We start from the raw sequence: 144,179 nt of genomic DNA, 5'->3' as shown, positions 1-144,179 counted from the left end.
ATCATCCTCAGAAATACTTGCCCAAGATACTCATCTCCAAGCCTACTTACTGTCTTTTCCCAGACAAACAGCATGAATATTAGCAAATCTGTTACACTTTGATTATATGAGCCATTGTGTAGTGATAATTACTTCTAAATCAGGCATTATTAGGATTTCTACCTTAGGATTTTTACCACTCAGATATAAAAATTATTCCCAAAGTTATAAATAGAAAACATACTTACTGAAGAGGAAAATCATCTCCTTTGAAAATCCTGTCCAGTTCAGGATCAATTTTGACTATGGACCCTCTTTCTGTTTGAAAGAATTTTTTATATTTATTAGAAAATGACTCCATTATGGAATGCAGATCAAAGCATTCTCATTTTCACTTTAGTTTGTTTGTGTTTTTATTTTGGAGTTTTGGTTTTATATGAATATTCTCTTATAAAAATGAATGTGGAAATATTTGGCATGATAATGCATGATCAAATTGCTTACCATCTCTGAGAGTGGAGAGGGAAGGGAAGAGGAAGACAATTTGGATCTTATAACTTCTGAAAATATATGTGAAAATTGTTATTATATGTATAATCTAGAAAATAAAATATCTTTTTAAAAATGACTCCATTAAAAACAATTATTGCTAATGTCTTTAGAGATATACCCTTCCATAAAATTATACATTGCTGTAAAACCTAAAAATTAAATAAATAAATCTGCAACTCTGACTGAGAGTCAGAAGGCTGAGAGGCAAAATGAAACTCAAGTAAAATAAAGGTTCCACCAATTGGTCATACAAAAAGATGGACTGGGGGCATGTTTTGTTTTTAAAATAAGGGAATAAGGTGGCAGTTGAATGACTCAACGGATTGAGAGGAAGGTCTAGAGAGATGGGAGGTCCTCAGTTTAAATCTAGCCTCAGACAATTCCTAGCTGTGTGACCTTGGGCAAGTCACTTAACCCCCATTGCCTAGCCCTTACTGCTCTTCTGCCTTGGAACCAATACACAGTATTAATTCTAAGGAAGGTAGGTAAGGATTTTCAAAAAATAAAATAAGTAAACTATACCCAACTTATGCAAATTTGTTAGGTATTGTGGCATTGAGTCTATTTGGGAAATATAATTTACATATCTTCTTAGGTTTTTACTAATGATGAAGCAAAATTTCAAAGAAAATGGAAACTTTGAAAACCTACTCCAGAGTTTATCACAAAGATCATGGTCCCTTAATGGCTACCCCAAGGAGATCAGCCAAATATGTATTTAAATCCTATTCCCAGTCCTCCTAACGAAGTTCTTGTAATTTTTAAGAAACAACATATCTTTACACTCCAATGAACTTTTTTTAAGAGAGCACAGCAATTAGTGAAGTGGTGAGCTTTAGTCAAAAAAAAAAGAAAAAGCCATCTGGTAGGTGGATTTGTCTAGACTCATGAATTCTGCTACATATGTAGAAAAATAGTCTAGATGGGCTTAGCGTCAGAAGGATCTGGTAGTAGACCATAGGCAGAAAGCCAGCCTCAGAGAAGTCTATTGGCAAGGATCAGGGACAAAAGCCATGGAGACGTCCATGGGGGGGGGGGGGAGGACAGATGGAGTTCAAGGCTAGGGAAGCAAAGACAGGACAGAGACACAAGAGTGGGAAGTGGATTGAAGTCTGCTCAAACTAGGGTTTGGTAAGAGTTTTCATTGTTTGGTACATTTAAATTGCAGCATGAAGAAGCCTCTGGAATTGATAGGTCATGAATGAGCTTTAACTTTTCTTCTGCAGGACATAGAAAATTGTATTCAAATGGACCGCACACCAACAAAGTGCCCAAGCACCATGGACAGCATGTCTTGGTGCTGAACTTCTCTTCTGGGACTACACACCTCCGAAATTACAACAGAAGTCCTTGGAACATAATTCTATATGCAATTTCTCCTTTACACACAGGAATCCATCTAATTCATGAAGCCAAGTGAAATGAATACACTGAGGGTTCGATTCTCTTTGAAGTCTTGTCCAAAGACCAAAATAAGCACAGTGATTTTACCTACTGATAATTCTATTCTCAACCTCATGGTTTGTCTACTTAAATGATGACTACTATGCTTTTAGCTTTTTGAATCCTGAAACTTTATTCACTGTCAACAGCATAGTTTAGTCAACATGAGAATGATTCTAAATCCACCTTCCACTGAGTTATCTATTGAAAATTGCTCCTTGGAAGAGCATATGAGAATGATTTCTTAAAAATAGGAGCCCATAAGTTTTCTCTAGAAGGCTCAAAAACTTCCTAGAAGACTGATTCTAAAGGTTCCCTAGGACCCATAATAAATAGGTGCTGCTGGGCTAGGGGGAATTGAAGAGTGAGAGTCACAAGAGCAAATAGTACAATCAAAATGAGTACTTTTATTCTTTTTTCTCCTTGATCCCACCCCCACCCCCACCCCCCGGGTCTTTTTTCACTGACCTAAATTCCTAATAGGAGAACTGCTAGAACATGATTTGGTGAAAACAACTTGATGGTGTCTATTTGTGTGTGTGTGTGTGTGTGTATGTGTGTGGGGGCAGACAGACAGACAGACCCGAAGATAGAGAGAGACAGAGAGAGAGAAGGGAGAATCGTGGGTTGGGAGGTGGAGAGAGAGGGAGACAGAGTTTGAGCTGGGAAATTTCCAAGTACAAAGCCCCTAATACTGTAGTCCTCTAACTTTCACCTGTAGGTTCAGCACCACCTCCCCACCCCACCCTCCAGACTCTGGTACCCAATATGACTTTATTAGGGAAAGAGATAAGGGGTCAACCAAAAACTTACTGGATCTTCATTAACAGCCCTATAGGTCCTCTCACTTTGTCCTCAGTGTAGTCACTGGAAACTTGCCTTACTCTAGTTCTAGTTACTAGATCTTAGCTTGTTTGCTGTGCTGAATTTTCTTTAACTTACTTCCCACTCTTATGTCTCTCTTTTTACTGCTTTCCTAGGCTTGCATTCCACAAATCCTTCCTGGGATGGACATCTCCATGACTTTGTCCCTGATCCCTGACTATAGACTTCTCTGAGGCTGGCTTTCTGCCTACAGTCTACTACCAGATCCTTCTGACACTAAGCCCGTCTTTCAAACCCCTTGCCTGTTTTTGGCATCTCCAATGTGGCCAGGTCTGCCACTAAAATTTACAATACCAATATAATTTACCTCTTCTAAGCAATTTCACAAACTCCTCTCCATTTCACTCCATCCCCTAGATCCCCTTCCCAACTAATCCACTAGAAAATGAAGCACCTAGAATCAACATTGTTTAATAACTATGTGCCACATATTTGTTCTTCCCCTTTGGAAGTGGTTTATATAGCATTGGGATCAGTAAAAATAATCATTCCTGGAGCAGAATGTTTAATTTTAATGTCTAAAACCAAATGTAATATCTGCTAGTGTATAGAGTCTTCTCTTCAGTCTTATGGAGTCAACTCAAATGCCTGCAAAGTCTTCAATTTTCTTTTATAGAATTATATTTTAGATTAGAATTAGAATTTATATTTATAGAATTGTATAGAATTAAGCACAGTGTTTGCATAAATGTCCATGATAATAATAAACATACATATATACTTATATGTACATGTGTATATATATAAACAAACATATAATAGGCTAATTAAAATAGAAAAGTCATTCTCTTTCTGGCTAACATATGGACAATTTGGCTAAAGTAGCTTATTTTTTACTGACCTGAATCAGCAAAGGAGGGGGATTTATGACGTTCAACGATTACAACTCCCGTTTTTGTTTTAATAACACTAGGTTTGGGCATTCTCTCTTGGGTCATATCTTTTTGCTGTAAAACCATTTGTTTCACTTCATCTGGGAGGTGGAAGATTACACAATCAATTGTTCAGTCAATAAGCATTTAGTAAGTGTCTTTTAGGAACTGAGGGATAGAAATACAAAAGTGAGAGTGTCTGCCCTCAAGGAGCTCACAGTCTACTTGGGAGAAGAGAAGGGTAGTGTCAATAAATAGGAACCCACCTCACCCCTCGCTCAACTAAACAACCATAGAGATTACAAACTATCTCTTCAGGGTTGGTTTTTTGGTGTTATTTTTGGTGTTATTTTTTAATTGAAATTTTTTATTTAATTAATTAATTTAGAATATTTACATAGTTACATGATTCATGTTCTTTCCTTCCCCTCCTCTCCCCAACCCTATAGCCAATAAGCAATTCCACTGGGTTTTACATGTGTCACTGATCAAGACCTATTTCCATATTATTGATAATTGCATTGCTGCTAGTGGAGAAATCCATTATATTCGACTGTGCCACAGTGTATCAGTCTCTGTGTACAATGTTCTCCTGGTTCTGCTCCTTTCACTCTGCATCAATTCCTGGAGGTTGTTCCAGTTCACATGGAATTCCTCCAGTTCATTGTTCCTTTGAGCACAATAGTATTCCATCACCAACAGATACCACAATTTGCTCAGCCATTCCCCAATCGAAGGGCATCCCCTCGTTTTCCAATTTTTGGCCACCACAAAGAGCGCAGCTATGAATATTCTTGTACAAGTCTTTTTCCTTATTATCTCTTTGGGGTACAGACACAGCAGTGCTATGGCTGGATCAAAGGGTAGACAGTCTTTTGTCGCCCTTTGGGCATAGTTCCAAATTTCCCTCCAGAATGGTTGGATCAGTTCACAACTCCACCAGCAATGCATTAATGTCCCAATTTTGCCACACAGGGATGATATTTTGATACTAGTCAAGGATAACTTTCTATAAATTAAGTAGCTATGCTTAGGGCTTATTTCTTTCAAGGGGAAGATACTCCATACTAAAATTCAGAATAGTATAATTAATTATTAAGAAAAAACCACAATTAGTGTTTTATCATTTACAAAATGCTTTCCTCACAGCCATGCTCAAGTGAAAACAATGCACATATTATTATTTCCATTTTATAAATAAGGAAACTGAGCCCCAAGAGATTAAACAACTTGACTAACCATCACACACAGCTAGTAAGTACCTGGGCAAAGATTTAAATCCTCCTGATTCTCACTCTAGCTATAGGGTTCCCATACCCTTATGTTTCAGACAACCATTCAGCTTACTCCTCCTAGTTTCCTGCAGATGCTATGCAGTTTCCCATGCTCTCAGATAGTAAATAGCAGGATTCACAATACGTTCGGTGGGGGCAGAGAAGAAATGAGGATGGAAACCACAATCTGCATTATAAAAGGGACTGTTGTTATAGCTTGAAAAGTGAACTAAGCCATTATTTGAAAGATTTTGGCAATAGGCTAAAGTGATTCCAGTTATGAATGTGAATTCAGTTGATTCCAGATAAACTATTTAACTGCACCCATTCTTGAGTTGTCTTTCCACAGACTCACGGTGACATGCCATTGCAAGCTGAATCTTTACTTCCCAGGAGAGCCAGAAACTGATGACATCAGTGGTGATGTGGGAAGAGAGACTTTGAAACTAGAAAATGTAATTCAGTAACAGATGGACATTTTTGATAACAGAGAAGAGTCCAGTATGTGGAAGGAAATTAGTCATCTTAGAGCTCAGAGAAAAGACCAGGATTAGATAAATAGATATAGAAATAATCTGCACAGTGATCATTTAAACTATGGGAGTTGGTTAGAGAGAGGACAGTGTTGAGAATAGAGACTTGCAGAATATTCATATTAAAAAAAAAAAAGGTGAACCAGGAAAGGAAGAGCAAGCAGACCAGGAGAACCAAGAGAATGTAAAGGAAAAGAGAGGGATAGTGTTGGGGGGAGTGGTCAAGAGTATCAAAAGCAGCTTAAAGTCAAGGAGAATGAGGGCTAAATGAGAAAAGCCCATTAGATTTGATCCAAAAAGGATCCCTGGGTAGTGGAATGGTGAGTTTAAAAGGCAGATCAAAGAGGCTGAGCAGTGAGTGGGAAATGTGGCAATGGAGGGGAGGAAAGATACAAAAGGACAAGAAGAAAACACCCTCAATGGGATACTCATTTTTAATTTTTGGAAGCAGTAGTATTCCATGTCTTATTGGCAAATTAGTAACATCAGCAGAATCTTCTTATTTTTGAAATGAGCCCTGCTTTTCATGGGAAGCTTAGAGTCAGGAAAGGAGCTCTGAAATTTCCCAGAAACAATCCAGCTCAACAACTGCCTCCTGTTTCAGCCCTGGCCTGACACTGCTGTCTATGCTGTACTGCCAGTCGCTAAGAGATATACTATTATACGCTCTCAAGGTTATTCATACAAATACATGTTGAAATATAAGCAAATGACAAATGTGGGGACTTGACTAAAATGACAAAGAAGAATCTGTAATGGAATCTTGACAGATCTTGTCCATTTTTCAACTGTTTGCCTTCCCTCTTTCAGTTTTGGCCTCTTGCATCACAGTCATCCAAGTGTTACATAAGAAAACATAAATGGCACTTTAAAAAGCCAAACAAGATGGGAAGAGCACTTGAAGCTGGATGACTATGAGTTGCAGAATATTATAGTCTCAGAAGAACTAAAATTGAGAATTCAACAAAGACCAAAAGCGAAGAACATGGCGGCATGAGTTGGCTGCAGTACATTAAAAAAGATCAGATGATACAAAGAATTTCATCCGAGAGACACAAGGAGGTAGGTTAGTCAAGTATTGAGAGGAATAGGAATTCACTGGAATAGGGCAAGCCCTGGGGTAAGGTAATTCCCTCTACCAATGTAGGTGGATATCTTCTTCTCAATTTCAGGGTCTTAGAGAGATGCCTAGACCAGAGAGGAGTCAACTGACTTGCTCAGGGTCACACAGTTAATATAAGCCTGAAGTAGATCTTGAACATTTGTCTTGCTGGCTTCTAGGTCAATCTTCTATACACTGCTTGAAGCTGCCTCTCAGACAACCCTCTGACAGTGAAGGACAATTGAAAGTATTTCATTCTATGTCAAGATATTTAAAGGAAGGTTTCCAACACAATAGCTGGATCCCCTGAGAGGAAATAACAAGAATTTGTTATCGTCTCTAGTTATTAAGAAAACTATCATTCAGATGAATACTACTATTGAATTATCCATCTTTGTATAATGGGGATATGGTATATGTATAGACTACCTGGGATGGCATCTCTCTACACGGTTTCTCAACTGGAACCAGTTACTAAAGGGTCTCACTAAATTCCAAGAGTGAGTCACATAGCTCCCCCTATATGAGAATCCTACAAGATCAGAGAGCATAGATGGGTTGCTATTTACACATTTAGAGGGAATAATCACACTTGTAAGATCACAGACCCATTAAATTATTGAAGACATATCAAAAGATAAACTCCAAAGCTACAATGATAGGGAAGGAAGATTCTAGAAGAAATGGATAAATCACCAAGGAACAGTAATTAAAATCAAAGAAAATTTTCAAGAACAGAGGAAGATCTCAGAAATTAGAATACAACATTTACAAGACTAAGAAGCATGTACCATAAACCCATAATTATCCACTCAAAATGCTTTATGATGACAGGAAACGTCCATTTGAAGAGCTCTCAGTGAGGCGTCCATTTCTAGGGACATCTTTGAAGCACAAACCTCCCAGACAAAAGAGAAGCACTATATTTTAAATGACCAAGATCTAAAGGGTTATTAACAACATGTGAGGCTCCTGGAATAATACACTGGCCAAATCACTAAATATTTCAGGGAAATAAAAGGAAGAAAGCCCCAAAGGGAGGGAGGGGGTAATTACAAAGCAAAACTCCTGGCTATAAAAAAGGAAAAGCCCAAGTTAAAAGTAGAACAAATAAAGTAGAGCTGGAAGAAGCACCTGAGAAGTCTTCCAGTTCCTTCCCCTCTTCTGTAACAGAAGAGGTAACTGGGGCCCAAGACAAATCTAATGTGTTACTCAAGGCCATAGCATTAGGCTGAGTGTGGCTTAATAGCAAATAATAAAAAAAAAGGAATATCCAGCCTCTTTTTGATTAAATGATTAAAGAAAAGAAAAACTAACACTTATAATAATATCAAATGTTTCCAGGAAATACCCTTAATCCAGAAAGATTTAAATAAGATTCGAAATGAAAAACTGATCTAAAATTTGCTATACTCTGGCCAAATAACAATATGTTATATGATAAAGCAAATGTATCATTATAACCTTTAATGTCCTCTGACTTCCTCCACAAAAAAAAAAAAGAAAAAGTTACTGAATGGATTAAAACTCACAATCTAATAACATGATATCTATAGGAAATCCACCTAATGAAGAAAACCAAATAAAGATTTAAACTGATAGGGGCAGCTAGGTGACTCAGTGGATAAAGAGCCAGTCCTGGATTCAAATCTTGCCTCAGACACTTCCTAGTTGTGTGATCCTGGGCAAGTCACTTACCCCAACTGCCTAGCCTTTATAATCTTCTGCCTTGGAGACAGTTCTTAGTATCCATTCTAAGGTAGAAGGCAAGGAATTTTTTTCTAAAGATTTAAATTGATAGACTAAAATTTACCATGTCTCAACTGAGATATTTTTTAAAAATCAAGTTAAGAGTTATAATATCAAACAAAAAGGAATTCAAATTATAAAGCATTAACAGAAATAAGCAAGGGGATGACATCATGCTTATCACTGACAATGAAAAAATATCAATGTCTTTCAAAATCCTTGCTGCCAACTGAAGGATGTAGCTTTGAAATACAAGGGTAGATTTGGAAAGTAAACAAGTAAATAATAAATAATATAAATGGCACCCAATAATCAGTCTTGATTTCTGAAGTGTGACTTAAAATAATCAAGGCAGTTTTAAATGGAAAGGGATAGGGTGAAGAAAATAGCCTACAAATTTCATGACAAATACTAGAAAGCAGCGAGTATAACAATAGAATAGCAATTTTTAAAAACCAGTTATTTAGAGGGTATTCACAGGTTCTCCAAAAAAGAGAACTAGCAATAAAGGCCATTGGCTCAGATATCTATGTTCATAAAATACAAAGCAGAGATAATAAATAGCATGCCTGTTTGGTGAGCCTGCCACTAGAAGCTTTGATGATAAAGATTGTAGGGACCTGACAATCCACTTCAGGGAATACCAAGATATTTTCTAATTGTTTAAAGCCTACTTGCTGCATGATGAAGAAAAGACAGTTTGATTGGCTGCTGACCCAGAATTAAGATTGCATAAAAAAAGGCTCCCATTGGAGAAATTAAAATTCTTTTCCTGCTCCTAGCCACAAGGTAGGATGGCTTTCTGAGCACTTCAGAGGTTGGGGCAAGGGAGGTGGAGTGTGGAACTAAGGTACCCTTCTTCTCTCTCCCAGGCCATCAGGCAAGTGCATGACCCTCTAGGAAAGTCTGTGTCCAGAAGAGGTCCTGCCTTCTATTTATGTCTTCCTTCTATGGCACGGGGCTTTATGAGATCTAAAAATGTCCAGGAACTAGAGTCCATACCAGAATTTACTGGCAACACGACCAGTGAGGGACCTTAGCCCTGGGGAGTAACCTGAGAGACTCATGGGATCCAGCCCAATTTTAGTGGATCTAGGCAGCCAAAATCTCCTAAGGAGAGATTCTGTCCATTAGGTATACTGCATTCAGAAATTAACTGTCGAGGGAATTAAACTGATTTACATAGAATGTTGTGGTCAGCTCTGGGCACCATGTTTTAGAAGAGCCTTTGACAAGCCTCCAAGGGGTGTGACCAGGGTAATGAAGGACATAGAGAACATGCTATGTGAAGAAAATGTGGAAGGAATTAAAAATATTTGTCTTGAAGAAAAGATGGAGGAAATAATTGATGCCTTTAAGTATTTAAAGGATTGGATTAGATTTGGAATAAGATATGGGAAGGAATTAGATTTGCTCTACTTGGCTTCAGAGGACAGAAATAGTAGAAATCAGTGAGTGGAAGTTGCACAGGGAATTTAGACTCAATAAAAGCCTACAGAGTTCTTGACTATGCTCTTTTATATCATGGAACTGTTTTGGCAGTCTGATGAAACCTGTGGGTTTCTTCCCAAAATAATGTTTTTAAATCCATTTAAAAAAATAGATATATTATTAGATATCTATTAGATATATTAATATCTAAAGATATAAATTATATATATAAATTAATATCTAAAGATATAAATTATATATATAAATTAATATCTAAAGATATAAATTATATATATAAATTAATATCTAAAGATATAAAATCTAATATTAGAAAAATAGAATTTCAAAGGAAATTAATTTCATTGAAATAAAGATGAATTTTTTCCCATTCAAGTTCATGCATGCCCTGAAATCTATCCCTTTAGTCTCATCTGGGTTGTACCCCCACTAACTATGACCCTAGCCAAGTCAGCTCTTCTCAGTGGGCATCAGGTTCCTTGAATATAAAATGAAAAAACAGAATTAAGATTCTAGGTAAGATTCTCTCCAGCTCAAATATTCTATGAATCTAAACTTCTAAAACATTTAAAGGATAATTTGGATAATTTACTTACCGATACCATGAACATCCTCCTGGCGACTAAAACTTTTTACTTTAGAAAATCTTGCTTTTTTACACATTTTTTCCTTGGCATCCCATATGTCAAACGTGATTCTGTGATGGTTTAGTTTCTTTAACAATTCCTTTGTAATTGATATCTTGTGAGTTTCTTTCCAAGACAGCCACAATTTTTCATTTTCATTCCATGGACTCACCGACTATGTAAAACAATATTGAAAGTCTTTTTAACAATGGCCATTTTATAAATGTTTGTGGGAAAACCAGTAATATTCCTGGTAATTGAGTCAATTTGAAATAAAATTGCCAAGTGAACACACTTTTCCAGTTCTGCCTCTTAAAATCTAGTTTCCTTCCAGACTCAGGCTCCATTTTCTACCTGATTCCCATCATCTTTTGGTTCTATCTTACCCCCTTACCACTAACACCACTACCAGCCCTAATATACACAGTATCCTCAGGAATTCTTGACTTATTCCCATCAACTACCCCAGTGCTCTGCACAGAGCCCAAACATAATACATGTTTATTGAACTGAAACAAGATGATGTCTATAAAAGTACTTGTAAACAAAAAACATTGTATGAATGCCAACTATAATCATGATGATGATGATGATTCATAAAAGTCAGGGCCCTGTTTGGGTTTCTAGGCCAAATCAGAGAGCATGTAGCTAAAAGCGTTTCCAGCAAGGTATAGGGAAATTTAAAAGTTAAATATCACTAATGCATCTTTATAGGTTGATCATTTTTAAAATTTGTCCAGTTCTACTTTGGTCAAATGCCCTATATATGTTTAGTTTTTATGGATGACTTTAATACCTATTTTGCATTTGGGAATTTTTTGTTTTTAAGATAATTTTAAGTTTATATCAAAATAACAGTTAAATATGTATGTGTGTATGTTATAGCCTAATAAGTATAAGCAAAGAACTTTTCTTCAAAAGATGCTCTTGTTCATCACCTTGAGAGATAAAGAAAGGGGAAGATAGAGAAGGAAGGAAGAAAGAAAGAAAAAGGAAGGAATGTACAAAGGAAGGAACGAAGGAATGAAAAGAGGGAGAGAAGGAGGGAGGAAAGGAAAGTTAAGTCTGTTTTAACCTAATCCCTCTCTCTCATTCTTTATGAATGCCAAATAAATATGAACAATGACTTGGTGAAAGTAAATTAATACTTTGGAAAGGGCCAAAGATTATGTCACTGGACTCTACAATAATGGGCAATAATGCCCAGGATCTTTCTCCAGAAATATGCTTTAAAAAAATATTGAAAATATATGCATCTGCCCACAGGGCACTAAAAGACTGTCTGCCCTTTGACCCAGCCATAGCACTGCTGGGTTTGTACCCCAAAGAGATAATAAGGAAAAAGACTTGTACAAGAATATTCATAGTTGCGCTCTTTGTGGTGGCAAAAAATTGGAAAATGAGGGGATGCCCTTCAATTGGGGAATGGCTGAGCAAATTGTGGCATATGTTGGTGATGGAATACTATTGTGCTAAAAGGAATAATAGAGTGGAGGAATTCCATGTGAACTGGAACAACCTCCAGGAAGTGATGTAGAGCGAGAGGAGCAGAACCAGGAGAACATTGTACACAGAGACTGATACATTGTGGTACAATCAAATGGAATGGGCTTCTCTACTAGCAACAATGCAATGATCCAGGACAATTCTGAGGGACTTATGAGAAAGAACACTATCCACATCCAGAGGAAGAACTGTGGGAGGAGAAACAGCTGCTTGATCACATGGGTTGATGGGGATAGGATAGGGGATGTAGACTCTAAATGATCACTCTAGTGCAAGCATCAATAATATAGAAATAGGTCTTGATCAATGACACATGTAAAACCCAGTGGAATAGCATTGGCTATGGGGTGGGGGGAGAGAAGGGGAGGGAAAACATGAATCATGTAACCATGGAAAAATATTCTAAATTAATTAAATAACATTTTCCAAATTAAAAATAAATGCCCATACTCTTTGACTTGGAGATCTCATTGCTAGGTATATATGCCAAGAAGGTGAGAGACAAAACAATAGCCTCATATTCAACATAATATTCATAGCAGCAACACATTTGGTGAAAGCAAAGACATAAACAAAGTAGATGTCCACTGACTTGAGAATGATTAAACAAGTTGTGTCACATGATATAATGCAAGCTTTCTTGAAGAGTTATGCTTCTATTAACAGTGCTGCAAATTGCATAGAATCATAAGTCAAATAGCAATATGTTGGGGAGCAGCTGGGTAGTTCAGTGAATTGAGAGCCAGACCTAGAGATAGGAGGTCCTGGGTTCAAATCTGGCCTCAGACACTTCCCAGCTGTGTGACCCTGGGCAAGTCACTTGACCCCCATTGCCTAGCCCTTATTGCTCTTCTGCATTGGAACCAATACACAGTATTGATTCCAAGATGGAAGGTAAGGGTTTATTTAAAATATATATATGTATGTGTATATATATATATATATATATATGTTGTGATTGTTCACAGCAAAAAATAACTATGCTATTGGATGAGTAAGTCAGAGAACCACTAACATAATGGAATATTATTGTGCTGTGAGAAATGATGAACTCATGAAAATTCAAAGAAATATGGGGAAGACTTCTATAAACTGATGCAGAACAATGTAAGCAGTACCAAGAAAATAAGATATACAATGATTATAGCAACATAAATAGGAAAACCACAAAACAGAACAACATATAATTATGATGGCCAGCAAAGTCCCTCAGTAGAAAATCTATCTTCCCTGTCTCCTTCTTTGCAAAGATAGGGACAATAGATATGGATAGAAATCTGAATCAGACTTGGATGATACATTGGCTGACTTTGCCAAATTACTTTTAAATGTTTTGTTATAAGGGAAGGCGGTTCAGCAAAAATTTAATTAAAAATAAAATAAAGGAGTAAAGAAAAGAGGGGGAAACTGATTTTTTTTCCTATTCTCTGACTGACTGCAACCATGTCTAGAACGCACTCCCTCTAAACATCTGCCTCTTGGAATCCCAGACTTCTTTTAAGACTCAGTTTATGTGCTGATACAGAAAACATTTCCAGATCTCCCCTCCAGCAGACTAGCGCTGTCCCTCCTCAAATTATACTGAATTCATTTTGTCATTTTCTGCAGACAATTACTTACATTCATGTTATTTCCTTTGTTAGATTTCTGTCTTGGTAGCCTATGTGGTTAGCATGATGCCTGGCACTGAGCCACCTACCTATCCCCTTCACTTATTCTTTTTTATTATCACGCAAAACACACTTCCATATTGATCATTGTTGTAAGAGCACACTCATACATAACCAAAACCCCAAAATAAAACCATAAATAATATGCTGATGTGAAAGATGACTTTGGAGGTGGATAGCATTCCCCATCAGAAGTCCTACAGGATTGTCCCAGATCATTGAATTGCTGAGAGTAGCCAAGTTTTCGGTTGATCATTCCACAATATTGCTGTTACTGTATACAATATTCTCCCAGTTCTGCTTATTTTACCCTGCATCAGTTCCTGAACATCCTTCCAGCTCTTTCTGAAATCCATCCTGCTTAACATTTCTTATAGCACAATACTATTCCATCACCAAGATGTACCACAATTTGTTCAGCCATTCCCCAGTGGATGGACAGCCCCTCAATTTCCAATTCTTTACTACCACAAGAAGAGTTAGTATAAATATTTTTGTACAAGTAGGTCCTTTCCACTTTTTTATTATCTCTTTGGGATACAGACCCAGTAGTGGTATTCCACTGGATCAAAGGGTTTAAACACAGTTTTATCAATTATTCTTAAAAAAGAAAACAAAACAATATAAAATGGCTTTTACTAGACTGCCTAACCCTTTCCCATCCCATTCAAATATTCTTCCTAAATCTCTCCTCCCTATCTCAGAAAAATTCCTTGAAAAAGCTGCCTACACTGATTATCTCCATTTTCTTCTGTCACTCTCCATCACTCTCCAACCCTTTTCAATCTGGCTTTCAAATAAAACTGCTCTCTCCCAATTACTATGGAACCTTAACTGCTGATTCTGATGGTCTCTCCATCCCAATTCTTCTCAAGCTCACATGGTTCCTTTTGCCATTGCTGACCACCCTCTCCTGAATCCTCTCTCTTCTCTGAGTTTCATGACACTGCTCTCTCCTACATCACCTCCCACCTATTAAATCACTCCTCAGTCTGCTGGCTTATCATTCCTATGATGTCACATGGATATCCCCTAGGGATCTACCCTGGACCTTCTTCTCCTATTGGCTTAGTCCATCAGTTCCCATGGGTTTAACAATCATCTCTATGCAGGTTACGCCTGTATCTACAAGTCTGGTGCTCATTTTTCTCCTTATCTTCAGTCCTCAATAATAATATTCATATAGCATTTACTATGTGCCAGGCATTGTCCCAAAAACTTCATAGGAATTATTTCATTTGATCCTCACAATAACCCTGAGAGATAGGTACTATTATTACTCCCATTTTACAGGGAGTTTTGGGCTTGGATCTGGGTCTATAAACTACAGGAATTGAGCTAAACTAGAAATGTAATCTCCTCCTCAGAGACTGGAGTGGGTCTAAGAGGAGAAAGGGAGAGGTGAATTATGTCTCTTACTATTAGGGGACATTTTACTTTTTTACTATCTTTTGAAGGATCTTTGTAAAAGCTAAGCCAGTTGTTGGTGGCTAAATGGAACTAGGGTTCAAGGGACTTCTACCTTTGGAGGAACACCATTGTGAAGACTGATACCATTTTTAGAATCTAGATATCCCAAGCCCTCTTAAGGCTACCCTAGAACCCTGGGAGTAGAGCAAAAACTAACATGCTCAGTCTTCCAGGCAGTGAAGACCACAGAACTCAGTGCTACAATATTTTCATGAAAACAATTCATAATTTTTAGATAATTAAGAGTAAAAATGAACTAGGGAGAAAATCCTGCTTAAATATTTCTTATCTATAATGCTTCTATTAATGAAACCTGGTTCACAAAATACTTCAACTACATAAATTTCTATATAGGAAATGCAAGTAGCCCCCCCCCATTTTTTCTTTTTTAAACCCTTAGTTTGTGTTTTAAAATCATTACTAAGAATTGGTTCCAAGACAGAAGAGCTGTAAGGGCTAGGCAGTTGGGGAGAAATGACAGGAAGGGTGAGAGACTAAATTTGTATCCAGAACTTCCCATCTCTAGACCTAGCTCTCTACCCACCAAGCCACCTACCTGCCCTTATCCCCATTTTTAAGAGCAGAATTCACTACCTAGGGAACACCTTTACCATGGCTACTAAACAGATACTATCCCCTGAACAGTCTGAATATACTTTTGCTATAAATTCTGATGTGCAATGTGTGTATATGGCAAAAACTTTTGCTATAACAACATACAATAAGGTTAGTAATATGAGCAGCAAAGAACCAGATTGGACACTGAAAGTCATTCTACTTACACATAGATGTAGCTGTTACTTCTAGGTTACACTAAAGGGTAAGGGAGATGATCAGTCACCAGCAGCCACATCCATCAGGAAAGTGTTCATAGAAAGGAGAAAGACAAGGATGGAGAACACAAGGGGAAGGGCTTTACTGGAGCCATATGAAAAATCAAAGACTACCATGTGGGTAGACTCCAGGCAAAAAGTAAAAAGAACCTGTCAAAAACTGGTCCTGATTCGGAAACATTAAACTATTATATGGATGACTTGGACTTGTGGTACTTCAAATGTGCCCGCACAGCCACGGGATTCTCTTGACATCTCAAAGAGTTTCCTAAGGATAAAAAAAGTCTTATGTCACACATCAGACATTGAATTTGTGCTCCATCACTTTCAAATCTCATCCAATGCCAAGTAGTGGCTGGGTGTTCTGGGTCATGAAAAATAATTCCAAAGACCTGGAAGTTGATAGCTAGACAAATCCTTTAGAGTTTCTAAAAGGAATGTAAATAAATTAATTAATGAATAAATGTATGTATAAATATACACTGCAGTATATGCAAGTAATGTGATTTAATTTGTTATTTACATTTCTTTTAGCATATATATACATATTTAGTAAATATATGTTTATTTTTCTTTTGGCAAACATATGGATATATTTAGCAAATAATAGATGACATATATATAACATACACCCACACCCACATACATCTTACCTTTATTCCAGACTCCATGAACACTTTGGCTATTACTGTACTAAATAATACCACATCAACTTGTTTGGGCTCTCTGTCATCCGGAAGGAGTTGATATTCTATATGATAGAACCGTCGCATTTTTGAAAGTAAGTCAGGTCTAATTCGTTTAAATTTGTCATGTGATATCTTCCCTTTAATACCTAAAAAGACACAAGATAGATTTAGTAAATAAAAAGTAGTCAGTACGTTAACATTTCATGGGGGAAATATAGCTTTTTCTTGTGTTCAAAAGCCCACATATAGAAGGCAATATGCCCCTAAACATAAATGATGTTGCTAGCCAAATCCAATTCTTTACTTCATCCTGCCACCTTTCTTGGTTTATTCACTTTTCTCACTCTTCAAGTGTAGTGTAATGAGTTATTTGTTAATTATGTAGGCAATAAAATATTCTTGATAGATTAGGTATAGGTGGATAGAGAGATGAGTTTGAGTGAGCTGGATTTATTTAATTCAGAATAGAATTCTCAAAGAACATGATAGAAAAAAGGAATTTCCCAGAAGATCTTGGGAAGGACTGTTGGACCACTGATCACTCTTTGAATGGTCCTGATTAAAGAAGGTTGTCCAAGTTGCTGCTCTAAGAGCTTGAGAAGATCTGGTGATCTGGTGATTTATCACTTGGAAACATCCTAGCATCAAAGAGAGAGAGAAAGTGGTTGACAGGAGAAAAGTGGTGTGGCAGTTCCTCTGTTTCACCAATGGTGGCTGGAGAGAGCAACAGCTGAGTGAAGGTGTCAGTGACTTCTGACAGACTGAGTTTCATCTGAGCAGAAGGAAGAAATCCAATTTATCTCTCACTGCTTATAAGTTTACATTTTAGTTTTAGGATAGAAAGACAGCTAGTTTGGGGGTTAGATAGACAGCAGAGTAGTTGTCAGCCTTGACTTTGGTCAAGGAAGAAGAAAGTCTCTTGCAAGACAGATTTGGGGGTGGATTTAGTTAAGATTTAGAATTAGGGAATTACATTTCATAAACCTTTCCAAATTCAATATCTCCATTTTCCTTATCCCATCACTGCTCCTATAGAAGTTAATATTAATAAATAGGTTTTGTAGAAAGTTATCTCCAGTCAAGTTCTTCAACTACTGGTCCAACCAGCTCTCAACCACCAACTCCCAACAATTGGGTCTTCAATAGACTATTAATTGCTACAAATTAATAACAGATCTAACCCCAAACAACAATGGTTTTGATTAAACATACATTAAACATACATAAACTACTTCTTCCTACATTCAATATTTTGCTCTAGTATCCCAACTATAGAATAGTTTCCATAATAAGTGATTTTAAAGGACCTGAGTCCACATTGCAAAGGAGAAAGAAAACAGATTGAATTACATTTGAGAAATTGCACAGTGCCTTCAACACCTCAGGTTTCTCCCTGAAACAAAAACTTATCATTTTAGCATCAATATTCTTCCTGAAATGTCATGTGGCAGTGAATTATGAAATCTCACAAACTCTAAAAGATCAAAATCATGAGTCACCCAAAGGACAATGAGAAGCTGTTCAATATACACAAATAACCTACAGTATATTACCAGTGACAACTTGCATACCAAAAAAGACGTAAAATATGTCATACAAGAGATGTATAACCAGAAAAGGAGGTGGGCTAGTCATGTAGTGAGAGTAAGTAATAACAGATGGATAACCCGACTTACTGCACTGTACCCATATGGTCAAAGAATGTCCCAGGCACAATGGATATACTTCTATGGAGGAATTATGGGAAAATATGGATGAGTTGTAATCAACCAATCAACACATATGTATTCATTATTACACAATGAATGAAACAATCTCTACTAGCAAGGCATTGGCCTCCCAATGGAGAACACAACCAGGAGACAGAAAGACAGAGACAGATAAACGAATATATATGTGTGTGTATATACATATATGTGTAATAGCTAAAATTTTATTTTATATATTATTAATAAATATTTGTACACTTATATTTTGTATACAGCCAGGTGGCCCAGTGAATAGAGTGCAGGATCTGGAGTCAGGAAGAACTAATTTGCCATTTCCTTCACCAGTTCATTGTACAGATGACAAAACTGAGGCTAACAGGATTAAATGACTTGCCCAGAGACACACAGCTAGTGAGTGTCTGAAGATAGATTTGAACTCAGGAAGAAGAGCTTTCCTTACTCCAGGCTTGGCACTCTAGCCATTGTGCCCTCTAGTTGCCCTTGTGTGTGCATAGATATGTAAATATATGCATGTGTTAGTTTGTGTATCGCTATCTACACACATGCAAGATGTATGCCTATATGTGTATCTAGATATCTCCTTATTGCCTTCTGTTCTAACACATATAAGTACTGTATAATTAGAATTTCCTCCGCAGGGACTCTCTCTCCCAGCATCCCATTTATGTATATCTATGTTACATAACCAATGTAGGGAGGATATAAGTTTTGTGTAGCTCTGCCCTCGCTCTCTTTTTCCAGGAACATGGTTGGGGAGTTTGGGGGAGAGCCAGGCAGGAGAAGTTTACTTACATGGTCATACTTAAGTTTCATACTTTGTTCTTTTATTTCTTCTATTTCAATTAATTACTAATAAATCATAAAATATAATACTCAAAGTTATTGGATATTAATTTAAAGTTTACAGTATGTACAGAATATTGAAAAGTATCCTCATGTCACTATGATTAGTTTCAATAAATAATAGAACATAACTTCAAAAATGTTTACATAAAAGGTATATTTGATTAAACAAAAGATTTGAGTGTCTAATATGTTCGGGGCACTACTGTATTTTTCTAACAAGTCTTGCATTAACTGAGAAGTCAACAATCCATACTAGCATGGCCATCATGGACCAGTTCAAGGGCACTAATAAGTCTCAGGGAGAGAGGAAATATTCAGAAAATTGTCCCATTGGGAAATCCTGTTTTGGAGGAGGAGGAGGGGGGGGGGACCCAAGAGCCAAGCTTTCTGAGATAACAAAGATTAAGGGAACAAATTCAGAAGAAACTGGCACTGAGATATCGGATAGGGAACAGACAGCAACAAGCAGGAATGGGATACAAAGACTCTCAATTACTTTGTATGACTTCAGAGAGTTATTGTAAGGAAAGTGATTGGGAAATTGTTTAAAAAAAACCCAAACTAATATAAACTTCAGTTATGATGGTAATTGTCTCTAGAATCTATACTCTCCTCTCCACAGCTACAACTACTGCCTTCATTCAAGCCAGATTCATCTTTTGCTGGGATTAATTGAAATCTCTACCCAAAGCACCTTAAAATTATAGGTCATCATAATTCAACACTCATTTAAAGTCCTTTCTTTTTCCCCAGCGCTGTCATGATGACACCACTGTCATTAGGATGCTAAGTGCCCTAATGTTATATAATACAAGAAAATGAAATATAGGTGGATTTGAGTATATACTGAGACTGGCAGGCTCGGGCTTAGGTAGGCTGTCTGTAATTAGTAGTTGACAGGGGTAAAAAAACCAGCAATCCGATTTGATGCAGGTTGGATAATGTTGGGGAACATCCAGACTAGCATGGCTAGCTGACCAGAGAGAGGCAAGTCCTCTAGGAAAGATCTGAAAGCACAGAACTCTGAGAGATTAAGTTTTTCTAAATATAATGGATATGAAAAAGAGAAATTTGACATTTTTTAACCAATGAATGGATGGATACGCATTTATTATACAGCTGCTGGATGTCAGGCACTGTGCAGGCTACTGGGGATACAAAGACAAAAAGGAAATTATTTCTGTTTTCACAGATCTTACATTCTAGTAAAGGAGATGACATGAAATTTGACTTTTTTTAAGTGCTAACAGGAAACAGGAGAGGATAGAACCGAGAAGTGAAGGATCATCTCATGTCAGAAAACAGAATTTATACATGGAGTTAAAAGGCTATAATCAAAAAAAGTTAGCTACCAGATACATATTTTTCCTTTTTTTTTTTGTTTTGGCCTAAGCAAATCTCAAGCAAATGTTCTACCATATAGCAGAAGGGATTGTGACCCGTGCTGCTTAAAGGAAAAACCCACTCCAAGGAAATCATGGATCTTTTGTGACATTCCAGAGTGGATCTACAGGACAGAATAATACAAAGATTATTAACAGTTTAAGCTGGCCAACCTATGACTGAAATATGGGATAACTGCCTATTAAGAGTCTTATTAATAACATGCATTTAGTTTAATTAACATGACTTTGTGCTTGTCATTTACCTTTATATTTATGGTTTCTGGGCACAATTTTAGCATGCAGAACTGAGAGAGCTTAGAGATAAACTTTTTCCAAGGCCCTTATTTTGTATATAAGGAACTGAATCTCAGATATCCAAGAGCAGAAAAGAAAACTATATAGGTATATCCAAATTGTATAATATAGAGAAACAGTTAATATAAGGATAGATGATGAGAAATCCATCATTTTTATTCACAGAAGACAACAATTTTTTAAAAGAGACAGTAACCAAGCCATAGCTCAGGGTATCTATGCCAAAATGTATAAAATATATAGAACAAGTAAATTAGTGAATCTAGTAAGACAGACAAATTTGACCTCAAAGGTTTCACTAAGTTTTCTTGGAATGAGACCCTTACTTAGAATACAGCCTCTGGAAGAGGATTCCTCTCTCAAAAGGAAGAGGGAAGGGAGTGAGGGCAATGAGCATTGTATACTAGGAAAGAATCCTTAACCATCTCCACCCCAGAGTTCCTTCTCTTCCTTTTTTTTTTAATCCCTTACCTTCCATCTTGGAATCAAAACTGTGTACTGGTTCCAAGGCAGAAGAGTGGTAAGGGCTAGGCAATAGAGGTCAAGTGACTTGCCCAGGGTCACACAGCTGGGAAGTGTCTGAGGCCAGATTTGAACCTAGGACCTCCCATCTCTAGGCCTGGCTCTCAATTCACTGAGCTACCAGCTGCCCCCTTCTCTTCCTTTGAGGTGCAGCCCAAGCTCCATCCTCTTCTTACATGAAACTCTTCCTGATCTCACCAACTGTTTGTGCCCTCCCACCCAAACGACCCTGTATTGAATAACTTTGTATACATATGTATTTATTCACTTTATATAATGCTGTATACATGTACCTGAACTGTTAAGCTCGTTGTAAGGAGACATTATGTACTCTTTTTCCCTTGAATCCTCCGTGCCTAGAACAGTGCCTGGCACATTGGAAGCACTTATTAGGTGCTTCCTAATTGGTTGATGAAGGAAATGCAGAAAACAGAGAGGTTTGGTAAAGAGTTTGGGGGTGAAGTTCAGCAGAGACAAAAACTGAATCAACACTGTAATCCGGATATTTTATAGACTGCCTGGGCAGAAAGTGGAAATTGATGAATTTGGGAAAATAGACCACTAGCTTGCCTTAGAAGAAACTATAGTAAGGAGAGGGTACATCATATGGCTGGACAGCTACTGGAAATCTCTCTGTCAAAAGTAGAATAACTAAGAGCTTATAACTTCCCTTAATGATCATTTCATTTTTGATAAGGTTTAAGAACCAATGGGGAAATCCCATTCTAGAACTAATTCTCACCAGGAAAATATTGATTTCTGGAGTAATGGAAATGATGGAAACCTGGGAAAGAGGGGCAGAAAACATAGGTTACCATTCCTTCTTAGTCTGGAAACTAGAGTTTCTAGATTATAAACTCTAGAAAGTAGTTTTTCTAAACTAGAAACTAAATAAGAAATAGTCTGATGCATACCCTAGATTTGGGGAGAATAGATCTGGTTCAAAGGGTTTAAAGAAAGACCCATTTTACTCTTCAAAAACCACAAAGAAGTTGGGAACAAGAAAAGGTAACAAGAGGATATATTCAAAAGCATGTAAGAGTAGTCAGGAGATACAAAACACAGAATAAGCCAAGGCTATTGAGAAAAGCATAACAAAAAAGGGGTTGGAGGTTTTGTTTTTCTGTTGTTTGTTTGGCTGTGTTTTTTACCTAGATTGGGTTGGGGGATCCAAGAAAGGATAAGAATTAATTCAGAGTGGGCAGGATGATAGTAACTGACAAGAGAAGACAGAAATTTTTAACCGATATTTTGTTTCTGTATTGTCCATCAAGGAGAAGGATCTTAAATTCAATAGGGCTAAATGTAGTCTTATTTGAGAGAGAGAAAAAACAGCTTGATAAATATGAGATGGGAGAAGTATTCATCTGGAAAAGTCCTGGGAGCTATTAGGAAAAAACAAGCTCCATCTGAGTCAACAGTGTGATATGACAGCAAAGAAAAAACGACCCTTTCAAAGTCACATTGGCAGACCTAGAATTGGAATCAAAGCCATTTGACTCCATTCTTCAGGGCTCTTGTCACTAGACTATGATTAATTATACTCTACTGTATCCCATATGCAAGTGATTCAAGAACTTCACATCCTAAAGTAACTTAGTACTGTAACAGCAGACCAAATGTGGGTAGCTTGTCTTTAAGGGCAGAGAGAGAGAGAGAGAGAGAGAGAGAGAGAGAGAGAGAGAGAGAGAGAGAGAGAGAGAGAGAGAGAGAGAGAAAGGGGGGGAGGAGGGGGAGGAAGTATGTGTAGGATTAGAAAACCAGTCTTCGAGTCAGAAAAACTTGGATTCAAGTCTCTCCTCTAACACATACTGGCTGTGTGAGTTTGGGCAAGTCAACTAAACACTCAATGCCTTGTGGTTGAAGGGAAGGCATCAACTTGTTTTGGTAGAAAGGAAGTTTCTTCATCCGGGAGTTCCCTGTACTGATGGAATCCCTGTTCCAATCCCTATTCCTAAGGACTGAATCTCTTTGTTTTCCAATTTTATGTCCCCAGTACCTTTAACATAATATGTGATAAAATAATGATTGCAGAAGTGATTGGTTATGAAGAGATGTACCAGAGAGGAATAAAAAGAAAATGGTCAGGAACAAAAGTAAAAATAGATAAGTAAAAATAGTAATCAAAAGAAAACATGGTCAGACATCCCCTGTTTTTGATGGAGAGATCCATTTCTTTTGGTGATGGCAGTAGAAAATCTATATTTTTATAATATAATATATATTATATATCATCATATTATATATATTATATTTAATAATATTATATATAATATAATATAACAATAATAATTTTGGCCAAAATGCCAAAAAGTCTTCTATTAGAGGTCCCTGGGACCTGTTTTTTTATAGATCACTTTACTTTTCTGATTCTCTTAAATCCATTCATTTTACCTCTCCCAGGAAAATGTACTTATTTCACTTTGTGCAATCATAGCACTTCAATCCCCACAATCCAGACCTAGAATAAATCTGGAATATCTCTTCTTTCCCTATAAGTATTTATGTTCTTCCCTCTACTTAATTACAGATTTTTAAAACTATGCCTCTTCCATGAAGACATTCTACATTACTTGTAGAAATGTTGATTTCTTTAAAATTCTGCCTAAATAGTCAACTCCTATGATGTCTTTTTTTCACTTGCTACCCTAAATGAATTTATCCCTTTGCTTACCTGTAATATAAATATGCACTTCAAGGATATGTGATTTTATCTGAATGAGTGCTCCCTCTACTGATGCAAATTGCAATCCCTCCATGCCCTAATAGTTCAATGAGTTACTATAGCCAAAAGAATTTATTACCTGGTGGTCAATACAAGTGAGGAGTCTTTCCAAACTTACCCAGTAGGAGATCCCAAAGAGATGGAAAAGAAAGGGAAAGGACCCATTTGTACAAAATACTTAAAGCTGCTCTTTTTGTGGTGGCAAAAAATTGGAAAATATGGGGATGCCTTTCAATTGGGGAATGGTTGGACAAATTGTGGTATATGATGGTGATGGAATACTATTGTGCTGTAAGAAATGATGAACAGGAGGATTTCATAAAGAGCTGGAAAGATTTATATGAACTGATGTAAAGTGAAATGAGCAGAACCAGAAGATCATTATATACAATAACAGCACTATGTGAAATATGGTAAGTCTATCAGTGATATACTTTGCTTCTCTCAGCAATACAATGATCCAGGACAATCCTGAGGGATTTAGGACAAAAAATGCTCTCCACCTCCAGAGAAAGAACTGCTGGAGTTGGAATACAGATGAAAGCAGATGATTTTTCAATTGTTTATTTGGGTATGTGTTGTGGGGTTTGGGTTTTATAAAATTAATCACAAAAATGGATAATATGGAAATATGTTTTGCATTATAATACATGTATAACCTAGACTGAATTGCTTTGCTTGCCAGCTCTAGGAAGGAGAAGGGAAGGATGGAGGGAGACAATATGGATCTTGTAATTTCAGAAAACTCATGTGGAGATTTGTTGTTACATGTATTTGGTAAAAAATAATAATAATAAATTAAATTAAATTAAACCAAACTTATCTAGTAGGATCCTAAATTGAGATAAAGTCAATTGCTAGGCCCATATTTAAATGTAAATGTTCTGATTGTTTTGTATATTTGTTCAATATTTCTCCATTTATCTACAGTTCTTTAATATCTATCCAAAGCTGATTTCATATTGTAGTTTCCCAGAGGCAGAAATTATGTCTAATTTGCTTTCAAAAACACAATGTGTTGCACCATATTCAGATGGTCTCTTAATAAACACTGCTAATACTGGTGACAAATGAGGGAGAGAAATTGTATTTGTATATATGTGCATAGCATTTTTGCTTTCCTTTGATGGATGTCTATGTTCATTATTTTGCATCCAGTCAAACTTGAAGACAAGGTTCCTTTTTTAAATAAATGTGTAAATTAAGCAACTCGATATATCTGGTTATGCCACTCCTCTACTCAAACATTTTCAGGGGCTCCCTATTACCTATTGAGTAGAAGTTCAATTTTTTTTTGCCTGGGATTCAAGGCTCCGCATACTCTGACATTACTCTTTCCAGATTTATCTCTTAATATTAGCCTCCAATCAGTTTGTACCCTAGTTTAACCAAATTCCCCTATTTCACCCCATCCCCCCAAGGACTCTCTACAATCTCATAACTTTCTTCACATTTACATGAAGTGATCTCCCTTCTCTTAATCTGCTGAATCCCCCTCCATCCTTCAAAGCCCAATTTGAATGTATCCTCTTCTATGAAGCCTTCTTTGGCTTCCTGGTACAGTCTTATTTATTTTTCTGTCGTCAAGGCTAATCACTTGTGCTAAACTGTTTCTTAAAGCCATGGGTAAACAAACATTAGTTGGTGGGAAATGTGGTTCAATTTCACAAGCACAGTGAAGTCTCCTCTCAGAGTAGAGACCCAGCCTCAGTCTGGATAGAAGCTTGTAAACAAGGCACAGAGTTTTGTTTAAGTTTGCTTGATCAGCTCCCACAATGCCTGGACAGCTAGAATCCTAATTCCTTCGTTGAGTTTTATTCTTGCATTCACCAGTGTTCTATCATTATGACAGAGAAAAGCCATTTGCTCACTCATCTAAGACAATACATCCTCTCTAGTACCTACCAGTCACTGCCGGCAGAGCCAAGCAGATGGTGAAAGTACAAGGAACTATCTGAGGAATATCGTTTTCATACTCTGAATGAACGAGGTAGGGTTTGATGTTGTTCTCTACAGAGTGCTCACTCCTCTTGACCTCGACCGCCTCCTCCTGTGGCATATAGTCCTCAAACTGGTAGAGCGTCACAGTGGAGAATTGTTCCATGATGGGACTCTCCACTTGCTTTCCTTCATAATCCCACTCCCACGGATTACCCGACATCCTGGAGAGGATCCCACCTGAAAGGAGGGAGGAGGAGAAATGCAAACAAAGGCTGATTACATGGGGCCACTCAGGGCAACTAGGACTCTGAGCCCATTGGAAACTAGGTGGTACAGAAGATGGTGATGGACTTGAACTCTAGATGGAAATCTAGCCTCAAATACTTAGTAGTGTGACCCTGAGTAAGTCCCTTAAACTTCTTAGCTTCAGTTTCCTCACCTGGCAAATGGAAGTTTATCAGAGCACCACCTCCCAGGTTGTTATGGGGAAATAACAATGATCATGAAAATAATGATGGCAATGATGGTGAAAAATAATAATAGCATTTCTTTAGTGCTTTGTAAAGCAATTATCTCATTTTATCCTCACAACCATCTGGGAGGTGGATGCTATTATGAGATAGCATGTCTAAAGTGCTTTGCAAGTCTTGAAACTCTATATAAATACTAGTTAGTAGTAGTAGTATTACCCAAAAAAGGCTTCCTCCACTAAGGCACCATCATTCCATTCTCTTGATTTCTGTTAACAGTCCTATTCTTTCATAACTGCTAAAAGCATCTATTAAAGAAATATCTATCATCAGTGCCAGACACTGTTCTAGATGCTGGGTTTACAAAGGAAAAACAGAATCAATTCTGTGCCCTTAAAGAACTTACATTCTTTTGGGGAGAAATGTTAGGTACACAGATAAGTAAATATAATTTTCTTTTAAATTTCACCAGAATACCCTATATCAAATTGCTGTCAAGTAGCAGGAAAAGGAAGGAGAAAGAGGATTTGGAATTCAAAATGTTAGAAAATGAATATTTAAAATTGTTTTTACATGTAATTGGAAATTTTTTAAATTATCAAATTAAAAAATATAGATATATGTCACCAGATCTGTAATTTCATTAGTTTAATTACAGAGTTCTGAGTGAGGAACTCCAACCAATGCAAATCCCTAAATTGGATTTAACTAATACAAAGTCAAATGATTTGCTCAAAGTCACAGTAAATATGCCAGAGGTGGGAAAATAAACACAAAATAGAAAGTAATTTTTTTGAGGGAAAGGGCATAATCAACCGGTAAATGGGAAGGATTAAAAACACAATAATCCTCATCTAGAAGATAACATTGAAGAAAGGAAGCAAAGGATTCCAGAGGCAGAAATGAGAAGAGACATAAAGCAGAATACTGTGTCAATGGAACATCAAGTTGGTTTTAATTGAAAGGGGTTATGAAAGCCAAACAGAAGAATTTGTTAGAACATTTAGTTTTGCACTACCTTGAGTCTTTTTTTAAACCATGCTACCTACGCAAAAATTGCATCTTCCCTACAAGATGGTAAATTCCCCTCCAAAGCTCAGCCCATACTTATATTAACTTCTCCATAATCTATGCAGGAAATGCTCACCCCATAGGTGGATCAGCTGACTTGAGATAAGATTTAGCATTCAAAGAAAACTTAATGATTCTTTATTCTAACCTCTTTTTACAGACTAGGAAGCTGAAGCTGAAGCCCAGAGAGAGTAAGATGTCCCTTCATACTTCTTTAGGACTGCCACTTCCTCTGTATAAAGCTTTCTTTTAAACATTTTTTTAAAAACCTTACCTTCTGTTTTTTAATTGATACATCGGTTCCAAAGCAGAAAAGTGGTAAAGAGTAGGCAACTGGAGTTAAGTGACTTGCCCAGGGTCACATAGCCAGGAAGTGTCCACCTAGCTGTTCCTCTCTGTGTCTATCTTGTATGTATAAAGTTATTTGGCCCATTCAAAAGTGAGTTCCTTGAGGGCAGAGAATAAGATATTTGTTGTTCTTTGAGTCCTTGGTACCCCGTACATAGTAAATGCTTAATACTTACTTAATTAGGTCTAAATGTGCTCACAGGGGGAAGGGAGAGTGGAAGCAATGCCCAATTCTGACTGGCGGTGTTTCCACATAAGATCACGAGGTTTCAAGTTCCCTGATCAAAAACCCACAACTACAACACACATTAAACACACACACACACACACACACACACACACACACACACACACACACACACACACAGAGCCTCTCAAGGACCTAGGCTACCTAGGTGTATAGCCCGGGGTATGTATGGGGAATACTTCCATCCTTCATCCTTCATCCTTCATCCTCCATCCATCCTTCATCCCGCTAGCGCTCTCTCAGGGCTCCCGCCCCCTGGCCAAATCCTTCATCCCTCCCAGTGCCCCCCTTCAGACTGGGACCCCCAGAGAGTTTACCTGCGCCCGAAATAGAGGCGCTCACAGCTGGCTCCGCACAGATCTCTCCTTCCCCAGTCCTCCTGGCCAGTCAAGTACAACACGCTCCTCGTCCGGGGCCCACCAGGGACCACAGTGGCGTCAGAACCTATGACCCTCCTCTGAGCTGCGTAGGTACCAGAATAAGGCGGCTGTGTTTTGCGGTTGCTAGGCGAGGGAGGGCTTGGTGTCCCTCAGCCCGCGGACCCTGAGGCTGGACTTTCCCCGCTGAAGGGCGGAGCCCGAGCAGGGCTTTAATTCTTAAGAGGGACGAACTAACCCCAGAAGAAATTGGCTGGGTTTCCTAGGAAAAAGCCCACCAGTCCCTAAGCTCTCCCCTCCATGACGTCATTAGAGATGGAAAAGGACCTTTAGAGAATGTGCTGAACTTCGAAACAGAGGACCAGGGTTCAGGGTTCGGATTCTGCTTCCTGACCTCTTACTGCCTGTCGAATTTGAGCAATCCCTTACCCTCCTTGAACCTGTTTTCTCATTTCTGAAACGAAATGGTTAGATATGAGGACTTCAAAGGGCTCATCCATTTCTAAATCTATGACCCCCCCACAATCAGCTAGTTTTTAAAACCTTGTGTTTTACAGATGAGGAAACTGAAGCCTGGGAAGGAGGAATGGCTTGGCTGAAGTGTTATGGGTAGAAAATTAGCAGAGCAGAAACTCAGAACTCCAGCTCAGATCCCCAAATCTGGGCTGGGGGTTGGGGAAGACTCCCTTCTCTTCATTTCATAATCTGAATTACACTGAAAACAACAACAAACCCCTTTTTAACAGCACTTCCAGTGTGCAAAGTATCATGGTCGATACTGAAGGAGATCCAGAGCTGAAGTTAAAAGCAATCCCTGCCCTCAGAAAACTTAGTGTAATAGCAGTAGGAGTCCTGTACATAGATAAATATTATATATCTTAGAATGAAAGAGCTAATAAAAATCACATTTATGGAGCACTTTAAGGGTTAAAAATGCTTTTCTCATAACAGTCCTTTTGGGGAGTTATGGCAGATATAGTTTCTATTTTTAAATAAGGATAAGAGACCCTTCCAAATCCATGATCCTATGCAGCTTAGATAAGTGAATTGCTGAGAAGTTCACAATTCCTTCCTTTAGACCTGATTACCTCTGGAGGAACATAAAACTAAACCACAAAGGATTGAGATGGGGGGGATGGATGGAGGGGATGGGAAGACTTTCATCCATAATAACGATAATTATTATTGCAAGTAATAATAATTACCATTTAAATAGAACTTTAAGGTTTGAAAAGGGCTTTATAAATATTATCTCATTTTTATTCTCACAATAACCCTGGGAAGTAAATGCTACTTATTCATCCCTTTTAACAGATGACAAAACTGAGGCAGACAGAAGTTAAATAATTTTCCACAGGGGTCACACAACTAGGAAATAAATGTCTGATGCAGAATTTGATCTTGGGCTGTCTTGCCTCCAACACCATTGTCCAACCTATTGGCTTTAGTTGTGATTGTGAAGGATTTACTGGTTAAAGAACCTGCATTGAGCAAAATAAGCAGAACTGGGAGAACATTGTGCACAATAACAACAATATTGGACCATGATTGTCTGTGGAAATGTGGCTACTGTCAGCAGTGCACTGATCTGGGACAATCCTGAAAGACTCATGATGGAGAAGGCTATCTATCCATCCCCAGAGAAAGAACTGATGGAGTCTTCTTTCACATCAGTGTATTTATCATTTTATTGGGGGGGGGGGGTTGGTTATGTGTGAGTGTGCTCTTACAACAATGATCAATATGGAAGTGTGCTTTGCATGACAATAAAAATGAAAAATTAAAAAATTAAAAATAAAGAGCCTGCCTTTTTGTGTGTTTTTAGTACAAGGCAGTAGAACCTCTAAGCCCTGAATCTATGATCTCCTACCCCAGCTGCCTTCTCAAGTCACTTCACTGTTAGAGGAAACTGAGAAGGGATCTGGAGAAGTAAGCTTTAGGGTTCAAACCAATTCAGTCTCTTGCTAGCTGCAAACTTATATGGAATAAAAATAAGATTGAAAAAAATCAAAGATCAAACTGACTTGAGATAACGCTTTAAACATACTGAGAAAACAGGGAGGGTGAATTTGGCAAATTCAGCCAAAAACTGTGAAAAGTTAGTTTCCCTCTGTCTCCCCACTCCTCACCCCCCTCCAAGGACAAATAAGCCAGATTTTGACATTAAAACCAAGAAGTACCCAGTGGCAAAGATAAAAATCAATCCAATAACTGAGCTCCTGACATTAACAAGTTGTCCACTTGTTGGACATAATCAATATCCTGAAAGCAAAGCTCTTGTACCCAGAGAAGAAAAGCTTCCGATTTCTAGAGTGCTCTCCTGTTTACAAAGCATTTCTCTCCAACAAACCTTCAAGAAAGGCAGGTTCATATAAGCAATCATTCATTCTGGTAGTGTTTCTTGGGCAAAGCAACAGAGGGATTCCCACCCCAATCAGTACAGGAGGTTTCTGGCAAGAGAAATCCTTCTATCTGTTCAGATGGGCAATAGCTCTGTAAGTTTTCATGTTGTTACCTAGGAGCATCTGAGATGGTAAGTGACTGTTCAAGGCTGGACAGCCTGTAAGTGTCAGAGGCAGGACTTGGATGGTCTCTTGGTTCCAAGACTGGCTCTCTCACACCACTACAGTGTTCTTTTCATTGTACCATGATGCCTATGTATAGGGGCTATAACTATTTTGACTTTTTATGGACTTAGTTGGGGAATGAAACCTAGTAGTGAGATCAATGGATCAAAGGGCATGAACAGTTTACTAACTTTCCTTGACAGTTGGCATAATTCACAGTTCCATCAATAATGTGACTTCCCAAAGCCCTTTTAACATTGACTGTTTCCATTTCCCATCTCTGAAGATTGGAGTAGTGTTTAGAGAGTTAGCCTTGAAGTTACACTGACTCTGACACTGGCTATTCAATCAATCTAGGCAAGTCATGTAGTCTCTCAGAGTCCCAAAAGCCTCCCCAAAACCATAAGCCACAGAATAGATGCTGATTTGCACTGGCAAAGAGATGGAGATCCTTACCAGGAATTACAACTATCAATGAAATCTCAGGGATGGCTCTCCCCTTAAAAGACTGTCTTTGCCATTTTAAACAGTGAGTGGTAGTTTGTTTTTTAATTATGCCTTAGAATCGATACTAAGTATTGGTTCCAAGGCAGAAGAGAGATAAAAGCTAAGGAACTGGGTTTAAGTGACTTTCTCAGGGCCACATAGTTAAGAAGTGTCTGAGGCTACATTTCAACCCAGGACCTCTCTCTCCAAGCCTGACTTTCTATCCACTGAGCCACCTCACTGCCCCAGAGGTGTTGTTTTAATTTGAATTTTTCTTATTAGTGCATTTTCAATAGTTGTCAAAAACTTGAATTTCTCTTTTTAAAAGCTATTCATTACTGGAGGGATTCCATGTGAACTAGAAGGACCTCCAGGAATTTGATACAGAGTGAAAGGAGCAGAACCAGAAGAACATTGTACACAGAGACTGATACACTGTGGCACAATCAAAAGTAATGGACTTCTCTACTAGAAGCAATGATCCAGGACAATCCTGAGGAACTTATGAGAAAAAACACCATCCACATTCAGAGGAAGAACTGTGGGAGTAGAAACACAGAAGAAAAACAACTGCTTGATCACATGATTTGATGGGGATATGATTGGGGATGTAGACTCTAAATGATCACTCTAGTGCAAATATCAACAATATATAAAAAGGTCTTGATCAATGACACATGTAAACCACAGTGGAATTGTGCATCAGCTACAGGAGGGGGATGGTGGGAGGGGAAGGAAAGAACATGAATCTTGTAACCACGGAAATATATTCTAAATTAATTAATTAAATAAAATTTTTCAAAAGAAAAAAGTCAAAGTTATTCATTGTCTTTGATCACTTATCTATTGGAGACTGATGCTCATTGTTACAAATTTGTATCAATTCCCTGTGGATTTTGGATTGATAACAAAGGTTGTTTCCCCTAATCCATCATTATTTATGGGTTAACTAGATGGAGTCAAGCAGGCTCATCTTTCTGAGTTCAAATCTGGACTCAAATTCTCGCTGGCTGTGTCACCCTGGGTAAGTCACTTAACCATGTTTGGACTCACTTTCCTCATCTGTAAAGTGAGCTAGAAAAGAAATAGTAAACCATTCTAGTATCTATGCCAAGATAACCTCAAATGAGGTTATGAAGAGAAGAAAATGACTGAACAACAAAATTATTAACTGTCTTCTAGCCCCAGTGTTTTTTGTGACTGCAGAAGTTTTTCAATTTTATGCACTATAAATGTCCTATTTTGGCTCTCCTAGTTACCTCAGTCCCTTTCCTAACTCCTGATTAAGATTCTGCTAATCATAGTTGTCAAAGACATGGCCTTCCATTCTCCTATGGTTTTCTTACGACATTAATTTTATATTCAGATCACTTATCCATTTGGAATTTATTGTGACAAATAGTGCAATGTGTTAAACTAAGCCTGTTTCACATTATTTAAATCCCTTAGTGCCAAATGTCAAGCAACTCAAACTTAAAGGGAGAAATTTTTTAAAAAGTGAGATATTCACATGCAACAAGCATGCCTTACTTTCATGGGACTGGCAGATGTTAGTAAACTGGGTTGACGTCTTTTTGACCTACTCATTTTCCTCCCATCTTGGGCGGCGAAAAGTCACTGATTTATCATGCCTCTTCTCTCCCATTCTTTCTAAAGAGAAGAGCAGATGGGTGAGGAAGGATTCAACAAAGAACCAATACTTTCCAACTTGTTTTCAAGCATATGATTTGAAAGAAGGCATGACTGTTGACTCAAAGTTGTAGGTTTCAAAGGCAATTTATTCCCACATATTTATAAAGGGTCTGTCACACTCTTTCAATCATCTTCTTACATCCAGCTGGAGATTCTAGTTTTTCTTATTTAAAAGAGCTAAACCAAACTTAAGAAAAGTATCATAACATCTTCCCAGAGTGTGTATAATTTTTTTCCCTTTCTCTTAAATAATTGGAAACTAATGTTTTTAGAATATGTGGGCAAAAACCAAATAGGAATTAACCTTTCAATTTATACATTACACCCTTCATTATCCATTCTGGAGACTTTTCCCCCTCCCAGACAAGGCTTTTTTTTTCCTTCTTGTTTTGATTTTATGCTGGACCATATATTTACTGGTTTGGGGTAGGGTGTGAAATCCTTTTATTGAATAGTTTCAATAAACATTTCATTTTATAAATGGTTCCAACTGCCTAAATTGACAATTGGACCCTTCGAAATCAAACGGTTAGGTTTTTTTGTCCCCAAACTCCCCAAACTGTAAAAATAAATTGAATCATGGCACAAAAAATAAAGCTGACAAATTCAGATCAAAAACCTGCTCCGACATTTACAATCTTGTAGGGTTGCCACAAATGTCTTGCCTTAGGTGATATAGCTAATATGTCTGAATTTGAATACAGATCTCCCTTAATTAATCCTTTCAGCTCTAGAACTCTCATTTTGGGGCCCTTTTACCTTCCTAATAGATAAGTGTATGCATCACTATACCTAGCTGGCTCTAGCCATTGTACCTCCAATCATTTTCTTCCCATAGATCTGCCTGCAGTTGAATTCTCCAAACCACTGGCCCTTGCTGTGTGTGGCCCGCCACTGCCTCCATTTTATAGTTGAGGTTCAATAACCAAATACTTAGACATACCAATCAACTCCCCCACAGCTCTACCCACTATCCCAGTGACTGCCCAAAGCAAAACAACCTGTGCTGCCCACTCCCAGGGTTGTCTCTCTCTTCTAGAATATGAGCTTCTGGAGGGCAGGGACTCTCTTCGTATCCAGAGCAACTCCCAGAGGCACAGAGGAATGATTATTTCTGCCTGTACAAGGAAGACTCATAAAACAAAAGCAGGAATCTTTGAAGAGAGTGAAACAAGTATGATTCTCACTTGTGACTTTGGCTCCTAAATGATCTCTCTGAAGCTCAGTTTCATCATCAATAAAGTGGAGCTTGGATTACATGGTGACCAGGGTCCCTTCCAGCTTTAAATCTTTGATCCTGCATTTTATGTAGCTTCATATTGGTGATATGTTGAACTCAAGGAACCCTCTGACAAGGAGAAAGGATTAAAAAGTATAGCAGTTAATTACACCGTAAAATTAACTATGACATAAGCAACTAGATGGTACAATGGATAGAGCAAAGAACTTGGAATCAGGACCTGAGTTCAAATTTTGCCTCAGATTTTTTTTTCTCTAGCTATGTGACCTGAGGCGAGTCATGTATATGACTCATGTAAATAAACATTTATGAAGCACAGCCATGTGCCTATGATGTGCCAGGAACTGGGCTAAGGGCTGGGGTTACAAAAAGAGGCAAAAGACAATCCCTTCCCTCAAGGAGTTTATAATCTAATGAGGGAGTCAACAGGCAAATAAATATATGCAAAACAAGCAATATATGGGATGACTAGGAAATAATTAAGAGAGGGAAGACACTAGAATTAAGAGAAGTTGGAGATCTCCTATAAAAGATGGGATTTTGGTTGGGACTTAAAGAAAGACAGGAAGACCAGTGGTCAGAGTAGAAGTGGAGCATTCCAGGCATGGGGGACAGCCAAAGAGAATGCCCAGAGCTGAGAGATGGATGGATATGTTCATGGAACAGCTGGGAAGCCAGTGTCACTGGGCAGAAGAGATGTTACAGAATAAGAAGACTAGAAAGAGATGGAGGGAACTAGGTCATGAGAGGCTTTGAATGTCAAACATAGTATTTTTGTTTTTGCTCTTGGAAGCAAGAGAAAGCCCCTGGGATTTATTAAGTTTACTAGACATTGTTAAGTAACAAATATTATTATTAGGAGCATCACTTTGGTGGCTGAGTGGAGGATGGGTTGGAGTGGGGCAGACCCAGCAGCAGCATGTTGCAATAATTCAGCTGTGAGGTGATGAGGGTCCACACCAGGGTAGAGGCAGTTTTAGAGGAGGGAAGGAGCCATATCAATAGGTCTTGATCAACAGTAACCAGTAAAAAGATAAAATGACTGAAGAAATAAAGGTTCCACCTTCCGAGCACATCAATTTATTAAACAATGTGTGCCAACTGCTTAAGAAATCAAGATGAAGCCCCTTCCTCAGTTTAGGACTGGGCCCAGAATAAAGAAGGAGAAAGACTTTTATACATTATACATTTATACATACATAAAACCATTATATAGATTACATATTTTGTATATTAAATATATAGTTAATCAAGTGAGAGCGATTAATTTAAAGGAAACAAGACCACATTAGGTAACCTGATTTCTAATTGGATGAAAGATTAGGGACTTTCCAGTTGTGGAGGGGGGGGGGAACAAGCAGGTATAATTCCCTGAATTTCGAGAAAGAGGTGCCCCACTCCTCCCAAGAGGTACTGTATACAATCAAAGGAACATGGAAATAATTACTGATTCAGCAGGATGGGACCAGACTTCAGATAAGCCATACAGATTGTCCGAGATGTACCATTATGAGAAAACTCCCTGCATCAGTCTTTGGGTCTGACTCTGCTTCTGGCCAACATAACCCAGGTTAAGGGTCTCTAACAACAGGTACAGTCTAGTTCCCCAGCCTCGCAGGACTAGATCCGAAAAATGCAATAAGGTTTTCTTCCAATCCTCCCAAGGGGATAAGCTTTTCTCCCAAGACCGAATTTGGTCTCAGCGAATAATTGAATAGAAAGGGAACTAAGCTGGCTTCAGAATTGAGTCACAAAATGAAGTCAATTTGGTATACTCAGTTTCCGCAATTAACCACTTACTGTCCGAATCCCCTCACTTCTTTCAATTTTCTTCACATGCTTGGAGAAAGGGGGTGAGAGATAGTGAGGAATCCAGGGTGACTCCTGGGTTGGGAGCCTCGGGAACCAGGAGGAGGATGTTGTCCTCTGTAGTTGCAGGGAAGGTAGGAGCTGGGATGGATTTGGGGGGGAAGATAATGAGTTCTGTTTAGACAAGTTTAGTTTAAGATGTCTGCTGAACCTCCATTTTGAGACATCTGAAAGGCGGTTGGAGATTCGAGACTTGGAAGTCAATAAAGTTGAGAGCAGGAAAGATGGATTTTGAGAATCATCTGCATAGAGATGGTCCTTAAATTCATGGAATCAGCCAAAATCTCTCTGCCTCAACTTCTTCATCTGTGAAATGGGGAGAATAAGAGCATCTACTAAGTCATACAACAGCCAGATCTGGCGATTGATTGTGTTCCAGGCCTAGTTGGGAGGACTCAGTAAACTAATTTTAAAAAAAAGCAACTTTCAGAGATCCTTTGATATTTAAAATGGAGTCCTTTAATTCCCTTTTTTTTTCTTCCTAACGAAAACAAATCTACAGTTCTATATTTGAGTTGGGATACATTGACACTAAAGTCAGGGTTTAGAAAAGAAGCCCTCCAGACCTCTCTGACAGTGACAGTGTTACCAGGAGTCTTGGAAAGAAATTTCAGTTAGATCCACAAGGTTTTTGTTTAAGGTTCAAAGTAAATTCAATGGCTCCATTACTTTCTTTTGTATGGGACTGGGGGATGGGTGTATGTGTGTGTTGGGGGGTCCTGGTAAAGAAAAGAGAATTTCTTTCTTCTTTCTTTCATTCTTCTTTCTTTTCTTTCTATTTCTTTCCTTCGTCCTCTCTTCCTTTCTTTTTCTTTCTTCCTCTTTCCTTCCTCCTTTTTTCTTTTTTCTTTTCTTTCTCTTTCTCTTTTTCCTTCTTTCTCTCCTTTCTTTTCCTAACACTCCCTCTTCCTTCCCTCCTTTTTCTTTGTTTCTTCCTTCTTTCCTTCCTTCTTTCCTTCCTTCCTTCCTTCCTTCCTTCCTTCCTTCCTTCCTTCCTTCCTTCCTTCTTCCCTTCCTTCCTTCTTCCATTCCTTCCTTCTTCCCTTCCTTCCTTCTTCCCTTCCTTCCGTCCTTCCTTCCTTTCTCTCTGTGGTGGTAAAAGTAAAGTTTTACTCATTTTTTCTAGAGACCATTTTTTTAATGGCACAAAATTTTCCGGTTGTTGAAAGGAGAAAAATATACAATCTTCAGCTGATTATTTGTTTAATATTTTGTCATTTTTTTCTCTTTTTTTCTCTTCTAAATGCATGCCTATATGAGCTGAGCAGGAGGCTTGCAGAAAGGGGTGAAAGAGGGGCTCCTTGGGAAGATCGCTGGGCACGAAGATCCTTTTCCAACTTGCATTTTCTTGGTTCAGTGACTGGAGGGGTCCCCTTCATTTTACAGAAAGAACATTCCCCAAACTTGGAAGAGTCAGCCCCTTATGTGCCCAGAATGTGCTACTCACTGCTGGGGATGAGAAGCAGGAGGAGGAGGAGCAGCAGCAGGAGGAGGAGTGCTATAAAGGACAAAGGCAGTACCCCCCCCCAATTTATAATAGTGTAGAAAATACTGTCAGTTGTAAAGCATTATGTAAATATAAACTGATCTTATTAGTTGTTGAGATAAGACATCAAAAGTTAAATAATAAAACAAGAGTGGAGTAACAGGAGCTGAAAGGGAGAGATGCCTGCTATAAGGCTGGTTCTGGATGAAATACAAATGAATGCTAGAATTCCCTGTGGGGAATTGATCCCAGTTCCTTCGGTGAGGGTGGTACCCTTCCTGGGGAACTACAGAGCTGGTTGTTTGTTTGGTTTTAACTAATCTGAAATATAACCTCCCTGGAAAGAGTTTTACATCTTGTGCATGTTTGCAAAGTGTATTTAAATGAACGACATTTTATAAGTGGTGGCACCAAGTATCTCTAGCAGGTGCCTTGCTGGGAACTTGCCACCCTCCTTTCCTGAAATTTGGGAACTCTTTGGAAGAGAAAGCTTGGTTTTTTGTCTTTGGATTCTCAGCAACCAACCTTACCTGAAGCGAGCACTTAATAATTGTTTGTTTAATTCATATTTGGTATTTACATATAGGGGGAGCTAGCTGGCACAGTGGATAGAGAGCACTGGGCCTGGAGTCAGGAAATCCTGAGTTCAAATAGGACCTCAGACATTTACTAGTTGTGTGACCCTGGGCAAGTCACTTAACCTTGAATTGAGTTTGCCTCCATTTCTCCATCGGTAAAATGAGCTGGAGAAGGAAATTGCAAACCACTTTAGCATCTCTGCCAAGAAAACGTAAATGGGGTCACCAAGAGTCCAAAAGGACTGAAAATGACTCAACAACAAATGGTCATGGTGCTTATACTTTAGAAAGACCTACCAGCCTGGGAAGTCTAGAGAAAGCCTAGAGACTGTCTTACTAGGGCCAGTCTAATAAACTCATCTAAGTTTATCCCCACAAGGTTGGCCACTAGGTAAACTACTTTCTTGAATACAACAATTTATTTCATAATCCACTAAGGAACGAAGTAGTTCCTTTGGAGAGAGAAAACCCCACGACCATCTCCCCTTGTCCCATGGATAAAATATCCCATCCTATAAGTTCAAGATTTTTTATTGTTATTCAATCATGTCCAGCTCTGTGTGACCCCATTTGGGGTCTTCTTGGCAGAGATATTAGAGTAGTTTGCCATTTCCTTATCCAGCTTATTTTATAGATGAGGAAACTGAGGCAATAAGGGTTAAGTGACTTGTTCAAGTTCACACAGTGTCTAAGGCCAGATTTGAATTCAGGAAGATGTCCAGTTTGGGGGGTGATGTTTAAATAGATTAAGATAAGGACTGGACCTAGGAATTCTCTGGTGAGGAAACTCCTACCAGTGCTAGTCTTGTAACTTTAAGTCTTGGAGAGTGTCCTAGGACATTAAGAGAAAAGATAAATGATTTGTCCAGGGTCATACAAACAGGCTGAGTTACTGAGCAGACATGATCTCAGGTTTTCTGGACTTCAAGGTCACATCTCTCTGCTTAGATACATCTCATTATTATCTATTATTTTAGTAGTTCTCAAGTGGCTACACAATGTCTTCCTAGCTAGCAAAATATTACAAAAATGCAATCCCATTGATTTTTAAAATTGCTACAGTCCAACCATTGCTGGGTCAAAGTTTATTGTAAATCCATAGATTTAATCCATAAAACTGCATGGTTTCCACCCTTTGCTTCTTCAAAAAAAAAAAAGGAGGATTCTATAATATTCTACTAGAATTTGCATTTACATAGATAGCATTTGGCAGTTTTCCTGTATCCAATCTTGTTTCCTAACAAACAAACAAACAAACAAATCTATTTCTAAACTACTTTTACTAACAAAACACTTTCTGTTGATTCTTACAAGCAGCCCTGTATGGTAGGCTGGGCAAGAATTATTGCTGTTTGTGGGATGGAGTCTGGTGGTTCCTGGGATTTCTCTTTTGCAGATGGATTACAGTCACCAACATGAAGAACCAGAGAATTGCTGGGGCCAGAAGAGGTTAAGGATTCTTGCCTGGCCACTGAGCTGGGACTTGTGAGCCTTTAGCTCTAATATTACCTTCCATCCTGGTCTGTAGCTCCTATGGATCTTTTTCTTTCCCTGTTGTCTCTTCTGTTAGGATGAAAGTTCTTTCAAAGCAAGGGCTGTCTGTCTTTCTTTAGAAACCTTTGTCCCCTTTTCATACACACATACACAGAGGAAGGACTTAAGAATTTGCTTCTTAAGAACTCTGATTGGGGGCAGCTGGGTAGCTCAGTGGATTGAGAGCCAGGCCCAGAGACAGAAGGTCATGGTCATAGGTTCAAATTTGGCCTCACACACTTCCCAGCTGTGTGACCCTGGGCAAGTCACTTGACCCCCATTGCCTAGCCCTTACCACTCTTCTGCCTTGAAACCAATACACAGTATTGATTGTAAGATGGAAGGTAAGGGGTTAAAAAAAAGAAGAACTCTGATTGACACAATGATGCTCTCACCTGGGAGGTAATGAATTCAAGATGGCAGAATGAGATTTTTGGATATGACCACTGTGAGAATTTGTTGTGCCTGACTACACATATGTATTATGAGGGTTCCCAAAAAAATTGGGGGAAGGGAGAGTAGGAGAGAAAATAGATTTTCATTCATTGAAAAAAAATAAATCTAATTTAATAATTATTTTAACTGACACGAAGGCTGGCCCTCTGACCACCTCATTACACTCCCTCTTTCCCCCATTTTAGCTATATGGAAATTAGAGCTTAGAGATGCCTAAAGACTGATCTTCCTGGCACACACTGTGCCTCTGAATTTTATGTTCTCCTAAGTATCTTGCACTTGGGAGATGTTTATACCCATTTTCCAAATAAGAACAAGTCTCAGAATAATTTGAACAAGGTCAGACTGTCTTGCAAATGTCCAGGCTGACTCTAAATTGCAATCTTAAATCAGACAATTTCTTCAGGAAAGATGCTTCTTTGTATTCTCTTTAGCACTCATATCTGTGGATGTATCTATTTGGCTAAAATGAACATTGTTTTTGCCAAAAAGGAAATCACAGCATATTCTCTTCCTTTTCTAATACCACTGTAGCCATCACTTTTACTTTCCCTTTCCTGAGAGTTCTGAACAGCAGGTGGAGAGAAAGGAGAGGGAGGAGCAACAGAAATTACATCAAAACACTGGACAATGAAGCAGCTAGGTGGCTCAGTGGATAGAGAGCCAGATCTAGAAGTGGGAGGATCTGGGTTCAAATCAGACCTCAGACACTTCCCAGATGTGTGACCCTGGGCAAGTCACTTAACCCCCATTGTCTAGCCCTTACCACCCTTTTGCGTTGGTATAGATTCGAAGATGGAAGGTGAGGGTTAAACACATACACACACACACACACACACACACACACACACACACACACACACACAGGAGAAGAACTCATCCTCTTGCCCCTTCCACAAAGCTCTTTTATCACCAATAGATAATAGACTGTGTATCTGGACTCAAGCTCAGCCTGAATTGGGTTTCACGATTACAATAGAGAAGCTCTAGGTTGTAGACCCAAAAAAGCTCTGCGTTTGGAGTCAGAAGTCCTGAGTTTTAATCCTGGCTCTTTTCTTTACTACCTTGTGCCCTAACTGTCTGGGTCTCTGTTAAAAACGAGATGGTTGAGTTGAGAACTTCTCAGGTCACTCCAAACTAAGTGGTAATCATAATGGTTCACTGTTAAATAGCATGACTTCGGAGTTTACAGACATAGACGAGGGAACGCAGGTGAAATGGTCTGTTCACAGGTCCTGCAAGCGTCAGCGCAGGGATTCAGAACCGAATCGCTTGCCACTGCCGCGGCCCCTACGGAGGGAGACCCAGTTGGCTGAGACTCAGAAGTCCCGAGTGAGCTTTCCTTGGAGCAGCATCATCTAACCCCACCGCCCCCCACCCCCGGAACAGAAAACACGCGGGGAAGTTCTCCTTAGGGGCCTCCCTTGCTCCTGAGATGCTCATAGTTAAGGGCCAAACCTCGGCGCCCCAGGGAAGAGCCCCATCGCCACCTGTGCAGTGGCGGGAGGGGCCTTCTCTGCGGCGGGTCCCAAGGGGGCTAGCGGGGCTGCGAGAGCGAAGAAGTTCCGGGGGAATGGGCCACTGGAGGGCAGTTGGCCGCCCGAGACCGCTAGGACTCTAGGACTGGACCTCAGGGGCTGGTGGCTCAGAGAGCCGCAGGAACCTGGAGAGGAGGGCGGCGGGAGGGGAGTGGGCGGGCAGCCCCTCCCTGGGATGACGTTCCTCCAGCCCGGGGGCTCCGCAGCAGCTGCTCTGTCGGCTCTCTGCCTCCTTGTCCCTCCCCGCTGGGGCCGAGCGGACGGCGGCGCCTCCCGGAGTTTCCTGTCCCAGAGGCTCTCTCCCGGCTACAGCCGGGAGGGGTTGGGGGTATAGTCTCCTTCCCCACTTAGAGCGATGCTGGGCAGCAGAAGGGAGCCGGGCCGGAGTCCTGGGTAGCAAGAGAAAGCGGGAAAGAGGGGAGGGAAGAAAGGTCTGGAGAAGAGGCGATGGAGCCGGGGCCCGCGGACGCCTGGGACCCGTACCGCCGCCCGGCGCGCCGGACGCAGTGGCTGGTGAGCGCCCTGGCCCATCACTACCGGCTAGACCGAGGCGTGGAAAATGAGATCGTGGTGCTGGCCACTGGTCTGGACCAGTACCTGCAGGAGGTCTTCCACCACCTGGACTGCAAAGGGGACGGCCGCTTGTCCGGGGAGGACTTTCGCGTGCTGTGCAGAGTCCTGGGGCTCCGGCCCGAGGAAGGATGCAGCGGGGAGATAGAGGAGGAGGACGAGGAGGAGCGCGCCGCGCTTTGGGACGACCTGGCCCCGGAGCTCACCTTCCGCCAATTCCACGCTCGCCTCTGTGGCTACTTCAGCACCCGGGCCGGGGCACGGGAGGGCCCCGAGGGGAGCCGGCTGCCGGTGGGCCCCGAGAGTGAGCACATTGAGACCCAGATCCGACTGCGCAGCCCTTTGCGCCGGCGCCGGGAGCGACTTGGGGTGTCTGCAGTCCCGGCTGCGTCCGGGCGCACCAGGAGCTCTCCTCCTGCCTCGGCGGTCGCCGGCGCGGGCTCTGTGGGCTGCTCGCGGGAGTGCTACGAGGAGGTGGTGGCTCTGGAGCAGGCGGAGGACCGGGTTGCCAAGCTGGAGGAGGAGAACGCCAGCCTTCGGGAACTTGTGGAGGACATGAGAGCCGCTCTCCAGAGCAGCGATGCACGCTGCCTGGCACTGCAGGTGAGCGGGGCGAGCCCGAAGGGCACAGGGAGGAAGGGAAGCCTGAACAGTGCGCCTCGTACCCAGCAACTTTTCTAGATAGTCCTGCACTGCCAAGAGAGAATTAGACTATGCCGAGGACTCTGACATTCCCTTTCCGGCGTCAGAATCCCAGTGAGCTGGGGAAATTTGGAGGTTTGGCAGAACCTGGATCCCAAACCCAATTCTGCTGAGCTGTCGGGCCCAGGGTAAGTCCTATAGCTTCTCTGGGCTTCAGTTTCCTCGTCTAGAAAATGGGTATAATGATAGCTAACCCAGCCAACTTCAGAGTTTGAATGGGAGCCTCAGAAAGTGCTTCGAAAGCTCTATACACAGTAATCTGAAGGCGTCCTTGTTATTATTCAGGGAAATAGCCAAAGGCAGTGTGCTGTAGTGAATGGAATCTGCTTTTTGAGCTAGAAGGGCCCGAGTTCAAATACCTCCCTTGACACATACTGGTAGGGTATCATTGAACTAGTCGCCTCTCTTCCATGGGGGGCAACTCCCTAGAATTACAAATTGATAAGAAAGTACCTTTGCTGATGAAGTTCTTTAGTGGTAGCTAAACCTGAACCTGTAAATCTGCTTAAAAAAAAAGGAAAAAAAAAACGGGAGTAGCAGGGATCAGTGCAATCCCACATATTTGAACTCTATCTGTGATGTGGTGGATTGTCCCTCAAAGAAGGCAGCACTCGCTTCTCTTATCTAATTTTCTTTGTTTCCATTAGTATCTTCATAGAGTCCAGAGAACTCGAGGAAGGTCCCTTTTCTTCCCTTTCTTCCCCTTCCCCAGTTCCCAGAATGGACTTGATGTCTATTTTTCTCCCACTTTGTCTATGTTTTATTTTTATTACGGTAGTTATTTCCTAATTACAGTTTAAACTGGTTCTCTTGATGCCCTCAGGTTATATGTTTAAAACCTCTGCTATGCAGCAATGCAATGATCCAGGACAATTCTGAGGGAATTAAGAGAAAGAATGCTATCCACATTCAGAGGAAGAACTGTGGGAGTAGAAACACAGAAGAGAAACAACTGCTTGATCACATGGGTTGATAGGGACATGATTGGGGATGTAGACTCTAAAGGATGGTGCAAATATTAATAATATGGATCTTGATCAATGGCACATGTAAAACCCAGTGGAATTGCCCATCTGCTACTGGAGGAGGGGAGGGGGAAGGGAGGGAAGGAACATGAAACTTGTAAGCATATAAAAATATTCTAAATTAATTAATTAAATAAAACTTAATTTAAAAAAAACCCTCTGCTATGCACCCTTTCTCTGGGGTGTCTCATTAGTTCTTATGAGTACAGTTAAAATCTCTATAGTATGTAGAAGACTCAAATCTATTTATGCAGGCCAGATTTCTTTCCTGCATTGCCAACTGCCTGTTGGGCATCTCTATCTGGATATCCCATCAGCATTTTGAACATCCAAAGTGGAACTCATTATCTTCCTCCCTAAAAAACTTTATATATATATATATATGTTCCTGTCAAGGGAACCATTGAGAATGGACTTGATTTTTGAAAGGACTTGGTAACAAGAGTTTCAGAAGATGGATTACCAGTTACACTCCTGAAGGGATACCCACATTGATTTCCACTAAAGTATTGAAATGTATAATGAATAATTATATATGATAGGTATGACATATGTTCCATTTGGTCTGGGACATTTGCCTCGATGTTTACATCAACCTAAACCTTCACTGCTTGTTTTCCCATGAGAAAGGTGATCCTTAATACCATCACTCTCTCCTACTAACAAGCCTAGAAGAGCTGTCCTCTGTCCAAACACTTTCTGATTCACACTTTCTTTGGAACTGGCCAATTAAATATGTTGACTTTTCATTCCTTGTGCCAGCTGGGCTCCAGGCTGCAAATGGGTAGTATGAACAAGATCTCAGTCCACCTGCAGATTGGTTCTCAGAGGCATTTGTATGATCAGAGAGCCAAGCAGTGAGATTTTACAAAAGGGAAGGCTTCTGCCAAGTCTGAGGGCAATGCCTGGCACAGGATAGAGCCCGCTACTGGGTTAAGAGAAAACTTTGATGAGATGACTGTTTAAGTTCAAGTACAAAATAATTAAATGATGTCAACATGACCCAACTATTCATCCTTGCCATGTAATCAGAGCCGGTGTTTCAGCCAGAGAATTACTGGGGTTCTATGCCCAGATTTTGGGACCAAGAACCACTCCTTCTGGGGATTCTATTGTGCTGAAAAAGGCCAATGCTTCTAGCAGTGCTAAAATCCATGGGTCTGGTATTTAATACAAAGCCAGAACTGCAGCCCAGGGCCCCACAGCTCCCTGTAAAGGGGGCTCATTAAATTTTTGTGATCACAAGCAAGTTAAAAAACAAGTTGTTTCATTTATTTGTGGTCTCTCTTGTAGAATGTCAAAAGAGATCTTAGAAATCATCTAAACCAGCTTTACAGTTTTAGATTTAGATTAGATGAGGAAACTGAGGCCTAGGAAGGAGAATGAAAACTAGCATTTTTATAGTGCTTTAATATTTGATGGTTTAAAAAAAACAAAACCCTTACTTTCTATCTTAGAATGAATATTGTGTATCAGTTCCAAGGCAGAACAGTGGTAAGAGCTAAGCAATGGGGTTAAATAACTTGCCCAGGGTCACACTGCCAAGAAGTGTCTAAGATCAGATTTGAACCCAAGATCTCTCCATCTCTAGGCCTGGTTCTCAATTCACTGAGCCACCTGGCTGCCTCCTTTAATGGACTTTTTAAAGTGCTCTCATTGGAGCCCCACGATAGCTCTATGGGTGAGATTTCTGTTGTTCTGTTTCAGTCATGTCTGACTCTTTTTTATCTTTTTGGGGGGATTCTTGGTATAAACAGTAGAGTGATTCACCATTTCCTTCTCCAGCTCATTTTATAGCTGAAAAAACTGAGGCAAACAGAATTAAGTGACTTGGTCAGGGTCACTGAGCTAGTAAGTGTCTGAAGCTGGATTTGAACTCAGGAAGACTCCAGGCCAGCTCCTCTATCCACTTCACCACCTTACCACCCTATGAAATACTGTAGGTATCATTATCTCCACTTTTCAGATGAGGAGACTTGAGGTTCATAGAAGGGAAACGACATGCCTGTAATCATAGCTCTGTGTGTCAGAAGTGAGTGAAACCCAGATCTTAATCTAGGACATGGGAAAGATTGTGCTTCCTGACTCCCATGGGACATGGATGACCTCCCTTATATTTGGAAGTATAAGCCCTTATTCTGGGGTTAACAGCTGATTTTTAAGGCATAGCTGAAATGGGTCAAGGTTTTTCTTCAACCTATTCACACTTCTGAGTCCGGAGATGATAACGGCATAGCAAATGAGCCACCCATTTATAAACTGACATCATATTTTAGATCCAATTAGGAAACATTTATTCGAAATTCATAGTTGGGGGCGGGGTGTCTTTTCAGCTGAATACCAGAAATTTAGCTGAAGTTTCCAAGAAAGTAATTGTCATTTTCTTTTCTTTTTTTGAACCCTTACCTTCCAAGTCTTAGAATCAACGCCGTGTACTGGTTCCAAGGCGGAAGAACTTGTGGTTTTTAATGTCTTGTCGATGTATGTTTGAAATCTGATCTAAGACAAAAAACCCCTCTTGGGTCCCCCTTTCTACTAGTAACCTACATGATACTGTGTTCACCAGAAGCTCCACATGAACAGTTTTCTTTCCCCTGCCCCTAATTCGAAAGCTGAAGCTGAAGTTCCAGGCAGTTTGACTTGACACCACAACCCATGTCTGTATCTCCCCTAGCCTTTAGCATGGCATAGCAGTAAACATTTTTTTAATTGAAAAGATCTCTTACTGTCTGTCTTAGTAGTGTAAGATTAAAATTCATATCTAATAACTCCAAGTATATTTTATAAGATTTACTAATAATCACTTGAAGTAAAAGGGAAAAAAAGAACAAAAGTAAAAAGCAGAGTAAAGAAAAGTCTTCCCAGCTGAGTTCATAGGAAAAGAGTGAGAGGGGCAGGGTCACACACAAACTTTATCTCTAAATGGCAGGGACTTAAGGTGAGAAGGAGAGTGGAATGCTGGGATTTAGAGTTCTGGGGAGCAGATCCTAATTAAACAGCAGCAACTCTTTGTGTGTGTATGTGTGTGTGTGTTCTACCTTGTAGTCCTTTATTTTTTTAATTAATTAATTTAGAATATTTTTCCATGGTTACATGATTCATATTCTTTCCCTCCCCTCCTCCCAACCCCCTCCCTGAGCTGACAAGCAGTTCCACTGGGTTTTACATGTGTCATTGATCAAGATCTATGTCCATATTATATGATATTTGCACCAGGGTGATCACTTACAGTCTACATCCCCTGTCATATCCCTATCGACCCATGTGATCAAGCAGTTGTTTCTCTTCTGTGTTTCTGCTCCCACAGTTCTTCCTCTGGATATGGTTAGCATTCTTTCTCATAAGTCCTTCAGAATTGTCCTGGATCATTGCATTGCTGTTAATAGAGAAGTCCATTACATTGATTGTTAGTAGCAGCTCTTGAGACAGAAGGACAAAGGCTAAACAGACAAAGTTAACTGACTTGTAAATGGGATGAAGTGACTGTCACATAGCTAGGAGGTATCTGAGGCCAAGCCTGGCTTTCTATCCAATGTGTCACCTAGCTGCCCACCACTTAACATCTGTGGAATAACTGAATGAACCAAGTTCTATAGCCTTTTATAAAACCTTTTAGTGATACATTTTGTTTTGACACAACCGACACTTCCCACGAAACACCCAAGCAAGCCTCTTTGCGAAATATGTTTGCACACAGACAAAAACAGTTGACTAATTGTTTACAGAAAAAAAAGGGACGTATTTTGACAGTAAGAAACTAACACTGACTATTATTTAGCCAGTTCTGTTGCCTCTCAATGATAACTTTATGCTGTTTGTACAGGCTTTTTGCCCCCCACTCTAAAGAAGGACATTTTTAGATGATATTGCTAAGTGACATTTAGAAAGAATATTACGAGATGTTTTCCTCCCAATACTCTATAGAATAGGTAGTATTAGTATCAATATCTCCATTTTACAGATGAAAAAACTGAGATAAGTGAATTACCCGAAGTTATGCCAACTAATAAGTAATAATTTTGGAAACTGAATCAGTCTTCTCAGGTCATTTCTTCTTTGTCCATATTACATGATGGAGGCCTTTAAGGTCCCCTCAAAGAACCGAGAAATATCGATGGATTCCTGTGAACTCAGTACTTCTAGATGAAGATCATCTAGTAAAATGGTTTCCATTTTTGAACCCTTTGGGGATTTAAATGGTCCAAAGGATTTTAATTACATATGCTTTCATTTTAACTTAAGTAGTAAATAATTGTAAAAAATATTATGAGTTAGGATAGCTAGGTTGCTCAATGGATAGAGAGCTGAGGCTGGAGGTAGGAGGTCCTGAGTTCAATTCTGACCTCTGACACTTCCGAGCTGTGTGACCCTGGGCGAGTCACTTAACCCCTATTGCCTAGCCCTTACCATTCTTGTGCCTTGGAACCAATACACAGTATTGATTCTAAGATGGAAGGTAAGGGTTTGGGGTTGTTGTTTTTTTAAAGTATTTCTTGATGAGTACTGTGCTAAACAGTGTGAGAGGGAAGAAGAGATTTGGTCCCTGCCCCCAAGGAGTTTGTTATCTATTTCACAGATAATAATTTTCTTTCCCTAATTAGACTAACCAAGTGCTAAACTGTGGACCACTTACTGTGGAGTACTATTCAAATTCAGAGCCTGGACAGATTAGCTCAGGGAAAACTTCAGGTTGGCAGATGGGAAGAAGCTGAGCTATGCTTTGAAAGATGAGTCGAATTTCTCCAAAAGAAGGGAACTAACATTTCTATAGCACTTCACAAATAGTATCTCATATGGTCTTCCCAATGACTCTGGAAGACAGGTGCTATGACTGTCCCCATTTTACCTATGAGGGAACTGAGGCAGAGATTAAATGACTTGCCTAGGGTCACACAGCTAGTAAATATCTGAGGCTAGATCTGAATTCAGATTGTCCTAACTCCAAATCCAGCATTCTAGCCATTGGGAGAGTATAAAGCCAGCCCAGGGGCAGGGAGCATACTGAGGCAGGGTGGAAGGAGAGAGGAGAGCTAATGTGCAATATTATCTTCTAAGGAATTCACTGAACTGAGCTTGCCCAGTCACCAATCAAGACAGCTCAGCTGGAGGCAGGAGTTCCCAAAACTGAGCGGATAACTTCAGCTCAATAACACAAAACACAGTACAGGGGAGCTTGAATCAGGTAGGGGAAGGAGCAGGGGAGGGAAGCTATACAAGTAGACACAGCATGGAGATGACTGGGAACTGATATGGAGTTCTGGGTCCAGGTAAAATAAGGTACAAATTCACCCATCAGAGCCAAAGAAAGGTCGAATTCAAAGGTGCAGTCGGGGGCGGGGGTGTGAGGATGATGGTTAGAGTACACTCATCATATTGAAAAGATGCTAGGAAGAGGCATAGAAGCTTATTTCCAAGAAAGATTAAAATGAATTTAAGGGGCGCCTAGGGGGCTCAGTGGATTGCTAGAGATGGGAGGTCCTGGGTTCAAATTTGACCTCACATACTTTCTAGCTGCCTGACCCTGGGCAAGTCGCTTAACCCCCATTGCCTAGTCCTTACCGCTCTTCTGCCTTGGAACCAATACCCAGTATTGCTTGGAAGGGTTTTTTAAAAAGAAAAAAGAAAATTAATTCAATGCCTATAAGTTCTTTTGTGTGCAACAACATTGCGCTTCTAGAGAAGTAAAAGATGCTCCCCAGAGCCTTAACTAAGCAGGGCGACCAGGACTCTGTTCCAGGACATCAAAATTCATAAGATGTTAACTATGCTTGCGGTCAAAGTAGAAACAACTGAGTTTAGTACTTTGTGTAGTCAAAATAATTAGTTAAAATAGGAAGCTACCAAACAGAACACTTTTTGCCCTTGGCAGGTAGGCTCCTTCCCAGACCAGCTCTCATCATCTTCTCCCAATCTCCACTGTAAAGAGGCCTTGTACTGCCCCAGGGTCTCTGTCTCCCTGCCATGAAGTTGTATCCCAGGGTCCCTCCCCACCCAAACGGAATTTGACATTAATTTGTAAAGTTAGTCTTGACTCTCGGTTACCTTTGCTCTTATGGGTAAAATGCCTTCAACCAATGATTTAGTAAATTATCCCAGATTCAATCAAAGCAACCATCCAAGAAGTTAGTCTTAGTATTTTTTCTGAATCAAGTGGGTGTCTTAGACAGATCCTTAGCCACCTGACCAGGGACTTAGCCAAGGGAAGAGCACTGGACTGAAAATCTGAGACTCTGGTCCTGAGTCCTCCCTGTATCACATATTTGCTGTAGGAACTTGGGGAAGTTATTGATATGTTCTGGGCCTCCATTTCATCATCTGTAAAATCACTGAACTATCTACTTCTGGGAGAATTGATGCCTTTTAGAGGAAACGGAAAGAATGTAGGGTTTGAAGTCGGAAGACCTTGGTTCAAATCCCAATTCTGCCACCACCTTTGAGCTTGTCATTTCACCTTGTCTGGAAAATGAAAAAGTTGGGCAAGATGAATCCATCTATCCCATAGCATTGTTAGGAGGATCAAATGGGATTATATATGTAAAGTATGTTATCCATTGGAAAGTGCTAGATGTCAGATTTTATTAAATGAAAGGTTGGCATTACCAATGACATCACCAATAGATGGGTGAGAGGAAATGTTAAACTCTAAACCTGCCTGGTTGTGTGACCCTGGGTAAGTCTCTTAACCCACCATTGCCTAGCCCTTCCTGCTTTTCTGCTTGGAAACAATATTTAACACTGATCCTAAGACAGAAAGTAAGGGTTTAAAAAAATACTCCAACTTGAAACCCAGAAGCTTTTTTGTCTTCTTCTTTTGACCCTGGCAGGTGGGACTCTGGAAGAGCCATGCCAGTAACAAGCAAGATGGCAGCTGCTTCCCTGGGTCCAGGGTGTCATCAAGCCATGGGACCCCCCAGACCACCAAAGGCCTCCAGAGCATGCTAAAGGAAGTAGAGCTGATCCGGAGCTCCAGGGATGGTCAGATTGAAGAGGCGATTCAGGTGAATCAAGAATTGACCAAGGAGTTGAGGCAGTGCCAGGAAGCCCTGGTGGCCTCTGAGGACTGCAACCGCCATCTCAAGAAGGAGCAGGCAGAAATGAGGAAGAAAGTGGAGGATGCCAGGCAGGCAGTGCTGAGTGGCCTGGGGAAAGTGAGAGAGCTGGAAGCCCAAGCCACCCAAGTCCTGCATCTCCAGATGTGCATCCAACAGCTGGAACTAGAGCTACAGTATTACAGGTACGGTCTGGGGATGAACTGGCAGGGCAGGCCTGCTGGTGGGTTCAATGGCATACAGTCATTCAGCAGACATTGGTGGTGAATGAGGAACCCGTTTTATACAAGGGCCAAGCTTAGGGGCAGGGAACACAGAGATAGGTATGACTTGCCACACTTACGACACTCAAGGCTAATAGGAAGGAAAGATACTTGCCAGCAAATACCTGCTTCCAAGTCTTGTTGTGAGTATGCATATGAAGCCTTATTAAACTGAACAAAGCCCTGAAGCCTCATTAAAACCACTGACTGATGTTATCAAAGCCTTCTCTTAGGAAGTAACTATTTCATAGTCAACAAGCATTTATTAGGTGCTTCCTATGTGCCAGGCACTATGCTAAGAGCTGAGGATAAAAAGAACGGTAAAAGCATGGACCCTGGCCTCAAGGAGCTTATAATATAGTCTGTCTGTCTGTCTCTATCTCTCTATCCACCCATCCAACTACTTATCTCTCCATTCATCCATCTATCTATCTGTCTATCTGGCTGTCTACCTATCTACCCATCTATCTACCCATCTACCCATCTATCTACCCATCTACCCATCTATCTATCTATCTATCTATCTATCTATCTATCTATCTATCCATCTATCTATCTGGCTGGCTGGCTATCTATCTATCTATCTACCCATCTATCTATCTATCTATCTGGCTGGCTGGCTGGCTGGCTGTCTATCTATCTATCTATGTACTATCTATCTATCTATCTATCTATCTATCTACCCATTCATCTATCTATCTATCCATCCACCTATCATCTATCTATCTATCCATCCACCTATCATCTATCTATCCATCTATCTATCTGGCTGGCAGTCTATCTATCTATCTGGCTGGCAGTCTATCTATCTATCTATCTACCCATCTATCTATCTATCTGTCTGTCTGTCTGTCTATCTATCTATCTATCTGTCTGTCTGTCTGTTTATCTGGCTGGCTGGCTGGCTGTTTGGATGCCTACCTATCTACCCATCTATCTATCTATCATTTATTTATCCATATCTCCATCCATCCATTTATCTGTCTCTCAGGGTATGTATTTAAATATATATATGTGTGTGTAAATGCTCATATTTACCCATTGCCTCCCTTATGAGAATATAAGTTCATTTTGAGTACAGATTGTTCCATTCTTTTATTGTATCCCCCAGCACCTGCTATATAAGGGTACTTAATAAGTATTTGTTGATTGAAATAAAAAAGGAAAAGGCATATTCTCAACAAGCATTTATTGACTATATACCAGGCACGGAAAAATTTTGGAGATACACAAGAAAATAGTACCTGCCTTCATCAGGTAGGGATTCTTGGATGAGGTCGTGCCAGAGCTGAACCATAAAGGAAGGGAGGGACTCAAAGAAATAGAGATGAAAAAGAAATCATTTGGGGGATATCAAGTCAGATTGCACAAAGGCATAGAAAGGAAAGTACAGAATGAGAATAAAGGATGGAGAATAATCCAGTTGGCAAGAATGTAAAGTATATAAGAAAGTATTGTATGAGGAAAAGCTGGAAGAGATCAGAGTCAGACTGGCATCATAATGGAATTTTTAAAATAAAAAGGAAAGGAATGAAATACTGTGTAATTATCATCAAATTCGGTCCCCAAAAGAGGACAAAATGTACCTCCTCTTCTTTCCAGTGGGATTATGGGTGTGGAATACTACTTATACTATCAAACTTGGTTGATATGTTCAGGAGTTTCCCTAACTGGCTTCCCCCTCCCCTCTCCTTATTATTCTTTGTTACAAGGGACAGCACTGTTGAGGAGATCATGGAACTGTTGTGTTTAAAAATGAACGTGATGCAAAAACAAAAGTTAGCATAAGAATTAAAACAAAAAAATATATCATTTCAGAGCTGCAGGAAACCTCAGAAAGTTGAGTTATCAATGTATAACGAATGCCCTGGAGCTAATAACCCAGCCCTCACTTGCACTGATGGGGGGGGGGGGTCCCCAGAGTGTGGCTGCTATGTCTCTTCTGGTCTCTAGGGGTACCTTGAGGGAGGGGAGCTCATGAGCCCTCACCAGTGTGCTAATCAGTTGATAATCAATAATCAAACTTAGGCCGCTTCTTTAAAAAGGAGTCTTTTATGATATCATTCAGGCATTTCAGTGGTGTCCAACACTTCATGACCCCGCTTGAGGTTTCCTTGGCAAAGATACTGGAGTGGTTTGCCATTTCCTTCTCCAGCTCATTTTCCAAGTGAGGAACTACAAAACCATTTACTTTGGCATGTAGGAGTTGCAATCGGCATCTGTGGAGAATTTATTCACATTGATGAAATCATGGATCCCTGAAGGAATAAGAATACCAAGAAAGAGAATAGTTCATAGTGATTCTTGTTGGTTAGTCATTTTTAAGGCTTGTCTGACTCTCCAGGACCTCATTTAGTGTTTTCTTGACAAAAATACTGAAGTGGTTTGCCATTTTCTTCTCTAGCTCATTTTTTAGATAAGGAAAATGAGGTAAACAGGGTTAAGTGACCTGCCCAGGATCACTCAGATATTGAGAATCTGAGGTCAGATTTGAACTAAGGGAAGATGATTCTTCCTAACTCTAAACCCAACACTCTATCCACTGTCCTGCCTAGAACAGTTGGTACAAAACATCACATATTCCTACCTGGAGTCTGTAACAGCACACTCCTCCACCAGAACATCAGAATCCAAGGGAAGGTGGGCTGAAGCTTAAACTTTGGGGGGAGCATATGTGACAAGCAGTGACTCATGGCTCTTGAGTGCTTTGGGTCCTTTTCTTCCCTTCATGTAGTGCTCAAGTGATTCCCTCCAGGCTCCCTTGCCTGGATGTTCATGGGGCCATTGGTGAATCCTGCTTTCCTGAATTATATCCTGTTGATGCTCTCTTGGAATATGAGGTTTGGATACTAATGGGAAATCCCAATCCTCCAGACCTTTTGAGGTCTTCCTTGAGCCAAAGAGAGGCTGGAGAAAGAGATTTAGTCTGAAGCCAAAGCCAAGACTTCTTCCTCCTTAGAGGTTTTACTGGAACCTCTCCTACCCATAAGCTCCGGAATAACTCGTTCTCAACACTCTCTGTAGAGTATTGTGTAGACAACTCCTGGGGCAGGACCAAGTTTCCTCAGCATAACTAGACCCATCCCTAGTCAACTCCACTCCATTTCATTCAAGGATTTTTCCACTGAACTTAAAGGCTAGAATTGATTGGTTGAGATTTGCCCTTGCAAACTTAATATATCATGGCACCTTATCACTGTAAATGGGACAGGACAACCTCATTGATTTACTCAATTCATACCACCCTTAAAAATGTAACTAAGGGGGGCAGCTGGGTAGCTTAGTGGATTGAGAGCCAGGCCTAGAGACAGGAGGTCCTAGTTTTAAATCTGGCCTCAGACACTTCCTAGCTGTGTGACCCTGTGGAAGTCACTTAACCCCCATTGCCTAGCCCTTATCACTCCTCTGCCTTGGAACCAATACACAGTATTGAGTCCAAGATGGAAGGTAAGGGTTTTTAAATAAATAAATAAACAAACAAATAAATGAATGAATGAATGAATAAATGAATGAGTGAATAAGAATAAAAATTAAAAAGCGGGAACTCTGCTTTTGGAGGGGGAGAAGAAAGTGGGGGGGGCAAGGATCATGAATTGTGTAACCATGGGAAAATATTCTAAATTTTAAAATGTTTAAATAAATTTAAAAAAATAAAAAATAAATTACACAATTGTAAAAAAGTAGGAACTCATGAAATAATGAAGAATGAAATTAATAGAACCAAGAGAACATTATATATAGCTACAGATTTAATATCTGAAGAATAACTTGTGAATGTTTTTCTCTGGAGGAACCTTTACCTTCGAGAATGAATTGAGAATTGAAAACAAGAAAGACATAATCTATCTCTTTTGCCAGTCAATGCCTTCTATGGTGAATAAAAAGATAAATTTTTAAAAAGCAGGAACTAAAATATATTCAATAATTCATTCACTGAGAGGCCATAAGGCATATTGGAGAGAATGTTGGACTTGAGATCTTAAAAGACCTGGGTTCAGATCCTACCTCTGACAGTCACAAGTTGTGTATCCACCATATCTGTGGGAGATTGTTGTGAGGTTCAAATGAGGTAATAGATTTTTTTAAACTCCTTTATATACTTTAAAGTTCTTCCCAAAAAGTGTAAGACATGGTCCTCTTTCTCCAGTACATTTTAGTTTAGTTGGGGAGATAAACTATCCATATTGTCTACTGTAAATTTTTAAAATTAATATCCAATACTCCAAGCATTATATATAATAATATTTATTAATATTTAACTTGAAGCAAAAGGAAAATGAAAGGCTAGATAAACAGATAAAGCTCACCAGCCTCCCCCATGGAAAAGAGAAAATGGGAGGCATTATCCACAGCTTAAAAACCCTAATGTAAAGGACACATGTAAACAGAAAAGGAAAAAGGAGCCTTGGGACAAGGGGAGAATTCTGGGAGATGAAGTCCAAAGGATACAAAAGTTCCACTTATACACCACACACAACTGACCTGGAGCCTCCAACCAACTCTCTAATTCTTCTTGCCTTGGTGAGTTCCATCCAAGGCCTCCATTTTGAAGATGGGTCCAGCCACACCCATACTTCATGACCTTCCTGCCTTTACTTGTGACCTTTAGAGCATCATCACCATCATGCCTCAGTTGTCCTCTTACCTAGAATTTTCCCAAGTGCCTGGAACATTCTGGAACATCCTTCAGTTTCTCCCATCACCTTCTCATATTGGCGAGTTCCTCCCAGGGCCTCCAATTTGAAGATGGGATGTCCATGCTTCATTCCCTTCCCAGCTCTCAAGGCTTGGCAACCATGTCCTTTCAAGGGTACTTTCCCCACTCCACAGCTCTTCAGGGATCCTTTGTGTGTTCTTTCTCCCCATTAGAATGTAAGCTCTAAAGGCAGAGACTGTCTTTCTTTCTGCTCCTATTTGTTTCCCCAGCACTTAGCATAGTAAATGCTTAATAGGTGCTTCTTGCCTTGCCTTGCCTTGCCTTGCCTCACCAGCTGATAAAAGGAGTAGTGTAGACAAGACCAAGAAATGGGGGGAGGTCAGGTTGTCCACTCCCTTCCCTCCTGCTAGTGAGTTATGGACTCTTGTTCCAAAGCCCAGCCCAATCCAGTCCTTCCTAGGTGATAACATTTGGGTTTCCCAGGTTGGTGAATGTTTGCCAGGACTCTCGTGCAAGCCAATGGGCCTCATCTCTTTTGAGAAGATTGGGAGTGATTCTTTTCTGGTACCATAGTACTGACAGCCACTTAAAGAGAATGTCCTGTCTTCAAGCTCCATCTGAGAGCTTCCCTAGGTCTGTTTGCCCAATCACTCGCCTAAGCACTTAGCAACCTCTCTCCCATCTACTCTCTGCAACTAGGCAAAGAAACCAGAAAGAATGCAGTGGAGGTCTGAATAAAAGGCATGGTTTAGTGGGGAAAGGACTGCTTTGGGGTTCAATTTAGAGCCTTCCCTGAACTAGCCCATTGTCTTTGGGCAACTCATTTCCCCTCTGGGTGTCAGTGTCATCATCTGCTGCAGGAGGTGATGTCAAAGGTACCTTCCAACTTAGGAATCATCGTTACTTGGTTTTTCTAATTATGGGAAGACTTTAGAGTTTTTGTTTTTACCCCATTTTGCAAGCTAGAGATAGTGTGGCCTAGGAGAAGGCCACCAGGAGACTTTATAATCTTGGCTCTGCCTTTAGAATTATAAAACTTTGGAACTGGTGGCGTTGGGATGAGGGGAGCCATAAAGATCATTTAGCACAACCTGCCCATTTTATAGAGGCTGCCCAGGTCCAGAGAAGAAGTATAAATTGTTTATGGTCATTTAGCTAATAAGTGGCAAAATTAGAACTTGAACTGAAGTAGCTATCACTCAATTAGAGCATCAGACCTAGAGATGGGAGGTCCTGGGTTCAAATTTGATCTCAGACACTTCCTAGATGTATGACCTGGGCAAGTCACTTAATCCCAATTGCCTGGCCCTTACCACTCTTCTGCCTTAGAATCAATACTTAGTATCCATTCTAAAGCAGAAGGTAAGGGTTTAAAAATGAAAAAAAAATTAAAAAAGAACTCGAATCCAAGGTTCCTGATTCTGTGGATGTATAAGCTCTGTGACCTTGAACCATTTCCTCTCCCTGGACTTCAAACTCCTCTTCTTTAAAATAAAGAAATGGAATTAGAAATAGACCTCCCTAAAGTCCCTTCAAACTCTGAAGTTTGGTGATTCCAAATATAATTTTTCTTTTCTCAAGTTTGAAGAGTTGATTTCCTGAGTTTGCTTCCTGCCCTTGAGGGCCCATACCATCTTCTCCTTTGACCAGAAGATGAAAAGAAACAAGAGCAAAGAATAATAACCCTGCAGAGATCTTCAGTGTGATCCTGGGAGACTTTTTAGAGGGAGCCAATGTTTCCTTGCTGAGCCAACTTCCTAGTGTTTAGATAATGATTTCCTGTTTTCATGCTTTATCTGCTAAGAAAACTATTCTGAGACTTGCGGCTGCTCTACGCCCAACCTGGGGACAGCCTCCCTTTTCACAGGACAAATAAATAGGGCCCTTCATTTTTTTTTACCTTAATCTAATTTCTGCCTCTTCTATATATAGATGAGGCTATCCTTGGAGTCGACAGGTGCTCACGTGAATGGTGTAGGCAAATCCAAGAAGCGGGCAGTCAATGCATCCCCTGCCTTCCCTCTTGCAAGTGAGCAATGAACTCTTGTTCCAAAGTCAAGCCAAATCCAAACAGTGAGGATGAATGGCACCAAACCATGCCTACTCTCTATCCCGGGTTCTTCCCTACCCTACTCTATCCAAGAGCCCACACTTATCAGATAGCTGGTTCTACCTAGGACTGTTGGGTGTAGCCAAGGAGTCATTATTCTTACCCTGTGCTAAGCTAACTGAGCTAGACCGGTATCAACCCCTTGGCCTTGGCCACACTTTAATGTCCTAACTGGTCCATTGCCAAGGAAGCAATTACAAGTCAATTATGATAAAGGTGAAACAAGACATAAATTGATTCCCAGAAAATGAGAGCCCCCGATGATGCCATGAGGATATGAGTAAACACAGCTAATGAAGGAAGATGGGGTCTAGGCAGGCTGATGTGTGCTAATTCTCCCTAAATCATGGAATAACCGAGGCAGATGTGCAAATGGGAATGCACATCTGTCTTCTAGCACAGATAATACAAAAAAATACTGTTCTCTTCTCTATTCCCTATTATACTTTTTATAGAAGGAAACTATGCTTGGTCCTCAGCATCAGTGCGAGAACTTCTAGTTTGTCCCAAGGAGTCCTAAGCACCACTGGCAAAGGCCAGGATTTGACCTGGATTATAAGAATCTCCAGAGGGGAAACTGAGGTGAAAGAAAACTAAACAATTGTAAAATTAAAAAGACAAATAATTTGTGAGCTGGGGCCCTAGAGATCTCTTAGTCCAATCCCTATAGTCTCTAGAGATGGCGGCACTGAGACCTGCTTCCAAAAGGTCTCAAAGAAAGTTAATAGCTTCCTTCCCAGGCTCATTACACAATTTCCCCCTACATATAATCTATAGTGGGAGTAGGGAAAGAAGGAAACAAGCATTTATTGAGCACCAAGTATGTGCTAGACACTGGTCAAAGGAGAGGATTTACAAATATTACCTCCTGACAACAAACATGAGGTAGATGCTGAAACTGAGGCAAACCAAGGTTAAATGAGTTGCCCAGGATCACATAGCTAGTAAGTACCTGAAGTCTGATTTGAACTCAGGTTTTCCTGACTAAAGACCCAGTGTTCTGTGCACTATGGTGCTCTGTAATTGCTCAGTCTAACCAAACAACACCCCATCTGCCATTTGCACAGGCTTTGCCCTACATCAGGAAGGTGTTCCTTCCTTACCACTATAGCTAGAGTTCTTAGTTTCCCCCATAACTCAGTTCAAGTCCCATCCTACTCATGAAGACTTTCCCAAAATTTCCCAATCAATAATGACTTCCCACTAAAAGGACATGTTTACATTTCCTTGTATTTTTCCTTTTTTCTTATATTTGATTTAAATATATTTCCTTTTTATTTACATTTACAAATCTATCGACATGTCATATATTTGTATAATGTATTATAATAAAACATATTATTTCCTTTTAATTTACAGTTACAAATATATAAATGTGTCCTATATTTGTATAATATATTGTAATTAAAATTTCCTTTTTACAAATATATTGACATGTCATATGTTTGTATAATGTATTATAATAAAATATTTTCTTTCATTTTAATTTAGTTACAAATATATCAACATGTCATATATTTGTATAATATATTACAATAAAATATATTTCCTTTTTATTTAAATTTACAAATATATCAACATGTCATATATTTATATAATAAAATATATTATTTCCTTTTTATTTACATTTACAAATATATTGACATATCATATATTTGTATAATATAACATATTTCCTTTTTATTCACATTTATAAATATATAAACGTGTCACATATTTGTATAATATATTATAATAACATATATTATTTCCTTATATGTTTCTTGTATCTTAGTGAAGCAGTGTGCATTGGGGATAGAAAGCCATCTTTAGAACCAGGGACACCTGGGTTCAAATTCTACCTCTGATATTTAAGCAGCTATGTGACCCTAACCAAGTCATTTAACCATTCTAGGCAGTCCTTAAAGAATATAAGTTACAGAGAAATTGTCCACCTGAATGGGTGGTACAAGTTTTCTCATTCAGGAGTTCCATTTTCTAATGAAATCCCAGATCCAGTCCTTATCCCTTAGGTCTTAGATCTCCTTCCTCTATATTATTTCCCCTGCCAGAATAGACTATTTCATTTTTGTTCATATCCCCAGTTCCTAGTATAGTGTCTGACATGCAATAGACACTTGATAAATGTCTGTTAATTAAATGACTCATCAATTATAGCAGAGTCAGGACTAGAACTCAGGTCTCCCAACTCCTAGGTTGGGTTTTTTTCTACCAATACATACCAAACTCAGTTGAGGAGAGTGTCTTTTTTTTTTTTTTCAAAGGAAATTTCACTTAGTTTTCTCCAGAAGAAAAGTGTCTTTTTTCCTTTTTTTTTACATTGATACAATTTTTTAAAATATATTTTATTTGATCATTTCCAAGCATTATTCGTTAAAGACATAGATCATTTTCTTTTCCTCCCCCCCACCCCTCATAGCCGACGCGTAAGTCCACTGGGCATTAGATGTTTTCTTGATTTGAACCCATTGCTTTGTTGATAGTATTTGCATTAGAGTGTTCATTTAGAGTCTCTCCTCTGTCATGTCCCCTCAACCTCTGTATTCAGGCAGTTGCTTTTTCTCGGTGTTTCCACTCCCATAGTTTATCCTTTGCTTATGAATGGTGTTTTTTTTCTCCTGGATCCCTGCAAGTTGTTCAGGGACATTACACCGCCCCTAATGGAGAAGTCCATTACATTCGATTATACCACAGTGTATTAGTCTCTGTGTACAATGTTCTCCTGGTTCTGCTCCTCTCGCTCTGCATCACTTCCTGGAGGTTGTTCCAGTCTCCATGGAACTCCTCCACTTTATTATTCCTTTTAGCACAATAGTATTCCATCACCAACATATACCACAGTTTGTTCAGCCATTCCCCAATTGATGGGCATCCCCTCGTTTTCCAGTTTTTGGCCGCCACAAAGAGCACAGCTATGAATATTTTTGTACAAGTCTTTTTGTCCATTATCTCTTTGGGGTACAGACCCAGCAGTGCTATGGCTGGGTTAAAGGGTAGATATTCTTTTGTCGCCCTTTGGGCATAGTTCCAAATTGCCCTCCAGAATGGTTGGATCAATTCACAACTCCACCAGCAATGAATTAATGTCCCTACTTTGCCACATCCCCTCCAGCATTCATTACTTTCCTTTGATACAATTTTTAATCATTGTTTTCTGACATTTTCCATGTTTTCTCCTTCCCTTTCCCCCCAAGATGGCAGGTAATATATCGGTTGTATATATATTATCAGACAATATGTTCTTTTTCTTGACTACAAAGATTCTTAATTTCGCTTCACTTTGTTAGCTATTTTGCCCACTGGACAGATAGCCCAGAAACCACGGTTTGAACTAGATGATCATTAATGTCCATCTGTTGATTTTAGCATTTTACATGCTATGATTCTTTAAGACTTTAAACAAAGTTATCATGGCTCCCCAGGGTGACTACATGGTGCAATGGATAGAGCACCAGTCTTGGAATTAGGAAGACTTCTCTTCCTGAATTTGAATCTGGCCTCAAACACTTACTAGCTGTAAGGTCCTGGGCAAGTCACATCACCCTCTTTGCCTCGGTTTCCTCATCTGTAAAATGTACTGGAGAAGAAAATGGCAAACGATTCCAGTATCTTTGACATGAAAATCCCAGATGGAGTCATGAAGAGTCAGACATGACTAAACAACAAAGTTACAGCTCCCCACCTGTGGTCTCCCCTGCCAATCCTATATCACTGCCAGTTTATTAACATATTGGTAAAGCAGAGGTGTGATAGTAAAATGTTGAACAACTAGCCCACCAGAAAAAAAAAAGTCCATGAAACACACTTCCTTCTCCAGCTCATTTTACAGATGAGGAAATTGAACTCAAAAAGATGAATCTTCTTAACTCCAGACCTGACACTCAATCCACTTACCACCAAGCTGCTCTGTGAAAAAATGAAATAACATCCCTCTATTGTTCCCTTTACATAACCTTTAGTTAACCATCCATGGGACATTCTAAAGTCAAGAGCAGAATTACTGCCGATGTTGTCTCTGCTTTATACTTGAAGCTATTTCTTTTTTCTCTCTCTTTTAAGAAGTTGCCAGGAATCTAGATATTTCTAACAATGTGTTTCTGGACCACATAACTTCCACTCTAGTTTAACACAGAAATATCTTAATTTTTTTTTGCTAGTTTGGAGAAATTGGTAAGCTTGAAAAGGAGGCGCTATCTGTGGTAAAGGACATACCTACAGGCTGAAGGAATAGGAGAGGTGATCAGAGTTCTTCCACCAATGAAATTTTGGTTACCCTTTAGGAAACCTTTTAAATTCCCATTGAAGTGCAGGAAAAAAAAAGAATGTGGCTGCATTATGAATGAATGATGTGGAAAATGGAAGGAACATTTCTATGAATATGGGCAGGAGTAGACAGAACAACCATTCATTCATTTCAGGCATCCCAGAAGTGGATGCTTTCTGTGACATCTATCTTCAGTTAAGACTTGGGTGTAAGTGGCTGATAAGGATTATTTGAATTTTCAAAGAACAAAAGTTCCACCACTCCATAATACAGACATGATTTTAGAGGAGCTAGGTAGCACAGTGGATAGAATGCCAGATCTGGAATCAGAAAGGCCTGAGTTCAAAATTGGCTTCAGGTACTTACTAACTATGTGACCCTGGATAAATCACTTAACTTCTGTTTGCCTCAGTTCCCTCATCTATAAAATGGAATAATAAGACCTACCTTGCAAAGTTGTTGTGAGGATCACATGAGACAATAATTGCAAAGTACTTAACATAGCATAGTAAATGACATATGTTAGCTATTATTATAGAGAACTGGAGGGGAAACTTAAATATCCCCTAGTTATAGACATGAATGCAGACACAGAATCAGCTGGATGGGACCTTAAAGGTCTTCTGGTCCAAACTTCTCCTTTTACAGATGAGAAATCAAAGCCTCAGAGAAGTCGAGACATGTCTAAGGTCAAACATTCAGTAAGTATCGGAGCTAAAAGAAAGAAGCAGAGAAAGGACATGATGGCTCTTATCAGATATTTAAAGAGCAGCCCCCCTTCAAATGGAGGAGAGAATAACGTTATACTGCTTGGTTCGGGAGGATAAAACTAGGATCAGTGGATGTAAGTGGCAAACATGTAGGCTTCAGCTCAACATCAAACATTTCCTAACAATTACAACCAATAGCAGAATGGGCTGCCTTCCAAGGTCTTCAAATAGAAGGTAGGCAACCATTTATTGAAAATATTATAGAGGGGATTACTGTCCAGAAAAGAGTGGGAATAGATTGACTCTGGGACCTCTTCTAATTCTGAGTTTTGAGGATTTTTTTTCTTAAAGCAAACTCCAAAACTGAAATATTAATTTGGCTGTAACTATTATTTTTAAATTCTTTCAAGCTCACAATCCCATTGTAAGTGTATAACCACTCTGTGAGCTAGGTAGAACAGGTATTATTATTCCCATTTTAGGGCTAGGGAAATTGAGCTCCAGGGAAGTAAAATGATTTGCCCACACTCACATATAGCATAGATATAGCCTTTGGACACAAGGCCAATATCAGAGATGGAACTTGAATTCAAATGTTCCTGACTCTGGGACTGACTCTATTCTCTATGTCACCACTGCCTTTTCTCCAACCTTTTTTATTACAGCTAAGGAAATGGAGGTTCAGTGATCCTCCAAGGTCATATAACTAAGGACTATAAGTCTATCAATAAGTATTGTTATTCCTTCTGGGGAAAATTTCCCAAGGAAAGTGGTAGAACCCATATCTACCAAATAAATACAAAGTGATTTGGGAGGAAGGGCATCAACAGTTGAAGGGATTAAGAAAGGATCCATGTGGAAGGTATCTTGAAGGATGAGAGGGATTTTAGGAAGTGAAGGCAATGAAGGAGATCATTTCAGGCATGACGATGGACAAATGTATGGAGATGAGAGATAGCAGTGTCATGTGTGAGGATCACACCAGATTTTCTGCTTTCAAATGCAGTCAAAACACCACCATCTCCAAAATCTCTTTCAGTGCTAACATCCAGGTAGGTTAACATAGTCAAGAAGGGACACCGAAGAGGTACAATTTGCATTAGGTCTTGAACCATGGATAGGATTTGGATCAGCAGAAAGGGGCAATAAACAAAGGTGAGGAGGAGTAGAGCATACATGATGTAGACAGTGAGATCAATTTAGGTGGAAGGAGGGAGTTGAATAGTGAAGAAGCAAGAGATGAGACTAGAAAGGGAGAACGTGTCCAGATAGAATCCAGAGTCTTGAATGATAAGCGAAGAATATTGAACGTTATGCTATGGGTCACGGGAAACTATTAAGATTTTGTAGCAAGGTAATGTTGGGATAAGAAGGTGTAGGTTAGGAAAATTAACCTGATTGTGTGTGCAGAAAGGATGGAGGAGGGGAGAACCTGGAGGCAAAGCAAACCCAATTTAAAGCATTTCATTGGGGAAAGTTTATGTATGTGGACTCTTAAGTCTTCATTTCCAATCTGTTAACTTTTTTCAATATGGCTCTGCTACACTTAGTATATTTTCCTTACTCATCATTTGGGCTACAATACCCTTCAAGCGGTGAGAATAGGTTCAGTTCCCAAGAAAAAACCATCGATTTTCTGTCTTCTTCCCCCTGACTCTGCGGGTTTTATATGTCCCTTCTTTGTCAAGTGCTTCTGGAGCTCAAGCTAATAGTGGTCTTACCTTTTTTTTTTTAAAAACCTTTACCTTCCATCTTAGAATCAATACTGGGTATTGATTGGTTCCAAGGCAGAAGAGTGGTAAGGGCTAAGCAATGGGGGTTAAGTGACTTGCCCAGGGTCTCACACAGCTAGTAAGTATCTGAGGTCAGATTTGAACCTAAGACTTTCCCATTTCTAGACCTGGCTCTCAATTCATTGAGCTACTTAACTGCCCCTATGAATAAATATCTTTTCAGGGTGGTAAGAGGAGTTAGTGGTTTCTAGGAAATTAGTCCAGCCCCTGGGAATTCCTAGTTATCCTTTGTGATATTCAGTTTAAGGATTCTGCTGCTTCTGCTTCCGTGCCCAGTCCCCAGCTAATTAGTTGCTCCCACCACCTCACCACCCCCACCCCTGTCTCCATCTGGTTTTTGTCTTGGCTTCAGTGAGCAAATAAACATACACATTTGCATCTCCAGAAGCTGTACGGTATCGCGAAGAGGGCTTGTGAAAACTGCGGCATGACAATTCCTTTGCCTGGGCCTGTTTCCTCTTCTAGAAAATGTGGGACTTGGACCAGGTGATCTCGGAGATCCCTGCCAGCTGTAAATTCTCCCTGAGACGCCTTCTCCTCTTAGGTTTCAGTCGGGTCTACTTCCCTTTGATTTCAGCCCCGCCTCCTTTTCCCCCTAAAGGTCCTAAGGGTTTTCCGTCACCTCTTGCTAAGGTTGTCTCTACAAGAGAACTAAGTGGATTGATTCTCCAGGGCTCCCCGCACCTGGGAAATACTCATTCATTTAACCAGACCAAACTTGGCCTTTGAGATGGCAGCTGAACGCTGAGCGGGAAGGAGAGGCTGGAGCTTGAGGGACTGAGTTCTCACAAGGCACTGTGGGTCGTCTTTCCTCACAGCCTGCATTGATGGAGGGAGGGCGGAACCTCCCTCTGTTGCCCTGTTGCGGTGAAGAGGATGAAAAGACCCTGGGGTCGGGGCGGCGGAGGGAAGAAAGGGGAGTTTGGCTTCTGACCGTGGAAAGCAGGGGGGAAAGGTGGGGGAGAAGCCATCAAAGCGTCACCCTCTTCATCCCCTCCCCCCACCAGCCTCTGCTTGACCTGGGGAGTGGAGGTTTAAATCAAACAGTCAGAATGAATGATGAACAGGCTAATCTGAGCCGAGCAAAAAGGACGGAGCGCGGGTGGGTGGAGGAAAGAGGGGGGCACCATCTGGAAGGAGAAGAGAAGCGCGCTTGTATTTGTTCCCCATTTCATTATCTGTGTGTAATTCTCTCTGGTGAGTAGAAAGAAAAAGAGCCTCGGAAACCAAGATGGTGGAGCTGTCCATTATCCTCAGGAGGAGCCCCACTCCGCATTGGGACAATTCAGACTATTTGGATTTGACCGAGGCTCTCATTTTAGGGGGTAGTGGTGAGGTATCCTGTAGCCAGTTTGGCAATCTCAATCCTTTCAGGTCATGGTCAAGAGACTGAGGAAGGATCATTTTTTCCCTGAACTCCTGATGTGGGATAGGATCTCTCAGCACGCTCCCTCTGGCTAGCTCTCTCTTTCCCTGTTGTCTGTCTGTCTGTCTTTCTCTCTTCTTTTTTCTTTATCTCTTTCATCTGTCCTCTACCTCTCCCTTTGTCACTCTCCCCCTTTCCTCTGCCTCTTCTCTCTTATTTATTCTCTCTCCCTCCCCCCTCTCTCTCACACATTCTCTCTGTATTTCTTTCCCCTCTTTTTTCTCTCCCCCATCTGTCCTCTACCTTTCCCTTTGTCACTCTCACCCTTTCCTCTGCCTCTTCTCTCTTATTCATTCTCCTTCCTTCCCCTTTCTGCTCTTCTTCTTTCTCCCTTCATCTCTCTCTCTCTCTCTCTCTCTCTCTCTCTCTCTCTCTCTCTCTCTCTCTCTCAGCGCTCTCTCAGCTCTCTCCACCTCCCCCCTCCTCCCCCAGTGCTGAGCCAATAATTTGATTGGATTAATCCATGCCTAACCCAGGGCCCATGAATTAATACACAAAAATCTTTTCTGTCTCATTATAATTGATGTCTTTTGTAATCCTACGTATTTTATTTCATGGGGTTAAAAACATGATTCTGAAAATGGGTCCACAGACCACCAGGTTGCCATAGAGGTCCATGAGAGAAAAAGGTTAAGAACTTGTGCCTTAGACTAAGGACATTAGGGAGTGAAGAGGAGTGAAAACTCCCTCACAAGGGGAGACCTCAGAGACAAAAGAGAACTACCACCAAATTACTTCTGATTCAACCAGTGAGGATGAACAATTGGTTGACAACACTAACCCCTTGTTACTATTGACCAGAGTCAAAGGCTCCCTGACCACTACAGAAAGTGAAGGAATTTTTATTTTTTTAATCAATAATAATGGGCAGAAGATGACTCAGTGGATAGAGAATCAGGCCTGGAGAGAGGAGGTTCTGGGTTCAAATCTCACCTTAGACACTTCCTAACTGTGTCACTTGACCTCAATTGCCTAGACCTTACCATTCTTCTGCCTTGGAACTGATACTTAGTATTGATTCAAAGGCAAAAGGTAAGAATTTTTTTTAAATAAAATTACAATAAAGTAAAATAGGTAATGGGGGAGCCATTGGGAGTCTGTTAGGAAAGGAAAGGCATGTATACCTGCAGGTAAAGGCTTGGTTAGAGCATTGTTTCCCTCTGCTGATATCGCTACTGACTACAGAGCCTCAGATTCTTTGTCACAAGGGATGGTTCCATAATCAGCAAACATTTGTTAACCACCTATGGGCTCTGCACTGTGCTAAGGGCTAGGGTTACTAAAGAAAAAAACATGAACAGTCTGTGCCCCCAATAAGCCCACTAAGGACTTTCTAAGGGGGGAAAGGAAACACCATGTACATAATAATACATTCATGTTACATGCAGGAAGGGAATCTTCAAGGGGAAGGCTCTGACAGCAGGCCTCCTGAAGAAGGTGGGCTTTGAGCTGAGCCTTGAAGGAAGCCAGGAACTCAGGAGCAGAGCATTCTGGTCATGGGGACAACCAGGGCAAAGGCAAGAAGTCCCAAGGTGGAGGCAGGAATGAATGAGGAACAGCCAGTGGGTCCATGTGGCTGGGACCACAGAAGGTAAAGAAGAGAGTCTATGTATAAAGACAGGAAATAGGGGAAGGAGCCAAGTTCCCAAGAGCTTTAACTCTGAGAAGTTTATCCTAGAGGTAAGAAGGATGGCTCCTTAGAGCCATGAATGATCATAAACTCCAGTGGCTTCTTACTGATATAAAAGAAATAAAGGTATTTATAGTTTAATATTTTATGCTTAATATTTAATAACAATAATTAAAGAATTTATAAACACCTACTTTATCCTACATGCCTTATACATATTAACTGATTTAATCCTCATGATAACCCTGGGAAATAGGTGATATTATTGTCCCCATTTTACAGTTAAGGAAAATGTGGTAGGTGGCAGTTAAGTGACTTGTCCAGGGTTACACAGCTAGGAAATATCTGAAGCTGGATTTGAACTCAGTTCCAGGCCCAGTGAACTATCCTCAGTTCCACCTAGCTGCCATAATAATAATAATGTTTGACATCACTAATGTAGGCAAGTCTCATATATTTCAGCAGAACAACTCAATTGGGTAGCATCAGGGCTTTCAGCTGTGAACTGCCTTCTTTCTTGGTTTGTTCCTGGTAACACCCACCCTTCTTATAGAAAATGCCCATCACCATTCCCAAGGATGAGCTTTGTGGAGATTGAATTTTTGGAAACTGGTGATAGAGTTTCCTTCCTACCTAAAATTCCAAGTCAAAAAAGCCCACAGGGTGAAGGGAACTCCTGAAATGTAAAGCTGAAGGCTCCACAGTTTTAATCTTCTTTCCTGATTTTAGAGAGAATTGACTGCAATGTTCCCTCTCAGGAAGTAAAGTGACAGTTCTAGCGTGAGGTTTCTAGCCCATAAGTTGGTCTGGGAAAGAACACAGGAGAAATCCTGCATTAGGAGAGGTCATTAGGAAATGATTTCAGGGTATTGAACAGAGGCCAAGAAAGTTAAATTGACAGTCTCAGCCTTGGGGAGAAAGCAGCAGAACTGTTCTGATGCAGAGAGCTCCCCTTTCAAATGGCTTTTTAAAAAGATTTTTATTGATATCTTTTGTTTTTATGTTGCCTAGATTTCCTCCTGTATCTCTTCCCTTCCCTTCTCCCAGAGAACCATAAAGAATAACAAAGAATTTTACAAATAAAAAGAGGAAGGAGAGGGGTGAGAGATTCAGACTGGGAGCTAGGTGACCTTCATTTGCTGGACCAGCTGCCTTAGTGGTATGTCTTCAGGACTCAGAATGTGAGATTGGGGAGTTCGAACCCAGCCTCCTCCCAGGATGCAGCCAGTGAGAGGTATGAGCCCACATACACATCAATGACTCACTCTTGTCTCGCTCCCCAGCCTCGCTGGCTTCCTCAGATGCCCATGCTTCCTGACTAATGTCAGGACATGAAAGGCTCTTTCTTAAGCTTTCTGCAGGTTCTTCCACCTCTGTGTCTCTGGTTCTTGGCAAGTTGGTTGGTTGGTTTTTTCCAACATGATCTGTAGAGGAAACACCACTGTCTTTAGCCCTTGACAGCTATCTGTTCTGACTTCCTCCAACCCAGCCTCTTCAGTACAAGAGAGAGAAAGAAAAATCTCCCTTATTGGCTGCCCATTATTAAAACACCTGGGCTCTTGGCTCAGCCCTGTCCCCTCTTCTAATGGACCCAACTGGGCAGATCTTGGATGCTGCCCCTTTCAGGAGATACCTATTATCCATGGGGGAAAGCGGACACAGGTGGGTTCCAAGGAGGTGATCAAAGGATGCTCTGTTGGACAAGCCATTGGTTTGTCCATGGTTCCATCTTCCTTTCCTGGGTTTTCTCACATCTCACAACCCTAACCCTTTCATCCCATTGTTGTCTGCCCACAAGCCTGATTTCTCTGAGGCTGGGACCTTGGAGCCCTATATCCCCTACACTGCTTGGCTTGAAGATGTGCCCTAAACAGATAAAACCTGACGTCCCAGACATCTACTTAAAATCCAAGAATGTTAGGACTGGAAAAAACATTGGAGTGGATCATTTGATAGCTGTCTTCAGTGCCTGTAACTGTGATGACTACCTGGGATTCCCCAACCTCCGGGCTGCTATAATAATACAAAAACCTCGTAACTTCACCCATTGGGATTTCTGACCTCACGACAGTTGGAAAAAAAATTAGACCCACCTTATGATAAGGAGATCAGTAATGACAGCATGTTGGCAGCAAAATGACACAGTGGATAGAATGCCAGGCTTGGGGTCAAGAACACTCCTCTTCCTGAGTTCCAATCTGGCCTCAGACACTTACAAGTTGTATGACCCTGGACATGTCACTTAATGATGTTTGCCTCAGTTTCCTCATGTGTAAAATGAGCTGGAGAAGGAAATAGCAAACTACTCTACTGTTTATGCCGAGGGAACCTCAAATGGGGTCACAAAGAGTCAGACATGACAGAAAACAACTGAATAGCAATACTTGTATCAGAGAGTTGTTGTGAGACTAAAGTGAGATAATGTGAGCAAAACACTTTGCAAACTTTAAAGCTCTAGATACTTCAGAGTACACAGATGCATAGACTTTGTAGACCTTCCTCTATTACATAAATGTCACTTATTATTATGCTGGAAACAGAGACCCTTCTTTGTTGGCTTAAGGGCCCCATGCTGGCTGGCTTTCAAGTAGAAAATCTGGGGCTCTGTCTGCCTTTCTTGATTATGAGCCTGAAGATCTGAAGAAAAGAAATGGCCCAAGTTTCACTCCTTTTCCATGGAGAGTCTTAGAGAGCACCCTCCCCCCATCAAAGTCCCACCAAGAGGCCTCTCATCCCAGTCAGCTCCCACATAGCCACGCCTTGGGAAAGATCTTTTTTAGTACTTTTATCCCCTCCGAGCCCACCTCTGGCTCCTGCTCACCAGTCCCCAGTCAATATCTCAGCATAGCTGTATCTAGTTTATATGCCCATAACCCAATAGCTCCGAATCTGGCTTTTCTTGGATTAATTTACATTAATAAATATAGCCTAGCACCTTATGGTAACTACCCTGGGGGCTTGGACTCCCCTAGAGAGGGAGCAGACATTGGGCTGCCAGGAAGGCAGCCTCCTTTCCCATTGGACATGCCCTGCAGGAATAACTCACAGTAATAGCAGAGGACAAAATCACAATCTTTTGCTTCCCTAGATTAGATTCTCCTGCTTTTCCTCAAGCTCAGGAGCCACATACCTGATCCTCTTTTCTCACCAAGGAACTCTCCCTTCTCTCCCTAGAAGACTCGATTCTGTAACTCAAACTCGAGGCACTGTGAAAGCAATTCCAAAGCTGGCACCCTTTGGGGAATGTCCTGCTCCTTCTAGAATGCTCAGATTCAAGAATTCCTAGTTGTTGGCCATGCTTCCCCTTTTGTGGAATCAATCCACTGAGTTGATCAGTAAGTATTTATTAAGAGTCTCTACTATGTGTCAGCCTTATACTAGAGATACAAAAGGAGGCGAAAGATGGACCCTGCCTTCAAGGAGCTTACAATCTAATGAGGGAGCCATGTGGCTGGAACCATGTATGCTTCTGCCACTGCCTTTCCAAAGCAGATTTGGGGCACTCAGAGTCCAGGAACTTAGCAAGTTAAAAAAACTAATCTTTTGTCTTAGTATCAATTAGAAGTATCCATTCCAAAGCAAAAAAAAAAAGCAGTTAAGGCTAGACAATTGGGGTTAAGTTACTTGTCCAGGTTCACATAGCTGGAAAGTGTTTGAGGATAGATTTGAACCCAGGATTTCCCATCTCCAGCTGGCTTTCTATCCACTGATTCACCTAACTCCCCCTTCCACTAACTGTTGACACTCAAAAAAAATTTTAAATGTTTTAAAATTTTGATTTATTTTTTTTTACCAATTACATTTAATAACAAATTTCTACATTAGTTTTCCAAAGTTATATGATCCAAATTCCTCCCTCCCTCTTTCCCTCCTCCTTCCTGGAGCTAGCAAGTAATTTAATCTGGGTTATTATACATGTACCCTGAAAAACATATTTCCATATTGTTCACTGTTGTAAGTGACTAATCTTATAAAACTAAAACCCCACAACATGGGGGCAGCTGGGTGGCTCAGTGGATTGAGAGCCAGACCTAGAGATGGGAGGTCCTGTGTTCAAATCTGGCCTCAGACACTTCCCAGCTGTGTGACCCTGGGCAAGTCACTTGACCCCCATTGCCTAGCCCTTACCACTCTTCTGCCTTGGAGCCAATACACAGTATTGACTCCAAGAAGGAAGGTAAGGGTTTAAAAAAAAAAACCCACAACATTTCCCCACATAAACAAGTGAAAAATCTTACATTTTTATCTGCATTCTGACTCCAACAGTCCTTTCTCTGGAGGTAGATCATGTTCCTTGTCATAAGTCCCTCAGAATTATCCCATCATTGTATTTCTGATAGTAGCTAAGTCTGTCACATTTATTGATGCTCAAACATTGCCCTATCAGCTGCTATCTCTTGGGCTTAGTCGTCATCTTTGGGGCTAAGGGTAGAATGGACAATCTATACCTTAAGGGGTGTGCCATTAGAGGTTCAATGTTAAAATCAACTATTAGGTGGTCAACAAGCATTTATTAAGTGTTTATAATGTGCCATGCACTTTGCTAAGTTTTGGGAATACAGATACAAGAAATTACAATCTAGTGTCTGACCTGTGCTCCTAAAAAAGGCAAAAAGAGTAAAAATGGGCAGTCAGTTCCCTTTAATGAGCCAGAAGGATGTGCAGAGGGCTGCATCTGTGGTCAGGTGTGAGAGAGGTGGGAGGATTTGTCAAAAGGATTAACAATTAAGGCAAAGAAGGTGAGACAAACTAAAACTTCAGTGCATGGGACTGGTGAGTGATGGGGTCCAAGAATCTTGTCTCATTACACCTACATCCCTAGCCCTGCTGCTGTCTACCCTGCATCAGCACACAGGCAGGTACTTAACATGTTTGTTGATTGACTGCCTCTAAAGTTCCAGTCCCAACATTGCTTATGACTAGCTGTGTGTGGAGGAAGTACTTATCATTATCCTTTTGTTTTTTTCCCAATAAGAAACTCTGCTTAATTCAATCAAATTCAACAAATATGTATGAAATGCCAGACTGATAGATGGAATATTTATTAGACACATGCTATATGCTAGGCACTGGGATAAACTGCTGTCAAAAGAAACAGTCCCTGTCCTCAAGTGAGTTTACATTCTAATGGGAGACAATAATACATTAAATGGAGCTTAAAGACAGGAGAGAGGAACTATGTGCAAAGCACTGAGCTAGGCTCTATTGACAAAAACAGAAATGGAACAGCTCCTGTCTTCAAGGAGTTTATATTCTAATGGGAGACAACAATACATTAAATGGAGCTTAAAGATAGGAGAGGAGAACTATGTGTAAAGTAATGAGTTAGAATCTGTTAAAGAGATGGAACAGCTCCTATCTTCAAGGTGTTTATATTCTAATGGGAGACAACAATACATTAAATGGAGCTTAAAGATAGGAGAGGAGAACTATGTGTAAAGTAATGAGTTAGAATCTGTTAAAGAGATGGAACAGCTCCTGTCTTCAAGGTGTTTATGTTCTAATGGGAGACAACAATACATTAAATGGAGCTTAAAGATAGGAGAGGAGAATTATGTGTAAAGTAATGAGCTAGAATCTGTTAAAGAGATGGAACAGCTCCTGTCTTCAAGGTGTTTATGTTCTAATAGGAGACAACAATACATTAAATGGAGCTTAAAGATAGGAGAGGAGAACTATGTGTAAAGTAATGAGCTAGATTCTGGAAACAAAGACAGAGGAGGAATAGTTCCTGTCCTTAAGGAGCTTACAGATTCTGACCTGACTCTATTGCGGGACCAAGAAAGACACAGTTAGGTTGAAAGTATATTATAAATAGACTCCCAGGCCATGAGGACAGTCCTTTAATGAAATTCCAAATAGATCAGTCAAGCCTACTTTAAAAGATGTCCCAGCCTCAACTAGAGTCTCAGAAGCCAGGATTCTTGAGGCAGATCTAAGAAGAAGCCTGTATCATTTGAACCCAGAATAAATCCCAAGAGCTCAATTATGCTGCCAAGGGATCAATCAGGCTGGATATCTTAAGTGCAGTGTCAAAAATGATAACAAAAGGGAGCAGTCAGATGGATCAGTGGACTTAGAGACAGAATGTCCTACATTCAAATCTGGTCTCAAATACTTCCTAACTATGTGACCCTAGGCAAATCATTTAACACCCTTAGTGTAGCTCTTTTTGCTCTTCTGCCTTGGAACCACTTTACAATGTTGATTCTAAGGTGGAAGGAAAGGGTTAAAAAATGATAACACAAATTTTGTACAGAGTTTCATGGATGGTAATAGGTGTAATAGAAAGAGCCCTAGCTTTGGACTCAAGAGCTAGATTTAGAGCTTGATTATGGCCCTAATCCTTTTGTGACCTTCAGCAAGTAACATTAATCATGTAGACTTCTCAGTTTTCTCATCTGTATAATGAGGGGAGTGGGCTAGGTGACTTTTAGTAGTCCTTTCAAGGTCTAGTCTCCATAGGTCTTTGATCCTGTGATCTTGTGTTTCAGACTTCCTCATCTGAAATGAAGGGAATAGAATATGACCACCAAGATCTTTTCTAATTCTAAGTCTTTTATCCTATCTATGGCCCTACTTTCCAAAATTCTGTGTTGTCCACTACCTATTTGAGACTTAATAGTATTCCTACAAAGTAGGTAGAATGGGAATTCTTGTCCATATTTAACAGATGTGAAAATAGGTATGGGGAAGTCAGATATCTTGTTTATGGTCTCATTCAGTTATCAACAAAGTAGAACTAGAATCTAAGGTCATGAAATCTTGGATTTAGAGCTGAAAGGGACCTTACAGGTCATCTCATCCAACACCTTCATTATCTAGATAAGGAACTTGAGTCCTAAAGAGGTTAACAGTATTGCCTGATATCATATCAGCAATGACAGACAAAGAATTTGAACTTGAGTCCTTTAGGTTCAAATCCAGTGTTCTTTTTACAGTTTCCAGTATATTGTTTACAGAATATTGGCCCATAGGCTTGGAAGAATAATTTCTATTCATCTTTTTTATTTTTATAAAACTTTTATTTCTTAATATATCCCTCCCCTCTCTCCTACTTAGAAATCTTTTATATAACAAAGAGTAAAAAAAGGAAAAAAACAAAACTTAAGAAAACCAAACCTTCACTTTATCCAACAGTATACAATATTCCCATCCCATAGTCCTCAGCACTACAAAGAAGGGAAGGAGGTATATTGTCACATCTCTTCTCCAGGGCCAAGACTGATTATTATAATTAGATAGCATTTAGTTTCTAATTTGGGGTGTTAATGATCCTTCTACTTACATTGCTATTGTCGTTATGTATATTCATCCTCCTGCTCTCTTCCCTTTATTTTGCTTCCATTCATATAGTTCTTTCCAAGATTCTCCTTATTCTTTATATTTACTGTTTTTAAGGTGCTCTAAAATCCCATTCTTTTCATGTTCCCCAACTTGCCCCTTAGTCAAATGTTATTATTTCCACTACACCAAATGGGAATGAGAAATGTGATGAGGATAACCCTTACTGATGTTGTTTGTTCCGCTGGTACTTTTATAGTAACAAAATAAGTAACAGCCACTCATCCAGCCCTCAGATATTTCAAATTTCCCTCCTCCAATATTCCTTATCCTTGTTTTATAGAGTTCAAAAGTTGCCCAGCCTGGGAAACCCCAAGCCAAATTCCTCTTTTTATGGAGAAAAAGGACTTTCTTTGCATGATGATGGGAGGCCTGGGGAAGACTAGTTCCTGGGACCACAGTCCTCCATTACCAGCTGAATCTCATAGAATCCTAGAATTTTCAAGTGGGAAGTAACCTTAGAGATTATCTGGTCTCACTCACCCCTTCTTTTTCCCTACGAACAACTGAGGGACAGGGAGAGAAAATGTGGCTTGCTCCTAGTCAACATATAGTTAATGGCACTCAAGCCCATGCATGCTCTTACCCTTACCTCAGGTCACACACCAGTTTGGATCATCTTCCTTTTAGAGAAGAATCACTTCAAACTCCCTTCCCTCCATCTGGGATAATTTTGTTTCCTAGGCAGATCAAGGGAAGTTAAAAGGGTCTGTGGTTATACCCAGTGTTACCCATCCTGGCCTGGATAAAGGGAAACTCATGGAAGTCAGTCTGATGCAAACCAGATTCCAGCATGCTCTGAAGAGCCCCCATTAATCTGTCAGAACAATCGGCTCACAGCTGTTTTCATTTACACACAGCATTCCCTGGCCCCTGTCTCCCTGCGACCCACTCATGTTTATGTTTTCAAACTTGGTCCCAAAGTATTTACCACTAACTCAGGACCGAGGGAAAAAGCTGACGGGCACCAACTCCACAATATTGAGCATCTGGACAAGGAAGGACCAACTCTGGCCTTCACGTGATTGATTCAAGATCTGCACCCAGACATACCGTGTCCAAGAGAAGTGGCTCAGTGGATGGAGAGCCAAATCTGGCCTCAGAAACTTCCTAGCCTAGCTAGGTAAGCCACTTAACCCCCATTGTCCAGCTCTTTTGCCTTGGAACCAATATACAGTATTGATTCTAAGACTGAACGTAAAGGTTTAAAAAAAAAAAAGTCAAGTAGAGAATGATTTCTTTATCCCAACCAACCCTTGAGGCAGAGCTAGAATTACAGCCAACACTGGAATTCTCCATTCTTCCAGGATAGAGGCTGAATCTTGATACTGGCTTGTCTCAACATACACCATCTTTGTGCTCAGTGTATCCCTATTTCCTCATTTATTAAAGTATCAATGAAGTCAAAGCAGCTCATATCCGAGGAGCATTATTGTGTCTCTCAATGGAAACATGCCATTCTGCCATAACTGATCCAGGAGCTGGGAACTCCTGGATACATGTAGATCACCATGTCAGAACTCTTACGGGAGAGCAGATTAGGAAGTCTGATCCCCTTATAGGAAGTTGTCCAAGTCAGACCAATCAGAGCAGCATAAAATGTTAAATGTCCAAAAGATTGCTAATTATATTAAAAATGTTAAATGTCCTTACAGATTATCTAACCTACTTTATTTTATCTTATTTTTCTAAATTTTTTATCTAAACATCAAATAAAATTAGCATTTTCACATACAAAGAAAGCAAAATTTTGCAGCTTGTTTTTCCTTTTTATGTATATAATAAATTCAACATGTAATGTTTAAAGCTTTCCTGATCATCACTTTCTTTCTTTTCTACAAGCTTCTAACCTCAGTGACCCTCTTTTTTCTGTTCATTTCTTTTTCTTTTTTTCTTTTTAAACCCTTGCCTTCCATCTTAGAATCAATACTAAGTATTGGTTCCAAGGGGGAGAAGTGGTTAAGGCTAAGCAATTGGAGTTGTCTTTTTTTTTTAAACCCTTACCTTCTACCTTAGAACCAATATGTATTAAACTTTCCCATCTCTAGTCCCGGCTCTCAATCCACTGAGCCACCCAGCTGCCTCCTCTCTCTCTTTTTTTTTAATTCTATCACTGCTTTTCTCTCTCCCATCTCCCTCACCCCAAGATTTTTTAAAAACCAACAACTACCCTTTAATAAATAAATGTAAAGTTGTAGTAGTTATACAGAAGACACAAAGATAATAGAGTAATTTCTACACACACACACCAGCCGACCCACATTGGCTATCTCTAAATATATATGTTTCCTTCTATACCACAAGTCCATCATGTGTCTGTCAGGAGATGGGTTTCATCAGTTCCCTTGAATGGTAGTTGCAAGGGTATGTACCATTTGCCCAGCCCAGCCCAGCCCCACTCAAGTAACTCCCTTAATCAGGTGTGAACATATCTTTTCAATTGTGGATGTTAAAGTATGTAGGAAAAGTCCTTAATCAGTTTGGAAGAAGTAAAAGTCATTGGATGAAATTAAATAATTCTACCCAGGATATATATTGGGATTACAGAAAAGACTCAGTTATACCCAATGGGGCTTGTGTAAAATAGCAAACCAGTTTGGGTTCCAATCTTTTGTCATTCAATAAACTTCTATTATGCGGCTACTGTGTGCCAGACACTGTTGTGTGTTAGTGATACAGAGCAAGGCAAAAGAGAGTCCCTGCCTTCAAGGAGCTCACTCTCTAATGAGTTTGCGATTCTAGCGATATACCAGCTCAGTAGTGGAAGCAAGACCAACCAACCCCCTATGGGGGAATTGTTTGGAAGATGAAAAGAAAAAGATTTTGTCTCTAATTGGAATATTTTCCAATTCCCTATGGACTTCCTAGCAATATCCCTAGAATAACACAGAAGAAAAACTGCTCGATCACATGGGTCAATGGGGATATGATTGGGGATGTAGACTCTAAACGATCACCCTAGTGCAAATATCAATAATATGGAAATAGGTCCTGATCAATGACACATGTAAAACCCAGAGGAATTATGCATTGACTATGGGAGGGGGTGGGAGGAGGGGAGGGAAAGAGCATGAATCATGTAATCATGGGAAAATATTCTAAATTAATTAATTAAATAAAAAATTCAAAATATTAATATATATACATATGTATATATATATATATATATATATATATATATATATATATATATATATATATATATATATATATATATATCCCTAGAACAGCAGTGGCTGGTACCCTCTGGGTTATCAGTGTCATCATCTGCTGCAGGAGGTGATGTCAAAGGTACCTTACAACTCAGTAATCATCATTACTTGGTTTTTTAAATTATGGGATGACTTTGAGTTTTTGTTTTTACCCCACTTTGCAAGCTAGAGATAGTGTGGCCTAGGAGAAGGCCACCAGGAGACTTTCTAATCTTGGTTCTGCCTTTAGAATTATAAAACTTTGGAACTGGTGGCGTTGGGATGAGGGGAGCCGTAAAGATCATTTAGCACAACCTGCCCATTTTATAGAGGATGTCCAGGTCCAGAGAAGAAATATAAATTGTTTATGGTAATTTAATTAATAAGTGGCAAAATTAGAACTTGAACTGAAGTAGCTAGATCACTCAATTAGAGCATCAGACCTAGAAATGGGGGTCCTGGGTTCAAATCTGGCTTCAGAAACTTCCCAGCTGTGTGATCCTGAGCAACTCACTTAGCCCCCATTGCCTAGCCCTTACCACTCTTCTGTTTTGGAACCAAAATGCAGTATTGATTCTAAGATGGAAGGTAAGGGTTTAAAAAAATTGGGGAGCAGAGCCAAGATGGTGGCTTAGTAGCAGCAAAAGATGAAAACCACTCCAAGAATCTTCCTGAAAAAAAAAATGAATGAATGGTAGGGCAGATAGGTGACCAAGTGGATAGAGAACCAGACCTGGAGTCAGTAGAACCAGGTTCAAATCTGATCTCAGACACTTCCTAGCTGGGTGACCGTAGGCAAGCCACTTTGCCCTGGGCCTCAGTTTCCTAGCCTGTAAAATGTGGAGGTTGACCTAAATGATCTCTCAAGCTCTCTTCCTATTCTAACATGCTGAAATCTTGTCTCCTGCTCTTGACATCTACCCTATTCCCTGATTTCTCAAGTCCAGCAAACTATTCCCTACCACCAAGAACTGTTAAAAAGGTCTGTTAAACCCAAAGGTTAAGTCACTCCCTGCCCTATTTTGTAAGTCATTTTACAAGCCCCTCCAAAGTGGCCCTTCTCCATATCCTGGTCTCCATTCCCAAATCCAGTAACCCACCATCTTCTTGCATTTAGGGGTGGGGGGTTAGTACTGTTTGAAGAAAATGATGGAGGATTCATAGTATTTATTACAACAATCTCTGAAGGCTTGGCCCGGTAGAATTACTGGTATGGAAGAGACTGTCCATCCTTTGCTGGCAATAAAACAGGAAATCGCCTGGAATGACTCCTAATTGCTTTTGGAAGGGACGGATTCTTTGTCCAAACGCAGGCTTCCATCTCCAGGCAGTTGGAGACAGGATTCTCCACTCTGAGTTCACAGCATCCCAGGGTGGCTTCACTTATCTCAGTGGGAGAAGTCATGAAATCCTCAAAACTAAACTACTTGTAATTTGCTTTCATTTTGAAAATAAATATAATCTTTGTGTCAGAGAGTCTCATATAACACAAGGGGCCTGGGTCCATCTGCTCTGGGGAATTTCCCAAATCACTTAAGAGTTGGAAGAGACCTCAGAAGCCATCTAATCTAACCCATGTCTGACCAAGGTAAATGAGGAGCAGGATAGCCAAGGGGACAGGGGGCTGGCCTTAGAGCCAATGAGACCCGAGTTCAAGCCCTATCTCTAACATAGACTGGTAATGTAACCTTGGGCAAACCACTTAACTTCTGGGAAGACTAGAATTGCAGGGAAGGTACTGGCCCAAATTGGTTCCCAGAGAGGAGTTTCTCTTCCAGGAGTTCCCTACATCAATGAAATCACAGATCCAGTCCCATTCCTGGTGACTTGAACTCAGCAAAGGCAGTTCCATGCTTTCTTATTCTCCCTCTAAACATTGTGAGCTTCAATGTTTTCTTTCCCATTTGTGTTATCTTTTCCAACTAGAATATCATTCTCTTTGGAATAACAGTTAAGACTTGAATAGTTCCATCTTCTCTCTGGCATTAGTTATCATGAATCAATTTATCCCAAACAATGATTCTCTCTTCTTTGATCCTCATTTTTTTTTACTCTCTTAGAAACAACTCTCTGTTTCTCATCCAAATACCTTTGCTTTGTCTGTCCCTCATTCCAGGGGTATATTCCCTCCTTACATCCACTTCCTACAATCCCTTATATTCTAGCTTTAGACACTTACTAGCCGTGTGACCCTGGGCAAGTCACTAAACTCCAAATGCCTAGCTCTTGCCACTCTTCTGTCTTAAAACTGATACTAAAACAGAAGGTAAAGGTTTTATTTTTCTAAAAAAAAAAAGAATCCCTTGGATCTTTCAAAACTCAGCTCAAGTGATAGCTACTACATAAAGTCTTTCCTGATCCTCCAGCTAACTTACTCCTTCCCATTTCCTCCAAAGTATCTTCTATAATTTTTTTAAAACTCTTACCTTCCATCTTAGAACCAATACTCTTGGAATCAATACCGTGTATTGGTTCTAAGGCTCTTCTAGAAATTTTTTGCAACTAGATGATGCACTGGATAGAGCACCAGCCCTGAAGACAGGAGAACCCAGTCTCAAATCCAGCCTGAGCTATGTGCCCCTAAGCAAGTCACTTAACTATGTTTGCCTTAGTTTCCTTATCAGTAAAATGAGCTGGAGAAGGAAATGGCAAACCACTCCAGTATCTTTGCCAAGAAAGCCCTAAATGGGGTCATGAAAGAATTGGACACAACTAATCAACTAAACAACAATGTATGTATATATGTGTATAATATGTATTCCATATATATTATATACATGTACATATTTCCTCCAATAGAATATATTAATAGAATATTCTTTTTGGACAGTAACTTTCATTTTTTTGTGGTACATAGTTTATGTTTAAGAAAAGCTTGTTGACTGAGTAATCAATTTCCCCCTATATAGCTGAAAGACTCAGCCCCTTTTTATTTCCAACCTTTCCTCAACAGTCTTAGCTCATGCCAAGCTTTAATGACTCGAACATTATTCTTATCAAATCAAGCCACCATACCTGTGTAATCGTTCTAAGCTATTTGACCATGCTTTCATTTTCTGTCCATGCACTTCTTGATGAGTTTTCCACATATTTACTTTCATCTCTTTCCCCTCCTCATAAGAATTGTTTTCCTTTGTTTCCAGAATGTCATGCATGAAAGTTTCCCATTCCTCTTGGACTGATTTTCTTTGTAGCATTTTAGTGGTCTAGGAGCCAATATAGGTAGATCTTTCTCTGAATATTTCAATATTCAAAATTTCCTTCTTCTCTTTAACAAATTCTAACATGGATTGGCCACTTTCCCCATTTATATTTATTATATATTTTTATATTCTTACCTTTTGTCTTAGAATCATACTAAGTATCCATTCCAAAGTAGAAGAGTGGTAAAGGTTAGGTAATAGGGGTAAAGTGACTTGCCCAGGGTCACACAGCTAGAAAATGTCCACCTAGTGGTCCTCTGTCCTTTGTATTTAAGTAATTGATTCTTCTTTGTCTCCCCTCTCTCACCAATCTAGAAAAAATAGAAGCTCCCTGAGGGCAAGAGGTAGTTCACATCTGTCTTATAATCAGCTTCACTCCTAGTACGATGCCTAGCACATTGTTGTTTAGTCTTGTCTGATTCTTTGTGACCCATGGACCATAACATGCCAATACTGCCCATGGGCTTTTCTTGGCAAAGATCTTGGTTTGCCATTTGCTTCTTTGGTGGACTAAGGTGAGCAGAGGTTAAGTTACCTACCCAGGGCCACACATTAAGTATCTGAGGCCATATTTGAATCCAGATCTTCCTGACTCCAGACCCAACACACTATTGTCTGAGCCACCTACATGCCTCCTAGCATATAGTAGGTGATTAATAAACGCGCATTGATTTATTAATTCTACTGTTAATAATAACATCTTTGTGTTGTACTTTGCAGTTTATAAAGCACATTGGCCACAGAAACCATATGAAGTAGGTAGTGAAAAATATTCTTAACATCCTCATTTTGTATAGGAGAGTCCTGGGAAGTTCAAAGAATTTAGATGATGTGTGCCCCAAGTCACACCTGGAAAGAGGAAGAGCCATGTCTCACTCACAGCCACACCAGGTGAACGTTGAGAGAAGCCTCAGGAAGTCTCTAGTCCAAACTGTACCTGACAAAGAATCTTCTCTGCAACAAATCAATGATCGTGTCAACAAGCATTTATTAGGCACCAATGCTGTACAAGGCAGCAGGCTAAGCTGACTATGTCCAGCAGCCAAGAGATCCATCAGGGCTTCTGATTCCAAATCCAGTGCCCTTTCTATTTCATGAAAATGATGTAAGATTAGTACAGACAAAATGCCAAGAGAGTAGATCAGGAAGTGATCACTGCTGCCTGAAAGAGGAGGGATTGGTAGAGAGAATGTCAAAAGGTAGAGAAGGAAGAGAAAAGAGGATTCAAGATGAGTAATGAAAAGAGACCTAGGTCTGCACCAAGGTTCGAATCCTAGCTCTGTCCCTTACTAATGGATAAATCCTGAGCAGTCCTTCTAGACCTCATTTTCCTCATATGTTAAATCGGTGCTATTGTTCAATTGTTTTAACCATGTCTGACTCTTCATGACTCCATTTGGGACCTTGGCAAAGATACTGGAGTAGTTTGCCATTTCTTTTTCCAGTTCATTTGACAGAGGAGGAAACTGAGGCAAACAGGGTTAAGTGACTTACCTAGTGTCACACTGTGAGTAAGTACCTGGATTTAAACTCAGGTCAAAATTAATTAATGAGATTAGTCGGCCACAATCTATTCTTACTGAAACCATGTGCCTTTCACTGATCACTTCTTCCCTTGGTAAATGTAATGATCAACCATCTTTTTTTTTTATTTAATTTTTAATTTTTACTTTTAAATATTTTTTCCAAGTTTACGTGATTCATTTTCCTTCCCTCCCCTCTCCCAGAGCCAGCAAACAATTCCACTGGATTGTACAAATGTTATCGGTTGATACCTATTTCCATATTCTTCATTTTTCCTATATCACTTACCCATATATACATGTAATAAGTGATGTCATATGTTTTTTTTTTTTTGCATTTCTATTCCCATAGTTCTTTCTCTCAACGTGTCAGCCATCTTTTTAACAATACATCCTAGAATGTTGCCTGGGACAAAAGTTGAACTCATTAGTTTTGGGGTTGTGGATTCCATCTTTTTTTTTTCCCATAACTGGGACATTTGGCTTTCTTGAGTCCTATAGCACTTATCTTCTACTCCAGGACATTTCTAACATCACTGACTGCTCAGTGATTCCATCTGCCTCTCTTTTGGTTCCTTCGGGTTTGTTTCATCCAGGTTTGGTAACTTGAATTCATTGAAGGCAGCTGGTTTTCCTCTTACCATTTCTTCATTTATCTTGACTTCCACATTTCAGTTCACATTTTTTCTTTGGCCCTTCCCTGTCCAAAGAGCATTTCCCTTGGCCAAGAAAACAGAAACAAGTTAAGAGCTGAATAGTTTCATCTTCTTATTAAGAGGAGTTTTTGTTGTCTTGTCATGACATCGTTTTTAAATCTCCCCTCCCTTTTTTAAACATTAACACTCACTGCCAACCTCAGCTCGTTCTGAACTTCAGTGCCTGTTATTACAACTGTTCTTGCATTCACCCTGTTGCCTCCCCTTGCTTCCATCTTCCATGTGTATCTTTTTAAAATGGAAGTCGATTGTTGCATTTCCTGTACATCCACATGCATCTCTTTCTTGGGCTCTGGATTTGCTCCTTCACCAAAATAATGGGCATTTGCCTACGATGGTTTCTTTTTTGAGAGCTTCTCATCCCTTCACCCCATCTACCTCTCCTTTCTCTAAAGTCCACAAACATGGAGTTGGGGTTTTTTGTTTGTTTGTTTGTTTTTATGAGATTTCTCCCAGTTTTCTTCTTCTCTGTCACACATTCTGACATGACCACATGTTGAGCTATCACTCATATAGCTCATGGCCAGCATGACTCCAACAAATGATCACTGCTGTCATTGACAACCAGATTGTACAGAATCTTGAATTCAAGGGGGGCAGCTGGGTGGCTCAGTGAATCCACTGAGAGCCAGGCCTAGAGATAGGAGGTCCTGGGTTCAAATCTTACCTCAGACACTTCCTAGCTGTGTGACCTGAGCAAGTCACTTAACCCCCATTGCCTAGCCCTTACCACTCTTCTGCCTTGGAGCCAATACACAGTATTGATTCTATGCTGGAAGGAAAGGGTTTAGAAAAAAATATATTGAATTTAATACTAAATTCTATGGACTTTATTTGGGAGGAGATGGGAAACAATTGAAGGTTTTTTAATAGAGGCATGATATGAGCAGAACTACTATATTTTGGAAAAATCCATGAGTTGTATCTAGTGGTGGCAAAGTGGACAAAGAGCTGGACTTGAATTTAAACCTAGCCTCGGACCTGTAATAGCTATGTGACTCTGGACAAATCACTTAACCTTGTTTGCCTCAGTTTCCTTGGCTATAAAATGGGAATAATAATAGCACCTACCTCCCAGGGGTGGTATGGGGCTCAAATGAGATATTTGTAAAAAGTGCTTAGCTCAGTGCCTGGCACATAGTAGGCACCATAGAAATGCTTATCCCCTATCTCCTCCCCCTCCCTAGAATGGATTGAAGAAGAAGCAATTGGAAACAGAGAGATTTTAGGATGCTTTTGTAATAAAATCCAGATAGTGAGGGCCTGAACTTGGGTGGGTGAATCAGGAACTGAAATCAACATCGAAATGGCCATAGCTCTCAAGAGACGAAGGATTATTGTGTTAAAGAATCAAGACACCAGGAATATAATAATTGACCTGCAAAATGACAAATCTCAAAAATATCATTTCTTGGGTTATATGTATGGGAGCACAGGTGAGCAAGGACCTCTTTACTCTTAGAATGAGTTTAAGTGCCTCATTCATGCCATCTTAGATCAAGAGTGAACAGAACAATTTCCCAGGGCTTAAAAGTCATGATTTGTACAAAGATCCCCAAACTTAAGAATTGGGAGATGTGGGATAGGGGTGCAGTTCTTCCCATTCACCGGGGTACATCTGAAAAGTCATTGAAGCTCTCTAGGCCTCCATTTCCTTGTCCCTAAATGAGGGTTATAATATCTGCCCCTCTACCTCATCAGGATATGATTAATAACAAATTAAATAAGGGAAGTAAGTAGCCTTGAACAGTTAAAAGCTCCAGAAATGTAAGACATTAACAACAATGATAATAAAATAATAACAAACACATTTCCTAAAGCTGAGCCAGGGGAACAATATACACGAGGACTTCAATAGTCCAAAAGAAAACAATACTAAAAAGGCATCTGAATTCAAATTAAATGCAATACTAGTCTTGGTTCCAAAGGAGGAGGGATGAAGCAAGCTTCTCTCCTCTTGGTGGAGAGGTGGGTGAATATGATTATGAAAGGCCACATGTGTGTTATAAGGGCTAATAATTTTTGATTGGAGACTATTTTTCTTTATAATATGATTATAATTTTTATTATATTGTATATATTATATTATATCATATCATAATACTATATTATTCTATGGGTGAAGAGAGGAGGTGGGAGAAAGAGTAGGGGAGGGAGACAGAGATAGTTATCTAGGCAAATACAGGAAATGAGTAAGATGTAGAGAAACAAAAAGCATTGGTAGCTTATGGCCATCATAGCTCTAACAAGGACCTCCAAGATCACCTAGACCCAATTCAGTTCTGGGATCCCTGACCCCAAAGAGTTAGGTTTCTTTTTGCTTCTCTATATATTTCTGCCTCTACCTTGGAGTAACTCTAGGGAAATCTCTAGAAACAAAACTTAGCTATAGCTCATGTTGAGGTTGCCCCAAAATGTGGGTTGAAGGAGCCTAAAAAAGGTCCTTAGTGAACAATTTAGATACCAGATACAGGACAGCTATTTATTTCCTCCACCAAAGAAACTTTCCAAGTTACAAAAGAACTAATGAACAGATACAAAAAAAAATCATAAAACAATTACCTATTATACTCATTGCACCATCCTCCTTAACCTCCCCATCCCCAAGGTAAAGACAGCTCTGTGGTATTACTGAATATATTTCATATTCACGTTGGACCTGTATTGCCCAGGCAGTTCACAACATTCAAATCTTTTGGTCAACCATAGAATGTTTTTCTTGATTTCTTTATTCAGCTATAGGATCATTCTACAGTGTTCGTCTTCTCCTCCAAGGGGAAGGGGAAATAGAGAATTGGAACATACAATGAATTAAATCCTTTCCCTATGGGAAACAGGAACACAACTGAGGAACTCAAGAACTCATGAACTCCTAAGGCAACCACTCAGACTGGTATCATCCATTCCTCAGGATGACTGATTGCTGATCTGGGACCAGAGAGGGAAAAAACAAAATCATAAGATAAATCAGGGACTTGGGGTCTAGTCTCAGACCCCCTAAAACCGTGATAGCGAACCTATGACACATGTGTCAGCACTGACATGCATAGCCGTTTTCAATGACTTGGGGCTACCTGTGGGCTCAGAGCCTAGGGCCCAGGGAGCCTCACATCCACAGCCATGGCTATGGCCATGCCCTGTGGGGAGGGAGAGCCTGCTCCACCAGCTGGCCAGGGAGGGGCAGCAGTGGGCAGCCAATGCCAGGGGGCTGGGACACATGGGGCTCCAACGGGAGTGGGGTCACCCCCCCAAGCCCATTGGGAAGGGGAGGGACAGGGCTGAGCCAGGTCTGTGGAAGACTGGGGGGGGGGGGGCTATGGCCCACATGCAAAGGAGGAGTGCCTAGAACCAATTACCAGACACTTTTAGCACCTTGAAAAATATAGCAATGACTTTACTCACAATTTTTCCCTCTATGTACTTTTGTGAGACCTTATTCTCAGCATTAAATAATATCAAAACCAACAAAAGAAACAGATTGACAGATGAAGTTAGTAGCTCTTGCTTGGGCTTGAAGTGTACAAAATGCCAATCTTCAATTGAAGATTTAGCCAATGAAATTCAGCAACAAAAAAGTCACTAATAGGCAGATTAGTTAAAGAATTCTCCTTCCCCCTCACTTATCTTAGTACATGGCACCCCACACAAGTTAAATAATATCAAGACCAACAAAAGAAACTGACAGATGAACAAAGAAGTCACTAAGCAGGTAAAGAAGTCACTAAGCAGGTAAGTTAAATAATTAGTTTTTGGTTTATTAAAAACAGTTATATATTACAATTATACATTTTTGTTATTTAAACTATAAACATTGTGAAATTATGGTTTTCTTCTCGAAGTTACACACCACCCGAGTTATGCTTGGTTTTTTGGTGAATTTTAACACACCAGGCTCAAAAGCTCAAAAAAGCTCATCACTGCCCTAAAACAAGTATACATTCATATAATCATGTGCATGGACTGAAAGCTAACATTTACACTGGGATGGGAGGCAAGAAAATAAAGAAAAAATCCTCTTCCTATTTCTAAAAACCCCAAGGAAGAAAAGCCTAATTCAGGGGGCAAATCATCCAGAAGAGAAAGTTGTTTTCACAGCTCTTATAATCCTACAAGAGCCTATCCACATGAGAGAAGTCTGAGTTATTAAGGACCTATCAGACATTCTCTGTGTTTTCTTCAGCAAGGCATGTATCCCTCAGCAAGAGGGAAGAATCATGTCCAGCTCCTTGGGAGATGCCCCATTTCAGCAAGTCAGGAATCCTGGCATGCATAAATAAAACATTAAAAGTTTATTTTTTATAAAAATTACTCTAAACTTCATGTGCCATACGGAGAAAGGAAATGAAAGGAAATGAAATTGTTTGGCAGAAAGATGACTTAAGGAGGAGATGTATGATGGCGATTGGAATAGTAAAGTGGAATGAACTGCAGATTTTTTTTTAAACCCTTACCTTCTGTCTTAGAATCAATAATGTGTATTGTTTCCAAGGCCGAAGAGTGGTAAGGGGTGGGCATTGGGAGTTAAGTGACTTGCCTAGAGTCACACAGCTAGGAAGTGTCTGAGGTCAGATTTGAACTCATGACCTCCTGTCTCTAGGGCTAGCTCTCAATCCACTGAGCTACCCAGCTGTCCCTGGAACTCCAGATTTAAAAGTAGAAGACCTGAGTTTGAATCTTGGTTCTGCTATCTATTTGTATAACCTGGGATAAACTATCCAACCTCTCTGGTTTCAATTTCTTCATCTGCAAAATGAAGGATTTATACTCAGTATTACTAGGCAGCAAGTGGCAGTAAAAGGACAATTTGGTTTGGAATCAAAGGAGCTAGGTTGCAAATTCTGGTTTTCTCATCTGTTTAACGAAAAAGGTGGACTAGATGATCTCTAAGGTCTCTTTCAACGCATAATCTACTCTTCTAGGGTCCCTATCTTTATTTATGGCCATGGGATTAGGTTAATTCAGTGTTGCTCTGGAAAAGATATATAAGACCAAAGAAATGGTAGGAGTTGTACAGATTTTTACTATGCATAGAGAATTGTACAATAAGAGAATGGGTTGGGGGAGTTAGTGAGCTCCCAGTTATTGAAAATATTCAAGCAGAATCTTGCTGATTACTTATTGGTGATTTTGTAAGTGCTCAAGTCCAATTTGAAAAGTCTATAAATTGGGGCAGTTAGATGGCTCAGTGGACAGAGAGCCACACCTAGAGACTGGAGGTCCTGAATTCATATCTGGCCTCAGACACTTCCTAGCTGTGTGACCTTGAGCAAGTTACTTAACTCCAAATGCCTAGACCTCTTGCTCTTTTGCCTTGGAACCAATACTTAGTATCAGCTCCAAGACAGAAGGTAAAAATTGTTTCTACATGTAATTTAAAAAATAATCAGGGGGCAGCTGGATTGAGAGTCAGGCCTAGAGACGGGGGTCCTAGGTTCAAATCTGGACTCAGACACTTCCCAGCTGTGTGACCCTGGGCAAGTCACTTGACCCCCATTGCCTAGCCCTTACCACTCTTCTGCCTTGGGGCCAATACACAGTATTGACTCCAAGATGGAAGGTAAGGGTTTTATAAAAATAAAATAAAATTTAAAAATAATCAAAGGAATAAGTTGGTAAAAAAAATACAGAAAATAAGGGTTAAAAAAAGTCTCTAAGTCTGTGACTATACCCCCTCATCTAGCTAGCCCAGAAATATGACACTGGAGATGTCTTTTAATCATTGTATGTGTATGCAAAGCAAATCCACCTTAGACTTATAGGATCCATTCTGTTTTATACCCTGGGACCACTGCATCCAAGCCCACCACATTGGCAACAGGAACACATTGCTTCTTATGCAAGGTCAAAATGTGCTTCTCTTTGCCTGGATACCTTCAGAGCCAATGGCCTTGACCAAGCCACTAGGATGAGGTGGGGAAGAGATGGAGAGTGGGAAACACACATTGAAAATGTTGACTGATTGATTTGTTGCAAGTTCAAGAATTTAGCTGTATGGCTACCACCATCACTGCGTGACGTGCTTTACTGGGGGCAGGACAAGATTCATGGCCAGTGGGTCAGAGGACACAATGGGTGTGGAGTATACAGAAAGGTTATTGGGGAGGGAGGAGTGACAGAGTCGGGGCAATCACCCTATACTGGTATAGTGAGGAAGAAGTCACGAGAACGGTATATACTGTCCTAGTGGCTAAGTTCCTGTTTTTCTGGAAATACCCCTCACTTTGAAAGAAGAGGAAAAACTGGCTAGAACATAGGATATTCACACTGTCATGGGCTCTCTTGGGTGCTACATAGGTCCAGACGAGAGCTTCAACCATCTCTGTTTTGTCTGTTTTGTTGTTGTAGCTTGCAGCTCTTCTCACAGAAATGGCCATGGCAGATGGTTTCATTTCAGAATTTTTAGAAGGTTATTAGCAATTATATCTTCACATTTATATAACATTTAAATTTGTAAAATACTTTGTTCATAACAGCTTCATAAGGTAGACATTGTAAATCGTATTACTGTAATTGTACAGATGTGGGAACTAAAGTCCAGTGAGGTAAAAAAGACTTCCCCGAGGTCACTGAAACAGTAAGTGTTGGCAAGATTTGTCCAATACGCGCTCTGCCATATTAGGTTTGCCACTCTGCTTTTTCCACCAGAAACAAACACTTAATCCCAAAATGAGTTGTGATGCCTAATCCTACTAATGCTCTCTAAAGTACCAAAGTACCCACCACCAGGTGTCTGAGGTTTGGAATAATCCTAAAATATAAAGGACATTTCCCCATTCATGTATAAGTACATATATATGTACATATATATATATATATATATATATATTAAAACCCTTACTTTACATCTTAGAATCAATACTATGTATTGGTTCCAAGGCAGAAGTGGTAAAGGTTAGGCAATGAGGGTTAAGTGACTTGCCCAGGGTCACATAGCTAGGAAGTATCTGAGGCCAGATTTGAACCTAGGACCTCCCATCTCTAGGACTGCTTCTCAATCCACTGAGCCACCTAGCTGTGCCCTTTCATATTTAAGTGGCCATGAGACACAGGATCATGGGATCAGAGATGTATAGCTAGAAAGAACCTGAGGCCATCTTTTCTGCCACCCTTATTTGATGAAAGATTATAAACAAATGGTTTTCAAAAGATGAATTGAAAAGGCAGGCAGGTGACTCAGTAGATAGTGAGCCAGGCCTGGGGATGAGAGGTCTTGGGTTCAAGTCTAACCTCAGATACTTCCTAGCTGTGTGACCCTGGACAAGTCTTTTAACTCCAGTTGCCTAGCCCTTACTTCTCTTCTGCCTTGGAACCAATACATAATATGGATTCTAAGACAGAAGGTAAGGGTTTAAAAAAAAGGGGGGGGGGCCAATTGCAGAATTTCCACAACCATGTGAAAAAATGCTCCAAATCACTAATGACAAGATAAATGTCAACTAAAACAACTCTGAGGTTTCACCTAACAACTGGAAAAGTGGCAATATTTAAAAAAAAAACGATGGTAGTCTATGCTGGAGAGGCTGCAGGGAGACAGGCACACTAATACACTTTTAGTAGAACAATAAACTAATTGAATGATTCTTGGAATTGCACCAGAAAATTCACTAAACTGTGCTCCACTATTGACTCAGAGATCCCACCACTGGTCATTTATTCTAAGGTATTCAAAGTTGTAAAGAAACTTCTCATATGTAACAAAATTATCATAGAAACATTTTTTCTGGTAACAAAACACAACTGGAAACAAAGTAACTGCCTATTAAATGGGAAATAGCTGGGCAAAATAATGGGGGAAATTGTTTTTGCTATAAGAAACAATGAATATATTTGCTTTCACTTTATTTTTCTTGGATTTTTCACACCTCCACATACAACATGGTTAACGTGGAAATCTGTTTTGCAAGATTTCATCTATGTGATGGGTATCATATTTCTTATTTTCTCAGTGGATTGGAGAGGTACCGAAAGGAATGAAAGAATTAAGAACTGAAAACAAAAAAGTTTTAGAGGAACAGCTCATCTTCCTCTGTAGTTCTTTCATGAGATGTCAATTGTGTCTATATGTGATATGTGTCTTCAATCATAATATAAGCAATATGGAAATATGTATTATGTGAAAGTACAAGTATAATCTAAATGGGGTGAGGAGAGGGTAGGAAAGGAGAAAATCTGAATTTTTAAATGTCAAAAAATAATTGCCACAAAATGTTTGTGAAAAAAATTAAAAGGGGGGGAATGAAATAATCCCCCCCAAAGAAAAGTTAATTCCATATTAAGCAACAACAACAACAAAGAGGGGCAGCTAGGTGGCTCAGTGGATAGAGAGCCAGACATAGAGACAGGAGGTCCTGGGTTCTAATTTCACCTCAGATGTCTTGGCTATATTACTGTAGCAGTCCACCCCTAGCTATGGGCAAGGGGAACAGTTGGTATGTACAGATTGCCTTAGAAGAGAGCATGCTCAGTCTTGAGCATGCTCAGTATTGCACATGGCTGGGAAAGCCTCTGACCCTTGACCCCAGCTTCCCCCAGGTTAGGCGGGAACACAGGTTTCTTTATGCTCACCTGGTTAAGAGAAACCACACCTATACCTTGTCATTAACCAATGAGAATCATCCCTATGTAGTGTGTATATTTGCATATCAAAGATTATATATGGCCCAGCAAGCTCCGCCTCTAGCTCTCTCTCTTTCAGGCTAGCTGATGGCTGTCCTGGCAGGAGCTTGGCCTCTGGCCAAGCTCCATCTTTAAACCTTCTCTATCTCTCTTTCATCTCTCCGACCTGTGTGGTATTAAATGTGGATCTCTGGACTGGTAAAAGCCTTCGGAAGGGTCCTTTGATCAGAGCTTAGCTGTGGCTCATGGAAAATTAATAAAGACTCATTCCTGCCACCTCATATCTCTAATTTGACTCCGTCATCCCCCTCATGGTATCTAAAACTTCTATCCTGTCTCTATCTTTCTACCTTAAAGCTTCTCTCTCCCCTCTGAGGAAGCTTTAATTACCCTGGGCAAGTCATGTAACTTCAATTGCCTAGCCCTTACCACTATTCTGCCTTGTAACCAATATTTAGTAGGAATTCTAAGTCAGAATGTAGGGTTTTTTAAATAAGTAAATAAAAATTTTTCAGAGAAAATCAATATGAGAATTCATAGTCATATCAAGAAGATATGTATAAATGAGAATTCATATTCATATCAAGAAGATATGTATAAATGAGAATTCATATTCATATCAAGAAGATATGTATAAATGTATAAAAAGATATGTATAAATACAGAGTTGCCGGGAGCCATCAAAGACCATGCTGTTTGACATAGTCCACGTGGAAACCAGGGACTGCAAAGCAGCCCCCAGGAAGGATGGAAACACCCACTGAACCTCCCCCCCCCCCAAGTGGCTTTCCTTATTAACATCCCCTTATTATTGGAATTGCTATGATTATTATTCTTACTTAGTCCTAGGAAAAATAAATGAGAGCAATATGCTTGCAGGGTTAATACAGATGTCCCACTCTGTCCCCCCCCTCCCATAGTAACAGGAGATCCCACTTACAAAATTAAACCTAAGGATTCTTATATATCCACTTAGATAGGATTCTCTTTTCTAGGCATAAAAACTGGCAAATCTGTGCTCTGACTTCCCTAACCTATATCTGGGTCACATTGATTCTACCTACTGATCCTGCCCTTAGCAACAATGTTTCATTGACTATCTCCCTAGGCTTCCTGTCTGTTGTTAGGTTCCATGGAAACATGTATATTGAGAATGTAACTGTATGCCAAGTAGATATGTGATCATGAGGGTATAAAATAAAGCCAGGCCTCAGCCAAGGCAGATCAATTTATCCTGTGAAACCTGTGCTGCGGGTTGAATGAAAAAGCTATGTCTCATCTATCATTTTGCTGACATCATCCCACCTCCAAGACTCCATCCCCTATGGGAGGCTGGCCCACCCCACAGCACAGAGTGACATCTGCAGAACCCAGAAACAGTGTACTCAATTGCTACAATAATGTAAACTCCAAAATTAAGATGAGCATGGAATAATCACAATGACCAATCCTAGCCCCAGAGAAGAGATAAGAAAATGTGTATTTCATTAGAGAGGTGGGAATCTATGGATGGGGTGTTGTATATGCAGTCAGATATAATATCAATGTGAGATGGTCTTTATTGTGCTTCAGGGGAAGGGTCACTAGTTTGGGGGAAGGGTAACATGGAAATAACTAGGCTGTGAAAATGAAGTGAATAAAAAAAAAATCTTAAAAAAAAAAACAACTCTCTCCTTCCATCTTGGAATCAGTACTACATATTGGTTCCAAGGCAAAAGAGTGGTAAGATCTAGGCAATGAGGATTAAGTGACTTGCCCAGGGTCATACAGTTAGTATGTACTTGATGTCACATTTGAACCCAGAACCTCCTGTCTTTAGGTCTAGCTCTCACTGAGCCATCTAGCTGCCCTCAAAACATTCATTTGAAAAAAATAACATTAATTATAACCAGATGGTCTTCATGGACCTGTAGGACCCTCAGAGTAACTTGTGATCTACTACTCTGTAGAGAAAGGTTGAATTTAGGCTTTCCTCTCACTAGTGTCTCTTCAGAATTCTTCTTCCTTGTGTTGTTCTATTGTTTTCACAAAATTCCTCTTGCTTCCTGTGAGACTTCATTCAGGAACTCTCTGGCAACTGGAGGAAATGGTTGTGTGTGAACTTGTAAGGCTGTGTCTCCCTCCCAATGCCTGCCTCCGGCTGGGCTGGCTCAAAGCTCCCCTCCCTGCCTCGATATCTGTAGGATGCAGAACTGAGACAGATGTCCCCCCAGGGCCACTAGCTACCGAGTCATGCACAGCTCTCCCCTGTCTGCATTCAGACTGGGGTTCAACATGGATTAGGAAGAGAAGCCCAAAGGCTAGACTCATGCTTTGCTGCTGTCCTAGGTCTTCCCAACAGCTCCAAGATTTCTGGTGCCACCAATCATACACTTTCCGGAACATCATCATTAATATCAAATTGTACAGTGGAGCTGGACAAAGGATTGAAATCCGAGATAAACAGGAATGGTCCTTTCCCATCATTTCCAGGAAAGGATGAGAGCGTTAGTTGAAGACAGCAGATATGTCTCCACTAATGTCCAGCAGCTATCTAATAATACCCATTAAAAGGCTGAGGGAATCGGGCCTCAGACACTTCTGAGCTATATGACCCTGGGCAAGTCACCTAACCCCAACTGCCTAGCCCTTGCTGCCCTTCTGCCTAGGAACCAATACTTGTATTGATTCTAAGACAGAAGTAAGACTTAAAAAAAATAAAAATTAAAGAGCTGTGGGGCACAATGGGAAGGCCACTGGATTCAAATCAGGAGACCCTTTTCTGATCTGGTGTGGTGAGTCTGGACAAGGCAGATCCCCTCTCTGATCCTCAGGTGGAGGCCATCCATCCATCCAAGGAGATGGAGCACTGGAAGGAAAGGAGACCTCAGTTCAAACATGACCTCCAACACTTACTCAGCTGTGTGACCCTGGGCAGATAGACTAACTTTTCTGTGTTTCGGGGTCCTCAGCTACAAAATGGAGATAATAATGGCCCCTACCTCACAAGATCGTTTTAATGATCTAATATAGGTACAGTGCTTAGAAAACTTCAAAGTGCTGTAGAAGTGTTAGCATTTGTTATCCAAGTGAGTCATAGAAAAGATCAGGTGATCTCAGTGAGAGTCTTCTCTTAATAAATTGCTTTGTGCATTTCAAAGGAGTTTCACATTCATTGTTTCATTTTGACCTTCACACTCATCCTTGAATGATCAGATTAAGCCAGAAAGTAAATCTTGAAGACAAGAAGGAAGGAGAAGAAGAGAAGGAAAAGAAAGAAGGGGAGAAGAGAGAGGAGGAGGAGATAAGGAAGAAGAAAGAGGAGAGGAAAATGAGGAGAGAAAAAAGAAAAGGAAGGAGAAGAGGAAGAAGGAAGAGGAGAGGAAAAAGAAAGGAGGAGGAGAGGAAGGAGGAGGAGGAGAAAGAGGAGGAGGAGTGGAAGAAAGAAGAGAGGAAAAAGAAAGGAGGAGAAGAAAAGGAAGGAGGAGAAGAAGGAAAAGAAAGGAGAAGAAAAAAGAGGAAAGGGAAAAGGAGGAAAAAGAGAAGATGAAAGAGAAGTAGGAGGAGGAGGTGGAGGAGAAGGAGGAGGAGGAGGAGGAGGAGGAGGAGGAGGAGAAGGAGGAGGAGGAGGAGGAGAAGGAGGAGGAGGAGGAGGAGGAGGAGGAGGAGGATGAGGAGGAGGAGGAGGAGGAGGAGGAGGAGGAGGAGGAGGAGGAGGAGGAGGAGGAGGAGGAGGAGGAGGAGGAGAAGAAGAAGAAGAAGAAGAAGAAGAAGAAGAAGAAGAAGAAGAAGAAGAAGAAGAAGAAGAAGAAGAAGGAGAAGGAGAAGGAGAAGGAGAAGGAGAAGGAGAAGGAGAAGGAGAAGGAGAAGGAGAAGGAGAAGGAGAAGGAGAAGGAGAAGGAGAAGGAGAAGGAGAAGGAGAAGGAGAAGGAGAAGGAGAAGGAGAAGGAGAAGGAGAAGGAGAAGGAGAAGGAGAAGGAGAAGGAGAAGGAGAAGGAGAAGGAGAAGGAGAAGGAGAAGGAGAAGGAGAAGGAGAAGGAGAAGGAGAAGGAGAAGGAGAAGGAGAAGGAGAAGGAGAAGGAGAAGGAGAAGGAGGAGAAGGAGAAGAAGAAGAAGAAGAAGAAGAAGAAGAAGAAGAAGAAGAAGAAGAAGAAGAAGAAGAAGAAGAAGAAGAAGAAGAAGCAGCAGCAGCAGCTCCCTGTTGAATCCTTTACAGTCTCCTTTGTAAGTTCATCATCTATCTCAGTGCTATCAAACAAACAGAAATGGGAGTGCCACTAAACCACACACACACACATCCCTACAGACCACATATTGAGTTAGTTTTAAAATATAATGTTAACCTTTTTTTGTCTTTGTATTGATTTTGTTAACTATTTCCCAATTACATTTTAATGTGGTACAGGTTGCACTCAGGAGTATTATGGGCCCGTAGGCTGATGTTTGACACTTCTACTCTAGAAGCTGTCCCCTAACTGTATGCGTCCTCCAGAGTTCTAACCTGAGTCCTTTTCTACCTTTAAACTCACGCCCCCCCCCTCCCCGTGACTTCATCAATTGGCAGGAGCTTAATTACTTTGTGGATGCAAATGATCCCAAATCTAGCTAGCTAGCCCTAGTCTTTCTTCGGAGTTCCAATTGTACACCTACTGGATACTTCAAACTGGCTATCTCAATTCTAAAACTGAACTCATTATCTTTCCCCCAAAACTATGCATTCTCCAAACTTCTCTCTCTGTCAAGGGCACCACCATTCTTCTGATAGATAATCCAGGATTTGGTCCTGGCTTAACCCTTGACTCCCCAGTCACCCTTACTCCACATGTACAATCAGTTGCCATGTCTTGTTTCAGTTGCTGCATCTCTTGCCTTTGTTCACTTCTCCCTACTCTTGTAGCCACTCCCCTACTTCAGAATCTTGTCCACTCTCACCTGGACCATTGCAGTTGCCTCCCAAATATTTTCCTCACCTCTTCAGCTCTTCCTATATACAAGCTCCCAAAGTTTAGAGCTGACTCTGTCACCCTCATATTCAGTGAACCCCAATGGCTCTGTTTTCTTTAGACTCAAATATAAACTCCTCAGTTTGATTTTTAAAGCCTCTCACAACCTGGCCCCAACCCATCATCCTAACCTTGTTATTCGTCACTCCTCTTTTGGCACTTTACTTTCCAACCATCCTGGCCATTTACCTGACACAAGACTCTCCATCTTTCCTCCAGAACTTTGTACTGGCTGTTATCTCAACTCTGGAATGCATCCTGACTTACTTCTACCTCTTAGAATCCCTTGTTTCTTTCAAAATTCTTCTCAAGAAACACTTTCTGGGGCAGTAAGGTGACTCAGTGATAGAGAGCCAAGCCTGGATTCAAATATGGCTTCAGACATTTCCTAGCTGTGTGACCCTGGGCAAGTCACTTTAACTTCATTTGTCTACTAGACCTTGCTGTTCTTCTGCCTTGAAACTGATACTTAGTATTGACTCTTAGACAGAAGGTAAGGATTGTTTTGTTTTGTTTTGTTTTCTTAAAGAAATACTTTCTACGTGAAATCCTTCCTGATTTCTGCAGCTATCATTAAAGCTCTGAAAAAAATGTTTCTTACTTCTACCTTGTATATATTTATTTATACACATGTAGTCTCTCCAATAGAATGATAGTTCTTGAGGGCAGAGACTGTTTTCTTTTGGTTCCTAGCACAGAGCCTGACACCTAGTAGGCACTTAATATTTGCTGATCATTTAATTTATAGAGACCTGGCCTTGGAGTCAGGAAATCTTGATTTGATTCCCTACCTGTGACACAGGCTGGCTCTGTGACTTTGGGCAAATCATAACCTCTCAGGATTCCATGCAATTTCCTAATCCTGTAAACAGGTGATGTCTGCATTAGCAGAAGGAGTTTTCTTACTGTGAAATTCCTTTACTAATGAAATTCTATGTCCAGTTTAAATAGGAATAATAATATTATGAGAATATTGATTATAAGACATTATTTGTAATTATTGTAATTATACCGATTACAAAACATGAGAAGAAAAGGGAGGAGAAAGACAAGGCAAGAAGTAAAAGAGGAAGAATCAGAAGAAAAAGAAATTGGAGGAGAAGGAAGAGGAGGGGGAGGAGGAGGAAGAAGAAGAAGAAGAAGAAGAAGAAGAAGAAGAAGAAGAAGAAGAAGAAGAAGAAGAAGAAGAAGAAGAAGAAGAAGAAGAAGAAGAAGAAGAAGAAGAAGAAGAAGAAGAAGAAGAAGAAGAAGGAAGAAGAAGAAGAAGAAGAAGAAGAAGAAGAAGAAGAAGAAGAAGAAGAAGAAGAAGAAGAAGAAGAAGGAAGAAGAAGAAGAAGAAGAAGGAAGAAGAAGAAGGAAGAAGAAGAAGAAGAAGAAGGAAGAAGAAGAAGTAGAAGAAGAAGAAGAAGAAGAAGAAGAAGAAGAAGAAGAAGAAGAAGAAGAAGAAGAAGAAGAAGAAGAAGAAGAAGAAGAAGAAGAAAAAAAGAGGAGGATGAGGAGGAGGGGGAGGAAGAAGAGGAGGAGAGGAGGGAAGGAGATGATGATGATGATGATGACATCTGTATCGCTCATTCATGTATTCAGAACACTTCTTTCATAAACTCTCAGTTTCCTATGGGACAATTTTTGTACTTTAAGTACAGATTGTCCCATAGGAAACTGAGGCTCTTAAGACATAAAGAAACTTACCCAGGGTCACACAGCTAATAAGTACTTTGAATTCAAGTCTCCTTGCCCCAGGCCCAACATTCTTTTCAGCAAGCAAACTATTTAAATGACTTGTCCACTTACTATCTTCATCAAGAGCTCTCACCAAATCTAAAACTATAATTTTTTAAAATGTTGTAAACCACAAATTAGGAAACAAAAGAAGCTCCATGCATCATGGTGGAGGTGCCCTATGTGGGAGTCAGGAGGAAAGTGAGTAGATATCTCACCTGGTGTTTACTAATTGTGTCATTTTGGGGAAACCTCTTATTTTCTCCAAACCTCAGTTTTACAAACTATAAATGGGGACAATAAAATCTGTAGTTACTTACACTGAACTGTTGTAAGAATGAAAAGAGATGAATGTCTGAAAAGAGCTTAACAAACTATGGAGACCTCGAAAAAGGCTACCTCTTGTCCCTGTAATCACCATTTTCAACATCCTGATTAGGATTATGTCCTAGTTAGCTAGCTTTCTTTGTTTTTTTGTTTTAAACCCTTACCTTCCTTCTTGGAGCCAATACACAGTCCTGTGTATTGGCTCCAAGGCAGAAGAGTGGTAAGGGCTAGGCAATGGGAGTTAAGTGACTTGCCCAGGGCCACACAGCTGGGAAGTGTCTGAGGTCAGATTTGAACCCAGGACCTCCCATCTCTAGACCTGGCTCTCAATTCACTGAGATACCCAGCTGCCCCCTAGCTAGCTTTATTTCAATGAGCTGTGTTGAGGCCAGAAGGCAGAAGTTAATTTTTGCTCTGTTTTATTGATTTTCCTTTGTTTACTCCCCCTCTTCCCTCTTCTTCTCTTCTTTCTCATCTTTCTCCTCCTTCTCCTCCTTCTCTTCCTTCTCCTCCTCCTCCTCCTCCTTCTTCTTTTGCTTTTTCTGCTTCTGCTTTTCCTTCTGCTTCTCCTCCTCCTCCTCCTTCTCCTTCCTTTCCACACTCCTTTTCTGCTGCATGGTCCACACCACTTTTCTCTTGCACACATGGTAAATACACAATAAATGTTGGCCAAAATTAATTGAAGAGGAGGCAATGAAAACAAAGGGGGGGGGGGGTAGATAGGTGACTCAGTGGGTTGACAACCAGAGCTAAAGACAGGAGATCCTGAGTTAAAATGTGGCCTCAGATACTTCCTAGCTGTATAACCTTAAGCAAAAGTCACTTAACTCCCATTGCCTAGCCCTTACCACTCTTCTGCCTTGAAACTGATAGACAGTATTGACCCTAAGATAGAAAGTAAGGGTTTAAAGAAAAACAAAAACACAAAAGGAATGTGACCCATCAAGTTTGCAGGATACTAAGAAGAGAACATGGAAGGCCCATCTCAAATGCATGAGGCAGGGAGAAAGTCAGGCCTGTTGGTATTGAGCAACATGAACTGAAGGGTGGGGAGGTGACAACAGAGGAAGTGACAGTAGCCAAGGGAAGAGATGAGCCATCTGTCCAATGTGGACTCCTGACTGTGGGGGTGGATTGGAAAACCTGATTTCCGAAGAGCTGATGTGAAGGAAGGAACAGAATTTGGCAATGGACAGCTGATGTAAACTGTTACTGGAGAGCATCAAGGATGAGTTAGGGCCAGGCACCAGACACGGGAACCCTGGCCTCTGTCTCCAGGGTGAGGTTTGCTGGCCTAGATTCTAGGGAAATGCAGATGTGGCCAGCTGGAGAGAGATCCCCAGGAACTTGAGAGCTTGGGCCATCTCTTAGGAAGTTAGATTATGAATCGAGAGAGGAGAGACATCAAGGCTCTGCGATTTACCACTCTCTAGTTCAGATTCCCCTTAGCATGTTACATCTTCTACATTATCTAGCCTTCACCGCTCTCCCTGTTCACAGAGGTATTCCAGATTTTTGAGGTTGGCTTTCAAGGTATTCTATCATCAAGCCAGAACCTCCTTTTCCTTAGGATTCTTTCTTTGGTTCTTAACTCTAGAAACAGTTCGATTACCATTCTCCAAGTATATCAGCAATGAGGCAGTGCAACAAAAGCTGACTTTCCAACCATCAAAAATGACCAACTGGGGGCAGCTGGGTGGCTCGGTAGATTAAGAGCCAGGCCTAGAGATGAGAAATCCTAGGTTCAAACCTGGCCTCAGCCACTTCCTAGCTGTGTGACCCTGGGCAAGTCACTTGACCCCATTGCCTAGGCCTTACCACTCTTCTGGACCATTACACAGTATTGATTCTAAGACAGAAGGTAAGGGTTTATTTTTAAAAAATTACCAACTGTAGGCTCTTTGAAAATGCAAAACTCACTCCTGCCTTAGAATCATAAATGGTTCAAGTTCCAAGACACTTTCAAAGTCACAGGATCTTGAATTTAGAACTAAAAGGGATCTCTGGATCATCTAATGCACAGATTCTTTACCTGGGGTCTGTGGATCTTCAAGGAGTCCAAAAATAGATTTCAAGGGTTCTATAAACTTATATGGGGGTGGGAATTTATTTCTATATTTTGCCTGATACATCGTAGGGGCTTAATAAATACTTATTCCCATATATAATTCCCTGTATTTTATTTTATGTATTTTTAAAAATTTATTCTTGAGGCAGCTAGGTAGCTCAGTAGATTGAGAGCCAGCCTTGGAGATGGGAGGTCCTGGGTTCATATCTGACCTTAGACACTTCCTAGCTATGTGACCCTGGACAAGTCACTTAATCCTAGTGACCTAGCCTTTACCACTCTTCTGCCTTGGAACTAAAACTTAGTATTGATTCTAAGCTGAAAGGCAAGAGTTTGAAAAATAAAAGTGAAAAGGTGTTCTGAAAAGGAGTCCATAGGTTTCAACAGACTGCCCAATGGTTCCATGATATGCAAAAGGTTACAAACTCCTGATTTAGTCTTAACCCCTTGTTTTACAGAAGAGGAAAGTGAGGCTCAAAGAGATTGAGTGATTTGCCTGAGATCAACCAGATAACTATATTATATTATATTATATTAGAACTAGCCCTAGAACGGAGTCTCCCGACTAAGAGTCTTTCCTTTATAGCACACTTATTCTCTGCTCATGCCCTGCTTTTGTTCATGGTTTAAGGGTGCCCCTGAGTCATTGATGCTCAGATCATGGCAAATGGAAGTGTTAAAAGCTGATACTTCACCATGGCCAGTATAATTCATAGTTCCCCACATGGGCTCAACTAGTTGACTTCAATGTTAGAATGGTGGAATTGCCAGAGGGCCAGCATAAACAGCCTTTGGCAGCTACTTCTTTTATGATGTCAGAGAAGAATTTGTAAAAAAGGGCCACACGCCCAATGCTGTTACCAAGAGGGTTGAAGGGGGTGAAAATTAGGACATATAATTACTCCCACTTCCCAGGAAAGCAAAGTAACTTTAACACACACACACACATTCAAGACCCCACCCCTGGCCACTTCCAAAAACCCAAACACTTTGACATCTGATCATTGTCAGGCTTGTCTGGCCCTACAGAAAACACCATCTTAGGGGAATCTTCTCTGTAAGGACCAAGTAAGGACAATGGACTTGGGTGACAGCATCATAGAAGGTTAGAGAAGACAACCTTAAGGATCATTTAGCCCAATCCCCAACTGGGCTAATTGTAATTAACTGTGCCAGATTGTACTAGTTCTCTGGGAAATACAAACCTTTATGATTCCACTAACCGGCTTTGCATCCTGATCTGAAGAACACATTTGTTCCTTGAACTCTGAGTAGATCAGGTATGAAACACTTCCAAGATAGGACAGTATTCCATCTATTAATAACTCTAGCCACATGGTGTCTAGGTATTCAGGAGGACTAGCATCTCTGGTGAGAGGGATTACAGAGCCTTTTTCAGGGCTGCTCATCCACCTTTGGTGTCCATCTGTCACCCAGCTCTCAACTGTGGCATCAAGAAGCCGCAGCATGAGCAGTGACTAGACCCTGGCAAAACCATCTTGGCAAATAGGCTCCCAGATCAAGGTAGCCTCAAACCTGTCATCCATGATTTATAGGGATGTCTACCCCAAGCATGTAAAGACTTCCCCTGCTAAAATGGGTGAATAGGAACAATTAGCTAGTTCCAATAGCCACTAAGATGGCTGGAGCAGGCACTGTGGAACTCACATCACAAAGATAACAAGGTTATCCACTGCATCCTGGACTATCGCTAGTTGTTTTGACTTTTGTCTTGCCACTGGACTTCAGTGACTCTGGAAGCAGAGACTCTGCTTCACTCATACCCAATTCATGCACAAGTCAAAACATTATACATAAAATACAATAAAAAAAAACAATAAAAAATGCCTTTGGTTGTCTTTGAAATGAAGGACTGGAAAATAGTATGGCAGAAACTAGCCACAGACCAATACCTTGTGCCATATTGTCAAGGTAGAGTCAATATGGATATGTGATTTAGAAATAGAGTGATACCATAAACAAATTAGGAGAGCATGGAATCATTTACCTGTTGGATCTATGGATAAGAGAAGAATTTGTGTTCAAACAAAACACAAAGAACATTACTTGAGATGTAGAATAGACTTTGACTGCATCAAATTAAAGGTTTTGCACAAACAAAACCAATGCAACCAAGATCAGAAGGGAAACAACAAACCAAAGAAAAATTTTATAGCAAGTATCTCAAGAATTGTTTCTCAAATATTTAGAGAAATGAATCAAGTTTATAAAAATACAAAGAATGTCCTAATGGGAAAATGATAAAAAAAAATATGAATAGGCAATTTTCAGATGAAGAAATGAAGGAGAAGCAACACTAGGTGTGTATCTTGACATGGTGACTTGAAGCACTTTATCTGGGTTGGCTATAAAGTTGAGATGCTTCCCCCACCCCCAAACTCGGCATTTATAAACTCTTGATTTCCTCTAGGCTGGCTATCACTCATTATTTCTAAATCATGTAGCTATTTTGACTTTACCTTGATATATGACATAAGGTATTGGTCTGAGTCTAGTTTCTGCCTTTTTTCTAATTGTCCTTCATTTCAAAAGGGAACAATGGCATCCTGAGGTGATGTTTTGACTTGTGTATGAACTGGAACAGCTAATCAGGATACTGGGGGGTACTCATACCTATACCCATTTATTTGGGTTCTTATGTAGGGATATTGCTGTTTAAATAATAACTCATTCCTCTCTCTTAGATCATTTTGCCTCTATCCTACTAGATACTATTCTCTTATTTTCTATTCTCATCACAATCCTTTAGACCTACTCAGTCATGTATAGATTAAATAGAATTTTTACTAGAGTGAAAACAAAAGTAAGCTCACCGGTAGCTAGTAGTTGTGCCTATTAAGCTTAGTCTTTGATTTTATTCTCTCCAACCCTGTTTATGAATCAAGCATCGTTGTTTCCCAGAACCTGAAGGCCATTATAGGGAAACACTCTCAAGCCTCTTGGTTTTCAAAGTCTTATGGGGAAAATAGCAAATGTTTCTATTCCATGGTGATTTCTAGTCATCACCATTCAAAACTCCTGGGTAGCCTTCAAGTGAGTCCAGCTCAGATCTCTGGATTCTGGAGGCTAAGATACTTTCCCCCAAGGCAGCCCATGTGTCAGCATCTTTTCATCATTTTTCCCCATTGTCATTGCCAATCAGCATTCCTAACTAAATTCAGTCATTTCAATCCCAGCACGGTCAGAGAGTAACTCTGTAACTAAAATACAATGTATGGCTTCTCCATATTTGTGAAAACATTTCATTGCATGATATATTGTATGGTTATTTCTCCTCCATTTACTGTAACCTCCAAAGGTTATTCAGTTCCACCTTCTAAACATATCTCTTTGGTCCAGAGACCTATGAAATTAAGAGGAAACAATGGGCTGTTTCATGAAGGAATTATATCTGTTTGATCCTGATACTAACTCCTGTTACTGATCTAAATGTTGCTTTCTGCCAAACTCAAGCTCCACCTCCAAGAATCCTTCCCTCACTTCTCCCATCTACATGCTATCATGGTAGCTTTAAAATGGGGTTGTTTATCCATGTCCCTATTCTTGTAAACACAAATTCTCAATTGAATCAATCAGAGTTGTAAACTTGGTGTGAATAAATCCATGATCAGTTTTGGAGGAGAAAAGACTTGGGTCCAAAAGTACTTGGTTGGGATGAAAGCAGATGATCCACCACAGAAAATAATTTGTGACTGGCTAAAGAATTAGACAAATCTGCTAGCCTGTAGAGATGCTCTGTTCAGGAGAGAGGCAATGGGACTTCAAGAGTTTCTAGGCAGGAGGAGGCAGACCCTTATGCCTACATCAGAAGATAACAAAGTTTGGGGCTACATTCCTCCTTTCCCATTGACTCTGTCACTGAAGAGGCCAAGCCAGCAGGTGATGTTGTATCCAACATAGAGCACAGTGGACAAACAGCACAGACAGATTTAGAAAGACAGGCATCTTAGAGAGGAGACTGCTTCAAGGCTTGAGACTCTTGAACCAGAAAAAAAAATGGTAGCCATAGGACTTCTAGTAATAGGGCTTCCAGTTACCAGAAGTTGTGAGTTTACCCTTTGGAAATACACATTCTCTACCTATGTGCCCCTTCAATATTGTATTTTAAGTTTTTCTCCACTTTCCTCACATACCCTGTGTGTTTATGTTGGAGAGTATACACTAGTCTTTTGAGAGAATGTTTTTGCACCAACACTTCTTCCCATGCCATTTACTAAATACTATTTTCTGGCAGATAATCAATGGTGGAGCATACCAGATGGGGGCTCATGAGCCACAGTATTAGAAATTCATGATCCCTCAGGTTAGTCCCTAAAACTATTACAGGTAAAATAATCAAGTTATCTACCCTCTAAGTGTTAGTGCCTTTGCTAGTGAGAATTAGGGAAGGAATTCTAGAGAGAATGCTATTCACCATACATAGTGTTTTATCTCCACTTCTAGTCTTTGCAGAGACAAAAATCCCCCGTTGTTTGGAATAACTTTCCCTCTCACTTCTGCCTAACTTCCTTCGAAGCATATTTTTCTGTGCCACTTCCTTCATGAGCTCTTTCCTGATTCCACTGCATCCTCCAAGTTAGATGCTCTCTCCCTCTTGAATTTACTTTGTATTAAATTAGCTGGGTACATGTTGTATTTCCCCCAATAGATTGTAAACTCCTTCAGGGCAAGGATTATTTCATTCATGTTTTTATGCTTCATTACCAAACACTGTGTCTGGCACATAGTAGGTACTTAATTAAAAATGTATTGAATTCAATTTTTATCCTTAATTTAGTAGTAAATTTGATTCTAGGCCTAGCACTCTAAGCCACATAGTTGCCTCCAACATTCTATGACTCTACCACTAATCCTCCTAGTATCTTGCTTTCATCATGCCACTTCTGTTTTGCCCTCACAATCATCAGTCCAAACTACTCTGCTTCTTTTTCAAGATCCCCAACAACCTGGCCCAGCTATACTTTTTCCCTTCATATCTAGTTGTTTGATTTCATAACCTGCAACATGGCCTTTGAGGCCATTTCCTCTGGCCCCACCACCTACCTTTCCATCCTTGTTGGCCACTCTCTCCAAATTGTCAGGCTTTCTCATCTTTCCCCCCTTTGTTTTATCCTTTTTTCTCTCCCATGATACATAGCACAGTGCTGGCTGAACAGGGTTGATTGTTGAGTCATTTTAATTGTGTCCAATATTTATGACCCCATTTGGGGATTTTCTTGGCAAAGATACTGGAGTGATTCACCATTTCCTTCTCTGGATCATTTGACAGTTGAGGAAACTGAGGCAAACAGGGTTGAGTGATTTGTCCAGTGATATAGCTGGATTTGAAGTCATGAACTCATTTGAATGTGAGACTGAATTTGAACTGATCTATCCACTGCACCATCCAGCTGCCCTGGCTGCCCTTGCTGGCTATACAGTAGGTGCTTAGTAACTATTGATTATATGGCACTGTCCTATATAAATAACAACTTACATGTATGTAATCACTTTCATTTCCAAAGTGCTTTAAGATTTAAGGTGCCAGAGGAGTAGAGACATTTGGGTTAAGGAGAAAGACTGGAGAAAGGAAGGAGGTGGGTGGTGTTTGGTGAATCCAGTTTGGGTTGCTATTTGCCTGTTTCTTGGCTGGCTGGGATGGGCTAGTTTCCATGGGTGAGAGTTAAAAAGCCCAGCTTTCTTGGAAGGCAGTAACCTCCACATGGCCTTACCCCACCTTCCCCTACCCAGAATCACTTGCTCCCCAAAGTCACTGGGGCTAAATGGGGAGATGTTGAGCAAAATTAGAATAGTTCTTCTGATGATTGATCCCTGTGATGGCCACATTCCCTCTTCCCTACCCTTCAGTCTGAAGGACCCTGGATCTAATCCTCTTCTCTCTGCTTCAGTCCAGTTCCATGGGTGCAGCTCAAAATGACTCCACCTAAGGTCCTCACTGATGAGATCAGTTCCAGAGAATGAGCCACAGCTGTCTGGGTAATGAAGGCTCTCCTTTCTGTAATGCTCTACACTTTACAAAACCCTCTAAGTAGATTTGTGCAAGTGATTATACCTATTTTACAGATGAAGATGCTAAGGCTTAGAGACAGGTGTTATATTCCTAATAGTCACACAGCTATTAAATTTGTATCAGAGTGAGGATATAATTAGGGATGTAGACTCTAAGCGATCACCATACTGCAAATATCAATAATAAGAAATAGGTCTTGATCATTGACACATGTAAAACCCAGTGGAATTGGGCGTCGGATCTGGGAGGGGGGTGCGAGGAAGGGAGGGAAAGAACATGAATCATGGAACCATAGGAAAATATTTGAAACCAATTAATTAAATAAAAATTTTCAACTCAAAAAAAGAAAGTCATCAGAGCCAAGATTTGGAACTGAGATTTCCTAAGTCCACGTTCTAGTTTTTCTGCTGATGCTGCTAACCCTTCCAACTTAGTGTAGGAGAGGTGCCTTAAAAAGACTCAGTTGGCAACTAGAATTCCCTTTTCCCACCTCTGGCCAAGAAGCCCACAGAAGAAACCCAGTGAGACTAACTGAGCTTCCAGCCTCATCCTGATAAATGCCTTGAGGTTGCCCCAGCCCTAGCCCAGCTCTCCCTCCTTTTTTGCTCCAGCTGACAGACACATCCAAGCCAGGGAGCCTGGTCAGCAGCTGAACGGGGTGTGGCCCAGAACTCCCCCTACCCTCTGTCACACCCCCACCCACCCAAAAGCAGCTGTGATAGATCCTTCAGGGCTGCCTCTGTGCCCTGCGCCACTGGCAGGAGAGAGGACGTCTGACCCCAGCTCAAGTTCCCCAGGCTCTGGGCAACACTTGCCACATAGTAGGTGCTTAATGAATTCTTGGTGAGTGATTGACTGACTGTCCAAGATCATACAGCTAGTAATAAGAGCTAGGATTCAACCCAACTGAGTCTGCAGTTTGGGATACTGATGCTGGATTTGGGATCAGAGACATGGTGATATTTAGACCTGGAAAGAAGCAGATGATCAGTGTGCAATAAGGCAGTCAGTGGTAGAGAGAAGGGAAGCAGCATTATGGGCTGGAGAGAAGTTAGAGGACCCTCTTGAAGAGGCTGCCCTTGAAGGAGCAACAGGTTTTAGAGAGAAGGAAGGGAGGATGGATGTTTCATGTTAGATGGGAACAAAGGCACAGAGATAAAGAATGAGTATGAGGAACAACGTATAAAGCACCCTTAGACAGAGTAGAGGGTCCCAGGCAGGAGATTAGGAGAAGATAAGGAGAGCAGGGCCACATTGTTAGAGATCTTTAAAAACAAGCCAGAGTAGTTTGGATCTGAGGTCCTAGGTGAGCCAGAAATGGCAGCATGAAAGCAAGATATTAGGAGGATTCGAGGTGGAGTCAAAGAATGTTGGAGGCAGCCAGGTGGCTCAGGGGATAGAGTGCTGGGCTAGGAAGAACCGAGTTCATATCTGGCATCAGACATTCACTAGCTGTGTGACCCTGGGCAAGCCAATTAACGCTTGTGTGTTTGTCTTGATCCACTGGAGAAGGAAACATCAGACAAACCACTCCAAAATCTCTGCCAAGGAAACTCCACGAATAATGTGGTCCAGAGGATCATGAAGAGTCAGACAAGACAGAACAACCGAATAACAACATAAAAATTAGGAGTAGGCATGTCAGTGCACTGACTTTCCCAGTGTCTGATGCCACCTACCTGGAGTCAAACCAAGTAAGAGAAAGACATGAGAAACTGAGGAAGAAGCAAAGAGTATTTTAACCTATTTTTCTCAGCAGAACGAGCATATTCAGGGAGAGGAGTCCATTAGATACAGAAATTAGTCAGCTTTTATTGTGTGAAAGATGAGGAAGAAGAAAAAGAAGAATAAAACAGTTTGAGGTTTGAGGGTCAGGGTGTAACATCAATCTTTAAAATTTGTTTATTTATTTTTGAAATCTTTATTTATTTAATTAGTTTAGAATATTTTTCCATGGTTACAAGATTTATGTTCTTTCCCAGCCCTCCCCCAACCGCCTCCTGTAGCCAACATGAAGTTCTACTGGGTTTTATTTGTGTCATCGATCAAGACCTATTTCCATATTATTGATATTTGCACTAGGGTGGTTGTTTAGCATCTACATCCCCAGCCATATCCCCAATCATATCCCCATCAAATCATGTAATCAAGCAGTTGTTTCTCTTCTGTGTTTCTGCTCCCACAGTTCTTCCTCTGGATGTGGATAGCGTTCTTTCTCATAAGTCCCTCAGAATTGTCCTGGATCCAATATTGCATTGTGTAACAGCAAATTCTTGACAGTAACTTGGGGTGACTTTTGGGGTCTCAAGGAGCTAGGCTGATCATTGCTATCTAATCTGGAACTCTCAGGAGCCCCTCCTGGTGAGATGATGATCATCTTATCAAAGGTTCCTAGAATTCTTCTCAGTCCAGGTCTTGTTGGTACAGTTAGGGCAGGGTTCAGTTCAGAAAAGGGTCCCCATTTCTCAAGCTTAACTATAGTCACAAAGAATTATTGTTATGTATCAGAAATTCCTAGGGAAATGGAGGCTTGGGCAAATCCAACCAATTATTCAAGTCAGCATTCTTTTCACTTTCTCAGGAGGGACCTTAGGGTGTCAGACCTGGAAGGGACCTGAGAACATAGAGTGTCAGAGATGGAAGGAACCTTAGAATACACAGTGTCATCCAGAGAAAGCTCTGTTGAAGTCGGATGGATACGGATCAAAGCACGCTGCCTATCTTTCACATCAGTGTATTTAAGGCTTTGGTTTTGTACATGTGTGTACCCTTACATATTGTGACCAATATGGAAGTGTGTTTTGCATGATAATAAAAATAAAAATTTTTAAATAAATAAAAGTATACAGAATGTCAGAGCTGGAAGAAGCCTTAGAAGAGAGGAGAAATGGGAAGGAATCTTAGAACCCAGAATGTCAAAACTGGAAGGGATCTTAGGACAAAATGTTAGAGCTGGGAAAGACCTTAGAACATAAAATGTTAGAACTAAAAGACCCCTGAGATCTAGTCCAACCCCTTCATTTCATACCTGAGAGAGCCGAAGGCCAGAGAGCTGAAGGGACGTGTCCAATGTCACACGGCTAATCTGTGACAGAAGCAGACATGGTCAAGTCCTGAGCTCTTTCCGCAGACACTCCTTTAAGGCCTCTGACTCTCTCTTTGTGAAGTGGGGATAGTAATACCTGCCTGCCCACCTTCCAGGATTGTGAGGATCAAAGGAACCAGCAGGAAGACTAAAGAAGTGTTTGGGGAAGCACGAGGCTTTTGTACAGGTCAAGTATTGTCATGAAGCATGACGTGTGCTTGCATTCCTATCCCTGAGCATGTCTGTGCACGTGCATCTACCAATCAAAGAGCTTCAAAGTTTGGTTCTGTTTGCATGACCTAATAACAGCTGGTGTCAGGCTCTGGGGTCTGGATGGGGAGCAGAAGGGGCAGCTATGACTCCCGGAGAGCTCTCAGCAGCTCTCTTCTGCTCCAGTTGTCTTCCTTCCACATTGTCCTGGGGACAAAGGTCTCCAAATACATGGTGGCAGGCCAGCTGCTACCAGGGCAACCCCAGAGCCTGCGTTACCTCCCAGGCAGAGAGGCCAGGCCTGCTCTCTCCCCCCTGTGGTCTCTGCTCTGTGGGGTTGGAGTGGACTGACGTGGCCATTCACAGACAGCCCCCCCCTTATAAAATGTTTAAGGGAGATCCACCTCCATTCCTTCCTTCCATTACATCCCCTTCTACTCAGGAAATGGATCAGACAGGCTTGTGTAAATGGAACTCTTCTCTTTGCAAGGTCCTTGATTTTATGCCAAGTAGCACCCCCACCCACTCCCCTAGAATCACTACCAAGTCCAGCCTCATCAACCCTTTGAGTATGGATGTCCCATTTATCTGGGATGGTTCTGCAGGAATCATAGATATCAATTTAGAGCTGAAAGAAACCATAGAGATAATTGAATATAACCACACCCCCTACTTTATAGATGAGGAAACTGAGACAAACAGGGTTAAGTGGCTTACCCAAGGGCACACAGCTAGTTTGCCTTTCCCTTCTCCAGCTTATTTTACAGAGGGAGAAACTGAGGCAAATGGGGTAGAGTGACTTGCCCAGGGTCACACAGCTAGTTTGCCATTCCCTTCTCCAGCTTATTTTACAGAGGGAGAAACTGAGGCAAACAGGGTAGAGTGTGTGCCCAGGATCACATAGCCAGGAAGTGTCTGACACAGGATTTTAATTCAGGAAGAATCTTCCTTACTCCAAGCCCAGAACTCCATCCTCTATACCACCTCTCTGCCTTTAGGTAGCTGCTGCCATTAAGCAAATCCTGTACCCTCTTTGAGTCCCATAAGAATCATACATTTAGATCTGGGAAGAATCTTGGGCCTTGTCAAATCCAACTTTGTCATTTTACAAAATCAGAAAGTCGAAGTGACATGCCCAGGGTCACACACCTATTAGAGAGCAGAGCTGGGACTAAGACTCAAACTCTGTGATTTAACATTCCAGCCTACCTGCCAACCTTCCAGGGTACTTATTTCAGGTCACCTATTTTGTACTAAAGGATTCTCTGTTGGGGACAGGTAGGTGGTTCAGTGGACTGAGATCCTGTGTCCAAATCTGGCCTCAGACACTTCCTAGCTGGGTGACCCTGGGCATGTCACTTCTCCCCCATTGCCTAGCCTTTGCCACTCTTCTGCCTGGAACCAATACACAGTATTGATTCTAAGGTGGAAGATGAGGGTTTAAAAAAAAACAACTATAAGAAGCTGCTTTTGTCCAGGTCACAAAGTGAGTCTGAGGCAGAGATGGACCAGCAAATTATCTGAATTTACATCACCCTCCCCCCAAAAAAAAGAGCTTCCCAAAGCCCCTTAAGGTCATCTTTTGCATCCACACATGATCGGAGCCTTGAATGGTCCTTTTGAGCCCAACCATCTGAAGCTCCCTCTTGTGCAAAGGTGAGTGACAGCCCAATGGTGGTGTGGGAGCCTCCATTCTCATGGCTGGCTTTCCCTTGACCTTTAAAGATAATGCTATTATGGCAAGATCAGGAAGCACCGCATCTCATTGGGGAAATCTCTCATTGAAATTCTTTGCAGCCACATTATTAATTCTCAGAAAAATCCAAAGTATGTTTTCCACCCCCACGACTCTGCAAAAAGGCCCAGGAGAATAATGGTTTTCTTCTGGGCCATTGTTTGCCAGCACTGCTGAGCCTGTTAGAACAACCCTGCCCTTGGCCTGGTGGCTTTAGAAATGGATGGCAGCTGGGTTGGGTCAAACAAAAGCTCTCCGGGATAGTTAACAGTCCCTCTTGGCAGCCAGCTTTGCTTTGCTGCCTAACAAAGGCATGTGTGGAGTTTGGTTTCTAAGACTTCGGCAGCCTGGGTGAACTATGGGAAGGATTTGGAATCATTCTCAGCAATTCCCTTCAGCAGGTTTTATTTAAGCAGGACTACCTAAAAAACTACTTTCCAGGGATTGGCATGAATATACACATACATGCTATTTACATATAGAATCTATGATATGCAGTATTCTATTCTATACAAAGGAGTGAAAGCCATTCACAAATAGATCTGTGGTCAGAGGATGTGAATAAACACTTTTCAAAGAATTACACTCTAAAGGAGCACATGAGAACACGCTCTAAATCAAGGACAGTAAAAGGAATTCCAATGCAAATTGGCAAAGACAACAAAGATGGGAACATCCATTGTGAGAAGGGTTGGGCAAAGATTTCCATTTGGAATCATTGGAGAAAAGTGACAAAACTGTTCACGTTCTTCCACCCAGAAATCTCCCTCCTGGACTTTTACCCCAAAGAAGACAAAAAATGAAAGCGAAGTCTCAAAATATACCAAAATATTCATAGTACATTTGCTCTGGGAGCAACAAACTATCAACAAAGCAAGTACCCACTGATTGGGAAATGGGGGGAAATAAGCCCAATGGCATAGGAATATAATGGAAAATTAATGTTCAGGAAGAAATGATAAATACAAGGAATTTTGAGAAACATGGGAAGAGTCATATGAACTGATAGAGAGTAAAGAAAGTAGAACCAAGAAAACAATATACGCAGATATATAACAATGCAAGTGGGATCACTAACAGGAAAATGAACTTTGGTTAGTAGAAATACCAATGAAGATCCCAGAAGAGAGGGAAGGCAATAGGGCACATACACAAGAAAAAATAACATGTTAGCAAATAATTAAGTAGATAGGATCAGAGATTTAACATTGACATGAAACTTAAAGTGCAAACCCAAGCCTCCTCATTTTACAGATGAGGAAACTGAGGTCCAAAGGGATTAAATGGCTCTCTGGAAATCATACAACAGTAATGAGAATATGCAGACAGGTTCAAGGACCACTTCTAGAGAGAGTGATCAGGGAGGACCTCATGGAGGAAATGGCATCTTGGAAGAAGGGAAAACTGTCAGTAGATGGAGGAGAAGAATGTGAAATGTATGATGGCAAGAAAGAAAGGAAGGATAAGATGGTGAAATGGTAGCTCAGTTTGGCTAGAATGTAAAGTATGTGAGAGGGAATAAGTAGCATGCAATAACAGTGGAAAGCTAGCTTGGAGTAAGTCTTGTATGTTCGAATGAAGAGTTTATATTTTATTTCATAAGAAATGGGGAGCACACTGAAGAATTCTGAGCAGGGGAGTGATGCAATCATTTAATGCTTTAGGAAGATTCCTTTGGTAGCTATGGAAAGAATAGATTATTGAAGGGAAAGATTGGTGATGGAGAAGAACATTTGAAGACAGGTTTTAAAGTCAATAGCAAGAGTCACTCAGAGGCCCAAAAGATCTAGATTATGAAGTTAAGTCATGAAAAAGGTAGTTATGAAAGACTAATGGTAATAGTACTTTTGAGACTTCAAATTATATTATAGAGTTGTTGTTCAGTCATTTCAGTTATGTCCTACTCTTCACAAAAATCCCTCATTGAGAGTTTTCATGGCAAAGATGCTGTATGAGTTTGTCATTTCCTTCTTCAGCTCATTTTTACAGATGAGGAGCTAAGGCAAAGTTAGATGACTTGTCCAAGGTCACACAGCTAGTGAGTGCCTGAGGCTGGATTTTAACTCATGAAGACAGATCGTTCTGATTCCAAATCTAGTGTTCTATCCACTAAGTGTCTAATCTAATTGCCTTTATTACAGAGTTCTCTATATTACATGGTAATATCATCATCAAAACTATTTGGTACTGGTTTAAAAACAGAAAAGTTGATCAATAGAGCAGATTAGACAAGGGAGGATCAGAAAAAATTGCTATCAATAACCCAGTGTTTGATAAAGCTCAAAGCCTAAATTACTTAAGAAAGAACTTCCTATATGACAAGAATTCGGGAGTCAGGTAGAGCACAATTTGGCAGAAACTAGTCTTTTGGGTTTGTTTGTTCTACTTTTAAAAAATCAATTTTATCTTCTTCTTGCATCTACCATTCCCCACCACAAAAGTAAAAGAGAACTCCTGTTATGGGTACATAAAATCAAACAAAAGAAATTGTCACATCAGCCATGTCCAAAATATACATGTCTCAATCTGCACTGACTCTATCACCTATCTAACTAGAGTTGGAAACAATATTTCATCCATCCTGGGCTGGATCCTTTGTCATCGTGGCTGGTTGATCAGAGTTCTTAAGTTTTCCAAAGTTGTTTTCTTTATTGTTTGAAATAAAATGTTCTCCTGGTTCTCACTTTACTCTGTATCAGTTCATATGAGTCTTCACAGGTTTCTCTGAAATCATCCCCTTCTTTACTTCTAATAACACAATATTATTCCGTTATTTTCATAATGTATTCAGCCATTCCCCAGTAAGATCCCAATAAACTCAGAAGCCATCCAGCTCAACCTCCTCATTTTACAAATGAGGCCCAAGACAGTTACATGAAACATCAAAGACTTGATTTGTACTCAGGTCCTCCAACAATATTCTTTCCACTGTACTAGTTAAACAAATAAAAGATATGAACAAACTGTTCTCAAATCGCAATTTGTATTGCAAACAGTTAACACCCACATGAGAGGATGCTCCAAATCACTAATAATATAAATGAAATACAAAATCAAGAAACCTTGTGATTTCACCTCATACACAACAATTTGGCAAAGATGAGAAAAGATGGGAAGAGTCAACGTTAGAGGGGTTTGTTGTAAGCGTGTAAAATGGTCTAACCATTCTGGAAAGCAATTTTAAAAGATCCAAAGAAAGTGACTAACATGCCCAGCCCTTTGACCTAGAGATTCTACGAGTAGGTGTATACGTCCAGAAGGTCAAAAAAGAAAAACCCCATATCACACCAAAATATCTAGAGGAACATTTTTTTTTTGCAGTAGCAAGGAATCCTTAAGAAAATAAATGACCATCAATTGGGGAGATGAACAAACAAATTATGATACATGAATGTAATGGAATATTTTAATGTTATAAAAAATGACCTTGTCACCTCAGAAAAGTATGGAAAGATTTAGATGAACTCGTACAGAACGAAGTAAGTAAAAGCAGAAAAATAAGATACATAATGACCACAACAGTATAAGTTGAAAGAACAACCACAATGATAAAACAATTCCAAATGAAAGCTACAAAATTATGATGGCCAAACTTCTCCTCAAAGGAGAAATAGAAGACATCTCCCCTTGATTCTTTGTTGTTCTTTCCATCTTGAGTATGGGACAATGGACTATATCATCAGACTTTAAAAAAAACATATATTTTTTAAACCATTACCTTCCATCTTAGAATCAATACTGGGTATTGGTTCTAAGGCATAAGAGTGGTAAGGGCTAGGCAATGGGGGTTAAGGGACTTGCCCAGGGTCACACAGCTAGGAAGTGTCTGGGGCCAGATTTGAACCCAGGACCTCCCATCTCTAGGGCTGACTCAATCCACTGAGCCACCCAGTTCCCCCCCCAAAAAAATATTTTAGTTTTATAATTTTTTTAATTTTTTTAAATTAAAAAAAGTTTTAATAAATTTTTTAAATATAAGAATGATCTTCAGGGAAGCAGGGAATAGAGGTAACACAATGGGGAATGTAGATGATATAAAACAAAAGAAAAGCAAATTTCTTTTTAAAAAGACAATTTTAATAATCCAGGCAATAGACCATGAGATTCTGAACTTGTGTTAGCAAGGGGAATATAAAGAGACGGATGGACATAAAAGCTTATCATTATGAATGTTAGAGCTGGAAAAGACTTTAAAACATAAAAAGAGAAGAAAGACTACAGAATGTTATTAAGAGCTCGAAGGAAATTCACAGTTCGAATCAGTGCAGCCTCCTCATTTTGTACTTACAAATCAGTTAATCCCCAAAGAAACTCAGGCAGTCATAATGTGTTGAATAAAACCTCTGGCTTGATTGCATGTTCACATATTCATGAAAATAAGAGTGTTTGGGAGCTAGACAATGCCTCCAGATTGCACAGTCCCTGGCATGAGAAATAGCAATAACTGACCGAAGGAACCCCCAACTGTGAGGCCATCCAGAGCCCAATGAATGGCATCCCATGAGGGAGTTGGGAAAGGGCGGATGGTAGAACATCAATTTTGTTCCCCTTCTTCTACAATTTGCATTTCCCTTCAGGTATGATGTGAAATCTGAGCTCCCCCTATTTGAGTCTGGCAAAATTGATTTTTTTCTCTCACTCTATCTTTACTTCACAGGTCAGAGATCAGGAAGCTACCTGCCCCACTGAATGATCAGGCAATGCCCCAAGAAGATGGAGAGTCAGAAACTGAAAGAACTTCCTCTCCTGAGCAACCAGATGGAATCTCTCCCCCTGAGGGGGCAGGAGCTTCAGGAGACAGTATAAGCTGCAGAGATGCAGACGAAGGTTAGATTTGTGGGAGTTGTGGCTTTGAGATCAGTGACTTGGAGAATGAGGCTAAGGAGGACAGGGTGATGGGTTCGGTTTTATGTGGCTGACTCTGCTCTGGACCGTGGCAATAGATGGCACTCCCAAGCTTGGCCAACCATCTCGCAAAGATGTATACTGATGAGAGTCTTCACAGCCACCATCAACAGGCTTGCCTCCCTGTAACTACAGCCTCAGGAATAATGATATGATGGTAAATGTTTCGTTTTATAAATCCTTAACTTCTGTCTTAGGATCAATACTGTTTTGTTATGAGGCAGAAGAGTGGTAAGGGCTATGAGATTGGAATTAAGTGACTTGCCCAAGATCACACAGCTGGAAAGTGTCTGAGATTAGATTTGAACCCAGGATCTCCCCTCTCCAGGCCTGGCTCTCACTCCATTGAACCACCTACCTGCCACCTGGTAAATGTCTGACAACCAGCTCTGATGAAGAGAGGAGAATGTACTTAGGATGAACTTTTAGCTTAATCTGCATTATTAGCATTTTCTCCATTAGTTTCATAAGTCTAGACAATCAACAAAACAGTAAATCAAGCCCTGAGTTGTATTTGCCAATTTCCCAAGATATAAGTGATCAGCTGGTATATTTAACAAAATTGGCTCTTCTGAGTTGGCTGGAGCTATCCAAGATACCAGGGGATGTGAAAGATCACTCTTGATGACCTCAGAGTCCATTTCAACTCTTGAGATGTATGATTCTATAATATGGAAACAGAGTAGAAACAAAGTTCAGTATGAGGAATACATTTTACTGATTGTAGGATTCGGGGTACTAAGTCTGAAATTGGAAGGAACCTTAGAGTCCACTGAGGCTGCCTCTTTATTTTGCAGATGAGGAAACTGAGGCAAAGTGGCAAAGTGTCACACAGCTAGTAGTAAGTGTCTGAGGTCGACTGAGTAGAACACAGATCTTTCTGATTTCTAATTCGATGCTTGCTTTCCTTCAACATACATCTGTCCAAGTTCAATCTGTTCCCTTCTCAGATTTCTCCAAAAAGAAAGTCTTCGTTTTTCTTCTAATTTCTCTGTACCCTGCTCTTGGTTAGGGACAAGCCACCCTGATGAGTTCCACTGACCTGCCAAGGAGTACTTTTTTCCACATCTCCAGCTTCTGATCTCCCCTTCTCTCTCTTACTCTCCTCTCCCTCCTACCTATAGTGGAAAGAATGCTTGAACTTGGAGTCAGCCTGAGTTTGAATCTCTGCTCTGACACAAGCTTCCTAATCTTAGGCAAAATAACCAGACTCTTTAGTTTCCTCCTATGTAAAATACAAAAAGCTCTTTGTAAAATGTGAAGGGTCAGAGACAACAAGGTAACTCAGTGGATTGAGAGCCAGATTTAGAGATGGGAGATTTGGGGTTCAAATCTGGCCTCAGACACTTCCTAGCTGGGTGACCCTGGGCAAGTCATTTAACCCCCATTGCCTAGCCCTTTATCACTCTTCTGCCTTGGAACCAATACACAGTATTGATTCTAAGACAGAAGGTAAGAGTTTAGGGGGGGAAATGTGATGGGTTGTATCATTATAAGTGAATATTAGTATTATTATTGTTGGGTATTTTTGTCATTCTTGGGAATATTAGAATTATTGTTGCCTTAAACACATGGTTCCACTCTCCCACAGACTGCTCTCTCCATAGTGAGAGGAGAGCATCTGCCTATAGAACATACATGGAGAGCTCATGAATATAGCTGGGACAAGTCAGGATCCTAGGGCTCCGTCCTTATTGGATCCCCTCTCTTCTCTTCCTCCCCTAAAGAGCCTCCAATGGCATCTCTTGGTCAGGGGATATAGATCATTAGGCTCCAAGCTCTTTTCTTTGTTGCCACAAACTGCTGGGGTCTCTCATTGTCTTTTTTTCCTACTGTCTCGCCATCTGCCACTGTTTCTGTAGAGGGGACCCTCTGCTGGGTCTCCACTGTTGCCACCTGTTGGATCTTCCCAGATTTACAATTGCTAATCCAAAGTCAGAGCCAACCAGTCAGAGAAACCATTGGGTTGTGTATTGGTTCTAAGGCGGAAGAGTGGTGAGGGCTAGGTAATAGAGGCAGTGTCTAAAGGCAGATTTGAACACAAGACCTCCCATCTCGAAGCCTGGCTCTCGATCCACTGAACCACCTAGCTGCCCCACTTTGTCTATCTTTTTAACTGAGGTCAGTCTAGTATTTCACTTAGTGGAAGGAAATCCTGTTTGGCTCCTATCTTATGCGTGGTCTATGCAAATCACCCTAGAAGCTTCAATTAGCAAGATTGAAAGGGGATTGGTAAGGCTGCCAACCTTTGCTAGTAAGTCATCTTTGTTCGCCTTTCTTGGGAGGTCTCCATTGGACCTCCCTGGGAGATCTCCTACCCACTCAGGCACATTCAATAGGAAGTGAATTACTACAGCTGGTCACAGAAGGGCAACCATCAAGGGTACATGTTGACTCAGTACACCTCTGTCCCCTTTGGAGTGACCTCAGTACCATGCCCACAGCAGTGCCACCCTCCCATCCAAAAAAGCTCATAGTCTTTCTATCACTGCCTACCACATTCGGCCAGAGAATTTGGGCCAAATGTCCATGGTAATCCCCCCAAAATCCAATCACAAGAAAATACTGAGGGAGCCAGAAAATAAAGTCATATCTTATGAGGGATATCCCGGGGATTTATGTGCCCAAGAATGAAATTAGTCTTTGTCCAGGAGGTGGTCCCAGAGTCTGAAATGCCCTTAGTGATAACTTCTACTATTAGTTCTTCTAGACTCAATGAGGGGCAGCTGGATAGCTCAGTGGATAGAGTGTCAGGCCTGGAATCAGCAAGTCCTGGGTTCAAATCTAACTTCAGACACTTCCTAGCTGTGTGACACTGGACAAGTCACTTAACCCAGTTGCCTGGCCCTTACCACTCCTCTGCCTTGGAACCAATATACAGTATTGATTCTAAGAGGGAAGTAAAGGTTTTTTAAAAATTGATACAATGGCAAAGAGTAAAATTTCCTGCCAAAAAAAAAAAAAGACTTTAATGAATCTCTGATTGCCCCAACATAGGTATGCCCTTCAGTAGTACAAATCACAGCCCTGACCTATTCTATTCTTGCTCTTGTCCTCCCATAAATTTTGGATAGAGGACCTTCCCCATGCTTTGGAGATCCTCTTCTCTTGGGCAATAAACATTCCAGGGATGCCCCATGGGTGCACCAGGGCAGCACCCAGACTGTCCATCTGCTATCCCACCTTACTGATACATGACCAACAAGCCCAGCTCCTTTACTGATCACATGACTTGGATGATAGCATATAGACCACTTCACTGGAGAGGCGGAAGTCACCTGCCTCTTATTGCCAATAATCTTCTAGCTACTGAGAAGACAACTCTCGGCCGTGTTCCAGAGCTCGACAGATCTCATTTCTGCAGATTACTCGCCCTTTGTCTTGCTGTTTCTGCCCCATAATAATATACGATTCCTTCTAGCCAGCAAATAGAGCAGTGTCACCGCTCGTCTTTCCTACCCTGGGAAGGACTGCGGTGACCTGGCTTTGTAATAAACTCCAGCCTGGGCTTCTTTCTCCCTGCAGGAGATGAGCAGCTGTTCCGCTCTGTGGAGGGTCAGGCAGCCTCAGATGAAGAGGAGGAAAAGTGGACCGGGGAGCAGCAGACCCAGGTGGCAGAAGTGAAGAAGCTACTGGCCCGCATTTCTAGCTGTGGGAATGGGTACGTCTCATTTGGAACTGAGGAATCAGAGAATAGCATCTCTGCCCCTGACCCCATAGAATATGAGCTCTGTCCTTGTGGACAGGGGCAGGTTCTATTATTGTGTCCAAATCCACAGTGGGGTAGAAAGAACTCTCGTTCTAGGGTCAGAGAATGGAGGTTCAAATCCCAGTTCTGTTACTTACTGCTCATGCCAAATCATCTAACCTACCTGAGCCTCAATGTCCTTATCTGTAAAATGAGAAAGGCTGACCTCAGTGGCCGCTGAGGTTCTTCCAACTCTTCATCTTTAAATCCATAATCCCATGAGTCCTAATGTCTTGGACACAATAGGTACTTAAATAACTATCCATCACTGAGTTGAGTGGGAAGGGGCCTTAGTTCTTTACAGAAATGAGTGGTCCTGATGATATGAGGAGCCCAGGATCAGAAATGGACTCCCTTTCCTCTCAGGGAGTCTTGGAAGATGCATCGCCCCAGGACAAGACGAATACTTTCCCTTCCAAACACCATCTTGGCGTTTAGAAACAAAGAGTAGTTAGGGCAAGGACAGCATCTTCCCTAAACTTGGTATCTCCCCCGAGAATACCTTGTTCAGTGCTCTTTGCACAGAGTAGACTGAATGAATGAAATGGGAAAAAACACAAGAACCGAGTCCAGAGCAGCCACATTTTTAGCGTCGGATAAGACTTTATTTCTTATTGATTTCCTTTTCTAATCTGCTCCAAAGGATGGGAGTTTGGGAGGCAGTTGGAGGGGGAGAGACGGTCCTGGCTGAGACTCCACTGGGGTTATGGAGAAGCCAGAGGACAGCATGGGAATTCTGAGCTTCTTGGTGTTGGAAAGCTGGAGGCAGAATCAGAGAAGGAAACAACCAACAGCCAACTCCCAGTGCTGCCTGCTTCTCAATTGTACTATAACCACTCTTAGAGACCAAGCCAGTTAAACGGGGCTTGTACCTTTTCTTGCCCTGGCTGGTAGGGGTAGGGATCGGGGAACCACGTGCCCTGGCATACTGGCTTCTCTAAGCAGGAATGGACTGTGCCCATTTCTGAGGCTCAAGCAGGAGCCAGGTACACAGGGGCTATCTCATGCCCTCTTATGATGGGGGCTAAGCTATCAGATGGAGTCAAAAGACCTGCCAGCACACCAATCCGAATGCTTCAGACTCAGTTCAAATAGTAGTTCTTCTGAAGGATCTCAAAGACTTCTACAAGCATTTTTCTGATCTATGCTCATATCTCTGGGCATCTACTGAGTGTCTTCACTACACTATCTACTGGGTGTCTACACTATCTACTGGGTATCTACACTACACTACACTACACTGAAGGATAGCCCACTAGCTTCCCCTCAGTGGCCACAAGTCTATTGTTTCACTTACCATAGGAGGCAAGATTCAAATTCAGATCTCAATTTATTCCAAGGTTAGCCCTCTATCTACCTCTCTATGAGTTATCTCCATGCTCATGAAGGTATTGTGTGAAAACTATCAAATAGAAAGATTTAGAAACAGATCCAGTTGTGGTCTGGAGTCTGGTGTTGGGCATCCAAGGACCAGCCTAGCTAAGGTCAGAGAGACTTACTACCAGAGAACGGACCCTCAGCTCAGAAAGACCCTAGAAGCAGCCAATATTATTGTCCCCACTTTACAGAAGAGAAAACCAAGGGTCAGAGGGATGAAGTGAGGTACCCAAGGTCACACAGTTAATAAGCATCAGTGGCAAGGTCTTCCTGACTCCTATCTGTTGCTCTACCTTCTACAACACAGTGATGGAGTCTTTGGATCACAGAATCTCATGAAACTATTTCATAAAGCTTAGGATTGCCATTCTTTCTTTGCAAAGGCGGAGGACCATGGGTATGGAGTATTGCATATACTACCAGACCTAATAGATGGTTTAGTTAAGTTTGTTAAAATGCTATGTTGTGGGGGGCAACTGGGTGGCTCAGCAGATTGAGAACCAGGCCTAGAGACAAGAGCTCCTGGGTTCAAATCTGGCTTCAGACACTTCCCAGCTGTTTGACCCTAGGCAAGTCACTTAACTCCCATTGCCTAGCCCTGACCACTCTTCTGCCTTGGAACCAATACACAGTATTGATTCTAAGATGGAAGGTAAGGATTTAAAAAAGATGCTATGTTGTGTTTTCCTTTTCTTTTCTTTCTATTCTTTGTCCCAAGGGAGTGATTTCTGGGTAAGGGAAAGGAGGATTCATGGGATCATAGATATAGAATCAAAAGGGATTTACCATTCAGTCCATCAACCCACACTGCCTTTTACACAGGTGGGGTTTAGGTGGAGTGGGTGGAAATAGGGAAAGAGATGGGAGACAGTGACCTCAATAGAAATCTCTGTTAACCCCCTCAAAACAAAGACAGGTACCCAAACCAGGGAGCCAGGGCAGAACCCACTGGAAGGTTCCCATTACTGTTTTGCTTTCTCCTTTAATGCAGATGTGATGACAAAACAGCCAAGAAGCTCATGTCCTACTTCGGCCACTTTGGCAGTGATGAACACACCAGTGCCCTGGGGGAACTGGGGGAGCAGATTGTTACCCTGACAGAGCAGCTGGGAAACATGGGTCAAGACATGAAGGTGCTTGACCTCAGTGACCAGGAGGTGAGATGCCCAAGGCAGCTTGGCCCAGCTTTCACATGAGGAAGCATTTCATCTTTGTCCTTTTAGCTTACGAGGCAGGCAGCCCACTCACTAACCACATGAAGCAAGAACTGGTCCTCATTTCCCCCTTCCCTGCCTGCCAGCTGCCTGAGAACTTTTGAAAAAGTAGACAGACAGACAGATAGATAGATAGATGAGAGAGAGAGAGAGAGAGAGAGAGAGAGAGAGAGAGAGAGAGAGAGAGGGAGGAAGGAAGGAAGGAAGGAAGGAAGGAAGGAAGGAAGGAAGGAAGGAAGGAAGGAAGGAAGGAAGGAAGGAAGGAAGGAAGGAAGGAAGGAAGGAAGGAAGGAAGGAAGGAAGGAAGGAAGGAAGGAAGGAAGGAAGGAAGGAAGGAAGGAAGGAAGGAAGGAAGGAAGGGAGGGAGGGAGGGAGGGAGGAAGGGAGGGAGGGAGGGAGGGAGGGAGGAAGGGAGGGAGGAAGGGAGGGAGGGAGGAAGAAAGGAAGGGAGAGAGAGGGAGGGAGGGAGGGAGGAAGAAAGGAAGGGAGAGAGAGAGGGAGGGAGGGAGGAAGGAAGGAAGGGAGAAAGGAAGGAAGGGAGGGAGAAAGGAAGAGAGAAAGAGAAAAGAGGAGGAAAGGAAGGAAGGATGAAAATTGGCAGAAAGATAAAAAACAAATAGAAAAATAGAAAACAGTCAGAAAGATCTAGATAGACAGAAAAAGATAGAAAAACAGAAAGAGGTAGATAGAAAAAAAAATAGAAAAAAAGGGAAAAGGGGCAGCTGGGTAGTTCAGTGAATTGGGAGCCAGACCTAGAGATGAGAGGTCCTAGGTTCAAATCTGGCCTCAGACAATTCCCAGCTATGTAACCCTGGGCAAGTCACTTAACCCCCATTGCCTAGCCCTTACCACTCTTCTGCCTTGGAACCAATAAGATGGAAGATAAGGGTTTGATTTTAAAAAATGGAAAAAAAGACAGAAAGATAGATAAAAACATAGAAAAGCAGACAGAAAGATAAAAATAAATAGAAAAAAAAACAGAAAACAGACAGAAAGATATAGATAGAAAAAAAGAAAAATATAAAGATGTAGATAGGAAAGATGGATATATAGAGAGAAAAACAGTCAAAAAATAGGCAAATAGGTTGATAGAAAAAAGACAGATAGATAGGCAGAGATTCATTTATTTGTTTTTGCCAAATTCAGGACCCAAGGTTTCAAGTAACCCAGTCAAAAATGATAGTCCAGTCAATTTTCAAATGAAAATAGTTTCTGTCCCTTTAAACACAATCCAGTGAAATTTGGTGCTGGCCTCCCTCCCTTTTTTTGAAGATGTGGAGGCTTATGGGTGTGCTGTATCTACTATCAGATTTGGTTAGTTTTGTTAATTTAACTGATTTTTTTTTTTACTCTGTTATAAGGATAGCTCTCTGGACAGAGATAAATTGGAAATGATGATGTATAAAAGCTAAAAGTGTTTTATCAACAAAAATTATTGATTCATGTTTTAGCAAGAAAAAATTTAAATGTAATTTTTTAATTGTGCATGGGGACAGATGGTGGTCATATGATTGCATGTGAGGGTTTCAGTTCAAAGAAAGATGAATTTAATTAGTAGTGACATTTTCTCTCTTTCATGATCTGGTGGCTGGTCTTTCTCTTATAACTGCAGAAAATAGGCAGGATTCAATTCAATAAACATCTGTAAAGCAAGGCATTGTGGGAGGCTGTGGGGACACAAATTTGTATATTTATTGAGAGTCCTTGCTCTCAAGAAGCTTCCCTTTTACTGGCTCCTCGAGTAATGAGGAAGGAGTGATCCTTAATGAAGGTGGAGACAGAGAGGGCTTTCTAGAGGAGGCTAACCTTGAAGGGAGCTAGAGATGAGAAACAAGCACATTCCAGGCATGAGGGGAAGCCTGGGCAAGGACAAATAGACAGGGGATGGCATGTGAGCTTCAGAGAACAGCTGGTAGGATGCTGACCACATCACAGAATGCATGAAGGGAAATCATGTGAATCAGATCTGAATTGGAAGCCAGGACAAGCTCAAAATGCCAGTTTAAGGAGTTTGCATCATCCTAAAAATAAGGGAGCAACCATGTCAGAGGACTGATCAGTGCTTTAGGAATATTAATTTGGCAGCTGGGTTTGTTGTTCTTCAGTCATTTCAGTTGTGTCTGACTCCCCATGACCCCATTTGGGGTCTTCTTGGCAGACATACTGCAGTAGTTGACCATTTCCTTCTCCAACTCATTTTACAGATGAGGAAACTGAGGCAGGTAAGGGTTAAGTGACTCCCCCAGGGTCCCACAGCTAGTAAGTGTCTGAGGGATATGAATGAGCCTTCCTGATGACAGTCTTAGAGCAGGGCATCTGGGCACTGAGGGTCTCTTCTTCTCTAATGTGATATTTATCATCCAGGCAACAAAACTCAAGGAGACCCAGCTGCTGAGGGGTGGTCTTTGGGTGAGGGGCAGGATCCCTATTTCCCTTGTCCTCAGTGTATCTATACACTGTCCATGAAGAAGGAGGAGAGCGTGTGTGTGTGATGGGGGGAGCCTCCCAAAGCTAATAGCGTGGTAGTTGTTGGAGTGCTGGCAGCAGTGGTTTGGAAAACACAATGTTCTCTCATAAATTATAAAAAGGGCAGGAAGGTTGGTAAGGGATGGGGGAAGAGACGAATTATTGTTTGAGTCCAGGATGAGCAAGTCCAAAAAGAGAAGACTCAAAAGAGATCAGAATATGATTCAATTCCGATCTGAAAGGTGGTTAGGACAATATTCTGGACAACTTCAGGGACCTGGCTGCTAGTCTTTGCCCTGACACTTGCTAGTCATGTGGCCTTGGCCACTTAGCTTGTGGAAGCCTCAGTTTTCTTATTTGTGAAATGGGGATAATGATATACACACACACCCTCTCTACTTACAATATGCTAAAAAGGTATCATCCAGAAAGTGCTTTGAAGTCCTATTTTACCTAATTGAAAGTGCGCTAGACTTGAGAATCCGGAGATCTGTATCTCCTCTCCACAACTTGAACTTTTTAGCCTGAGCAAGTCACTCTGTGCCACAATTTCTCCATCTATAAAATTGGGTGGGGAGTAAGGGACAAGGCTGGACAATCTCTAAGGTTCCTTTCTGGTCTAAAGTAATACTCTTCTCATCTTGATTCCTCTCCAGGCATGATGGCGGGGGGGGGGGGGGGGGGCGGGGGGGGGATAGTTGGGTTTAGAGTCTGGAGACCTGGATTCAAATCCTAGTTCTGCCCCTTGTTATTTGTAGGTAAACACTTAGCCAGACTTCCGTTTCCTCGTCTATAAAATGAGGGGGTTGGAATAGGTCAAATGTAGTCAGAATATGATCTGGAGATCACTGGAAGATTCCCAAGACCATTTCAGAGCATCCATAAGGTCAGAACTATTTTCATCATCATATTAAAATGTTTTTATTTTGAATACTGTAAGTATCGATAGATATAACCCATGTAAACAGAAGCTCTTTGGGAACCGGGGCCATTTTTAAGAATATAAGGGAACAAAAAGTTTGAGAACTACTGACCTGGACAACACCTGAAGTCTCTTTCAGGTTTTAATCTAGGGTCCCAAAATCATCAATCTGAGCCTCAATTTCTTTTTCTTTTAATTCCATTTTCTTTATTTCAATGAACAAAAATCTATTTTCTCTTCCTCTCCTCTCCCTCCATCAAAAACAAAAAACCTTGTAACAAATATATGTAGTCAAGCAAAAGAAATTCCCCCCATTGGCCAAGTCCCCAAAGTAAACATCTTATTCTTAAGCCCCAATTTCCTCACCTTTAAATGGAGGATAATAATTACTAAAGAGTTAAATAAAATAAAATAAAATGAGAAAAATAACAACCTTACAGGGTTGCTCTAAGGAAAGCACAAAAGCCTGAAAATGCTACAGAAATGTGAACTTCTGATGCTTTTTAAAAGTATTTTAAACTTAATTAATTGTTGGTTATATTTAAATTCCCAGATATCTCCATCTGTCCTCTTTCTGCACTAGAGAAGGCATCATTTGACAAAAAAAAAAAGAAAGAAAATTGTATACATAAAACGATGTCCTGCTTATTTCTGTTTATCCGTTCTTTCTCTGGAAGTGGGCAGATGCAAGTTATTCTTCAAACATTTCTGTTGCTGTGTCTAAAGTTCTTTTGGTTCTACTTGTTTCACTCTTCATAATTCCATGTAGGTCTTCCCACATATTTTAAAAATTAGCCTGCTCAAGAAAGTCAGAATGTAGATGAAAGAATATGATTTTTTACTTGTTTATTTGGGTTTACATTTGGGGAGTTTGATTTTATAAGATTTTATAAAATGAACAATATGGAAATGTGCTTTGCATACTAATATATGTATAACCCAGACTGAATTGCCTACCAGCACTGGGAGGGAAAAGAGAAGGGAGAGAGGGAGGGAGGGAGGGAGAGAAATAAATTCAATCATATAACTTAGGAAAACGTGTATGGAAATTTTTATTATATGTAATATAATATACACATATATAATATAATATATTATATATAATGTATATAATATATTATAATTATATATTATCTATAATTATTATATATTACATATATAATATAAACTTATCTATTATATATAATGATATATTTATATATAATAATATATAAAAATAATAATAAAATAAGATTTAAAAATAAATTGGTTTACAAAAAAAAGTAACCATTCACCATTTCTTATGGTGCATTACTCAATTTTTAAAGCGATTCTGTTAATATAGGAAGTCTCCAAGCAAACTCCCTCTGCCAGTGAACATCTGCACATCTGATCTTGGAGAATTGCCTAGAGAGATGGGAGGTTAGGTGGCTTACCACCCAGCCAAGATGAGGCAAAGGCGGGGATTGATTGAAGGCATTCCTGACTCAAAAGGCAGCTTTCTCTCCCTTGCCTCTATACAGACCTTATAGAGAGCTGTAAAGCACTGTACAACTAAGCTATAGACTGTGCACAATGTACAGGAAGATGCTTTGTAAACCACAAAGCGGTAGACCAATGGTTAGGGATTACTTTACAATAGGAAGGTAGGCATCTGATGATGGTTCAGGGGGCCCCGAGAAGGAGCCTGTCTGAAGTTTTCCTTTCAGCCCACATGCCTCTCTTTTCTGTCTTCTTTCATTTCCCATACCTCCCTTTTCTTCTTGGCTCCCTCGATCCTATTCACTGCACAAAGTAAATCCTTTGGTGATAACTTGCCCTCACAGGCTGTCATCCTCAAGCAGTAAAAAAGTCTCTTCTGTCTGCTCAAGTCACTCTCCTTTTCTGTTTTCCTCTGGGTGTTGTAATCTTGTCTTTAGAAGCATTTAAATAATCATTCGACTGTGAAATGAACTCTCTGGTGAGGCCCAGGAGGGGAATGAAAGACACAGCTACAAAAAAAAATAGTGGGAATTAATAGTGTGGCCATGGGTTTGCAAGAGCAAGGCCTCAAAGGAAGTAAAAGGAGAGAGGAGCCAGCTTTTGCCTGGGAAACTGAGAGAAGAGAAGATGAAACCAGAGGAGGTAACCATAATTAGGATCAGAGAACTAGAGCTGGAAGAATCCTCAGAGGCCATCTAGCCCAGCCCCTTTATTTTTCAGATAAGGAAACTGAGGGCCAAGGAAGCCAAATAACTTGCCTATGGCCACTCAGGAAGAAAAGAACAGAATCAAGATTTAGACCCAGGTCATCTGACTTTATAACTCTCAGATGAAATATTATGTCTCTGATGTAAGTCAAGAAAATCCTGAAAAGGTACAATGGATTAATGAGCCCTGTACCATGGGCAGCTAGATGGCATTGTGGATACGTGCTGGTCTTGGAGTCAGAAAGACTAGAGTCATGAACTCTTCATGAGTTCAAATCTGGCCTCAGACACTTCCAATCTGTGATCTTGGGCAAATTATTTAACCCTGTTTGCCTCAGTTCCTCATCTGGAAAAATGAGTTGGAGATGGTAAAGGCAGATTATTCTAGTGTCTTTGCCAAGAATACCCCAAATGGGGTCACAAAGAGTCAGACATGACTGAGTCAAATGAATAACAAAAGAACCAGGTGTCAGGAGACTAGGTTCTAGTCCCAATTCTGCCATTCACTCTATAGATTCCTCTTTACCTGACTTTCCTTCTCTATAAAACAGGAATCCCAGTTCCTATACCACCATGTCCTGCCTACTTCAGAGCTGCTGGGAGACTCAACTGTGGTAATAGAGCTCTGAAAAATATTCCTGTAGGCCCCAACCAAGCTTTCAGTATCCTATCCCAACCTTGCCTACTCCAGTAAATCAGTCACCCCACCTTCACGTTAACAAGTACTAAGTGGCTACCAGCTCTGAGGAATGATGGCGCCTGGAGGGTGGGGGTGGACAGCTCCAGTGCTGAATGTCCTCTGTTTCTGGCCAGGTGAAGGAGCCCCTTCTCAGTGAACTTCAGCAGAAGGCTGAAGAGAGTGAGCTGCTGAAGATGGAGTTGCAGATGCTTGAGACTGAGCGAGTTCGGCTCTCCCTGGTGGAAGAAAAGCTTATGGATGTCCTCCAGCTTCTCCAGAGGCTTCGGGATTTGGTATGCTGGCAGAACATGGCTTCTCCTGCCATCATCACCTGCTTGAAACATCAAAATACTTACTGAGTCTCTCATTCAATCCCCACTGGAGGCAGCAGGTGGTCTAGTGGAAGGAGCCTCAGGGCTAGATCACTTGATTTTTAGGACTATACTGTAAACCTTAAAATTTCTTAGACTTATAAATGTTGAAAATTTCACCACTGGGAAATTTCATACTTGAAAAATTCCCTATTGATAATGTGAACCCCATTGGCATGGGAGGTTCCTCCTCCTCCCTTCTTAAGATTACTTTAGGACAGAAACCTTTTGCTGAACAATGGAAAGGGCTTTGACCTATGCTTAAGCATAGAACAGGAATTTCTTTGAGTCATGATTGATTTTAGAATTGATACAATGGAGATACTTGGAATGACAGAACCAGGTCTTGGAAATTGCAATCTCCACCCTACTCAGTCCTAACAGGATTTAGGAAGAGCTGCAGCATAGATCAAAATTTAATTATTCCACTCTCTACCCTACTCAGGGTAACAGGATTTAGGAAGGGCTGCAGCATAGATCAAAATTTAATTATTTGAGAATATGACCTTCAACAGACATGTGCAAAGCCACAGACCTCTGGGCGGTCCTGGGTTAAGCTAGAGCCACCATTGGCACAGGGAAGACATGGACAGTGATTGGTAGATGTGAGAACTGAGGGGAGGGAACTTGGATGGTTTCCTTAAAGATAGAGGGGTCTGAGGACGGAGGTGGTTGGTTGGAGAGTTTTTTGGCTCTGAGAGGTTGTGCTGCTCTGAAGGAAGCTGGAGGTGGAGCCCCTGAGACTGTTTCTCCATTTTGGTCACGTGAGTAATAGGGACTGATCTCCTTTCTTTGCCTCAGCTATCTAAGGGCTTGGGCCTTTTGGCCCAGCCTAAACAGAAGGGGTATTTAAGCCCTATTCCCTTCTCTCCCCTTTCTCTCTCCCTCTCTCTCTCTATCTCTAATTCCTTTCTTCCTCCTGTTTGTAATTAAATTCTACAAAAGGTTGACGGCTGACTTGAGTTTCCATTTAGGAATTACATAGCTGAATTCCTTGGCGACCTTAAATTAATATATATCAGTCTTTTAAAGTGATTTCCTTGTCACATTGTGGCGACCACGAAGGGACAAGGAAATCACTTTAAAAGACTGATATATATTAATTTAAGGTCGCCAAGGAATTCAGCTATGTAATACATAGATACCCTTACCATCTGACCCTTATCAGTTCTAAGATAGAAGAGTGACAAGGGCCAGGCAATTGGGATTAAGTGACTTGTCCAGGATCACACAGCTAGTGTCTGAGGCCAGATTTGAGTCCAGGTCCTCCCAACTCCATGCCTGGCACTCTACTATACTACCTAACTGCCCTTTCATTCATGGTATATTGGAGGCAACATGATGGTACCATTAGGCAAGCACTAGACTTGATAGTGGATCTGGGATCAGAACTGAGGGCTCCTGAGTCCTAACCCAGCATTCTTTGCACTACCCCTGGAGATAAACATTTAAATGTGATTATGGAGTTCATATGGGTCTCTTATTACTCTTATTGCTGGCAGAGAACTTTATTTCATTGGCAGTATGACAACTTCAAGAAAAAGCTGGACCATTTGTTGGCAGTACCGTAGAGGAGACTGCATCAGACTAGATGACTTCTAAGGCCCTACCAGTTCTGAGATACTGTGACATTTGTAAGATCACAGATTTGGAACTAGAAAGGTCATTGGAGATCATCAAACTCAACTGCCTCACTAAAAGGAAGTTTCCACATAGAATTTAAATGCCTTGCTGATGGCCATACAACTAGTGTGTTTTAAGGGTAGGATTTGAACTCCAATCTTCTTGACTGTGAACCACTTCTCTAAATACTACACCATGCTGCTTCTAATAATGATGTCATGATGTATAGAATGATCTGTTCCATGTGTTTGTTCCTTTTTAAGAATATATCAAAAAGAGTCTTGGGGAAAATGTTGCTGAACACCTTGGAATCCTGTCAGGACCTCCAACATGGTAGGAAAGCTCCTTGGTAATTAAAATCATTTCTTGTCCCTTATTATTCTGAAATCTGTAGCTAGAGGGTAGGGGTGGGGAAAGAGATGGGAACTGGGGAGAAGGCACCAGCAAATCATTTTTCCACAATGATAAACTGGTCCTAGCATAGATCTGCCCAAAAAAGAATCCATGAACCTTCAGGATCAAAGTTTGAATTTAAGTTTTCAGAAGAGTTTGGTTCCCAAGTTATATTAGCAAACCAGAATGTTTATCTACTCTGCTTCCTAGCATGACAGCTAGGACCCCACAGAACTGTAACAAGTGCTGAAGTTTTCAAATCAAAACATTCCATGAATTCAAGGCAGAAAATGGGGAGGTGGACCAGGATGTTGGGGGCGGTCTCTTTTCCCTGCTTCCCTTCAATTTTTATCAGCTGCCCTGTTGTCCTTCTCCAGACTACCCCCCAAGCCTCTAACCTTTACCTTCTCCCTCCCCATTCCAAGATCCTAAATAAAAGGCTTCCCTACATTTAATATATTAGCATGAGGAACTGTTTAATGAGGCAAATACCACCACCACCACCCCTGCTGTTGCTGGTCTGGAGCATTGAGGGTAGAGAGCAACCAATTCCTGATGGAAGCTTGGACTATGCTGAGAATAGGTTCATTACACCTGGAACCACTATCCAGGCTCCCAAAAGCATCTGGTTTCCCACAGCACTGGGGCTGAAAAGGAAAGATCATATACAACTTTAAAATTCTAGGAGAGAACCAAAAATATCAGAGCTAGAAGAGACCTTGGGATTGAGTGTTAGTTCTAGCTTCTCACAGATTTGTATGTATTCCCTTATATCAATACCCTCCTATTTTCCCATAGACCATCTGTGAGTTTTTATTTTTTAAGTCCTTTTTATTGTTGCAGAGATTGAAGGTATTCTATAAGTGAAAATAAAGTGATAGCCATTGTTTTCATCTCCAATCCCCCTGATCTTTGGAAGGAAAGCACAGGATAGAGGAGAGCATGCTGGATTTGGAGACAAAAAGAATTCAGTTTAAATCCTTCCTCAGACACTTAATAGCTGTGTGACCCTGAGCAAGTCATTCAACCTCTCCAAGCTTTGGTTTCCTCATCTGAAACTGAGGCAATTGATTAGATCAATTCTTCAACTGTTTTTGCATCACAGACCTTTTGGGCATCCTTTTGATGAAGCCTATGGACCCCTCCTCAGGGTAATATTTTTAAATGAATAAAATAAAATGTATAAGATTATAAAAGAAACCAACTATATGAAAATAGTAATCAAAATATTTTTAAAACAAGTTCACAAAAGGCCACTAGGTGGCTCAGTGGATTGAGAGCCAGGTCTAGAGATAGGAGGTCCTGGGTTCAAATGTGACCTCAGACAATTTCTAGTTATATGATTCTGGGCAAGTCACTTAAGTCCCATTGCCTAGCCCTTACTACTCTTCTGCCTTAAAACCAATGCATAGTATTGATTCTAATATGCAAGATGAGGGTTTAAAAAAAATTCATAGATCCCCTGAAATCCATCTAGGGCCCCCGGGTTAAGAAGCCTCTGAGGTCTCTTCCAAACACTCTGTCTATAATCCCATGGCCTGTGAAATAGAGTTAGTCATCTCAACCTCATTTATTTCTTAGAGGTGTTTTGAGAATAGAATAAGAAGAGGCAGGGAATGCTTTAAAAACTTAAACATTTGCTTAAAGAAATAGAATCAAATGGAGAACAGACTTGAATAATCTGGTGAGTGCTGGTCAAGACTCTGCTGAAAGTTCAGATTGTTAAACTCTCTTCTATTCAGCATCCTTGGCAACTTTCCTTCTGTAGTGAGTTTTCCAGAAAAAAAAAATCTGCCTACAAGGGGATGGAATGGAGTCTATTAAAATTAATTGTGATTGATATAGACATATATTAATTAGGTGGTCACCAGGGATTTAATTTCTAAATCCAAAAATGAATTACTAAAGTAAATGGAATTTATGATAGTTTATTTACAATATAGGGAAGATATTAATGGAGGGGAGAGAGACAGAGAGAGACAGAGAGAGAGAGACAGAGCCAGAGACAGAGACAGAGACAGAGACAGAGACAGAGAGAGATCTGGCTTCCACTGATACCAGTTAGAATTTCTAAGCCCCAGCTAGGGGAAGAGAGTCTCAAGATGATGGGCCTTTCTTGGAGGCTCACACCTCCAAGAAAAGGCAGGGTCACTAAGTCAGCCTTTCACTCACCAACAGTAACCATCTAAAAGGAAAAGCAGTCTGAGGTCTCCTGCACAAGTTCCTCCAGAGGTCCAGTTCCTCCAGTCCAACTCTGAGACAGAGAATTCTCCATCCAACTCAAATCTTGAATCAAATCTCTCGAATATCTTCTTCCGGCCTCTGATCCTCTTTTAAAAATCTTTTTCTCTTGTGTCGCCTCCCCTAAATTTCACTTCTACCAGTCACATCAGATACTTTTCTCTAGGACTGCCCACTCTTTAGTTCATACCTTCTTTGGTTAGATTATACCTTTTGGGTTACTTAACACCTTTTTTGGTTAGTTCACCTTTTGTAGTTACTTAACACCTTTTTGTAGTTAAAATGGGTAGATCTACTTAAAATACTGAGTTATCACCTTTTAGGGATTAAAATCTAAAACTAGATTGTGGATTACAATTCAATCTTCCCAATAAAGGAAGAGCTAAGTACCTTCATTGTTACAATCAAGGGAGAGCTAAATCCAGTCTTCACAATCCCCCCTGATGATCATTGGGAGACTAGTCTCCCCATAGATCATTTAACAGAATCATCTTGTAGTCCTAAAACCTTCTAAGTACAGATGTATACAATATTTCAATTTCTAAGAGGAAATTACAATGGTTAGGGATAAAGAGAAAAGAGAAAAAGCAAAACCAGTGTTTTGCTAGGCGCATTGACAAAAAGCCAAATTAGGGGACAGTCCCCTTTGGCATAAAAGTGTACATTTACAATAAATGTTCAATCCCCTTTTGTTCAACTGATTGCACCCAAAAGTTCATTCTCGATCTTCTTGATGCAGTGTAGGTTTCTGCAAGCATCTTTTTTCAAAGAGTTCATTCTTCTGGATTCAAGGAGTTAGCAAACTTCTTTTCCTGAAATTCTTCTCAAACAAAATTTAAAAGATTGGATTGTTTAAAATAAAAATACAATACAATCCCTCCTGAAGAGGGTGTTCATCAACACCCAGATCAACTCAAAGTGGTTGAGTTATAGGCGTATGAGTCAATTATCAAAAGAAAAAAATCAAAAATATAAAAGAAAAATAGAGGGAAAAAATTAAGCTTTTGAGAGAGGTTGCAGGGAAGAATGGTTTTGAGATGGGGAACCTGAATCCTGGTGGGGGATAAGCTCACTTCAGCCTGGAGGAGAAAGAGGAGAGCCCCAGAAGGTTCAGAAGCATGTTCCAAGGTGTCAGGATCTGGGCGGTCTCCTCCCCTTTCCCCCAGGCCCACCCTGGATCTCAAGCATTTCCAAATCTCCCATTTTTGCAAATATATGCTAATTTGGTATTTACTCTTGGCCATGCTCTGTGCTAGGCACCATGAGAGAGATAAAAATGAACAATTGGTTCAACAAACATTTCTTATTAAAACCTGTCTAGTATGAGACAGTATAAGACATCATTCCAGTAATAAAGGAGTTTACAGTTCAACTAGGGGTTGTATGTACTGAAGATATCTCCTGGTCATATTACTGTAAAATAGAATATAACAGAAAATAAGAATTTTAATAAAACAATAATAAGCACTCTAAGAATTAGGCTATTGCACATTTGAACCCAGGCCCTAATCCAGACTCCTAACTGGTCTCATACCTCAAATCTGGCTTAGAATAGATACTAGGTATAGGTTCCAAGACAAAAGAGTGGTACAGACAAGACAATCAGTTAAGTGACTTGCTCAGGGTCACAGAGGTAGGAAATGTCTGAGATCAGATTTGTCAAAATCATTTTAGTCAATTTAATCAATAATGATTAGGAGCATTTTTTCATGCAACTGTATATAGCTTTAATTTCTTCTTCCCCAAATTGCCTATTCATATCCTTTGACCATTTATCAGTTGGAGAAGACTCATCTTTTTATAAACTTGACAAAGTTTTCCATATACTTGAGATATGAGACCTTTATCTGAGAAACTATAAATCTTTTTCCCCCAATTTTCCGATTTCCTTCTCATACTGTTTTTGCCTCCTGGTTCTCTCTTGTAGAGAAGGCTCACACCTTTGAAGTCCTAGATGCCTTGTATCGGACCCTGGCGAGCTGTGAACTCCTACAGAAACAGCCTTTGGAGCAGACCCAGGCGCCCCAAGCCCTCGCCAACCAGCTCATCATCTCCTGTTGAGCATTGGGGTCCTTCACAGCTCTACAGAGACCTGCCTGCAAACAGGCTCTGCAGTAGATCTACAGCCAACATACTTGTTGAAATACAAGTGGGCCTCCCTGCTGGGCCCACTGCAAAGGAACCCCTTCCCCTTGGACACGTGACTGCCCCTTGGGTTCTCCTACAAATGAAGTGTTTCAGGGGCCACTGGGACTCCCACTGCTGATAAAACAATACCCCCCACCATCGAGGTTATACTCTGGAGGACAAGGCTGGGCCCAGACTGGTTGTAGAGGTTGATGGACCCCCAAGAATCATAGGGCCAACACCGGTGTCTAATCCAGACTTCCCTCATCAGGGCCATCCCACCTTTGGGTTGCATCTCTCCCTTTGACTGAATGGTGCTTCACATTGATCATTGTCCTCATGGGCCATTTCATAATTTATGCTGATAAATCTCAGTTTAAACCTGTCAGATTTTATCTCAGATTAAAGCTGTCAGAGCTTTCCCGACAGCCTACAACCCCTTACAACCTCTGGAAGGTGTGGCCTTCCTCCCACCATAAGATTCTCTCCTCTTCCAGGTGGGGGTTCCCTCCACTAAAGTCTATGAAATCAAGCAACCATCCAGGCTTTACTGCAACCTAGACATGTACCCAGAATTGCCCTGGGCACCACAGGGGAAGAGAAGAACAAAAATAAGTAACTAAAGAGATTGGGGAAACTAAAATTGCTCAATGGATAGAGATCCAGGCCTGGAGATGGAAAGTCTTGGGGTCAAATCTGACCACAGACACTTCCCAGCTGTGTGATCTTGGATAAGTCATTTAACCCTAAGAGCCTAGCCCTCACCACACTTCTGCCTTAGAACCAATACTTAGAATCAATTCTAAGACAGAAGATAAGGGTTGTTTTAATTTTAAAATTATAATAAAAAGATTCTCCTGCCCTCAAGAAGTTTACAGGCTGCTTGGAGACATGACTTCCAGTGAACTAACTGGAGACCAGTTATGAGCTAAACTGTGTTACCAGCATCCAGATGGATTTCAAAGTATTAATATGGGCTGGAGTAGTCATGGAAGGCTCCATGGAGGAGATAAAAGGTGACTTGACCTCAAAGGATGAGTAGGATTTAGCTAAGCAAAAGGAATAGGATGGATGGGATTACAAGGGGCATTTAGGTTGAGACAATTGGCATGAAGAAAGGCAGGCAGAGACAGCAAGGAGAATGATGAGACTATGGAGAGACCGCCTGACTGGCACAGAAGATTCATACATTAGGATATAAAGGTAAGGAAGTAATGGGGTACTCCTATGTGGAAGGCCTTGAGTGACAAGCAAAAGAGTTCAAACTTTATAAATAAGAAGTAGGGAGTTATAGCAGTTACAGCAGATAGTTCAGGGAAATGTCATTCTGAAAACAAGTTTCAGGGCGCTTCATATAGTGGTGCCATGCTAGACCCCAGAGCACAGCCAGCAATCAAAGAGGGATGCTCTCTCCAGAAGTAACTCCTTCATAATCTCTTTAGGAAAGGAGCTCTCTCTACCATCTTGGGGGAGAGTGGGAAGGCGCCAAAAGCCAGAGCAGCAGGTATGCTGTGCGGAAGCAAGTTGAGAGCAACCAGACTGCCCATGACAGGTTTTATCCAAGCCAAGCCTGGACTGCTCCAAGTGGCCCAAAGTGTCCAGAAGAAGATGGTACAGAGGAATCTAAGTCAGGAGAACTGAGTTCGAGTGCTGGATCTGACAATGATAAACTATGTAATGAATATTTGCTGAGCTTCTCTAGGGTTCTTACTCTGCATGAGATCACCCTAAGGAGAAGGCAAGAAGTCCAGACTCCTGTCATCCAGGACGTTCTAATCTATTTAGAGCAGTAAGATGTATAGACATGTTAAATATCAATATAGAGCAGTCCATGCTATGTCCCAAATGAAGGAGTATAGATAATAAGAGCAGGAGGAGAGAAAGCTCAGTGTGGGGTAAAGAGGTCAGAGGAGGCTTCCTGGAGGAGGTAAGACTTGAGCTTAGCTCTTCCCAGTAGGTAAGATTCAGATAAGTAGAGAAAAAAGGTATTTCAGGTACACAACAAAAAACATGGGGTGAGAAAGACACAGTGAGGAAACTAGCCTGGCTGGAGGAGAAGGTACATGTAGGTGGTGGAGTCCTGAGAAGGAGAGAATTGGATTCAATTATAGGGAAAGCAAGTGCCACTGTAGAAACACAAGATAATAGCATTATGATGTTTATAACCCAAACATTCTATAATGGAAAGAACGCTGGTTCAGGAATTGAGACCCAAGTTATAATCTCAGCTTTGCCCCCTAACAAGCTGTGCCAACTTGGGCAAGTTTTCTAGCCTCTCTGACCTTCCTAACAAAGGGAGTTGGAATAGTCAATATCTAAGGATCTTTCCAGCTCAAACATTTCATAATTTAAAGAAATTCCAGAAAGATCTAGAAAAACTAAAAGAATACTTTCAGTATCCCTAGGAGGTACACACAGAGCTTTAAAGGAAGACTTCAGGGAGACAGTAACTGACTGTTCTATCCTGTTTCTCTTCCTCTCCCTCTTCCCCTCTCCCCCTCTCTCCCTCTCCCCCCTCTCTCTGTGTCTCCCTCCCTCCAAAGGGGAGAATTAGCACCAATTCTTACATGTTGAATTTAGTTGATTTTAAATTAACTCAAAAGTGTCCTCCAAACACTCCAAGCCATGGCTGGTCCTCCTCTTGTGGTCCCCTCTCTTCACACCCATATGCCCTCAGCTATTCACTCAGTGGTCCTGGAAGTAACTGAACTGAGCTCTGCAGTTCCATCAGAAGAATCCATGGTCAGTCGTACCCTGCCCTTGAGGTTTGAGCAAAGCCCCATGTTACCATATGGATGTGTCAGGAAGAGAGAAGAGCATATTTGAGGCTGGATTAGATTGAGCTTCTCAGTGAAGAGAGAACCCAGAGAACTCTAATCTAGCTTTTGGAAAGTCAGAATCCTAGATTGGATCCAGGAATCCATATCAAGTTGGGGTCCCTATAGGTTTGATCATGAGAATTTTGATGAGCTTGAAAGATGGGGAACTCCCTAAAGAGGTGCTACACATGGCCCTTGACATTTCCTGGTTAGTGGAAGTCCAAGTAGAAATTGCCTCGAGGCAGCCCCCAAGATGAATCATTTGCTTTTGGGGTTATCAGATGTGTGGAGGGATCAAGCCTTCCTTCATCAGTGAAATAGACTATACCTATGTAATAATACAAGGGAACCCAAAGTTCAGTTCAATCCAAGCCAACAAATGTTAAGTGGAGCACTGTTTTAGGCATGAGGATGGGGGAGAAACAAAGGCAAAGTTTCAGGGTGGAATTTCTAGCAGGAGTACATCAAGAAAGACCTTTAATTTGGAGCATTTGGAGAAAGCAAGAGAGACAGAGATGAATTCTGAATGAGATGGAGCAGATAAGAATTCCCAAAGAATTTGTTAGGAACCCCCACATACTCACCTGTACATATCTATACAGCAGCTAAAAATAACTTATTTTAGTACTTTCAAGACTTTGAGATGGTATAGTAACATCAAAACATAGACCCTGGCATCAGAAGACCTGGATTCAAATCCCATTTCCAATGCCATTTGTATAACTTTGATCAAATCACCTAACTTCCCTGGACCTCAGTTTCCTCATTTGTAAAACAAACAGGATTGATCCTGACAGAAAGGTGATTGACTCAAGACAGAAAATGAGACAAATGTTTTTGGGCACAGCCAGTGTGCTCATTTGTTTTGCATGACTGTATATATTTGTTCCAAGGGTTGTTTTTTTCCTTTTTCCAATGGGAGAGGGAGGGAGGTGAGAGGGAGAAAAAAAAGGGATGATTTCTCATTGAGAAATGTAAACTTTTTTTTTAAATGAGAGGGTTGGACTTTGAGTCTTTGAGCTCCTTTCCAACTTTAAATCTATGGCCCCATGATCCAATTAATAAAGACTTATTATAAAGTCTCTACTCTGTGTTAGGCATGATGCTAAGGCTACAAAGACAAGGGCTTCCTTGCCCTCAAAGACCTTAAATTCTACTGGCATAGACACCCTCTCCATTGATGCAATTTATAATCCCTTTACACTTTAGTAGATGGTTTCATGAGTTATGACCAAAATCTTCATCTGCAAGTCAATCAATAAATCAATGAGTATTTATTAAGTTTCAATCTGTCAGCTAGCACTTATTAAATGCCTACTATATACCGAGCATTAGGGATCCCCCACCCCCACTAAAAAAAGAGCAAAAGATAGTCTCTGCTCTCAAGGAGCTTGATTACAATCTACAGTATCTAGGAACTGTATTAGGTTTTGGAGACAGACAAAAATGAAACAGCCCTGTTAACTAAAAAATTCTTTCTAGAAGTTGAATTCTGGGTGTGTCCCAGTTGGAAAATTTGTTCCTCTACCTGGAGAGAAAAGAGTCTTGGCCTCCCAGTAGATTCACTGCTGCCCTGGCTCACATGGGTCATCCTTGGAGCTGTTCACATGCTGACCGTCCTCCATGGCAGTCTCTGCTGTGGACTCCCCTCTCTACACATCTGATAGTTCCTCCAACCCTTTGAAGGTCACAAGATCACAGCCTGGCCCATTCTCTCTCAACATCATTCCCCTAAGAGCAAGAAGGAATAAAGACACAAAGGCGTGATGTGTTCTTGGCCATGTGGCAGAGAGACATGGTGCCAGCATTCATCCTTTTTTTTTTAACTCTTAGAGATAAAATATTTATTAAGTGAAAAGGCAAGAATAATCCTAACATTCTTTCAATAGAAGACAAGTGCAGGAATAATTAGAATATAACAATCCATTTATAATAAGAGTTATAGCCTTCCAACAATATAGAGTGTCTATGAGGGATAGGGGTAGGTAGTTGGCCCACACTTACACAAAACTAGCCATGAGGCACACAACGATGAAAACTATGCTCTTGGCAACAATGCATGACTGTATTAAAGGCTTCAATGTCTGTTATTTGAGAAGGAGCTTGGTACAATTGATACGGGATTGTCTTAGATGTCAGAAGACCCAGTGTTCTCTGAGTCCTTACTTTCTGTGTAACCATGAGCAAGTTATTTAACCTCAATTGGGTCTTAATTTCATCATCTATAAAATTAGGAGGTTGGACTATAGGAACTCTGAGTTTCCTTCCAGTGTGTGACCTAAAATCCCATAATCCTGAGTCCTATCAGTCTGCTCAAAACATCACCTTTTGAGCACAGCTGCTTCATGCCAGCAGTCATTCTTGACTTGATGGCCACCGCGAAAGAGTGCCATGATGTTCTGTTGTTGGAGATTTTTCTTTGTTCCCTCTCATTTACAGTTCAACAACCACTCAAAAGCTTTTCTTCACCACACAGTTGTATAGGATCAATATTGACCAATATTCCCCCAAATTGGGTTAAGCCCATGTTTTCTCCTACCCTGCTTTGAGAGAGATTAGCTTTCCCTACAAGATAATGGAGCTGTCCCCTGGGACCCAATTGGCCCATCCAAAGAATTGACCACTCAGGCAGTCTTCATTATGAGGAAGTAAGTTTATTAAAAGAGAATATAGCGATAGAGTGGTGATAGAGTGGCCCCAAGAGGTTTTCAAGAATGCTTTTTAGGTTGTTAAGGAAGTGTTCAATGGTTTGAGCCATAGTGGCCTGAAAGTAACCAAGGAACAGAAGTCACTTTACCCATGGTTCACTTTAGTTCATGTGGCTTTACCCATTCACCTGGTTTACCCCTGGGGAAGAGTGAAAACTGCAAAGCAAATGGAGGCTCAGGATTTGCTACACACTGTAGGGCAATTTTCAGGCAAATTTTGGCAAGTTCTATGCAAGCTTCAGGAAAGGAAAGTTATTGTTACACTGGCTAATCCCGACTGGCCAATTACCGAGCTCCTGCCTATATCCTTGTAGCAACCTGTCAACATCCATATGCCAACCTGCCTGCAGGACAACCCGCATCATTCTTAAATTTGGGGGGAGGCCTGAAACCATGAGAGTCACCATCCCCTGACCTGCTGACCAGATGCATTTCCATAAAGAAGTGAGAGAAGCCACGTATCCCAAAGATGAAGATAAATGCCACTTGTATCTCTGCTGTGTTAGGGAAAAGTAAGCTTCCTTTTTATTAACTGTTCAGTGACTTCCTACTGCCTTCTTTCATCCCCAAAGCAAACTGCACTAAGGGAGTATTGGCAGTAGATGCCCCACGCCCTCTAATAATAATAATAACCTGGAAGGAAATAGTCATAGGATTCTTATGCATACTCTTTGTTAGGGTCAGACTTCACCATCCACTTCCAGAGGCATACTCAACAATCCCCCCCCCCCAGGCAAAACAAGCTGCTCATTCTCTGCAGACTCCCCCTCTCCCCTAACTAGCTGCCATCACTAATTAAATGGCAAGAAGTGGAGACTACCTATATGTAAATTAACAGTGAAAGATCAGATAGAATCTAAAACAGGGATTCTTAACCTTATGGGTGTTGAGGACCTCTTTGGCAAACTCTGGAGAAGCCTATGGATCCCTTCTCAGGATGTCTTTAAAGACATTTTTAAAAATATACAGGATTACAAAGCAAATCTGTTCTAGTGAAATATAGATATCATTTCCCCTCTTCATGTTCATGAACTTTCCCCCCTGACATCTCTGAGGTTAAGAACCACTGGCCTAGGAGGATTTGAAAGATTTGGGGAGAAGAACTGTTCTATGAAATAATGAATTAAGTTCTCCTTTCACAAGTCTCCATTTCCCCGATTGTATATAACAAGAATCACTCTTGACTTTCTAATTATATGTTAGAGTCAGTGTAGAAAAGAAATATGCTGCAAGCCCCCACCTAGTGCCCACTCTTCTGATAGACAAAGCAGAAACCAAAAATCAAATAGCGAAGCATTTAATTGAGACAGAATAGTGATGTAAGTAACAAGAAGAAATTGTACAGCATGTCATTCTCAGATTCCCTACCTAAAGGAAATCAGCTTCCCACCAACTCCTATGCTACCAGAGAAAGG

General features: G+C 40.7%; 2 protein-coding genes across 9 annotated transcripts in view; one reads left to right on the top strand and one right to left on the bottom strand.

Annotated features, from left to right (window-relative positions):
* The window catches only part of CFAP92 (cilia and flagella associated protein 92 (putative)), an 81,411-nt gene extending 52,493 nt beyond the window's left edge, over positions 1-28,918 (bottom strand). For 2 of the 6 annotated variants that reach the window (XM_007500337.3, XM_007500334.3), the window contains exons 1-6: positions 28,550-28,918; positions 26,061-26,333; positions 16,597-16,778; positions 10,435-10,639; positions 3,701-3,832; positions 228-297 (exon numbers count right to left, since the gene is read on the bottom strand). In XM_007500337.3, the coding sequence (XP_007500399.2) occupies positions 228-297; positions 3,701-3,832; positions 10,435-10,639; positions 16,597-16,778; positions 26,061-26,316 (845 nt within the window). In that variant the 5' untranslated portion in view covers positions 26,317-26,333; positions 28,550-28,918. Of the gene's footprint in view, positions 1-227; positions 298-3,700; positions 3,833-10,434; positions 10,640-15,892; positions 16,212-16,596; positions 16,779-26,060; positions 26,334-27,911; positions 28,085-28,549 lie in introns of those variants that run through there. The other 4 variants (XM_056806576.1, XM_007500338.3, XM_056806575.1 and 1 more) reach the window with 3 other exon arrangements.
* A 13,149-nt stretch (positions 28,919-42,067) lies between these two features.
* On the top strand, positions 42,068-141,344 carry EFCC1 (EF-hand and coiled-coil domain containing 1). 3 transcript variants are annotated; one of them, XM_016424538.2, is made up of 8 exons: positions 42,068-43,227; positions 51,176-51,585; positions 117,661-117,830; positions 121,434-121,569; positions 124,025-124,190; positions 130,617-130,775; positions 132,740-132,825; positions 137,038-137,164. In XM_016424538.2, coding segments are annotated over exons 1-8 (1,854 nt in total). In that variant the 5' UTR covers positions 42,068-42,501; the 3' UTR covers positions 137,039-137,164. The 3 variants fall into 3 exon arrangements, with proteins under 3 accessions (XP_016280024.2, XP_056660756.1, XP_007500394.2); XM_007500332.3 differs by having other exon boundaries at positions 42,071-43,227; positions 132,740-132,809; positions 137,038-141,344; XM_056804778.1 differs by lacking the exon at positions 130,617-130,775 and having other exon boundaries at positions 132,740-132,809; positions 137,038-141,344.
* The last annotated feature ends 2,835 nt before the right edge of the window (positions 141,345-144,179 follow it).

Source organism: Monodelphis domestica, chromosome 7 (assembly GCF_027887165.1).
Source record: "Monodelphis domestica isolate mMonDom1 chromosome 7, mMonDom1.pri, whole genome shotgun sequence".
Taxonomy (NCBI): Eukaryota; Metazoa; Chordata; class Mammalia; order Didelphimorphia; family Didelphidae; genus Monodelphis; species Monodelphis domestica.
This window is presented reverse-complemented; position numbering and strand designations above follow the sequence as displayed.

Coding starts and splice junctions, on each gene's coding strand:
- EFCC1 (XM_007500332.3), top strand. CDS start 42,502: ATGGAGCCGGGGCCCGCGGACGCCTGGGACCCGTACCGCCGCCCGGCG. Junction 51,586..117,660: donor CTAGAGCTACAGTATTACAG/GTACGGTCTGGG, acceptor TTTACTTCACAG/GTCAGAGATCAGGAAGCTAC. Junction 124,191..130,616: donor TTGACCTCAGTGACCAGGAG/GTGAGATGCCCA, acceptor GTTTCTGGCCAG/GTGAAGGAGCCCCTTCTCAG.